Source organism: Typopeltis vanoorti, chromosome 11 (assembly GCF_054136105.1).
Source record: "Typopeltis vanoorti isolate ZY-2024b chromosome 11, IOZ_Tvanoo_1.0, whole genome shotgun sequence".
In the NCBI taxonomy this organism is placed as follows: domain Eukaryota; kingdom Metazoa; phylum Arthropoda; class Arachnida; order Uropygi; family Thelyphonidae; genus Typopeltis; species Typopeltis vanoorti.
In genome coordinates, this window is record NC_143559.1 from 23,840,419 (window position 1) to 23,953,057 (window position 112,639).

Sequence of the window (112,639 nt, forward strand, 5' to 3'; positions counted from 1 at the left end):
AAGTAGCAGATTAAAATATCGTTGTTAATTCAATATTACCTCTATTAAAATAGCAGATTAAAATATCATTGCTTACTCTATGTTAACTCTATATTATAGTTGCAGAGAAGTTGCATCAACTGATTAGATTTCCTGAAACACGCAAACCTGCCCCCTTGAACACATCTACAGACATAAAAATACCGTTATTCCTAGACGGACAGAGAAGAATGGCAAACCAGCTGTATACAATTGAGATCTAGAATTAGGTTCACGTGTACATGGGTAGATGCAACGCATATCAAAAATAACCTGGGGAAATAATGGCATCAACCGATTAAATTCAGCCGAGAATGTTTGAGATACGTTAGAAGTGGTTAATAGAGTGCATTATCCTGCCAAGTAGACAATATGCTAATTACAGTATATTCCAGCAAGATTAATAAAAAGGGGAGCGGAGTTTTGTGTAAGATACAGTAGCAGAGAAATAGCATCAACTGGAGATTGAAAACCTTAAGGGAAGAGAGACGAGAGTGACACTATCGTCATAGTGTCACTGCCATCTTCTTATTAATATCTTCCTTACTATAACAGTGCTATAATACATTGTTATTCGTATCGTCGATGGAGTAAGGATTAGATATTCTTAAAACCCTGCTCTAGAGACCAAACGTGATCTCAAACTGAGTCATGGCATTCATCTGCCATCAGAAGACATTCTCACCTATACGCACACATATCAAGATTCGAAGCCACAGCCTGTTAGTCGTGGATTCAAATCTTCTCGAGAACTGGAGACGCTGTAACTTACGAAAGGGTTGTAAGCTTATACTACATTAGTGCCGTTAGTGGGCTAAGGATTTTTTCCATTTTATTATTAAATTTCATATTTTTTAAATTTTTAAATATGACCAGAAATCCTGCTCTAGAGATCAAACATGAAACTTTTTCAAGCCACTTGCAGCCTCCAGTAAGGGCGGTGTCTCACACTGGCTAATGAAATTCATCTCGCGTCTAAAGATAATCACAAACATTCACTCCCACATCGGGAGTGGAACCCGCAGCTTTGTTGGTTGGAGAATGGGTTAGCTGACCACTCGTAAAAAAACATGCCGGATTTGTGTGAAGTGAAAGCGATGTAAGTAATATGTTTCGGCAAATAAAAGTAGCAAGTGACACTTGGATGATTATTATATGGATCTTACCTCTTACTCCCTAATATTTATTGCTAAATACTAGGGGTGTACTCAGCATACCCCTTCGTATTTCAGCAGATGATGATGATGATAGTGGTAAAATGAGGATCTAAGCAGGAAATAGCACAGGAAAAGAAATCCGTTTCTTTTTCGAAAATCATTATTTAACACAATATGCGGAAGAGGAACACAAAGGCATCGAGTGTTAAGACATATCGGTATGTGGTAATGAATGATATTTTATGTTATCTAGTGGGAGCTGTCACGTGGTTCTAATATAGGAGATGATTAAACACGCGTCTGTTTTATTCAGCAATTAGAATATTCGAAATTTAAAAGTAGCACTATGAGAGACTCGGTCAACAGCTTACGAACGTACAATGGCGTGAGGAATTTGCTGATAAGGAGAATAATAGCGCTTACAAGTTGATCAAGTATTACTTTAATGATGTTGGACTGCATCACGACAGTTAAATGGATGAATAGAGCGAGTGTAATGATGTTGAGAAATAAAATTCCGCTGGGAAAGAATAGGAAGAAAATAGTTTGGAGAACGGAAATAGAAATTGTCAGCAATTGTATGATAAAATAAAGAATGGTCTGGGAAAAAAAGTATGGTACGGAAGAAATTAAAATATGAAAGATTCCAGCAGTGGAAATAACCAGCATTATTCAAAGTAATTCTTTTCTTGTGTATCTAAATAGAAGCTAAGGTAAATAAATAAGAGAAGATGATCATAATTACTAGATATGATAACAGACTGAATAAACTCGAAATACAATAGAAACTTGCAGTGCTGTTCCGGGGGAAAAAAACACCGGAAGTACATAGAAAGTATATCATCCATCTGTATCGCAATAGTTTTCCTTAATTGTGGAGCAGATGTTGGAAAAGTTAGTATAACTGGTCTTATATTAGAAAATTCTAAATTTCGATATACAACAGTTAATTGATTTTCATAGCATATACAGATGCATTAGCAACAATCCGTTAAATAACCTCCGTGCTCTCTCCAAATCATTTGCACTCCAAAAGTCTAGAACTGATTTTCCATCAATCCAGAGCCATATTAACTTACTAACTTGCAACAGTCATTACAAATCTATGTTTTGTATTTGGTCCTCTGTTTTGGAATACTGAAAATAATAGAAGTACGCAGTCTTTGTTTGGAGTGATGTGTCGCCTCTTAATGTTCTTAAACGAACGACACCAAACAAAAGCAATCATGCTTATTTGCGAAGTCTCTGGCATAATTCTGAAGTAAAGCATCGAGGTGGAGTGGTTCAAAGATGTCTGATCATAAGCTTAAACTCTGACAGCCCATTTCCAATTTTGTGGTACAGTATTCCTAGATATGAGAGGTTCATGTTAAAACCATTTTACATTTTTAAACTATCGCTTTATCTCTATTTCACGAGAGTTGTAATAATTACAAAAGAACAATTAAGTAACAGATTGCAGTTCTAGTATTTTACTGATTATTTCATGATAATGTGTTTCAAATACAGCGTACACACTTTTAACAAATCCTCAACGATTTCATTTCCTAAAGTGATAAGTTATATTTTTTGATTCACAATTTCAAAATACATCAGAGTCACCTAAATTAATCTTATTACAAAAATGTATTGATTTGTTGACCAATATAATTAGAATTAAGATTCAAGTATGACTATTAAAATGGTCAACTAATTTCTTCACGTCTGCTAAGATAGTTATGTACAGAAACTGAATAAATTTCGAGTTTAATATAATTTAGTTATACACCTGATGCTTTGTCAAAAACTATTTGTGTAGGGAACAAAATGTACAAGCCTTAGTAATTTAAATTATAAACATAATTTCTTATTAGGAATGTGTATAGCGAAAAAATAACTTCAAAAATAATTCCTATTTCTTACCTTTTGTCTTTTCCAAGTGTGGAATGCATAGTTGGATCAACTGGAACATTGAACGTATATTTACATTCATGACTTTATCGTATTGTTCCATACTCGTGTCTTCAATTGAATTGGAAATAAGCATTCCTGCATTATTCACCTGTAACAAGCAAGAAATTCCATGAATAGCAGCTGTGAATCTCTTATAAACATAATAAACTAAAGCAAGTAAAGTGTTTTAAGGCGTTTATTGTTTTATCATGTCATTATTTATCGGTTAACAGTAATACGGAATGCAATAAAGTACAAAGTGATCAAAATTAAAGTATGATGTTTAAGGCCTTATGGAGCCTTGCTGCACTCCGCAAACTTCGTCGCCTGAAATATTTCGACGAGATCCACTATTTCCATTGCTCTGCAATGGATGTAGTTTTGAATAGACGGGATCGCTGAGAGTTAAACCTGGCAGAGGTCGCAATCCAAGCAGTTCACAACGAGTAAATGAAGTTGCTAGTGCCGTTGTGGAGAAGGCCATGAATAACAGCGTTGGTTCCTCCAGTACACCTACTGTATCGAGACACCTAGATGTCTTACACAACTAAATAGAAAATTCCACGAAAAATGCTGCATTTCTACCCATTCAAGATAATCCTGACACAGGAATTGCGTCCGCAGGACTTTGAAAGTCGACTGACATTCACTTTAACATTCCTTACTCGAGTAGAGTGGGACGCTGCTTGGCTGTGAATGATTTTGTGGGGAGATGAGGGTCGCTTTCACATGAATGGAGCTGCGAATTACCATAATTGCCCATATGGGCTACTCAAAATCCGCATTCAATCCAACAAATTCCTTTTCATTCACCCAAAGTTACTGCCAAGTGTGGGTTTACCACTTCGTTTATAATTGGACCATTCTTCTTCTTTGAGTACATTCTCCAGTCGGGTCCTGTAACCAGCTCAGTTACTGCCGAAAGGTATCGCGATATGATAAACAATTTTGTTGTGCCACAGTTAGTAGTGCCTGTGCATGGATTGTCATTTTCGTGGAGGATGAAGTCCCTTCACACATCAGTCAATTCGTACAGGAGGTTCTTCGAGAACTTTTCACGGAAGCCAGAGTGTCAGCCATGCGTTACCAACTGCATGGCCTCCTCGTTCACCGGATTGTGATCCCCCTGTAACTTCTGACTCTGGTGATTTTTCAAAGACAGGGTTTATTGGGATCATCCTGTTAATTTGCCAGCTCTGAAAGAGCTGGCAAGTTAACATGTTCGCAACATCAGTCCCAACCAGCTGCGTTCTGCCGTTGAACACACTGCAAAGGATGCAATTTGTGGTATACCGGGAAGGACAACATATTAAGCAGTACAACCCGTAAATGCATAATGGAAGTGAATAAAAAATGTGTTATTTATGATTGTGTCGCTTTTCTCCTTCTTACACACACACACACAGAAAAATTACTACATCTACATTCAATACATCATACAGCGCATCCTGTTAGTTTATTTTCGAACTACTTTTTTTCCCCTCAGATATCGCTTCCGCATGACGCACAATGTATTCCTGCAAACTTTCGCAACATTTGGATCTCTGGGTGGCGCTCCACAAGCCTTAAACTGGGATATTTTTATTTTGATCACTCTGCATATACAGTACATTAATAAGGTGGGTACTTAAATGATAACGATCACATTAATTACCTGTGAATATCAGTCATTTCCAAAATTTGAGGACATGCAATTCTGTTTCAGTGTTGCCAATTAGTATCTTTGTGCATACTGTTTGTCTATGTAATACAATATTTTCTTTTGTTTGAGTGACTGACTAAGACGAATATGATAATTGCTTCTTGACAACAACAAGACCTGCTTTCGACAGGCTTCAGCAGGGTTTGGTCAGGAAGACCTGGGTTCGATTCCCGTCCAAGACGTGAGGAACCTTCTGATCATAATCTAGTCTCTTTCGACTAAAGATGAGTTAGCCAGTCTCATACGAAGGTAGGAGATTTTTTCACCCGGAAACTCGGATGTTTTGTTCCCCCCCCCCCCCAGAATAGGCAAACTGGCCCGTGAACACACGCTTTTACAGACATAGGGACACACCTGGAAGCATAGGGCTAACAACCTTATCCTCGATACGGTAGCGGTTAAATCTAGAAAAATCCTTGACACCGCAAGGTAAAAGAGGAGGGAAGGAATATATATATATATATATATATATATATATATCTTGACATTCTTTGAAAAAGTTTACATTAATGCCATTGTAGCCTGAAATTTATAGCACTTTTAGGTTAGTGCAATGCATTACAGCAGTGGTTCTTAACCGGTGTTCCCCGAACCGGTTACAAGTGTTCCGGCGGTGAAAGATGTCACATGACACAGTTCTAAGTGTAATTGGCTAGTCTGAATAAAAATGTGGATGGAATTATTTCCGTTATAACAGAACAATTAATAATATTGGAAGAAAATATTTCAAGTTGCTTTCCTTCCTTAAATACACACAATTATGACTGGATACGAAATCCATTGGGCACAGTTAATACATCGAGTTGTGAATTTTCGTTACATGAAGACGAACAATTAGTTACCTTGTCAATGGATCGTACTCTAAAAATGAAATTCTCTGAAATAACTCTTGAGGAATTTTGAATTTTTGTCCAAGCCGAATACCCAGCTCTCTCCACAAGGGCACTGAAAATTTTGATACAGTTTTCAACAGCATATTTGTGTGAGGTCGGTTTCTCAATATCAACCCATATAAAAACTAAAACGCGTGAAAGACTTACTAATATAGACAAGGAGATGAGAAGAGCTATATCACATATTAGACCTGATATTGCTGAAACCTGCAAGAACTGACAAGCTCAAGTATCGCATTAAAAATTCTCCATTTTTATATAAAAGGCGAGTCCATGCATATTTTTATTGTTAGTTTAAAGAAAATACTAAAAAAATAAATGTTTTTGGTGTTCCCCATATTTTTCTTATAATCAAAAGTGTTCCGTTACTTTGAAAAGGTTAAGAACCACTGCATTACATTGTAACTGACGAAGTATTTTACTATTTGTTAGATTTTCATTGCATGCCCCAAAGAAAGGATCATTGAATTCCTTGGCTCTTCATCTTCTGTGATCATTGTATCCATTTTATTGTTTCTGCCAATTAAATTATTTGTAAACTGCCTTCTTTTTTAAATACCTTTAATTTTAAAAATTCATTGCAACTGTTTTTACATTTTTATTCATAAATTTCATTTAATAGTTTTGGAACTGACCTCTGAGAAATTAATTCAAGACGTTTTTTTTTTTTTCCTACTTAAAGTAGATGATTCAGGAACTTTATAGTGGTACTGAATTCCCTCGTCAGGACATTAATATATTTTTCGAGGCCAGGCATGAGTAGTAATTCCATACAATCTAGAGAGATAGATTGAACTGTATAAGAATCAGAATCTGAGAATCTGGTTCTTATACAGTCTGTTTTCATATCACCAATTATGAGAGCAGTATTAAATTTAATCGCGTCTATTGTACAATAGGTGTGCGCTTACTGTCATTAACTGTAATCATATTATGCGCATACCCCGTAAAATTTGCCTGTCAATTTTATGGGGTGTGCGCATTTGATTTGTGAGCAATGTGTGGCCAGTTATTTATTATGGACGGTCGATTCCGATTAATTGACCCTACTGTTAATCGGTAAGTCGTTGGACAAGTCTGGAAGAACAAAAACAAAATCAGCATATAACAATAATTTGTTTCATTTATTTGATAAGCATTGCTGTTTAATTGGACAACCAGTAATCTCTACCACATGGAGTATTGTAAAAAGTGCTAAATCATTGCATAAGTCATTCTGTCAGTAGAACAAACACTAGTTTTAGTTGCAGTTTTGCAGTGGCTTCTAGCAGATAAAGATGTAGTCGTTATTGTAGCGCACGTAGAGATTTTTTTTTTTTTGTAACTTTAGACCTCTACAAAGAGCTTCCATAGCTGAGACGGTTGTGATGGCCTGAGTTCGAATCGCGTCTAGTACCTTTATCAGAGCTTTCCAATTGAAGGTAAGTTAGTCGGTCTCATACGGAGGTGCACGGTTTTTTCATCCCGAAAAACAGGCAAACGGACCAGAAGAATTTAAAGGCTACATGCACACAATTTAAAGTTTTCAGTGTCTACGCATAAGCTTAAAACTGGAAGGAACACTGCAATAGCCCCACAAAAATTCCGAGAAAAGATTTGACGCTGACAAAATTGATTTACTTACTCGTAAATTAAAAATCAGCCGCTTAATACCCGTCATTTCCCACTGACTAAAATAATTAGAGTGCTAAAACCGGCAATCTCACGCCTGATACGAGAAACCTGAAGAAGAAGAAGAAAAAGAAGAAGAATGGACATTGTTGGAAAGAAAATAGGGAACTTCAAAAACACGAAAGCGTAAAGATAAGGATCTAGGTGTTGTGGACGTCCTTAATCAATGGTTCGCTATTATAACTGAATGAACTGTGCGTGTAAGTGGCCTTGTTCAGAAGAGTTAGCCAATAAGGTTGGTCACAGCAAGTTTAAAGCAACTGATGGATGATTGTCACATCGCGGTTTGGCATTAAAAAGAAAAAAAAACGATGAGAAAACAAAGTTGATATAAGTGTCGAAGAATGGAAATCAACAAAAGTGCGAATCGTATTTCAAAAATCTAGTGTAGATGAAACGGCTGTTTTATCGTGTCACGCCGGATGGTTCTCTGTTATAATTATGCTGCATTGTGGAATTTTTAATTGGCAAATGAGTTCGGACAGAATTACAATAAAAATGAAGAAAAAATTTACTAGTTCTTGACAATTGTGTAGCACATCCTCATTTAGATTCTTTGAAAAATATTCAGTTAGAATTCCTAATTACAAACATCATAATCCTTGCTACAGCCAACGGACATAGGAATCATAAAAGAATCTGAACACCTTGAGTCGTATAAGTTTCATACTTGATGCATTTGTAGAAAATCTGCTGGCATCATCTTCAAGAGCTATGGAATCAGCGCAAAAGTAAATCTTTTAAAATCAATACTGTTTGTGGCACATAGTTGGCGAGGATCAAGCAACACGCCAATTTAGAACTGTTTTGCTCACTGTACTTTTAAGCATTCAATCATGGATATGCTAGATACGATCAATAGTGAAAACGACGTCTTTTTAGAAGTGAACCACATTAGAATCTTTGAAGAGTTTGTATCCATTGACGATAATTCTTAAATGTTATAATGAAAATGAAGGTTTTGAGGGCGAAATCGTGAAGTACATGGTAATAAAACATCAGGAGATATTAGAAGAACATGGATGTGATTACGACACTCCTGCGCTTGAAGTAATGACTGATTAGTACGTTAGAAATTTTATTACTACATTACGACTCTTTTTTTTTCATGCAGAAAGGCAATAAAGGCAGTCCTATATCTGCAACAGACACTTGCGCTGATTTTGTTCATTTGCAGTCAATCAAAGAAATCTGAGGGACTACACTCGATAAATCCTTAGAACGTCTTTAACTACTATGGCTGCATGCGTGTTTGATACATATATAAATTAATTTAGTGTTTTTTATGACAAATACATCTTACTTTAATTAAAGCCACTTATAGTCAGTACTTTGGTTACTCAATAAGCGAAAAACTTGTCTTTTATCTTATGTGCATACCCTTTTTAAATTCTTTACGAGAAACCTCATGTAATTGGAGCAGCCACTTATTTTTCCAAATAACGCCCCTACCGATGTGACCCAATTAATCAGGATCCACTGCATTTCACTCATTACTATGGACTAACTAGTCTCGAAGCATTCATGATATTTACCCTTAAGTTGAAAAGATCTGAGTTCGAATCCTTTCTATGATGACTCAAGACCTTAAGAAGATTTTTTTCAACTGAGATGTGTTAGCTGGTCATAAACGGATGTAGCTGGATTTTTAATCCCCCAATACAGACAAATGGTGAACAGAATATAATGTACTGATCTAATACTTTTAATTGTTTCTTTCATAATTCTAATAATCTATTCCCAATCCAAGTCACCACTATTTCGTGAATATTTTATCTAATGATTACCAAATACTAAAGAATGAATTATTGCGAGACCAAAAAAAAACGTAAACTTACCAAAACATCCAATTTGCCAAATTTTTCAATCGTCTTTATTACGATGTTTTTGACATCTTCTTCTCGATCTACTTCTCCTTGTATTACATATATCTGAAACATACATTTAGCATATATCAGTATAAATCAGAACTAATCCATAATATAGATCTCTTAAATATGATTAAACACCACACATTCCATATATCAGTGATTACAAGACCTGTAACAAAACATGACTTGTGTGGACAAAGGAGAAAGAAGGAACTTAACCAGTGTCTTGAAAAGCTGAGGACTGTATTCATTGGGAAAAACAGTATGGAAAAGAATATTCCAAGAAAAAAACAGAGATAAATGAAATGAGGGAAGAAGATTTTTGGAGTTGAACTGTGCACAGATGTTGGCTAGCAGCTTTTCGGTTCTTACACGATTGAGAGAATGGTAATTTTCATGGTACTGATAATGGGAATGGCCACCATTCCGGTGGGTGCTTTCATGGGACGGAATGATATTAACTTTGTAAATTAGAATCACAATGATGTCAGCACAACCGTTTCATGATAGCGTTCAACTTCAATGGGAGAGAATTTTTCACTAGACATATTGTCTTTTAAACATGCGTATAAATCAACAGCTAAATGGTAACTTAAATTCATCTGTGCCATTTTTTTTTCAGAATTATGATGAATAACGAATTCAAATGAAATCAATTAAATTGTCAAAGAATTTTTGGAGTAGTTCAACCTCCTGAAAACCGGTTTTCAACGCTATTCTGAAATTGTTGTTCTGACATCATTCTGATATTGATTTACTAAGTTAATGGTGTTCCATCAGAAAATGAATATAGGTGTTTTCATATGGATTGCTTCACCGAACCGATTACTAACACTGCCCTACTTTCCTCTAATCGGGCAAGAACACCACAGCGACTGGGCAATACCCGTATGTAGTTTAACACTTTCATTGCCAAGCTGAAAAATGGAATTTCGTGTGGTGGCCAACTTTTTTTTATTTTTTCATTTAGTTAGCGACGTCCACGCGATAACGCGTGATAGGCCGTTTGGTGAGAGCTCGCATCGCGTGATCACGCGATATCGTTCATTGCCAAGCTGAAAATTGGAATTTCGTGTGGTGGCCAACTTTTTTTTATTTTTTATTTAGTTAACGACGTCTACGCGATAACGCGTGATCGGCCGTTTGGTGAGAACTCGTATCGCGCGATATCGCGTGATTGGCAATGAACGTGTTAAACGTATCGAAACAACTTCCATCTTCATTCCATAACCTGTTTTTTTCTCAATCAATGCTTTTCAAGAAACTATTAAAGATTCCCTCTTTCTCCTTATCACTTGACAATACAAGAGGCAGTAGTGTCTACTTACAATATTCATATTAGTATTTGTTTTTTCTGTCTTGATTACCCTTACAGTTTGGTCATTTTTTTGTTAACTGACTGATTTTCCCTTTCAGTCGTTTCCGACGGTAGGTGACTTTGTAGGCATTCCATCACATCCTGGTGAGATTTTTACAGGGTAGTTCACCATTGCTTCCCCCCCCCCCAACCCCAATTTTATCCGGGCTCGGGACCGGCATATGGTTAGGACGTATTCATGACTGTAATCCATGTGTGTTCACGGAGCCAGTTTGGCTGTTTCGGGGGACGAAAAACCCGAACTTCCGGGTGTAAAAACCCCTACCTCCCTATGAAACCAGATAACTCACCTTTAGTCGAAAGAGACCAGATAAAGGTTCCTCACCTCACTGACGGGAATCGAACCCAGGTCTTTCCTACCAAAGGGTTTCGTCTATACTGTCTGAGCTATGGAGGCTCTTTTGTTTATGTTCATTGCTATAAATAAGTTGCATGAAGTGTTTTGCACGTACTTTGGCTGCAACTGATTCGACCCACTACTTACCAAAGGTTGTATACAAAACGTGAAAGGTTGTATAGCAGCAGTCTACAGGGTAAATTTTCCACTGAAAATTTAAGAGAGGATAATGGATGTCAATTTTTTTCTGTTGTCTGATGGTATTTTATTCAGGATTTGTGTGCAAAAAATAGAATTCGAATTATTTCAGTTATGGTGATAGGTTTACATCTATGGATTTGGTAACTATTATAACTATTGGTTTTGATGTGCTGTGCCAGTAATTTAATTTTTTTTTTACTATTTTAGGTTCAGTGGTGAGGACATTATCGTCATAACAAAGCAGCTTTGTCCAGTCAATCTAATTTTTATAATGTCATAACTTGTGAGGGTTGGTGTTGAAACTAAATTTGTCTATATGTGCGGAGTAGGTTTTCCTGTAAACGGTGATTTCTGCTAATTTTAGTAAAACTTCCCCACTTCCTTTAAAGTGGTGGTCAACAAGTCGAACAAGATCTTTCAGTCGATCAAGTCATTAATGTCGCCGATTTATTGATTAAAAATGAAGATATTATTGAATATATTTTATGAAACACTATTTTTCACGTAGAAAAACGAATTCTTCAGAGCACCACTCATCTCATTTTGTCTAATTAGATACTCTTTAACTGGTTTAGATAATTAGATACTCTTTTTCTTCTGAAGGATGGCACTTAGCTGTGCACATATTCTCTCTGATATACCATGTCAAAAACGTTTCCGATTGATAATCTGTCTATTTTTTTATATTTTTTGGTAAAACATTTCTCTGTTTGATTCTGTGAAATTCATTTGTTGTTTTTATTGCTCTATAATACCACTACCATTATGAACATTTTTTTTTTAAAATCAACATTTAATGAAAGGAACTTTTGATTTCCTTCCTTTAAATGTTGATTTTTCCCAGAACTTTCCTAAAGATAAATAATCTTGCCTGGAGATTTTAAAAGTACCTCTACACTGCACTGATGCAGGTAGAGGTACTAAAACATTTGGTACTGCCAATGATTGCACATGAACTGGCAGGAATGCCTACCAAAACAACATATAACCTTAACTGCGCTCTCCAGGTACTCTTGATCTCTTCCTTCCAGGGAATCCTCTAAGTATACTGCGCATGCCATTTGTTATCTAGTTTCAAGCCATAGTCTGGTATTGAGTGCTTCTTCCATGGACCAATACACAGCGACTCTTGCCACGTTTTACTGGTATAATAAGAATGCCAACTAGGTCGGCCAGTTTGGTTTCCATGCCTCTTTACCTTCGTTTGATTATAATTTTCCGTATTCCGATCCAAATAGTTGTATTTAACGCATCATTGAAACAGTTCTCATTGGTATGTCAACATTTAATTCCTCTGTTCCACTTATATTCCCATCATCTTTTGCCTAACATTGGTTCTATAAATGCGCCAAAGCTGTGCTGTCAAAATTGCAGTCGCCTTTTTATTCTCTCCTTTTCCACTGGTATCTATCATGCACCTTGGAAAATAGCCGATATTCATTGTACTAAGAAGATTGTTACATCACAATATCGTCCTCGTTCACTTTAATTCTTTCTAAAATAATTGAGAAACACTGTTAACTCTGAATTTATATGCTACATTGATACTACTCAAGTAATTAGCGATCGCCACTATGCATTCTGCTACTGTCGATCAACAAAGAAATCTTGCTTATTGAACTTGAGACAAACGCTATTCTGCAAATGCAAATCCACAGATTTGCATTTGCAGTGGCAGCACACGGCACTACACAAATCAACATGACCTCAAGAATATTGATTTCTGCAGACCTAAATTGTGATCTCCAATCCATTGTTCATTCTCTTTCCGTAACCTTGTTTAGTATCAATACTATAAAACTCAATCTTGTTTCAGTTCTTGTAAAAAGAACTCATTCCGTCATACTTTTGATAACCCCCAGATCTTGCGAAGAAATTTCTTGTACTGGAAAATCTCTGACCTCCAGTACTTCTTGATATAACATAATACTATAAATGTCACCTACACTCATACAAGAAGTTAGGTTTGTTTTCTTTCGCCCAAGCCGTTATTTCTAAGCGCCTGTTAACTATATACAACTTCCACTGTCTCCATGATATGAACATACTTAGATCTCTCGTGAAGTACAATACGAATCATGTTGTAATATATATACATGAATGCTTTTTATGATGTATATCACATACGTGTGTGTATTATTCGTAGTAATTCAAATAGATTAATGCACATAACATTACAATTTATAACACTATTAATTGCAAAATGACTTAACTTCTCGCGCATGTTACAATACTAAGGTTACGATAAACTACAGTCGCATATATACTCATAAAATATGAATGCTGCTGATTAGGTTATATCACTGCAGTGAAAAGAAAGAGGGAGCGAAATAAATAAGGGAGAAATATACTTTCTGTTGGTTAAAATTATGGCCAAAGTATCCAAGTAATTGCTTGTGTTCTTCGGCCGGTTTCTTGCTTTGAAGGATAAAATATCTTGTGACTTCCTTTTGAGAATAGTTAGCCCAATTTCATTTGAAAAAGAACTTTTAAAAAGCCTCGCCTCTTGAACGGGATTCGAACCCAGATCTTTTCCAACTGAAGAACGAGAATCGCCATATTCATCCCAGTGCTCTACAGAGCACTTGGATGAATTTCGCACACTGTATAAGTGCAGAATATCACATCAATATTTTCAGGGATTTTTATTCAAAACCCTAAAATATTTTAAACAGAATGAAAATGACCTGTTGTAAAATAGGAAGCAGGCACTTAATCTCTCTTGACTGATGTTTTTCATAGTGCACGATCAAGGACTATTTCCGTTATTATTTTTGATAAATTTTTCATATAAAATGAATCTCTCTCTCTCTCTCTCTGTTAATATCGCAGATAAAATATGTCACTGGATTTCATATTCGGTTTCGTTATTGAGGTTATTTTAATATTGTATACAAATGTGTAGAAATATTGATTATTTAGTAAGAATATTTTAGTTACAAGAAACTGCATTCTTAATTTTACCCATATCAGGCATTCAGATAGTCAATTTACTGTATATATTTCAAAGTTAATAACGAGCAATATACCAATAATCAGGTAATGTATTCAATTTAGTTCCATATAGAAAGAAAGGTGGCGTGTTGCAATTTTTACACACCATTTAGTGAACAAATTTTAATCAACCTCATTAAGTTATATTATTAGTCAAATATAAACCTTGTCTTCAGCCAGCCCAACTTGTTTGCATTCTTCGGCCGTTTCCTTCAGTCTGTCATCATTGCGACCAGTGAGAGACAGCCAGCTACCTAATGATGCAAAATAAACTGCTGTGCCTGCTCCGATTCCCGACGAAGCACCTGAAATAAGAAACCAGTTTACGCCCACTTATCTCTGTAAACTAGAACTATTGTTCTTCTTCAAAATTATTTTAATTAACAAAAAGAGGCTGATCCCTGAATAAAACAGTTAAAATGGAAAAAAAAATCTATCAAGCAGTTTTGAATGCAATGATAGGCTTTTCGTGAAGATTCAACTCTTTGAAGGTCTCTAGCTCCTGACATACTATCCGTCTCAGTGAGGATCAATCGCTTCCTCTATTCCCAGATGTTCTACCCTCCGTTTACTGTTCTAAGAATTTTCTCCTAATTTGTGTGTGTGTGTGTGTGTGTGTGTGTGTGTGTGTGTGTGTGGTTCCCGTGTAAGAATCCAACCAAGTATATCACAAATTTGAGCCTTCTTAGCTGAGTAAGTATTGACGGTGATGCCCTTTGGTTGAAAAAATTTGAATTTAACTCTCATCTAGGATGCTGAGAACCTTTATAGGATTTTTTTCAACTGAAAATTTTCAAAAGGCAAACCGGACAAAGAACATGCCCAGTTACCTATTTTACGTAATTTTAAATGCGTCTCTACTAATTAGCTATTGTTTTTAGCAGTTCCCTTTCAACTGTCATCCCAGGAACAATTTTGCAACCCTCAGGCACGCATTGGATCCAAAACTCCGCTTTTCCACTTAGGTCCAAGCCTTTACATTGGTCGATCTTTACGTTGATACTGACATGTTTAACGGTTACCACAGGAAAGATTGCTTAAGAAAGTGATCACATGGTCACCACTAAGAAGAAGATCGACGTTACAAGCGGTTCACACTTTCTCACAAATTCAATCTCTCGATGATCTCATTTCGAATTCTTTGAAAGCGCGATGGATGTATATTTTGCAGTAAACAATCCATCTCTACAGCTGTTATACGTCTTTTCTGATTTAATTCAATGTTCATCCCTCCTTCTTCCCATACATGTCAAAACGCATGCTAATACATTTTGGAATATGATCTTTTTTCCTGTTAAATATATCGACTTCCCATCACTCCATTCAGTTGCTGGACCTGCTTGACATGATCATCTACATCTTTCTTACTCGTTACCAAACTTATGAATAATAGATCGTAGATTCCAAGTCCTTAAGATGATCTACTGCTTTGACTTTGTCATCTGCGAGTTCTAAATCTCTAACTTCTCCACACACCACCAATATTTGGTGGTGTGTGGAGAAGTTAGAGATTTAGAACTTCATAAAATAAACTTTCAATCCTCCCATGCTGTAAACCTCAACCAGTTTCCTCATCATGCAGTTACTGTCATCCCGAGCATGAGCAACTATAATTTGTTTTTTGGGAAACAGTAGTAAATGAATGATGTTGTCTCCATTCTCCAATTTCGTAGCTTTTGAATCAACAGAAATCTTAAATAGGTTCGGTGACATTCCACATCCTTGTCTCAAGCCGTCAGGTGTTACAAATTCAGCCGATGCCCTCCTCCAGTTTTAAAGGCTGCTCTGCAGCTTTAAATATTTTCTTAATCAGATTGATAATCGATTCTTTCATATTCATACTTCGCATCGATTCCCAGAATGTAGTAATGGGAATTGAATCGTAAGTCTTTAAAAAGGCCTAAGTTTCCATTTTTCGCCTTTTTAAAGACCAAAAAAGTCAAAACATTCTTGCTTTGTACTATCTCTCAAGATATAGAAGAAGATATTATCAATATAGAAACTTTCAGCAGAAAAGCCAGCTTAATCTTCTGACGCACACAAAACGCAATACTCTTTCTAACCTTGTACATAAAATTTGACTCAATAACCTACTGATTGAGACATCACATTAATACCGCTGTAATTTGAGAAAGAGAGAGAGAGAGAGAGAGGTCGTTCCTATTACCCTTCTTAAAAATATGAGTTACACCGGAGTCATCAGAAGCCGTGTCATCTTTTTGAACTTGATTTAACATTCTTGTTTTAATCCTTAGTAATGGTCACTGCAATAATTCCATAGCCCGTAGCCAGCTCTCTTTCCATTCTGCGATCTTGCCAATGCATCCTGCACCTCATCTTCCAGAAAAAGATCTATCAATTCCTATACCTACAAATGACCACCCGTGTCTCTCTGTATATAGATATTCCGTCTTATCCTCAGCAGAACCTTAAAATGTTTCTTCCAGCTGTCATTGGCACCAACGTCAGTGGATGTGTTCTACGATATTCTCATGCGCATGATGGTCTTCCATGCCTGACCTAACCAATTATACTCCAACGATTGGTAAATCTCAAAATAAATTCTCTTCCAAGATTCTTACTTATGTTTTGGTACATTGTTTTCTACTTTACTCTAAATAACGTGATAGTTTTCCCAATATTCTTATCTACTATATTTAAGCAGTCTTTATACGCTTTCTTCTTCTCCGTAATAGTCATCCACTCTGCTTTACCTGCAATTAAAATTCCTTAGATCATAATCAATCTCAGATTATGAAAAAGGTATCATAATCTGAGATTGACTCTGCTTTCATACAATCTGCTGCCATTCACATCTTGAAGAAGACTGACCATATACCGAGGTTCATCCAACCTGATATCGCCATCCTGTTCATGCGTCCTTGAAACACTTTTAGGCCCAACTATCGGTCCACTCAATAAGCAGTGGTCTCTGCCACATTTTTACCGCTCACTACTCGCACATCTTTTGCAATACAGTATCTCTACATCTTGTAGTCAAATGGTCGCGATCTTAAACCTGTTGTATACAGTAAATCAGGATATCTTTATGCTGGGAGTACGAATTCATCTCATACATTATTGGAATTTCCGCAATGTAATCAATCTTTTACAGTTGTCATTCTCTACATCCTCACCCAAGGCTCAACGTTTAGATCTACGATCCTTCCACCAACGCCTCCATTATTTCTCTTAATTTCTCAAAATAGTTCTATACTTATCTTCGACTTGTAATTGCTCTGTCCTCTGCTGGAGCATACATTCCACTCATGACTGCTCCCAACTTTTAATAAATTTTCGATTTGCTTTTTATTCCACAAAAACAGCCCATCGCATGCTCTGCTTACGCTTGCTTCTCCCATTCAGTTTAAGTGACCATACCATCTTTGATTAGCCCTGCTGACACATTCTTGTAAGCAAAAATTGTCATATTCTGATTGATTCTGCTATTGATGACGTCTGTTCAAAAGATATATTTCGGCGATTACACCAATACACGGACAACACGGCAGATCTTATCCGTATAGAAAGTACAGCTTTACTATTAAAAAGCAGATTACCTCGTAGGAACCTACCTTACCATGAATACATTTGCCTTAAAAAGTTAAAGGATGACAAAAATATTGTCATAATAAAAGCAGATAAAGGCAACGCAACTGTCGTTTTAAATGCTACAGAATATGATAACAAAATGAAAAGTCTCCTGGAAGATACTAACACCTACAAACCCATAGACAGAGACCCGACTTGGCCTACACACACAAAAAAAACAAATCATCTAATATAAAAAAACTGCCTCTCTGGACGGAAGAACTTAAAAAATACTTACAATCAAAACATCCTTTGATACCAAGAATATATGGTGTTCCAAAGATCCATAAGACAGATATACCTTTAAGACCAATAGTAGATGGAAGGGATTCACCGGCTTCCAACTTGGCGAAATACCTCACCAACATGATCTCACAACATATAGGAAAAACATCTTCCTTCATAAAAAATAGTAAACATTTCATAGAAAAAGTGAAAGATATACATATTTGTCGAACAGACATCTTAGCAAGTCTCGACATTATCAGCTTGTTTACAAACGTCCCGAGACAAGAAATTTTGAATCTCCTAGAAGACCTCTACCCTCCGGACATCTTGAATCTTTTTAAACATTGTATAAACAATACTTTTTTCACCTATAAAGATAGAATCTGGGAACAAAAAGAAGGACTGGCCATGGGTTCATCATTATCACCGATATTAGCAAACCTATTTATGGAAAATTTTGAAAACAATGCTCTTAAGAATTACCATAAAAAATCAAAAATATGGCTACGCTATGTGGACGATAGTTTCATCATATTCAGTGGAACAACAGGTGAACTTATCAATTTCAAAGATTATCTCAACAATTTGCACAACACCATAAAATTCACTTTAGAACAAGAAAAAAATAAAAAAAAACTTCCTTTTCTGGATATTCTATTAGAAGTTAATGAAGAAAGTAAACTCTCCTCAGTATATAGGAAGCCGACAAACACTAGAAGATTTCTAAATGCAACCTCACACCACCATCCTTCACAAAAAATAAGCTTAATTAAAACTCTTCGAGACAGAGCATACAATATCTCCAGCACACAAGAAAGATGTAATGAAGAACTAAAATACTTAACACAAATCCTCCAACAGAATGAATATGAAACAAAAACCATCAAGAGAATCCTCAAAATGCCTCCAGCTAACAACACAATAAAACAGGATTACAAAAACGCAATCTCGCTTCCTTATATCAAAAATGTTACAGATAAGCTAGCCAAATTAATGAACAAACACAACATAAAAGTAGCCTTCCTTCCTATGGAAAAAATCTCAAGATTCCTACATCCACCAAAACCACCTCATCATCCTCTTAAAAAACCAGGAGTCTACAAAATCCATTGCTCTTGCGGGAATTGCTACGTAGGACAGATCTGAAGGAAGATCTGGAGAAATACGCATGGCTGAACACCAAAAAGACGTACAATACAAAAGAGAACAAAAAGCAGGTCTTACTTTCCATACCACTACCACTGGACACGATGTCATACATAGAAAACAACAGTTATATAAGGAAATTTAAAGAAGCTGCTAATATGCTAAAAAACCCAACCCAATGCAATAAAAATCAAGGTTTAATTCTTCATCAAGTGTGGTCAGCTCTAATAAAAAATCTACCTCAATCTGAGCTCGGACTGTATGAACGAGAACAAGAACACGTGACATCATCCAGTATTGTTCAACGTCAATAACGTTATATATCTGCATTCTGTTATTTGAGTTTTATGAATAGCCAGGCGGTTATGATTTGTATTTATTAATTCTCTTGTTTAAATAACTGAATAACTGAATAAAAAAATGTGGTGTAATCGCCGAAATATATCTTTTCAAAAAATTAGTCACAGAAGTCTACGCCTGCAAAGACGTCTGTTCAGTTCCGTAATTTTTCTGAGAACTGTGTGGTCTCATATCTGTTCTTTCTAATCTTTGATCGCGTCTTTTTTTTTTTTATTTCCGACCCAACTCTCCGCGGGGGGTGCGCCAAACTTTATGCAGTAACATCATTTCTGTTACAATTCAACGGGTTTTGTAGCACTTCTGGGAATAGTCTCTGTAATTTAAACCGTGATCAATGTAGTAGCTTTGCTTTTTTTCCCACGTAATTAAGTGCTCTTCATATAAAAGGTATGTTGGGATAGTCCACTTGTTTGGTTGTCCCTATTGATTATATATTTTTTATGTTCTTTTCTTCTGGTAATGGTGGTCTGTACTGTTTGTCCAAAATACTGAATTCCAAATTGACTGAGGATGCTGGAGGCACACGGAAAGGAGAAAAGACCTGAAGAAATTGGAGACTTTGCCTAGAGATTTGTAAACTGTTCTGATTTCGTGTTTTTTCAAGAGCAAGACCGGTTTATCTTTGCACCTGTGATCATTATAATGTAAGGATATGGTGTAAGTAGTCAGGTTAAGGGGATGTCCTTTTTTAGAAGTTTAGTGAGAGTTTTTGTTATTGTAACCATTCTGTTAAAAAGTGTAAATAGACCTCTTGTTCCAGATTCATTATTCCCCTTGAGGATGAAATTCGCTCTGCCCTGGAGACTAAGGTTTTGAATATTCCAATTTAATTTTTTGAACAGGATAGTGATGTGAAGTAGCACATGAGTATCTGCCTGTTTGGATGGAGAGGCCTCCTGATAGATTGAATCGTAAAAAAATTTGGAAAACAGCTTGTAGGTCATGTGCCAAATGACAAAGACATCGTCTGTATGCCTCATCCATACCTTGAACTTGAGGGGAGAGGGTTGCTGAATTAATTGCCAGCATTTCAAACGATTCCATATATAAGTTAGCGATGGGGTGGTGAAAGTGGAGAGTCCATTGTTATACCTTCAATTTGTTTAAAGAGCCGGTTATTCTAATTTAAATACACTGATTTAAAGTGCATTTTAAATTTTGCATACTCTTTAAGGCACTGCCTTAAAGAGTATGCAATGATCGGGGGAAGTGTATTTTGGGAAGTAGTTTTAGCGTATCGTGCACTGAAACGTTAGTGAAAAGAGACGACACATCAAAGCTTACTAAGAGATTCATTAAAACCGCTATACAGAACCATCAATTAGAGGAAAAGGATCGCTTAGTAAGTTATGATGTGTCGTCTCTTTTTTTACTACTTTTTTTACTAGATGATACACTAAAGCTGCTTTCCAAACTATTCCCCCTCCCCGATATTTGCATGCTCTTTAAGATCAAGTAATCAAGTATTTTAACTGGGATAATCAGCTCTTTAAACAAATTGAAGTTGTGTGTATGATGAATAGATCTAGATAAAGCAAATCGAAGAAAATGAACGACGATCCTTCGAGGACAATCGGTGATAATTGCTGTAGTTGATGGGTGAGTCTTGAGTTCAGTATAAAGATTCTTGTTTAATTTCAGCATAATAAGTCTGTGAATCTCGTTGGAATTTGGTTTAATAATAATGCAAATATTTCACATTGCTGTATGCCAAACTTGCTGATAAGCAAATAAGTGCAATTAAATGAAAAACAGTTAATAAATGAATAAATATAACTGAAAATTTCAAGTGTGATTAACATCGTTACCTATGCATTCACAACAACGTCGAAGACCAAGAACGGATTTCATGTTTGTAATTAAGATATTTAGGATAATCATTAAATATCCACCTCTCACCAAGTTTTCGTGGTTGTTGATGTTACTGCACTGTGCGAAAACGGCAGACAGTAAACGAACCCTAAATACTAAGCTGTTCTGTTTTCAACTTTTTAGGCTTCCAATAAGGGTTGTGGTGTCACATGGGGCTACAAAAATAATCCAAAGATAATTTTTGTAGCCTAACTAAAGATTTCCTAACTAAAGATTTCCTAACTAAAGATTTGCACAGACATTCATGTGGGATTGATAGTGTTTGTCTGACGGTTTGTTTTGCAAAGTCGGTGGGGGGAGGGGTACATCTTGTTTCAGGAAGAAAAGCCTGTCGCTCACATTAATTGAAAAGTCCTATAGAGGTTCTAGCATCTCAGACTGGATTCAACCTCAGGTCAATACCAATGGCTATGTGGAGGTTTTCGAGAATATTTTATTATAATTCAGAATTCAGGATGAATAAATTAATAAGTTGTAGTTAAGAAGAAATAAAGAGAAATCGATTCTTACCTGTTATCAAAACGACTTTGCCTTTTAGATCTGGCATGATGGAGACAGTATGCAATTCACTGCTTATTCCTGACTGAGAGGAGAGTGTACTGAATCATTTCGCAAACCACTGGTTTGGGCAAAATTTATATGTTTGTGAACGTCATGAATAACTGTGACGTTAATTCCTCGTCATGCACAGCATAGTTATCCCTTCATAGAATAGTTAACTATGTGTGTGTGTTTTCTGGCTTATGTCTGCCAACGATCTACTTAAAAAAATAGGAACTTTTTTGCGATCATGAAGAAACACCTTGCGCTATTTCCTGTTGTAGAACTGTGTACATTCGCATCCCCCTACACACACACACACTGATAATGGGTCAGCGCAGTTTAACAAATTGACACAAATAGAATGTCGACACTGAAGATTATCTTATAGAAGTATGGTTAATTAGATTGTCTGTCATTACTCAAATACATGCGTGTCAAGGATAACACACCAGCAGTAGCGAATTCAGGCTTTAGTTTGTCAGGGAAGGGGTGGGGATTTACGAATAATACAGATGGTTTTGAAATTTTTGTTTCATTAATATAATTTACTTCAGCTTTTTTTTTTTTTTTGCTGCTGTCATTTAAGGAGGTCATTTTGAAGTCTTGCACTCACTATACCTTTGTTGCTAAATAAACATTTCTTTAACAAAATGCATTTAGAAACCTTCAACATAACCTCCTTTTTCGTTTTATTCAGAGTCTGGCTTACAAACTGCCTTGACTATGGTTGCTATTACATCATCCTACTGGCCATGCATTCCCACTGCGTGCAGAACTTTTGAAATGACCCTCGTATTTGGTATTGACTAAAAGAGAATCCTTGACACACCTCTGCTGTTTCTGAATCGCATTAATAAAAAAAATTACACATCTAATAAGTACGAATTTTTACATCACATCAAGTTACAATAAGCACAAAAAGATAAAATTTACTAAACAATTTACGTTAATTTAATTATAAATCATTGATCCTCTCGTAGATATAAAGCTGTCATTATTGACGCTTTTCCAGATGTGAAGAACATTTTTAAACAAGATTTTAATGTTTTGTGGTTTGTTTGTTAGAACAGAAAGTGTGATTTTAGACGAGAGAGAGAGATATTAGAGCTTAAAAATGTAGTTAAAAATAGATGAATTATTCTCTTCTGAGATACAACTGTGCCTTCTATTATTAAAATAAAATATGTCACTCGGTTCGAAGTTGCTCCTCTAGAAAGTAGGAAGGTAAGTAAGAACGAGGATATCTTTTAAAATAACTGAGCTGGTTTATTTCTAGCATTAAAATAGGTATGCGGAGTAAATTATCATTTTTGTACATATCTGATGGTACAGGGTACGGATGGCACTCATTTGCGATCATACAAATATAAAACATTTGCAAAAAAAAACAAAAAACAAAACTGAAACATCTTCCAGTATAGCAAGGGGTTGAGAAGACACGGATGTTTTTTGTTTGTTTGTTTGATTGATTGTTTATTTATTTATGGGGAACCCATCTACGAGAGGTTGGTAAACATATAGTGCACTGGTACCACGAATGTTACAGAGAAACAACAGACGACCCAAACGCGAAAGAGTTGGATATCTGTTAATTATATAATTTATTATAAAAAGACATTATTTTCACTGCTATAACATTTTAGTTTAAAGGTTATTGATAAGATGATTGTCAACGATGATACTTGCAATTAAAAACTACTTAGTGCTGATTCCCACGAGCACATCATCATGCAGTCAAACTTCATGAAGCTGTTTCTCCTGCTTCCTACAGTTGTTGTGATTACCTGGAAAGATGAATATATAAGACGATATATTTTTTTCTTTAATAAGATTTTTCTTCTTTCAAAGGTTATTGACGAGGTAGTTGACCCAGTGATGATGCCAAGAACAGTCAAGAAGTGCTGATCTACTAACAAACATCAAGGAAGATAAGCCAAAGCTAGAAAATCCTTACTCCCCTTACTCCCCTACCGCCATTCCATTTCCTCTTGAATTTGCATCTCAAGGTAATTTGCATCTCAAATTACAAGCAATATGAATGCCTCCACATTCCTCTCAGTAAACAAAAATGTTGGTATCCGAAGAGTTCATCGAAAAGACAATTCATCGAAAAGGCAATTCATCAAACGACAATTCGCCGCAAATGCAATTCATCGAAAAAACAGTTCACCGAAAATTTAAAATTTTCGAAAATGTTATGAGAATATTGATCCATTTAGAACAAAACCTGAACCGTGAATAAGGAGATTACAATTCTACTTTCACAGGGAAAAAATATAGAACAATATGGTTCTTATAGTCTTTTTTGTCCGATAACTCTTTCATGTCTGTTCATGGGACTGATTTGCCTGTTTCCGGAAGAAAAGTCCAGCCGTATCTATATTATGCCTGCTAACTTACCTTTAGGAGAACAGAACTGATAAAAATTATGCGTAAATGGGATCCAACTACCCAGGTCTTTCTAACTAAACGGCTTCGCTTTTACCGATTGAACTATGCGGGCTTCATTATTATTATTGTTGCTAGTAGTAATATGCGACTTCAATACAGCAATTATTATGGGATGAATTTTACTCAGATTCGCTATTTGAAACTTTTACAAGAAAATGTCGAACCGTTCCAGTTTTCAGTTCAGCTATATTCGGGGCGACAAAGAAATAGTGTGTCCAAATAAATTCTGTACTGTATTACAAAACTCTCTGACTTAAATGACTTAGTAGTAGTTGTTGGTACAAGAAGCTGTCTGCATGGTTCAGTTTTTGTTCTAAATGGATTCGATAACATTATCGAAAATTTAAAATTTTCGGCGAATTGTTTTTCGATGAATTGCATTTTCGATGAATTGTCTTTCGATGAATTGTTCATTCGATGAATTTTCCTGTAACCAAAATGTTAACCAATGGATTCTCGATGGGTAGTATGGAAATCCCTGCAGCCTAATATAGAAACGATCAACGGTATAATTAGAGGAAACAATCCTGATGAACGAATTCCGATGCTTGGAACTCTTAACGAGGTTTCCACAGGTTTAATAGAAATACTATGAGTTGAATTACTATGATGTTTTAGGATGTTCGTGAATCATTTTTATCAACCAGCATGTCGAATAAAAGTATATATATATATATATATATATATATATATATATATATATATATATATATACTCTTAAAAGCATTTAATGAGACTACATTAAAAATCATAAAGAGTTGAAATTAACCAGTAAAGCATGAGTTGTGCGTATATTTTTTTATAAATTCTTCAGTGCTTAGGGGACAACAATCACTGTATCTACTTACTTCTCATGATTTTTATAGGTTGCAGGCCAATGGCTGTGATTCAGGACACATAGTTTTCTTTTTTACGGACACGATTCGTGTTTGTGCTTTTTTGCCTCACTTCACGATTCTCCATGCTCTTTATTATGGCATAAAGAACATAACTTTTCCTGAACGCCTTGAGTGTAGTATTGTTCCCATTAGTTGATTTATGCCTCATAACAAATCTTCTGGCGTAATAAATTTTGAATAACCTTATGACTCTTCTCATGGAAAGAAGAGATAATTACGTAGCAGAAATACGACTTTGACATTTAGATAGAAATCTTCAAGGAAAACGTTTTTGGGCATCCGTCCAGATAAGATTCGTGTTTGTGCTTTTAGTCTCACTTCACGATTCTCCGTGCTCTTAATTACGGCATAAAAAACTTAACTTTTCCTTAAATCCTTGAGGGTAGTATTGTTCCCATTCGTTGATTTATGCTTCCTGACAAAACTTTCTGCGGATGTAATAAATTATGAATAACTTTATGACTCTTCTCATGGAAAGAAGAGATAATTACGTAGCAGAAATACGACTTTGACATTTAGATTGAAATCTTCCAGGAAACCGATGTCCAAGGCGCATTATCTGACGCAGTGTTACACAGATAATCTGACATATGCAAAATGTCAAATGGAACATCATTTTTGGCACAAAGCAAACCTCCAGTACAAATTGGTTAAACGCACACACACATGCAGTCGTTACAGTGTCGTTTTTTCCACGCCATATGAAATGAATACCTTTCCTCTTATATTTTTTTTCTTTTCGATATAAGATTCAGTTTGTTACACTTATAACACTCATCAATGTAATTAATCTCTCATTAACCTGTCTTGTGTATTATCCGCTTATTCATCTGTTTTGTACTCGGGTTCTAATTCTTTACTAATTCAACTCGACATTTTTGGGTATATTCTATTAACTACATTCATTCCATTCTGGGTTGTAATTATATATATATATATATATATATATATATATATATATATATATATATATATATATATTAAAAAGAATTGAATGACTAGAACCGAGATTTAAGTAAAAATGTTTTAATATAAAAACACGACTTGTAACAGCCTTCATCATAACAGCCTTTAATAATAATGAAGGGGATACAAATCCTTTGATGTTTACCTGCCAGTAAGCGAAACTCTAAGATCTATGAGTTTCATACCGAAAAACTATCGGCAAATCCAAGTGTAAGTAACCACTTGGTAGTACAACACCAAAGCAGCTCGTATCAAAGGTGGAGCAAGCTCCCTCACTATCCTTGATATTTTCTCATAATATACTTTCTCATAATGTAAAAACACAGCCCCTAGGGGATGAAATGCTGTAATTACATTATGAGGAGAGGTCATTACCCAGACCGGTTTCAACCTTTTTTTTTTTTTTGAGGTCTCATCAGTGAGTAGGTAGACCTGGAAGATAACAAGGTTTAAGTGAAAAGAACTTACATACCTTCACTATACGAATGCCATAAAGGTGTGCCTGTATATTATAACATAGACTGAAAGCCAAACGGCTATTTTTCTGGCAACCTTAATAATAATGAAGGGGATACAAATCGTTTGATGTTTACCTGCCAGAAAGCGAAACTCTAAGAACTAGGACTAAGATATATGAGTTTCATACCGAAAAACTATCGGCAAATCCAAGTGTAAGTAACCACTTGGATTTCACTTAAACCTTGTTATCTTCCAGGTCTACCTACTCACTGATGAGACCTCAAAAAAGGTTGAAACTAGTCTGGGTAGTGACCTCTCCTCATAATTTAATTACAGCATTACATACCCTAGGGGGCTGTGTTTTTACATTACAATATATATATATATATATATATATATATTGGCTGCTCTCCAGCCAAGAGGCTGCGGGTTCGAATCCCGCTTAGGCATGGATGTTTGTGATTGTTTTCCACCTTCATACATTCATTCACCCAAGTATAGATACACTCTCTCAATATGGATTGGGTCACCATGGGAATAGGACAAAGTAGACCCAAACCTCCCTCAATGGGAGAGACCTTCACCCTGCAGTAGGTAGAAAAATAGGCTGTTTATCATCATATATATATATATCATATACAACACGACAGTGAATTGTATACACAAATGACTAGAGAAAAGACAAAAATATGTTGAGAGTTAGAGGTTATATGCGTTGGGATAGGCGGTTCTAAAGGAAAGATGTATATGGAATGAAAGAAATAGGGTGAGAAGTACGTTGGATGAGTCTAGAGATGAACTGTATATAGATGTTGACAACATTTGCCCGTGTTCTTTACACGATTAGAGGAAAGTGTAGGAATGGCCAGTTTAATGGAACAGTTCCCATGGCCTACAGAAAAAAATTCTGTGGGAAGGCGAGGAAGTAGGTGTGAGAGGGAGGAGGGGGGGTTATTTCTTAAACGAATAGCTTTCTTTGCACAATCTAGCATTATGAGAGAGGTTTTTTTGGATTAATCCAGATGTGAGAACATATTCTAAGGTAGCGTAGATTTGGGATTTTTATTATTATTAAGGGAGACCTCCAGGAAGTAAGGGACTCATTAAGGAAGGCCACATACTACACGCACCAGCTATCATATTTGTTCTCTTGAATTCGTTCACAATGCTTGCACACACAACATCCAATGGCAATCCATCCCAATTACACACTCTTATTCTTTGTTCGCCTCCATAAAATAAAAAAGTCCATCAACTGTATGATCCTTTCAAATGTTTGCAAGTCTCAATCTTATCAATCCCCTCCTTCTCCTGTTTACTAGTGTCTGCAGTCTACAAATTCTCATCTGTCTTCGTAATCAGTATTCCACAATCCCGGATATCATTTTTAACACTTTTCATTGCATTCTCTCTCTCTCTCTCTCTCTCTCTCTCTCTCTCTCTCTCCACTGTATCAGAATCACAACGGAAACCAGGGGACCAGGCCTGCTCTTATCTTTACATGTCAACGTTCAGCACATTGCAATTATCTTTTGAGTTGTATTTGCAATCTTCTACTTGGGCCCCTTAACTTCAACTTCCTCTCCATTAACACTCCAAATTCCCTAGCCTGATCAGTTTTCTTCTAGCATAATCCCAACAATATACAGTAAAACCCCTTTTTTACACTTTCCTGGGGACTGATGGAAAAAAGTGTAAATAGTAGGAAATGTAAGCAAACATTAAACAAAGGCTAAAAGATGACTTACTGTTTGTATGTGACTCTACATACTAGATTACAAAATTTAGTAACTGAAAATAAATGCATTTACAATTACTTATATTTATCTATTTAAAAAAATCTTTAATCGTTGATTGTTTTTGTTTTTTCTGCACTCTTATAAGTTCCACCTGCCTCTCCACAGTGTATAAGGCATTAAATGCCCCATCGTCTCCTAATGCACTTGCAATATACCGCCGCGAAACAGAGATAGTTTCCATTGCTTCTTTACTTCACAGTCTTGTTCAACTTCTTATTCCTCTTCTTCTTCACCAAGGTGGTTGGAAAGGATGTCTTCTACACTTGGTACTGTCTATGTGATCGTACCATCATCAACATCATTATAATCTTGAAATGAGGAAGACTCCTCCATCACATACCAGTTGTTGGGCTCTGACATATCTTCTTCTTCCTCCTGTAGTTCCTCCTCTTCCACAGTTGTAACTCCTGCCTTCTAGAAACAGTTGGATATGGTTTCAGGAGTAACACGCAACCATGCTTTGGCCACATAATGCATGGTACCAAGGATTGATATGGTCATTTGTTTTGGATCCATACCATTATCATGCATAAGCACAGCTTTTTTCAGCCAGCATTTTTCTATATTTCCATTTAAATGCATGGATGATGCTCAGATCTAATGGCTGAAGCTCACTTGTACAATTAGGGGGAAAGACCATTAATCTAATGTTTCTGAGCTTCATATCTTCAGGGTGCGCAAGACATTTGTCTAGCAGTAGTAGTATTTTGTGGTGATTTGCCCCCATTTTGGCATCCAGAGCATGCATGGTGGATGTGAAGATGCTGCTGGTCATCCATAGTGTGCTGTTGGCATCATACGTAAGCAGATTTTTTAGGTTCTTAAAACACCTTTGCTTTTTAAATTTACCAGTTATCAGTGGAGGTAATTTTTCTGATCCGTTGACCATGATCAAAACAGTTACCTTCTGCTTGCTGAGTTTTCCACCGTCACACTTCTCTCCTTTAAAACACAATGTTTTACTTGGCAGAATGTTATAAAAGAGCTCAGTTTCATCAACATTGAAAATAGTTTTCGGTTCGTAGTCCTGAATAATAGTCTTTAGTTCATGTTTCCACTGGTTTGCAGTTTCCCCTCAACACTATTACTTTCACCACACACTTGATTATACACAATATTGTGACGAGTCTTGAAACGATCAATTCATCCATTTGACGCAGTAAAACCATTAATCCCCAACCTCGCAGCAAATTAAAGGGCTTTCGCTCGTAGTATAGTACAATCGAGTGGAATACCCGACGCTCGCGTAGAAACAAACCACTCCGCACAAGTTTATCCAGTTCATCGTATGTCGATGTCCAGATATATTTTCGTTTTTTGACACAGCGCCAGATTGCTTTGCATTCAGTTCAATGCTTGACCTATTTTTTTACTATGGACACGGAGAGTCCGAGATCTTTTGCGAAATGCACACGTGTTCGGGCATGCCAATCTACACGTCGCAGAATTGCCATCTTTTCTTCTACCGAAATACATTTTCTGTCTTTTTTTCTCCATGTTACTAACATGGATCATCCACCACTGCAACGTGAAAACAACTATCACAAGCTAATTACGTAGCAGAAATTCTGCAATATTAGTTCGTACTGTGATGGAAAATTCAAGGTATCGCTCATCACTACATCACTGCTGCAAGCGTGCAAGTCACTACAGTGGCGGAAGCGAAACTACAGTCGAACACAACGCCATCTGGGAACAGAAATGCGCAGATTTCCGCAGAAATCGATTTTAATGAGAGGAATTTCGAAAATCAGTGTTGTCACCCGATGAAAAACGCAAATCACGGGAAATAACGTCCACATCAAGTTGTTAATGGCGGGAAAACAATACATCGTAAGAATAGGCCTTAAGACGGGACCAACGGAAAATGACGTAAATTGCGGGAACGTAAAAACGGGGTTTTACTGTAATAAGATATTGAATATCTAATCATGTCAAAGTGCATGACTTTACATTTACTGATGTTGAACTGACATCCATTTTCCCAAGCCCACAATTCCAGCTTATTGAAATCATTTTACGATTACTGCATATCAGCAGCATTCCTGATTACCATACCTACCTTTGCGTCATCACCAAATAGCTATATGTCGCCTATCAAATTCCTCCTACTCTCATTAATGTACAGATTAGATAAGATTGGGCCAAGGGCTGATCCTTGTGGTATACCACTTGTTACCTTAAATCTTCCAAGCTCACATCCTCCATATACCACTTTTTGATATCTGTCAGTCAGTCGTCCTCTTATCCACGCTAATATTCTATAATCCAAATCCATAATCTCCAATTATTGCAACAGTCTTCCATGCTGTATTCTGTCAAAAGCCTTAGCAAAATCCAAAGTATCATGGTGTATCCATTACCCATGTCTAGCTCAATGGTAATACTATTATAGAATGTGAGCAGATTGCAAAAACATGACCTTCCCTTAGTAAATCCATGCTGTTCATTCAAAATAGAGATTCTCTGCCAACCCATTTCTGAATGCTAGCCCTAACCAACTTTTCTAAAGTTTTCACCACTACTCCAGGGATACTGATTGGTCGATAGTCTTGTGCAATGAGATTATCATACACCCTTTCCACTCCTGTGGAGTTTCCTTTGTTCTGAGACTCATATTAAAGAGCCTGGTTAAAGGAATAGCCAGTTCAGTTGAACACTCTTATTAAGCACCCGTGCTGATATCCCATCAGTTCCGTATTGCTGAATAGTTATTCAGTTTGTGCAACAGCTGTAATACCTCCTCCTCATATACCTGAGTTTCTTCATTCAGTGAAGAGGTAGCAGTGAAGTCAATGTTGCATGCACTATGTTGATAGCAAAATGGGCACTCGTTAGTTGAACAACCTCTTCTACATCTGTCATCCTAACATCATCTGCATTCAGTAGAGTTATTCTTTTATTCATTCTTTCTTTCTTTCTATTTGCGGCATGTCGATAGAATTCTTTGGGGTTATCTTTAGTTTGCAGTCAGTTTCTTTTCATACTCAGACTTAGCTTTTCATACAACAGTTGTGATTCTTCTGGCCTGCGCTTATAATTTTCATAAAGGACACATCGTCATGCACACGACACTCCTTCCATATCATCGTTTTCTTACGAATCTCTTGCTTGATAAGATTACACATCCATTTGAATCTAACCTTATTTATTCTTCGAACTCTAGGGACACATTCTGATATTGCATCATTTAAGTATTTTTAAATGCTTCCCATGCACTTTCGATATTCTTCCCATCCAGCAACCGACACCATTGCGCTGAACTCAGTATACTCCTGAGTTGATAATAATTTCCTGCTTTGTAGTTCAGCATGTAACGTTTTCTGAATGGAAGATTCATAAACTTAGTCACTACCCAAATGAGTACCGCATTATCGCTGTCACCAACTGGAGGCAGAATAGTTATTATGTCTTTAACTGAAACACCCTCGGACACTATAATAAAATCTAACATTCTTTGACTTCGAGTTCCTTCTGTCACATGCTGCTTGAGGAAGTTGTCTCACAACAGCTCAATAAATTCAACATTTTTACTGCTACCCAATCAATGTTCGGATTATTAAACTCCATTATGATTACTCTTTTCGCGCCAATCGTCTTTATTTGGTGATGCATTTCTTCATCACGCAACCGATCCACCAGGTATGTAACAACACCCCATTATGTATTTAATCTTATTAGATTCCACCTCACACCAGATGGCTTCAAACTTAGTTCCACATGAAAAACTGTTACTAGTATTATATTACAATCTATTAACTGAATTTAAGTCATCTGATATAATTTGAAGCACATCCCCTCCCCTCTCCTATCTTGTCTATCCTTCCTGGAAATACTCTACCCTTTACACTCGATACCAGTTAATGGATCTGATTCTGATAGCCAGGTCTCACTAATACCTACAATCTGAGGTCCCAACATATTGACCAAGGCAGCAAACTCTAGCTACTTTTTTTCTGATACTCCTAGCATTCGTGTGGAGACATAATAATCTACCTGCATGTTCTTTTGTATACTCTTATCTGTAGTCTGCGTGACACAGTTGGACAACTTGCATATGTCTATTCTTTGGTGCCGTATATATGCAAACATTTTTGCACGCATTTGATGGGTCCGAACACAAACTCGAAATCGTTCTCTTCTAGTAATCATTTCCATGATAATACACATTCCCGTCATTAACACAGTTACATAATATTGTCGCTCTTACATATATATTCTTACCATTCCTCCCATTATAATTTAGTTTCCGTGACTTTATCAGGATGGATTAAATGTGAAAGTCAACCCAAGAAGAGAATGGTGTCAACTGAAGAAGTGAGGCATGGTTTATCGTCTAGGAAATAAGGCAGTGTTGTGATAGCATTAAAATTCACTAAAACTAAAATATCTTTTTCCCAATTGGAAATGGCCAGAGGATCGATAGGTATGACATTGGCCATAGAAGATCTTAAATCTTGTTATCTGAGTAGTACAAGGTTTTGTGAACGGGGAAGAGAAATGAAGTGTATTTTCCTCAGCAAAGCTATGAATATTTTCCGTAGGAAACAAGCTTAATGCATTTGGCCCTTACAAATGGCTTATAGTTTTTGATGATCTAGTAAGCTGAGTCAGAAGCTGGAATTTTTAACTTCAGCCATCAAGTGTTGACCGTATTGTTAGCATGGCTGCATGGGTAAGAAAACGTTCGTTGGGAGAATGATGAGCATTATCTGGATTTCTGCTTGATCATTATTGACAGCAAACAATTCAGCTTCTTTTCCAACTTGGTCTGTGTAGTTAAAGTAGGAGAGCCAATCGAATTACGGACGTTGAAATCTCCAAAGAAAAATATTTCCCTTTGTGGGTAATTAGATTATTTGAGGTAAACTTTCAGATATAAATAATCAAAACGTCAGTACAGTCCGCAGAAGAAACCAAAAGTGACAAGAAATCTTGAGACAAAGTAGATCGTATGCAAGAGACTGCAGGTCTAATAACTTTCGGCATGGGATGTCAGACCTGACAGAAGCGTATCTCCCCCCCCCTCTCCCTTTCTTACGAAAGGTATTATGCATGATGCAATGTGAGAAGTTTAGGCGAGCTGTAGACGTAGAAGATGCCAGTTGAGGTTCAATGATGAAACACAGATCAGGTTTGGATGCCCGTAAATGCGGACAATGAATGTTAGTAATGAAACCTAACCTAGGGTGTTGGTAAAAGCTGTATGGAAAGTTTATATATATATATATGTATGTAGAAAGTATTTTACCTTGGGTATAATAAATGTTAAAGATACCAAGCTATTTTAAACTAATCCTGGTTTTACTCCATTTCCCAAGTAAGCAAACAGAAAAACAAGTCAAGTTTGCGCCTGCAAGTGTTGCAAGTCTAGCTGACCCTGCACGTAGTGCAAGACCAAGGCAACTCATGGTAAAAGTAGAATAAGCTCTGATCACTAATCTTAATATTTACCCTTAATGCAAAGCACATATCTCCTGGAGGAGATGTATGACGCTTTGTATTAAAGGCAAGGGGTCACTACCCAGACTGGTTTCGACCTTATGAATAAGTAAAGCCGTCTCTAAAAATTCGGACGATCCCTAGACCACCCAATTGTTGGCGAAAGACCTTCCATCTCAGCGCTGGCTCTACTCAGTGATGGCCTTCCACCCACCACCGAGCAGAACCGCTCATATTCCGAAGAAAAGCATTCACCGACAAAGCCCCTCACCGGGCCGTGTCGGAAAACACTTTCCCCGGAGACTCAAATTGCTCCCTTAAGGCAAAAACCTTAAGAGAGCGAACTCATAATAGCCCCCACCGGTTTCGACCTTTGTTGAGGTCTCATCAGTGGGAGGGAGGCTAGAAATACCAAGATTTTAGTAATACGGAGCTTATAAGTATTTTACCAGAACAAGTTACCATACGGTGTTTTAACCTTATTAAATAAAAATCTCAGGAGAAGATATAAATGTAGAAAGTATTTTACCTTGGGTATAATAAATGAGATACCAAGCTATTTTAAACCTGGTTTTACTCCATTTCCCAAGTAAGCAAACAGACAAACAAGTCAAGTTTGCGCTTGCAAGTGTTGCAAGTCTAGCTGATCCTGCACATAGTGCAACACCAAGGCAACTCATGGTAAAAGTAGAATAAGCTCTGATCACTAATCTTAATATTTACCCTTATTGCAAAGCACATCTCCTGGAGGAGATGTATGATATTTTGTATTAAAGGCAAGGGGCCACTACCCAGACAGGTTTCGACCTTTATTGAGGTCTCATCAGTGGGAGCCAGGCTAGAAATACCAAGATTTTAGTAATACAGAGCTTATAAGTATTTTACCAGAACAAGTTACCATAAGGTGTTTTAACCTTATTAAATAAAAATCTCAGGAGGAGATATAAATGTAGAAAGTACTTTACCTTGGGTATAATAAATATTAAAGATACCAAGCTATTTTAAAACTGGTTTTACTCCATTTCCAAAGTAAGCAAACAGACAAACAATCTCCTGTGTAACTGTGTAGCTCAGTGGATGTGGCGTTTGCACACCACGGCGCATGGCCGCACGAAGGAAGGCTTGGTTTCGAGTCTAGTCAGCGACTAGAGGAAATTTTTCTAAGCCTTTTTTCGACCGGTTCCCGAGTTAGTCGATCTCTGGCACGGGCAAGCGGGTTTTTTCTCCCGGAAACTCGGGTTTTTCGCCCCGTAATCTCAAGAAAATCGACCGTAGAACCCACATTACTTCAGACATTAAATACGAGTGTTAGGGTTAGGGACTACGAGATGGCGGTACCTGTAGAGCCGTCTGTCTTCACTGCGTGCCGCTTAATTAGTGATAGCCTTGGGCCAGCTATCTCTGATTGGGTACCAGTGGAGATTGAACTGCCCACTCAGTCTCCAAAAAGTTAGATAGGGAAAAAAAACGGCCTCGCCTACTCCCTGTATATACGGGAATAAAAAGGCGTTAGCTGATTTTTTTTTTTTTTTTGTGAATCATGTATATATATATATATATATATATATATATACATGATTCACTTCGCATTAGGTCGTTTCTATATATATATATAGGAACGACCTAATGCGAAGTGAATCATGTGATAAGCAGTTTTGTTTATTGTCGTGTGTATGTGATTGTTTCGCTATGAATATGAATTATAAATTGCTTATTATTTTATTGTTGTTAATAATGACAGATAAAATTTAAAAAAAAAAAATAAAGTAAGGTGCTGTTGCTTCCAATGAAAAGAAAACTCGTAAATCTATTATATTACATACTAAGATTAAAATGATTAAATTGAATGACGATGGTGTATCAAACATTGTGATAGGCCGCAGGCTAAACTTACTGTAACAACAGTAAGTTTAGCTACAAACAAAGATAAAGTTCTCAGTGAAGTTAAGAGTGCTACACTAGTTAATGCTACCTGACAATCTTATTGCGAAAGTTCTAAATTTTTCGTTTACGTATCTGACGTAAATAAACATTTCATTTATTTTAAATATTTCATTCACTATTTGAAAACGTTATTAAACCATTACCTGCATCTAGAAGTGGCAAGAAAAAAAAAAAGGCAGGACGGTCGCCTGGATGTGTCGTATGCATGTAAGCAATTGCATAAACGCCAAAAAGTCACTTTGGTAAGAGTTCCCTGCAAATTGTAACTATGGTTAATAACAAACTTTTAAGCTGAATTTATATTGTTAGCACAATGATTTCTCGCTCTCTCTCTCTCTCTCCCTTTCTTCTCCTCTAAATACCCATTATATATATTTAAAAGGAATGTGTTATATTTGTTTTACCTAATTTTTCTTGTCTTTCACTTTTCACATGTTTTTTCTACAAAAATTTATTTCATTGTACAACATACTATTGCTTTTATTACTTAAATAAGATTTTTCAAATGCAACGTTTTACCAGAATGTTGAAATCGGTATCTTATTCTTTACATACGCTTTTCGGAAAAGGAATAAACACCTGTGAAATCGTTTTTTACGGCCACGCATATGGCGAAAACGATCTGGATGAATGGGTTTTATTCAACTCCTATATTTTGAATCCTTACAAAAAATTGTTCAGCCATTCCATTATTAGTTTCAGTTGGTTTTTATCCCCCCCCCGTTCCTCATTAATTGCAAGAGGCACAGTGCGTCAAAATGTCTAAATGTATCTAGTTCAGTAATTTGGCTCCGAATCAATGGAATTTAAGAACATTTGGGACTTTGGATATACCAGAAGATGTACATGTGGTTCAATATTTTTTATTATCCAAATTATTCGAATTGACATTACTAATTCAGCACACTACTCGATGGAATAGCCATTATGCATCTTAGATAATTTTGTTTTTCCTAATGCTCTATCTACCGAACTGTCATGTTCCCGCTTCCTGAATGAAAGCGACATTTTGTGCGTTATATCACATGAATATTGGAACCACAGACTTTCACGTGACTGAATAAGAATTGGATTCTCACTCAGTCACGATGTGTTTGAGCACTGATTCTCAAAGTAGGGAACATTTGTTGAGCATATAGTATTGCATCACAGAACGCTCCAAATTTTCAGTAATTCATCCTATCTCACTCTTTTGGACTTTTTCCTATTACTTTTATCTAAAGAAACCTAGCGTAGCGAGAAGAAAACAATAAAAGAATAGTTGCACTGTTCTTTCACCAAGTTCGGGATATTTTGGATGTTTTAAAACTATTGAAGTTTCCCTGGCAAATGAAATAATTCAGACGAGCTAGTCTCAGCACTGTTTGGTCGTCATAGAAAGCATTTTAGGTCAAAGGCTTCACCTTAATTTGCACTGGATCAAAGTAATCGAATCTTTTTATCGTTTTGTAGGCAGGAAAAAGTCCTCGTTTATTTTCAGCATTTCCTATAAAAAGACCATCATATTTCTTGTTTCCCAGGCTTAACGTGAACACATAATCCAACATCCTTATTACTTCACCTTTATGGAAACTCATTTCGTTGTGTGACAACGCCACATGATCGTAAAGTGCTTCACGGCGTGGAGTATTCACGAAAGCATAATGATAATGGATATCTAAAGAGTGAATCACAGGGAAGGACGCACTATTCGCTCGAGATCCAAGCATCAGCTCGTAGGCAACACGGCAGAACTGCAAAGAAAACAACATATTAAAGCGAAAAGAACATACTTACGAAGCAATATATTAAAGATTTTGGGGATATTATTCGAAAACTAGGGTTGGTTGGCTGCAATTTAGAAGTGACATCTCGTTGTCACGCTCGTGTTATTGAGTTGCAAAGATTTCGAAAGAGCGTTAGCTTAAACATCCTTTATCAATTCAGACAATATACAGCCAAGTAGCAGCTTCTAATTAACAGACAACCATATTTTCTTTACTGAGATAACTTTCTCAGTAAATAACTTATTTTTACATATGAGGTGCGCTTTAAGATATATCATTTCTTCTTTTTAGATGAAGTACGTCACTTTTCCCCGCCCCTCCCCCATTTTAGTTCAATTGCGCTGAAATTCTTGCCATAATCGCCAATAAATTTACTTTCACGTTATATATTTTGCAAACTGCGTTGTGTTGAATGTCTTTATAGACGTTACATTCCTTTATATTACTGACCTGTGACGGATCAATAATATTTAACCCTTAACCAGAGTTACACACAGCTGGTTGAATCTGGGTATTAATGATTCTTGTAATGGGAGCTATTTTGTTTATATGTGTATTTCGAGTTATGTGTTGATTACACATATTACGAGGGGGCAGGTGGTCTGGAAAGTTCTGATAAACACCTAGAACAACAATTAATTAATTGTATGTCTTCTTATATATCCTAAAAGAAAAATAACAAAATTATTACAATTCGATGAAATGGAGGTTAAAGGGTTTTAATATATGTTCTTTCTTGTGGTGGTTATATCAGTTGCTGTAATATCATTTATGTTTTAGGTGTTATCAGAACATTTTCCAGACCTCTGTTACATAAAATGCAACATGTGAAAGAAGTAACTACCTGATTACCACTATTTTGCATCCACTTACTGAGACATTCTCACGGTTAGGGCAATTATAAAGGCACACTATTATCATCACCATCATCATTAGACCTCCATGGAGTCAAAAGACTCATCGAGGGAGATCTCTCTCTCTCTCTCTCTCTCTCTCTCTCTCTCTTTCTCACACACACAGTTCGTTTCACACCGCCACATTCACCGCCTCCACACTCTCGGTAAAGGCATTCCAGTCACTCACCACTCTCTATGCTACAAGCTTGCTCTCATCCTCTTACTCACACACCTTCCTTATACAGCTTCCAGGATTACCTCTTGTTCTCTCCTATCCTCCCCCATTCTATGGAAAAACCTCTTCCACATTAATCTGGTAATAATCCCAATGTCTCAATCATATTCCCTTCCCCTCCTATTTACCATTCTCTGCAAATGACATTTCTTCAATCTGTCTTCATTCTCAGCATTACAGAGACAAGAAACCACCGAAGTCAGTCGTCTCTGGATCTTTTCCAGTATTGCAGGAGTAAATAGTCGAAATGTCCTAATGACTGGTTTTGTTGTTTTATTATTTTGGCGAATGATGAAAGTCTTAAAATCTTTTGCAGTTTCTTCCAGCCTAATGTATTTGAATGAGGATTTCTTTTTACATAGCATGTGCTAGTGTCCAGAATAATTTTTTACTTCTGAAATAGCATCTTTTTAAGATAGTGGATGTTCTTTTATCATACTGCATGAAGAGTATCGGTCACATGTTCTGCTGGTCCTCTTTCTTCCCATACTGAATCAAAATTATATAATTTTGGTGTTCTCTTTTACTTAGATACACACATCTTCCAGACTGTTCGTAACAAGCATGTATTACTGCACATGCACATAATTAAATTTAACTGAATATTCCGTTAAAATAACTTTAGAATTATTATTATTTATAAGAGAGGAATAATGCCATCTTGCAAAAAATAATCGATTTCATTAAATCGGGCTAAATTAATATACTTAAATCGTGAAGATACACACTGCAGAAATGGTCTGCCTTCTATGTTTTTCAAATTAATGACTTTCTCTCTGTTCGCACCTCAGATGTAATGTTGAATGGATCCTTTCCACAAACTCTGCAACTAATACTTACTAGGGTACCACATGACTCCGTTCATTCCCCTGCTCTCTTCCTTCTTTCACATCAACACCTTCTGCAGTTGACTTCAATCCACAGTTTTGCTCTGCATGTCTCTTTTTCTGACAAACTTTGAACCACATGAATGAGAAAACTTCCAAGATATCAGCTTCTGCGTCTCGAAATACTGATCTCCAAACAATTTTCAGCAGAGTTCTAATAACTGTCGATATTCTCTCAAAGGGGGTCCTTTTTTTTCTCTTTTGACATTACCCAAACCTCTAAACAAGATGCGAGATGTCTTCTTGACCAGCCATCAACTTTCTTGGCATAAACATTTCTTTCTGCTTCTAAGAAACTAGACTATCTTTTTTTTTGCACGGGAAGGGGATAAGTTATCTCTGAACAAGTATTAAATATATCGAAATTTATCCAGCGATTAAAATATTACTCTCCTAAAAGCTCCCCAAACTCCTTGAATTAGTTTAGAAAAGAGCATTCAGATGGATCAGAAACTTGTCTTTCACCGATTAACTCTTTCTTTCGACACAATTCAGTTTTCTGCCTGTTTTATTATTTTTTTTTCGTAGTCACTCTTCATTGATATCTGTTAAGACGTGCAGCAGCAACTCAGTCGCCGTGCCTTTACAATTCAGTTGGAAGCCACTGAATAGGTTCTCATTCAGTACTATTCGTTTATTCTCTCTACTACCTGGAACGGCCTTGTTTCTTGAAGGAATATCGAAGACTAGCAGCCTATATAAAGAACGGCAGATTCAAATCCAATGTTAACAAGTTCTTTCTTTCTCCCCACTTTTTCCACAGCACTACTGTATATTATATACCTTCCCAATCAGCGAAAAATCCTTCTCATAAGTACTATTGTATTAGAGGTTGAGCACTGGCCTGGTTAGCATACCCATTCCCCCACCAACAGGTAGCGGGTTTGAAACCCACTGCGGGCATGTACGTTTGAGATTGTCTTACTTTATGTACTGCTATTACCTTTGATATGGTGCAGTACGACTTTGGCTGTCCTTACGCCATTAAAATAATCATCGCATGTTGAGCAATCTCTCTGGGTGGGATTACCACAAATGTTTCAGAGCACGTGAAAGGCGTTCGTTTGTTTTTATTTCATAAGAAATATGAGTCTTTATTATTTAAAAAGCTTTAAAATTCCTGATTTTTATTTTATATTTATCTTCTAATTTATTAAATGTGAATGAAATATTAGCGTAACCAGATAATATGAAATATGAACTAAATTTTACCGTTTTATATATAATTATCTTTTATATATAATTTGAATTTATTATCTCTATTATTAATAATTGTTATCATTATCAATACTGTCCACGTTATGAAACACTTAGATCTGATCTTGTCATGAAACTTCATCGCTATAGTATTGTGGAAGATAAAGACTGTCTCCCACTCACATTAATATACAGGTAATGGACAAAAAAAAAAACGGAAACAGTGACACGTGTCGATTAATATAGCGTTGGTCTGCCGTGGGCGTCTAGTACAGCCTGTATTCTGAGAAGGAATGACTCGGTCAGTACTTGGACTCAACAGGAGGAATTCTACACCATTCGTCCGACAGAAATTGGATCAACTTGCCTTTGTTCTTTGGAGGTGGGAAATGTTGCCTGAGATTTCGGTTCAAAATGTCCCATAAATGTTCTATAGTATTTAAGTCTGGCAATTGGAATGGCCATGGCAGACAGGACACCGCACCATCATGTTTCACAGACCACTGGGTTTCGCAAACCACATTTGCTTGATGAATGGGAGGATTATCCTGTTGAAACGTGGCTCTGTCTGCGTAGAAGAAAAGTGTATCAACATGGAATGAAGATGATCACTAGTGATTAAAAGATAACGTGCAGCATCCACTTTGGATTCCATTACAAGTGAACCCAAACCGTTCCATGGGAACGCGCCCCAGACCATTACAAAACCACCAAAACCTTTCACAGTTGGAAACAAGCACTCTGGTTGGTAAGCTTCCTTCGGTTGACGCTACACACGTATTCGTCCGTTTGCAGTTAAAAAAAAAAAGTGTGAGCGTGGATTCATCGAATCACATCCTCCACAGTTGAATAGTCCACTGCCTGTGATATTTGCACCACTGGATGCCACGACGTGCTTTGACGGGAATGATCAAAGGCTTGTGTAAGGCAACTCAACTGTGATATCTAACTCTGTGTAGCTCCCGGCGCAGAGTTTTTGTTTCAATGGGTTTCTCACGACTGGTGAATTGTTCACACATTGCTCAGAAGTAGCCCGCCTATTTTTCGTGGTACAGCGCACTAATACTCGAACGCCCTCTCTTGCATTTCGTTGATGATGTTTGTCCTTTCGACTGCCGTGCTGACATAACCTTAGAGACTGTTCCTTGACTAACATGTGCAATTTCAGCAAAATGCATCTGCCAGCCTGGCTCCAGCAATCCCACCCCTTTTAAAGTCACGGAGCTCCTCTCTGGATTCCATTCTGATAGAGTAAACAGCACAAGCTTCCATTTGCCTTTATACACATGTCTCTAGGAATGTCGGGAGTATACGAGTATTTACATGTCAACTGCATCTGTGTTTAGTGCATCATAGACCCTGCATTGCAACTACCGATAACGCGAACCGGTAGCTCAGTGTTTCCATTTTTTTGTTCATTACCTGTAGTTAAACTTATCGATCGATTCCTCTCTTCCTTTTATTTATTCAGATGTCGAATTTCCTGTTACTGTTAAGCCTTCCGTAAGCTGTAGTATCAAGAACTTGTCTTCCGCGTTTGCATTGTTTATGTACTGACGTACCGCAAGCGGGTGTCAGGTTTTCGCTGTGCAGTGGTTCCTTGTCATATGTTTTCAGTAGTGATGGAAAGAAGATATTTGGTATGAGAAAACGGGCAAAATATTCGATCGAACAAAAAGGAGAAAACAGATAATAGTTGTATTTTTTAAAGGAATTTAACAAAATGAAATATTTCTGATAATTTTCAGAAGTTGCATAGTGATCAATTTGAAAATCACGCAGCGTAGCCAATTTCAGGTAGGTAGTGCCTAATGATAACATTTTTTATTGCTATTCATGTATTGGATTCATGTACTGAAGCAAATTTTCACATATTATAAAGTATACTTTATATCATCGTATATTATAAAAGTAAAAATTGCAACACTTATTTGCTAATACGAAAAGAGTACTTCGTATTTCCAAACCTTCGAAATTTTTTTTATTCTACAGCTCAATAACTGTAAATGAATTTTAGGTAAGTTGCATACAGTAGGACATCTACTCTTGAATGCTTGGATATACCTTACTTAGTTCGAAAACTTGACAATTTATTTTCCTAGATTCTGCATGTATGAGAAATTATTTGTGAGTTTGTGATATTATTTGTTGTCAAAAAAAAACCTGCAAACCTGTTTTGCTGAAGAGGTCCCGTCCGTAGCAAATGCAGGATCCAATTGGAACCCATATGGTGGTGCGCGTAATTTAAGATACTTAAATATTGGGAATATATGCTACCAAATTCTATTAAAAATGAAATAATATACTTATTGATCATACTTTTACAAATCTGAAACTAATTATAAAGACATTTTTTCTGATTTTTTAAAATCTTCCAACTTTTTAATGTCTTGCTTCATCACATTGCGTAGGGCCCGCACTATGCAATGAACATCTCACAGTTTTAAGATTTTCAATTTCTTTTTATCTAGACAGTTTGGCAAATTTCTGACTAAATTCAGACCTTGAATTCACATCTGAAAATCTCATAAAACAAATTCTTTTGAAAGTAATTGATTCTCGACTGTAACACATTCTCCACATGCATTAATCAAATTTGAAAATGACAACAGATCATCTTTAAATTTGACTAACAGCAGATGCGAGAAACCATTTCCCATAGTTCTAAAAATATTTTCAGGAATTGAACGGGATTTTGAAACTGTCGAATAATCTAGTATTATCCGACAGTTTCAAAATCCCGAGCGAAAATCTTTTGTAGCTTGATTTAGATATCCTCAATCTAATAAAGAAATGAAAGATAGGGTAAAATTCATCTTACACTGAGGCGGCAGAAAAATATACAACAGTTCTGCAACGTTTTAATATCGCTGTACCTTAAAATCTGCTCCTAGTATATTATAAATATGTATTGCATTACGTCCAGTAGCAATATGTGGCAATCCACTGGTCGCATACTTTTGTTTGTGTTCTTTCTTTGAACCATCTTTGTTATCTGTGCTTTGTCAGTAACTAACAATATTCTGATATTTCTTATTGCACAAAATATATATAAAAATAAATAAAAACGTCATTGGTTACTTGTTCATTATTTAAAAATTGCTATATAATTGAAAATGTAACACGGTATAAAATACAATGCTACGTTTATTTAAAAAAAATGGCATGGATAAATAATCCTTAATCCTTTGGCCCTTTGTATTTTGCATTTACTTTCTTCTCCATTGAGATGATGCAGATTCCTTCCAGATATTTCATATCAATAGCTCGATATGCGTGCGAACTATTGGGCGCGCGCGCGCACGCACGCACGCACGCACGCACACACTCACACACACACGCACACACACACACACACACACACACACACACACACACACACACACACACACACACACACACACACACACACACACGCACGCACGCACACACACACGCACACACACACACACACAGAACGGTTCGAGTCAATAGCACATACAATCGGTCCGATGATAATGAATTATTCTAATCTAAATAATCGCTAATCGCTTTATCTTAAAAAAAAAAAAAAGCTTTAAAATTAGGACGATAGAAACTTATGGATACTTACTCCAGAAGAAAATGTACAAACAATGAAGTCAGACTGTGCCAAAAGAAACAAGTCTTGTAAAAGTTTCAAAGAGGAGGTGTTCGTGTCACGTGTATGTACATGAAATGCACCATCCGCTGCACCAGGAATATGCACGCAATCATAAGAAGTAAAGCTAAAAAGGGAGAAAGCAAAATTATCAGTTTGATAATTAGAAAATTACAGATAATTAATAAATAATTTGATTCATTTAATACCTTATATTATTTATATATACTATTTGTAATTTCCCTAATATTCAAAGTTCAATTTCTCAGTATAGGAAAGGAGTTATATACCGGAAAGTGTAACATATGAATACATATTTAGAAATTCTCTGACACTGCCTATAATTAACTGAGTGTCATTTAAACATATATATCATGTGTAAAAAAATTGAGCCGAGGGCTGAATTGTTTGGAATCATCTCGAAACAACGAAGGCTATAAGGCCATCTCTTTTGCTATTTCCGCATGAAACAGACTAACTCACCTTTTGTTGAAAACCCTTTATAATTGTTCTTCAGGTCCTAGAGTGGATTTCTAACCCAGATATTTTCGCTTCAAACGCCAACTAGACGGAGTAACGAGGAAGTAGGATGATGGCTGCAGTTTAAAATGCTCTCATTTTGCTTACGTTGTTTTTCATATATGGATAATGCTGTTACTCCTATGGTAGTAGAGAATTGAATTTCAGTTCGATTTACACTCTTAACAATATCAGTTAAGTAGGCTCTCTTAAAGTACAGCCAACCTTCTACTTCTTCAGTACTTACCTCACGCATGACACTTTGTATAAGTTGTCACTTATTATTATTTTAGATGAAACAATCAAAACGTACAGCTACCTTGACAGTATCTATGTCCAAATGTTCTCCAGATTCCAAGCATTCTACTCCCCTCCCCCTTTCCTCCATTTTGATCTCATTGTGCAGAAATTGACTTGGGGAAGAAACCTTAAAGAATGCAAGAAAGAAATATAGTACAAATTTGGCCGAAAAATGGTTGACGAATGTGGCTTACAAGTGGCTGAGGAAGAAAGTGAACAGCCTTATATTCCTCTCTCTCTTCATTTTATTCCCAAGGGGAATAAAGCTTTCAGGATTTTCGCATTGTAAAAATCAAGTTTGGATGAAATTACTGGAAGGACACGACATCTCAGATCTTATAAAATCAGCACAGGATCAGTCCAAAATAATGAATACAATTCTTATTTAGTTGGACAAAAAGTTTCAAATAGAACAAATTTGGTATATAATTTAAGAAATAACTCATATACCAAATTTGTTCTACATCAACTGAATGATGCGATCTTTAGGGAGACGGTCATCACTGCTGGTCGTATTATTAAATGGATTTGTGTAGACCAAACGTCCCCTCCCCACATCTACCCATATTTTGGGCCGAATTTCTCGGGTGGGGCAGGGGAGCTCTTGAGTAGCGTAAGAAAAAGTATATTATAAAGTTTATAAACTATAAAGGAAAAGCTATATTATAAATTAGGTCGAGATAGGCAGAATGAATTATGTAAAATAGTAAGATGCGATTGTTACACCTGAAACAACGAAAATAGTTAACGAATGAAACGTATTATTTTTAAAAATTGTTACTGATGTTTGATTAGAATAAGTTCCCATACATTTCTGGCGTCTCTGAACCAATCTCAAGACTCCTTAAAAATATAATCTAGTGGTTACATTTATTCCTTTCATAAACTATCATCATGGTTCCCATCTTCTCAAGATAAACAATTCTCCTCTGTCTCTTCCTGGCTTCTACCAAGTTCCACGTGACTTGCGAAATCATAAATTAAAATATATTGAAAAACCAGTTTGAATGAACCTTCACAATTTGATTTTACAAGGTTTTATAAACTCACTTAGTTTCGCATTCGTGAATAACAGTTGGATCATCAGTTGCGAGATATATCCGTCTCTTCAGGGGACCGTGCCGCAACTCCATACGAAGAAAAACGTCTTCTACTTTATCCATATAATCTTTTAGTTCATGACGACTGGCTTCGTTATGTATCTTGTCTGTCCGTCTAATGTGAACTCTAAAAAATAAAAAATATATATATAATGCATGTCCCCATTTGTTCTTATTTTATTATGACTTCCGGATTATATTCCATTAATAGCAGTTAAAAAAAATTACTTCTCTTGTTAGGCATTGAGTGATAAATTATTACACTAAATCCTAATATACAGAAGAAGATATATTCTTCGGAAGAAAATATTCAGTCGTCTTTTAAATTAATACACCTAGTTAAGCGACATAAAAATCCGTTTTTCACAATTAGATATTTACTAAAAATATTTGGGAAAAGAAAGGCATATAGCATTTCAAAATGCCACTCCGAAATCCAAGAAGGTGGTAACTTTAGTTATTGAGATTACCATTATACCGAACATATATGTGACATCATCTTAACAATGTTCAACTACATAAAGAGTGTTAATTTGTTTATTATTTCTACTACTACTAATACTAATAATAGTAATAATCAAGCATCTCCATAGAGTCCAAAAATTCATTCCTGGAGACCAAACACAAAACACTATTCACAGGATATCTAAGGTGACCACGCATTTTAATATGGCGGACATTCTCTCGATTTTAAGTTGGCATCCCATTTTTCTTATAAAACTTGCCGGTACCAAAATGTTCAGCTTTTAAGCACACACTCACTCAGTAATCACGTGATCTCCTGCATGAGGCGCTCACGTGCATAACTATACACAACACTACTCTCATATGTAATAATATATTAATGCTTGCTGAAGACGACCCACTGATAGTTTTTCTGGATTTTGCGATCTTCGTCGAATATTGGTATTTAAACTTTAATGAGTTAATGCACTGTATTTTGCACTGTAACTTGAAGCGTTTGAGATGTGATTATACAGACGAATGTTAAAAATCCCATGACAGCAAAAACGTCCAATCAGGAAGTACTGGAGCAAAGGGGGAAATCACGTGAACTTTTAGATACCATAAAAATAAAGAAAACTGCATATCTTGATCACTTACTTTGTAATGAAAGTATAAGATAATTCAATTGATTTAAAAGGGAAGATAAATGGAAGAAGATATCTTGGCTGGCAGACATCAGACAGTGGACTGGCATGTGCTCTGAGGGACTGTTCAGATTGGCTGAGGATCGCTCGAAATTTGCCAAGGTGGTCGCCGAACTCCGATAGAAGATGGCATTCAAAGAAGAAGAATTATTAATATACTGCATTTGGTGTTTTAAGGATTCATTCACAGTGAACATAACCCCTTTCTCCATTTGAATTAGCTGATGATAGAAAATGATCCTAAATAGAGACAACCAAATGAAATCTTAAAAAGGGAATACTGGCCTTGAAAACCTGAAGGTCATTTAGTATTTTTTTCTATCATATGGAGATTATATCCATTAGCTAAGAAGGTGTGATGCAGCTAGGTGAGTTCAGCAGTAAGAGCATTGTTATTGGAATCGATAGCTCTAGCTCTGTGAATTAGTGTTTTTAGGATACCATACTATTCAGCCGAATGATGGACTGACTGTTTGTGCAAATCCATGTGTGGGTTTTCTATAATGAAGTCATCATTAGCTTCCTGTTCCATTGTGAAGTAGATTTTAGGATGTTGTCTATTTAAATGCACTAAAAATGTATCCAATGTGTCTAGACCATATGGCCAAATAGCAAGCACATCATCAACATAGCATAGGCAAACCACTGCTTTGAGAGTGTCTGTATTCATAGATAGCGTTTCTAAGTATTCTATGTAGAAATTGGCTAAAGTGGGAAAAGGGGGGGCATTGCTGTTTCATCTAGTTGTTTGTATATATTCTCTTTCCATGTACCATCAAGTTGTTTGTATATCTTCCGTTTCCATGCACGGAAAGGAAGCTAATGACTGTTTACTCTTCCTGAATACATTAATCACAAGGCGACCAGATAGTTCCTTATCATTTTCAATTTATAGAAAACTTACACATACAAGGAGAAAATTGCACAAACAGTCACACCATCATCCAGCTTACCAGTATGGTATCCTAAAAATAATAATTCACAGAGCTAGAGCTATCGATTCCAATTACATTGCTCTTGCTGCTGATCTCACTCCCTTTCCTCACACCTTAGCCAGTTGCAATAATCCCTATAGGATAGAAAAAATACTAAATGTTCCCCAGAAATCCCCTGCATTACCTACCACACAAGACTACAAGAAACCTGTTACCATCCCATACATTCAAGGCACTTCTGAAAAGTCATCTGAAGCGCTTAATAAATATCAGCTATGCACCATATTTAAACCTTATATCAAATTGACAACTCTCATCCATTCACGTAAGGACAGACTCTCTTCTTTATCACATTCAGGAGTTTATGAAGTGCCCTCTTTTTGTGACCTGGCTTACTATGAACAGACAGGAAGAACTGTTGATATCTGTCTTGGTGAACATAAAAAATACATCTGGCACTATCCTTATGGCAAGTCGGGTCTAGCAGACCATGACTTGGTACTACACAGTAGCAAAAGTACTATACAGAAATCATAAGTCAGAGAGATTGGTTTTGGAATCAACAGCAGTTTTAAAACATATTCCAAATTTCAACAAATATGGTTGTATAAATTTACCAAAAATCTGGGCGACAGTCATTTCAGTTCTAATTAATAATTCTTTTCTCTCTTTTTCCAACTTAATTAGGACTTGAGTTCCTTGTGTTGTACGTTACAATTTTTAAAGTAGGCCCACTGTTGTACAAAACTGTTGTTGTTTCATGTACTGCGACAAACTCTTTTTGTACTGTAAAGATGCTGGATATAATAGTATCAGCAAATAAGTTAAGAAATAATGATTATTTTCTTATCATTCTGTGTTGCCATCAATACCGTGAAAATAAATTAACAAGTGACCAAGATAGTGCATCTCTGAAGAATGCTTCCTAATAAGACAGACTGAAGATATCTTGATTGTAAGATTGAGTTGATAAGTAGAAAAGAGGGCATACAATAGAAACACGTGTTACTAAAGTGATTTATCGGACTGATGCAGAAGAAATTTTTCTGCACATAATAAGAAAGAAAGAACAAACAAGAGGCTACTCCTAAGTTGTATAAACGAGTTAGCTAGAGTAGGAGGGACAGATGTTTTGCTTTAAAAGAAGTGAATAAGGTAGAATGGGACTGGACTGTCAAAGGTGAATGGGAATGATTTAGTGTTTTAGCAATAAATGAGTTTAAGGAGAATTATTCATATATGACAAGTATTGCATCAAGAAGTGATTCATACATGCCTCCTGCAATGTGTTTGGACTCATAGAGATGCCTATAGTTAGTTAACTACTTTTTAATAATTTTTAATAGTACTGATGTATTATAATGAATATTACTGTTATTATAATATTAATATAAATATAAAAGAGAAGTGATTTCACTCTTGTCTTTTATATCTATTAAATCGAACTGTGGCCCAAACATGTCTAAATATTTCAAGTGGCTGATGGTAGCCCAAAGCTTCATACCCACATCGATTATCCTTTTATGTTTTCATAGTAATGTTATTATGCTACTTTTCAGTATGTTCAATATTTATATTTTCTTTTTTGTTTTGCCAGTTCCCTTCTCTTCTCTGATTTTCAAATGAAACGTCTTCTCACTTTGCTCTGATTTCATAAAAATGTGAATTTTGTTTTCATTTTAATTTCTTCTGTTTCTCTTATCACATAATGATTTGTAGCTGAAAATAAAGTCCTTCACACTTTTGTTTTTGTTTTTCCAGCTTTGGCTTCTTGCAGAAAAAAGTATATTATTAATACCAGACCTCCAATGAATTAAAAGTCTCATTGAGGAAGGTTTATATTTTCACACAGAAAGATCATCAAACTATGCTTCAACCCACTCATAGTTTCTACACTCACCACAGTCTTATGCTATTCATTCCTCTCACCAACCATTCTCCGTGCAGAGAACCTGCTGTTCCCTCACACCCTCCTCATACATCTTCCAGGCAGAGTTGGATTTAAGGTTGCTGTGACCCTAAGCTATAACTTTTAAGAGGCATATATTCTACTGATTAAATTTAGCTTTAATAGCTTTATCAGAGGCCCTTGCAATGATGTGATTCCTTAAGCTACAGATTGTTTGGTGTATACGTAATTCTGGCTATGCTTCCAGGGACCTTATGTAACTTGGGCAGAGAAATTGAAATCTAATTATATGAAAAAATGAATCAATCAAAATTCTTTTTTTAGATAAGGAATTAATCAGAATTATGATTAATCAAATTTATATTATTTGGTACTTGTAGATCTATACCCACCTATTTATTATACTTGACAAGAAATTATATTATGTTTTATCCTTTACCAAAGCATGTGCAAGTTTGTATGTGAAGGATCTTCATGAATAGACTACTTGTATATAGAGGTTGTTGACTTCCCATAAGTTGTCTCAGTGTCCCATTATGCCAACACACTTCCTTTTAGATGTGTATAATGTCAATCATCATGGAAAGGATCACTACTCAGACCAGGTTTGACCTTTATTGAAGTTCTGATCAGTTGAAAGTAAACACATGATAGGTTCCTTGGTTTCAGTAACTAATGGTATATCATCCTATTGACATTATCATCTCATTTTCTTTATAAACTCAAGTCTCATTTGCAGGTGTTTCTCTCACTACACAGATTAACATACAAAAATAAATAAATAAAATAAAAACATAAGAACCTCAAGTTGTAAACACTGAGAAGAAATCATACAAAACCTAGAGAAAGAACTACGGCTTTATATGAGTATTATCAGTGGTGGCTTGTCCATAAGGGCTGCAGGGGTGCAGCCCCTCCAGTATAGAATGAAAGTTCTTGTTTTATTATCGCTGTTGTTAAATATTTATTTGTTATTTTTAATTATGTCGTTAATAGTGTTATTAATGATATAATTTTTTCAATCCATATTGATTCTTTTTTACTTTTATTGCTACAGCCCAACCACTACAAATTCTTACGAGCCACCACTGGTTATTATTCTTATTATTATCGTTATACAGGTATCTCCATAGAGGAGTCAAAAACTCATTATAGGAGACCATTTTAACCATTATTTACACAATACCTATCAGATCTATCCTTAAACTTGGTCTCTCTCTGGCAATCCACTCTCCAAGTAAAAAATCTAGTGCTCGCACCCTTATTAACCACACTTTTACAGAAATTCCAAAGGTAACCTGTTTTCTCCCCTTTCTTGTCTCAGTCTTATAGAATCCCTTTAGTAACATAAATTTCTATCAGGTATGTTCTCCTCCACCTGTTAACTAAAGTCTGTGTTCCACACACCTTCAACCTATCCTCATAGGCAACATTCCACATACCTGTCACCAGCTTGGTCACTCTTCTCTGAATCCTCTCCACCACCACCTCTTGATCCCCAAAAAATCCAGATGAACAAATCTGTTTTCCTTTTTTTTATATTTGCTAAAGTAAATATAAAAGACTTCTCCTTGAATATACTTCTGCCTTAAGAAACTGCCCTAACCTCAACAAAATTGGTTGCATAATTTGGTTCCAAATTTGGAAGCTCACATCCACCGTAATTCAGTCCAACAGCCAAGGACGCCCAATTTAGCACACTAGACGGCATAATGTATGACTTTAGACCTACTCTCAGTTGACATGCTTCATCTTCATTACTTAGTGTCATTCCTGTGTGCACATCATATCTTATTATATTTCGTTTCCCGACGATGACAATTTGCAAAAACATTGGCAGTATTAATCAAACTTATTTTATAATCATAATGATTATTATTATTGTTGTTATTATTATTATGTGACACCTTTAAGGGGTCCAAAGAGTTCATCGAGGGAAGACACTTACTCTACAATGCATTTTTGAAAATTATGGAGACAACTACCGTGTTTGAATAAAAACTTTAGTTTAATATAACTAAAATCTACATTCGACGTTTCGACCTTTATGTCAAGGTCATCTTCTGGAGCATACAATTATACACAGAAAACAAGCTACACTACAATCAAACTGGTTTGTTAAAGATACTGACCAACCGCTACAACAATTGTTGGTCTGACCTCTGGTGAAAAAAAAAAAAAAAATTATACATCAACGCTATAGTCCTATTATTAGTGTTATCTGTTGGTTGTAGAAATATATTGGGTGCAACAACAAGTATCTATCTATATACATATATTAACATCATGATTATACCTGTACATTCCAGCCAGTTGGTATGGAATGGTTTCTAATACTAGTTAAAGATTGACTAGTCCTGACTTATGCTGGATCTTATATATTAGGTAGGTTGAATGTGTGCCATCCAGATCCTTGGAATTTTCATGCCATCTTTGTTGTTGATATTTGGGTGGTTTATCAGGATCTCGTAGGCTTCCTTAAATTTCCTTTCATACCAGGTTTTTGTGTGGTGTAAAGAGCGGGTGCTTTTCCAGTTAATTTGGTGTAAGGTGTTGTGCTTGTGGTCTGAGAAGCTAGCTTCATCATAATGGTTATATTTAATGTGTCTAATGATTGTTTAGGGATTGTCCGTCCTGTTTCACCAATGTACGGTAAGTTACAGGTGCAGCGGATGCAATAGACTCCAGGATGTGCTAATGGGAGGAGAGGATCCTTAGAGGAGTTGAATATGGTTTTAAGTTTAGTGGGTGGTTTAAAGGTGGCATTGAGGTTATACTGTTGTAGGATTCTGTCGATTTTTTCTGATAACCCTTTAATGTATAAGATGGCTATGGTTTTACTGTAATCTAGATTCGTTTTTGTTGTTGTTTTATGGAATATTTTATTAATAGTATTTTTGTTATAGTCATTATTTATGAATGTGTCGCTGATGACTTTTAGTTCTTGTTTCAGGGCTTGTTGGTTAGATCTTTTTCAGCGGTTACTTGGAGAAAACCCCAGGCAGCACAGGTCAACTCAAGATGGTCATCTTGTAGAGGGATTATCACCTTGATACTTGTGATCCCTCAGCACCTAGGTCTCTGCTGAGGCTGTTCTTGTCTCTAAATCTCTGGTAAAGAAAGCAAAACAGATATCTTGAAGTAAAAAGATGAATCAATTAGCTTTAGCCTATTTCTTCTCTCTCTCTCTCTTTTCCACTCTACTCTTCTCTACCCCCTTTATCTCCTACTTTCTCTCTGTCTTTTTTTTTCTATCTGTAACGGGATATCTAGCCCCGTTTATTTCAGTAGGGCAATGTTGTGACTTCTGTATTGTTTCACTGTGTTGATTGCTTATCTGAGTCTTTTTTCTTAATGTAATTATCATCAGTATGGCACTGGAAATCTCTTCTTTTCTTCTTTTTCCTTCTCCCTCAAAACATCTTCCTTAGGCAGCAAGTGCTTTTTTCACTTTATTGTGACATCTGCAGTTATGGGGTCACCGATTGTGTACTTTTTGGGCATTTTGCAGCCCTCTTGCTTTAGCAAAGGCACTCATCTTTGAGGATTCTTGGTCATTGCACGTTTTCATGTTGACTTTTACTTTTACTCATTCTCGTGCATTGGGGGGGGGGTGAAGAGGAATCATCATCTTAGTGATTTCTCTGTTTTACTTCTACAGGCTCATTATTTTATTGATTGGCATTTTCCCTTTTCTTTTCAGCCACCTTTAAAATGCAGCTATTTTCTTTTGTTTGTGGACACCTCTCTTTAATACGATATTTTTCTCTCTGAAGGAATGGCATTTTAGTGCATGATCTTTTTCTCCTCACAATTTGGTTTCTGCAAATGCTGTTACTAGCTGTGGAATTAAAATCTTCATGCCTTACATGCCTTATTTGCTAGTAGTGAATCTTCAAGTTCTGTCACAGAATCCTCATCAGACCAGTAGATCTTTATTGATTTTTTCTTTAATGCAAAGTCAATTTAATACATGTTCACTTCTTTGTCACATATGGAAATATTAACATAACTTGTAAATACATTCATCAGGTCTGTCATAAACTGCATATTCTTTGACCTATTGAATATAATGTCATACATGAAAGATTATGACTTAATGCTTACAATATTCAGTTGGTGCAGAAGTTACAAGAGAATGACCTAACTGAACTGCAGTTTGTACTTGAAATGTTATTGTGGACAGATGATGATGATTATTTCATCATATTTTGTAATGATACAGCCCTCTTTGATGAGCAGTAGTGCACTCAGCATTTATTCTTGGGGCGGAGGGGGGGGGGAAAGTTGAGGAGATGATTTGAGAATACACACTACGCATCGCATACGACCTATGACTCAGCATCTGCAATGATCGCTAATTCACAAGTAATAGAGAAATAGAAGACACGGCACAACATAAATAAAAAAATGAATTTTAATTAGGAAAAGATTTTTGGAAAATGTTAGTGTTTTTTCCTTTTTCTTTGGGGGGCCCTCTTTCCCCCTCCCTAGGTGTGCCGCTGCTGATGAGGTCACCCCTCTGGTCAGATTAGGACATCAACACTGGTGGGAGGTGAAAATCCATATATTTTAATAGAACAACTATGTGATATTCCCAAACTGACTGTGATATGCCCAGACTTTCGGTACCATGACTGGGCCATTTGTTCCCCCCTAAGAATTCATAGCAATAATGATAATACTTAACCATGGTATAAATTATGCACTCCTTCAGATACTACAAGGTTAATTATCTCTTCTGAAATCCATTGAAATATGGTGTGTTTCTGCATCTGTGAGTAATACGATCATGATTGTATCTCTGACAGTGCATAAAATATATAATTTTATTATTGGCAGCAAATCCACCAGCCACGTTGTACATTTAAAAAGTGAAATTTGTATCTTAAAAGCAAGTGCTGTCTAAGAATATTTTTCGTAGGTCATCTGACATCAAGTTATTGGATATAATATAAGTAGAAAATCATGTTATCTCACTCCAGTCTGTTTTTTTTTCTTCTTCTTCTCCAGGAAAAGGTTAAAAAAGAAGAGAAACTACTAGAGTTGAGATTCATATAAATGACATAATATTTGCAATTAAGAAACTGCAAAACTTACCCAACAATATGACTTTTATAGCCAATTTGTTTCTTTATCTTTTCCAAGGACTTCTGTAGCTGTTCATTTGGACGCAATGCATAGTAAAGAAGCTGTCCATACCACCAGGCCATTGGGTGTTGATGAAGACGAGCGACTTGAGGTCCAACGTCATGTGGAAGGTATGTCAACACACTTCTCCCATAACCTAAAAATTACACTGCTTGTAATATTACTGTATGACTGACTAGTTCTGTTGTAAAGTTACTTTTCGAGTATATTGAATGGTCAAAGTATAAGCGATATCTCTAATTCAAAATGAAATCTACCAGCAACGTGTGATTAACAATATGTAGTACTGCCTGTTTACAGGAGTCACAAGAAAAACCTGTGTTCAAGTGTGTGTGTATTTTTGTAATAATTTATGTATTCATAAATTATTATTATTATGATGATGATAAGAGACATCCAAGGAGTCAGAGGCAGGTCGCGTATTACTCACACCGCCTTGAATTCATTCACACTATCTGCACTCACCATCTTCAAAGGCAAGTGAACTACAGTATAAGAAAAAAAATTACTCTGTGTATCTCTCTCACCCCCCCACACACAACCCTTTCGTGACTGCATTCATCTGAACTTCTGCAGACGCCCAATCATCCTTTCCCTGCCACCGATGAAATCAAAATTTCCATTGTTGATATCCAATATGATCCTTGGAGAAGTTTGTAGATCTCTATCATATCACTCATCTTTATCCTGTTTGTTTGCTAGTCTGCAGTCCACAAATTCTCAAGATCTCCTCAAAAATCTACATTTCACAGTCCTGAATATCATCTTTAGCAATCTCCTTTTTACACTCTTCACCCCAGAAGCACTACCTTGGAAACTAGAAAGCCAGATCTAGACACAGATGGGGGTAGTATTGAAGCCTTGTAAAGCGGACAAATGACTAATCCTTGCATATCAGTTTTTTTCAGCATTGTAATTATATTCTGAACTGTATTTGCATTTTTTTTTGCTATATGTCCCCTGAACTTCAACCTTCCTATCTACTAAAACTCCAAGATCCCTAGTGTGGTCAGGTTCTTTTAGCATAATCCTAACAATATAATGGTAAGATTATGCTATTGTACACTTTTGGATATATTATTACATCAGAGTGCATAATTTCACATTCACTGACAATGAACCGACAGTTATTTTCACATTTCCAGAGGTCCAGCTTACCCAACTCATGTCAGTCGCATTCTTGATTACCTTGTCTATCTTTGCATCATGAAAAACATGGACTAGGGTCTGATCCCCTAGGATACATCTCTGGTCATTGAGAGTTTTTATGCTGAGAACATTCAGGTTTTTGAATATACCAAGCTGACATCATGAGATGGTAATTACTAGAGGACAGAAATGAACCACGAGGATAACGGACATACTCAACATCAAGAGCTCAGATGATTTGAGAACGCCCGTTTTGGATTCCCATAAATACCCCAAAGGAACCTTCAAAATAAGTTAGGAGGTTCCTTCGGAACTCTCACGGGAACTCCTTTTTCCAAAAGGAACCTCAAAATAAAGGTTCCGTCGGGAAAAATTACAAAGAGACATCCTTTCACAACGGGGATTCTTTTGGGGCTTTTATGGAATCCATTGTAAAAGGAAGTATCTTTGTAATAATATCCTTTGTCTTATTTTACTGATCTAGTAAAAGCTTTTGATTGGTATGGGGTATACAACCCGCCTGTGCAGCATAATTAATCTAAAACTTAAGTGAAAAGGAAAGGCAAACTATAGAATGACTACATCTAATCCAGCTGAGGTGTCGCCTGGAACATTAAACTGACCGTGTGATTAGTTAACGGTTAGTAAATGTTTTACATACTCTCACAAGAGACAAACAGTGCGGTATCCTGTTGGGATAGACCCCATTAACCATTAAACTGGCAGCCATTAACCTTCGCCCATACTGCCATGCTGGCAGTATGGGCAAAGATTAATGGCTGGCAATTTAATGTGTCGATCAGTTCAGTTCCATCAGTAAAGTGATACATCTTGTAATGCCATTTGACACAAGCTGCAATACTTTACTGATGGAACTGAACTTCAGGAAACAGAGGGAGAAAGTGAGGGGGGGGGGGGTTGATGCCAAGACAGGACCAGCAAACCGGCAACGAATTCCTTTACTCTCATTAAGATACAAAGAATCAAAGCAGAACAGAAGAGATCAATGGAAAATGAACATTTGTCGAACATCCAGACGCTTACAGCTAATGATGATGAGGTAGATGTTTTGAATTTCTTTCTATCATAAATTCCAGTAATTCTTCATCTTGACGTATTTCTATTCCCAGTTTTCTCGAGTATAGATATTGAAGTTGGATACCGAGAGAAAGGCTCAGCACACCGGCAGTGCATTTCTATCTATAAAAAAAGCTCAAAGCGGTATATATGTGTATAATGGCAACTTCTTGGCCCGGAAAGAAAACAGAAGGAGAATAAGACCATCATTGAACATGCTGAAACAGTTAAATATGAGGAATTAGGGGATTCTGTATTTTCTAGGAACAAAACGAACCACCCAGTGACAGAATCCTTCTAAAGGTTTTCAAGAGAAACGCAAAGAAAAACACATATCGATACTTGAAATGTGGAAAGGCAGCTGGAGTAGATGATATTCGACCAGAATTTATGTAGACATAAATTTATTGCTAGCATACTAATAAATTATATTATTACAAAAAAAAACTGTTATAAATTTCGTACAAATTAAATTGCAATATTTTGGCAAAAGGTACAAATTTCTTAAGGATGTAGTCAAGTAGTTAAGGACTTAATGTACAGTGCTTACAGAAAACTATGCACGGAGACATTTCAGTATGGAATATGTCCACCTTGAACTGCAATGCAGCTCTCACAACATCATACCATACTTAGCACCATGTGATTCAAGAGCTCTTGAGGCAAACTGACCAACTCCTCCTTCAGAGCAAAAATAAGGTTTTGTTTTGTTTTCTGGGGGGAAATTTCGAGCAGCAATGCATCTTTCTATTGCATCCCAAACGTGTTCTTTGGGGTTGATATCTAGGGACCGTGCTGGCCACTTGATTCGTATTATCCTCAGATAGAAAATAAATCCATGGGGAAAAATATTTTGCACTGTTATATTAATTTAGCTTTTTTCTCTTTTTCAGTAGCTGAGCTAAGTACTAAGAAAATCCTAAATAGTTAATCAGAGCCATCCTTGTACTACACCATTTCAAGGAAATGGTGAAATTTATAAAGAGTTAACATTCTGATGGGATAAGATTTTCTTTATTGGTCTATACCGTCTAGTACATGTGGACCAAGTTTTCACTGATTGTAAGGATAGTTCCAACCTTCTTGCTTCATGATGCTTATAGGTTGTCCGTTTAATTTTAAATTGACAGAGGATGATATGGTCATAGGGATGGAATGCAGGAGGTATAGTACTTTCAGAGGACAGAGAGGAATTGAATTCTATAAAGAGTGGAAGTACATCAAAATGACTGAGGAGTGCAGTTTCTTTGAAACTATTCAGTATGAGATGGAGGAAAGGAGGATGAAATACATACTTGGTTAGTGCTATAGGCCATGGGGCATTAGAAAGAATGTAAGTAGCATACCTTAGCACAACGAGTCCAGGTATGGTAATTATTATGGAGGACTTCAGCTCTGGTGACATGGACTGGAAAGAGGAATGGTCACAGGGAGGAAACGAAATTAATTTATACTGGTCCCAGAAGGTAATGAACGGACAACATGTAATGGAGGGGACATGAAGTTCAATAGTATAGATCTGGTTATAACATTAGAAAATTTAATAGTAACCAATGTTTCCGCACTGCCTCTGCTTAGAGCACCCAGTCATGTAGTCTTGACCTGGGATATTGCTAGTCATTTAGAAATGTCTGTTAAGAAATGGTATATGTGAAATTACAAATATGTGATTATGACAAACTGAGGAGTCTGCTTAGAGCAGTGCCATGTCATAAGAATTTGGAGGAAAGAGATGTTAACAGTGTATGGAAGATAATCAGGAGGGCATTTGAAGAAAGTAGTATCAGACTGTATACCCAGAGTAAGAAGATAAACTGGGTATTAGTTAGATGGACGAATATTATAAAAAGAAAAAAACTTGTGTAGAGAAATATAAAGAAAAAGGTGATCAGCAAGCCTATAAATCCAGAGTACAGGTAACCTGTACGATAAGGAAAGCCAAAGCTAATTTTGAGAGGAAGCTAGCTGATGAGGCGAAAACAAATCGACCGTTTGGTAGTAGGAAGGTGACAGAAGCAAGCAAAATAGTTTAGTTATTAGGTAATTATTAAGTGTGTTCCATCGAGGTGGAGAAATTCTGATGTCCAATGTGACTGACTGATGGAAGAATAGAGGCAGATGAAGTGAAGGTGCTTCCAATATTACAGAACTTTAATCTGAACAAGGATTTGGGATTAGACGGTATATCAGTCTGGGTTATTACACAAATGTGCAAGGGAATTGCCATTTCCTCTGATCAGCTGCTTAATTTCAACATCAGTTCTGGGAATGTGCCAAAGAGTGCAAAGAGAGTGAAAATAGTTTTACTATATAAAGGAGGCTCCAAGACAGAAGTTGCAAATTATAGGCCAGTTAGTATCTCAGGAGTGTCGGTTATGGTATTGGAAAAGTTGGTAAAAGATGGAATTTGGTACTGTGGACAGAAATGTGATACTTAATAGGGGTAATTCTGTTTTGTAAAAAGTCTGGTTTCCCTCTTAGTAATTCGCTTACTTTTTTTATAATAAAGTGATAATTGAGTAAGATAAAGAAAATGGCTACTCAGTGATGCTGCTGAACTTTGCAAAGACATTTGACAGAATTCCACACGGAACTATGTTTCATAAATGAGAGCAAATGGGAATGAAAATGAATCTAGTGATTTGGATAAGTTGGTGGTCGGTGGATAGATACCAAAGATTGGCTTATAGAGGAGTTGAGCTCAGGAGAAGGTGGGTGACTAGTGTTGTACTACAGGACTCAATACTTCGTCCTGTGCTGTTTAGTTTATACATCAGTGATATAGGAAATTATTTAAGAGTAAGTACTGAGTTGTTTACTAATGATTAAAAACTGTAAAGAGCCATAGTCAACGAAGATGAGTAGAGATCGGTATGATAACTTAAATATACGGGCAGTATGTGCAAAGGGTTAATGTATGGCCGTTTCAGTTCAGTTCCATCAGTATAGTGATATATCTTGTGATGCCATTTGACACAAGCTGTATACTTTACTAATGGAACGGAACTGCAGGAAATTGATGAAGATCAGGGATTTGGTTTTATGGCAAGGAATTGAAGTTTAGAGAACAGATTACATAGTGATCATCATAGCAAATCAGAGTATGTGGTTGTAGAGGAACACACGCACACACTGAAAAGCAAAGATAAAGAGGATATTACTCCCCTTTTTTAATACTTTTATAAGGCCACGCTGGATTTAGTCGATTGGATTTCGTGGGGATGAAGAGGCGAGTGACAAGATTGTGCAGATTGGAGTGCTCCATATGAGAATAGATTGAAGTCTGTGGGCTTTAAAAATTATATGATAGGTAAATACAAGGCGGACATGATTGAATCATGTAGGTTATTAAAGAGATTTTATGGGATTCACACACCTAAAAAGTGCGTGGAAAAAATGATATAGTACTTGGAAGAAAGTGGGAAAATAAGCAGGCCACCCGCTAGAAATTGTGTAAGAGTGTAATTTGGAAGGTTGGGATCAGATTTTTGCTTGGAGGTTGATGAATGGGTGAAACTAGTTCGCATGGGTAGTTTGGTGTTGCGAGTGCTTGATCGGTTAATAAGTTCAAGGAGAAGGATGTTAGGTATTGTGGGAAGAATGGCTAAATTGGGTTCCAAAATGAATCTGATTCCATGGAGATACCTGAGAAATAATATTTCAGCTATACTGCATATTGAAATCTAATAAAACAACACTCGCGTCCATCTTTAGTAAAGTATACTTTTAATCGTCATAATTTGGTTCATATTTAGCTGAACATCGTATAGTTGTGGTACCATATTATAGTCTTTCATTAATTAATAACTGTAACAGAAAACCAAACAATTATGGAAATGATCTAAAACAATTATAACAGATGTGCGTTCCATGCCTTTTTAATGCAGTTATAAGAATTTAACGATGCGAAATGAAATATATTATTTCTCAACAAATTCGAAAACTCTGAAAGGGTCAGATTTAAAGTAAAATAAAAATGCCGCGAAATTTTTCACCAGATTCCAAATACCAAATTCCGTTCCAGTCACAGTGGAGTTTTTACTTTGCATTATTTCGAAACGGTTTGATCATTAGTGCTTCTCACAAATTTTTGTCAACTTTCCAAGTTCCAAATTTCAATAACATTTTCCAAAGCATAGTTATCATAAATATGCAGAAGGACGTGCAAAACGAAGCTTAATAAAGGCGCAACGCATTTTGAGAAGCACACTTTCAATGTGCATTGTGAGTTTGTACTCTTACACTGTAGTTAACTGTTTCGGTGTTTTAAATTACGCCAAAGACTAAAAAAAGGATGGCCAGTGTATGATGTCTTTCTACTTCATGTGTTTTCTGACCTGTCTTCAGTGCCATGCTGAATTTCTCCATTCAACTGTATGATGAAGGGCTCATCATATAGTTGAGTGGAGAAATTTATCTAGGATTTAAACTATTCGGTAATTAAAATAGGAATAAATATCTACAGTAACGTTAATCATGCCCATTCTAACAACTAGCGACATTAACTCAATATTTGTATATTGTTCATTTCACTAATTACCAAAATGTATGCGTTTTAGCTTACCGTATGGTCCTGGATTTGACTCATTCTGACTATCTTTACATTTCTCACTCAGTGGCTGAAACACGTTTTCCCACTTTCCATACTTGAAATGCCATTCAGTAGTGTCCAAAATTAACCTCCTTCCTTCTTTGTAAGCCGTGGCGATACAGAAAAGAAGATCGTGTATACCGGATGCAAAACCATGTGGATTTTTGAGTTTGCAGACAAACGTCGGAAACGTATCACAGTTTTGGGGATTCTAAGGAATATGAATTATAATCAGTATGAACACGAACATTATTGAGTAATTTTAAAACGTATACATTATATGTACACGAGAGGTTAAATTCATGATCTTTTATGTGCATACGACACCTTTCCCATTTCTTTTGAGTAGATGGGAAACATTAATGATCTTGTTGACTATACTGACTCATTACAGCTAAGTATTTCAAGAAATTCCTAGCAAATCAGTAATTTACATATAGCTTAGTGTCATACTTAGAGGATGAAAAGCAAGCATTTGTTTGTCCCCACCACAGAAATAATGTTCACCAGCCTTCCTTTCGACAGTACAACGGATGCATTATTTTTGGATGTAGAAATATGAATTTCAGTCGATTGAAGGATCAGAAATTTTATTGGCGCTCAAAGATAACGTTCTAGGCTCTTAGACTGAACCATCGAAATGAGAGAGATATAGCTTTCTATCGTGCCAATCACAAAATTTGAAAATATGCCAAATATGTCACATATTTGCTTTACTGATTCATATCTTATTTGTTGTACATATCCAATATTTAGTCTGTATGGATACTAAATAAGTACTTCCTTAGCATGTATATTCCAGTACAGAAAATTCTTGAATTGGTAAAATGCATCCTTGAAATGGAGTAAGTGGGAAGTTAACTTTCCTCGTACCAGTTATTGTACTAATTATAATGGTGACCTGGAGATGATTTTTTTATCTTCTCAGAAACACCCCTTTCCTTTATGGAAAACACACATTCTCTGGTATGACAAAGACATTCATGATTGACAGTATTTCAGCGTTTATCATAATAAAATAAAATTTTAAACGTTTATCGACAAATCTCTCTCTCTCTCTCTCTCTCTCTCTCTCTCTCTCTCTCTCTCTCTCTCTCTCTCTCACTTGCATTAGAACAAAAGATTGCATGACAAACTAGATATATACATAAAACATTCTAGTAGCTCTAATTCTGTGTTCCGTAACTGTTTGGTCAACGGCAAATAGTTTCCCACACTGCCCAAGACTATCCAAGATTTTTTATTTTTTTTTAGTATTGTATACATCTGATTCTGCGTAGTTTGTTAAAAATGTTTTCAAAACACAATTTTGACATATTTTAATAAAAGTTTTAATGACTCGTATGTTGTATTTTCTATATTTTTGTGAAGTTTGAAGTCAGTTTTATTCGACTGTAGCCCCCCCCCCTCCGGTTCTCCTCAGGTTTGGATATTGATAACACCCTCAGTTACATTTCAACAGCGGCTGATCACTTTGCTTGTTATCCGGCTCTTACATCCAATAAAGTTTGTCATGAAATTACTCTAGTTTACGAAAAAAACTGTTTTAACCAGAGTTGAAAGGTATTGTTTTGTTTATTTCTAGAACGAAAGAAAGGTTATGAATCATCTTCGTAAAAGAAATATTAATTTCCTTTAGACCGTGGTCCGCTCCTTGAGGACCCCTCAATATAACAGCACAGAACCTGTGTTTTTAGTGAAATGCGGGGGGGAAATAAATAATCCAATTTTAGCTGAAAGGTGAAAACGCGGAAAATAATTTATCATACACATTGAAAAAAAGTATGAAAGACTTTGCCTATTGCAAACTAGTCTGACCGGTAGGTCTCCAATTGCATGGTGGTAGTATAGTGACGAGTGTAGTATTAAATGTCCCGTTTTACGGTAACACTCAAGTAAATTCCTGAAAATTCCAGAAAAGTATAACATTTCGGTGATATTCTCTGCCCCCCTCTTCTCGGATATATTTAAAACTTCCGCTCTCGCTGCAATATCTGACAGAAGTTGAAGTTGGGGTAATTTTTTATTACTTTCTCTAATAGTTTTGTATTCATCTTCTTTTTTATTATGTAACTACGTAGGATGATCAAGATCTTGCGATAGAGATCATCTGAATATTTAGAGTTTTATATAATTTTTTTTTCTTCTATGTGACTCCCCTCCACGAATAGGTTATAAACCGCACATTAGCATGAGCTAAGGATTTTTTATATCTTATATATATATATAGATTGATTGATAGTATTTAGCCTTAGGGCTGTTTGGGGGTAGCTATATAGGCCACCATTTAGGGAAATGATTATGAGCAAGATGGTTTTCCGTTGCTTTCCTTGCCGTACGATATCCTATGACAGTAGCATGTGTGTTCACGGGCGCCTGGTTTGCCTGCTTGCGGGATGAAAAACGCCGGAGAAACCGTGGACAGCAGGGCGGAAAACACCCTGCTGTCCACGCCCAAGACCGGATAATTTGGCTATGGCTGAGGAAGATCTTTAAGCTCCTCACATCGTCGACGGGAATAGAACCTAGGACACTCCTTCCATATGGTTGCGAAGCGCATAGCCACTAGGCTAACCGCGCGACATCTTTAGAAATCCCACATACACAGATAGATACCTTCATGCTTCTTCCCATCACTACCCTCCGCAGAAATTTGGTATTATTTCAACCCTGGCACATCGATCCAGATCTTTATTAACAGATGAAACAGAGATTAAAAATGAACTTAATTTACTAAAAAGGACTTTTGTCAACAATGGTTTCTTTCTCGAGAAGATTGAAAAATTTATCTCTCACCGTCGTTCAGCTACTATTGAAGATTCTTCTTCCCCAAGAGCATTTATATCTTTGCCATACATCAGCTCTCTCTCTCTCACCAAAACTGGCTAAAATTCTCAACAATTTCAACATTAGAACTTGTTTCACTACGTTTCCAAAACTTCGCTCCATACTAAGTACACCTAAAGTGAACCATCTACCTCTTCAGTATTCAGGAAACTACAAGATCATATGTAAATGTCCTACAACAGGACCAGAGCCAGCGCTCTCTCGAGGCACGTTCTATAAACTCGGATGAAAGCCACCAACACCTCATAGACTGGCCTCAAACTTCCAACATACATACGTGTTATGATGAACTCAAAAAAAAGATACTCGAATCTCAAGAAATATCACTCGCTTCATCCCACATAAACAACAGCCTTAGCTACAATCTGTCTGACGCACACATTGCCACTGTCCAGTATTGGCGCTCTCGTGATAACTCACGCACGCAGTCAACTTCAATTGGAACTCCAGCACGCATTCCTGTTTAAACCGTACTACAGTCTTTTATACTAGATTTGTTGATATAATTTTATAATGTCTCTGTTATTTTTTATATAATTGTTTGCTTTGATACCTGAGGAAGTTGGCTTTTTTCAACGAAACTAGCAGTATCTCAGTATTAAACTTTATTTCTTTTTATTCTCGGTATTATAGTCATTCAAACTACTTTGTTTTTTACACGCATATATATATATATATATATATATATATATATATATATATATATATATATATATATATATATATATATATATATATATATATATATATATATATATATATATATATATACAAGCAGCACCGGCAAATGATGATTTCCATATGATCGCATAGAGCAGCAGGGGCGTCAAACTGGCGGGCCGCTTGCGCCCGACGCCTCAAGGAAAGATTTAAAAAAAGGATGATTGCTTTTTATAATAACACAGAAATATCGTATTTACTCGAATATAACTCGCCCTCGCATATGACTCACACCCCTGTACCCTGATTTTACTTTATGAAAAAAAAGAAATTAAAAAGTTTTGGATGTACACGAAAGTGAAGTTTAACCACTTTCACGTCAGAACAATAACTCGCTCCCCGCGGTAAACAACATGCCTTCCCCAACTGCAATTAGAGACAACTGGTATAAAAACGGCACTAACTAATGAATCACATTTCTCCTCTCACATTAACCATGCTGTTTAGACTTAAGCAAAACCATGTTTCACCGGCAAACACAGTATCTAACAAAAATCTATTGTTTTTAGTTAGATGTGTCTGAGTGTGCACACTAACTCAAAAACAAAGCTGCAATAAAATTCGGAAACGTGTTAAACTAAGACATATAGAGTAAATGTTGTTTATGGCAGTTTCAGATATTATGGAAATTGGATGAAGAGAATTAGCGTTTCAGCTCAAAAATGTCGGCTTGACTTTGTGTTTTGGTAACGCGATCTTTTTGTTAATACCGCACCAATCATATCCACATCTTCATAGTTGTTCTATCTCTATTGACTTACCATTGCTGCCTATTTCACGTTCTGCTTTCACTTCTCAGACATTCGTGAAGGGTGTTCATTACGTATCTAAAATCTTGTAAATTGTAATTTTTACTTGGAATAATGGGAAAGAAGATGATGCTATTTGGATAGATGACTTTGACAATGCACACAAGGAAACCGCTCTGAAGGCCGGAAGTAGCTATAACGAAGAGGAGATTCTAAGTCATCCCCATTTTCAGTTTTTTTTTGAAAACTTTAATTTCTAAAAGTTTTTCTGAAATATATGCGGAAAAAAAGTTTTCCGCATATATCTCGCACCATGATTTTTTGCTTTAATTTTGGGGGAAAAAAGTGCGAGTTATATTCGAGTAAATACGGTATCGATTTATTCGTTTTCATACGACATTTATAGTTACAATATGGATGCAACGATCTGCTATAATATGATTGCAGTAATAAAAATTTATATATCACAATTTCAGTGTTAGATCCGATCCTAATCAATCGTCAACTATATAGTTACAATATGGATGCAACAATCTGCTATAATATAATTGTAATAATAAAAATTTATGTCGCAATTTCAATGTTAGATCCGATTCTAATCAGTCGTAAACTATATTTATGCTTTCATTGTTAATTTACAGCACTCCTGGTAGCGTACTGAAAAAGTTGAATTCTATTGGCTGCCAGCTATTCACGTGACACGCAGCCTATGCACTCATGGGAATTCAGCTATGAGTTTATAATTGCCTGCTACAGTCAATCAGTGATCTTTGAAGTCAGTACGCCGAACACGATTCAACGACAATCTAGCAGTGAGAGAATCCCTTTTATTATTATTTTTTATTTTTATTTGCAATAGTATCGTGCACTGGTCTACAGTTTTGTGCGGTTTTATTCAAACATTTTTATAAAAATTGTTAATAATATTAATAACTATATTTATTCACCGAGGCAATGTCGCTTTCCAACCCAACAAGAAAAAGAAAAATTGATAATGAGAGGAGAAATTTTCAAGAAAAATGGGAATTAAATTACTTCTGCACTGAAACAAAATACAAAATTGTGTGCATTATTTGTAACGAAACAATTAGTGTCGCCAAAGAATATAACATAAAAAGGCACTACGATAAAATTCACAAAGAACAATATTCATGCTCTGAGGGTAAACTGAGAGAAGAAAAATTAAGAAGTGTGAAGAATTCACTTCAAAGTCAATAACAAGTATTTTCAAAAAGTATGAAAGATAATGAATCAGCAGTGAGAGCCAGTTATGAAATCAGCTATTTATTGGCGAAACATTCCAAACCTTTTAGTGACGGTTCCTTGGTTAAGGAATGTATGATAAAAGCAGCCGAAAACGTATGTCCCAAAAATGTGCAAGTATTTCGCGATATTTCTTTGTCCAAACATACTGTGATCGAAATAATAACCGAAATGGCAGATAATCTGCGTAACCAGTTGCAAGAAATATCCGCAGACGTACAGTGCTTTTTAATTGCACTTGACGAAAGTTTCGATATTCACGACGTGGCTCAAGTTGCTTTGTTTCTTCTGGCTTGCGACGACAATATGAATATTACTGAAGAGTTCTTGGAAATGATTCCCATTCATGGAACCACTACAGGGGAACATTTTTGACGCCGTGTGGGGCATTTTTGAAAAATATCAACTTCCTATGAACAGGCTCGTAGCAGTGACAACCGATGGTGCTCCAGCAATGACAGGCAAAAATAAAGGTTTTGTGTCAAGAGTTACAGCAAAGTTAAAGGAAATGTATCCAGACATTCCAAAACTGCACTCTTTCTGCTGCATTGTTCATCAGCAGGTCCTGTGCTCCAAAATGTTGGAAATGAGCAGCGTACTTAAGCCTGTGACAAATACCGTGAACTTTATCCGATCCAGAGGCCTCAATCACCGCCAGTTTGCACAATTTCTAAAAGACTTGGAGAGTGAATTTGAAGGGATACCCTTATTACACAGAGATTCGTTGGTTATCTTGTCATAAGGTTCTAAAAAGCTTTTTTTACTTTTAGAGAAGATCAAATTGTTCCTAGAAATGAAAAATCATGATGTTGCATTTCTTAATGATCAAACATGGGTACACGATCTGGCATTCTTAGTTGATATTACAGGACATGTGAATGATTTAAATGTCAAACCTCAGGGGGGAAGATCAGATAATAACACACATGTATGATGCACTGGCAAGTTTTAGATGTAAGTTAGTTTTGTTTCAAAATCATTTAAAAGAGAATATTCTAAGTTACTTTCCTATGTGTGAACAGTTGAACTTTTCTCAATATTGTCCCAAACTAGAAAAGATAAAAGAAGAATTTGATAGGCTATTTAAAGATTTCAAGGAGCAAGAAGAAGTTTTTTCGCTTTTTACGGATTCTTTTTCGTTTAATTTCGAAAAATTTCCTATTTTTATTCAAATAGAACTTATTGATTTACAAAATGATTCCATTCTAAAAGCGAAATACCAAGAAGTTGGTGTACCAAAAATATACAGTTATTTAGCTCAAAAATAATATCCGTAAATAAAAAAAGTTTGTAGCAAATATTCTATATTATTTTGGAAGCACTTATTTATGTGAACAATTATTCTCATGTATGAAAGGTAACAAAACAGCCCACAGATCAAGATTAACCGACGTCAACCTTTTTGCCATAATGAAGGTCGTATGCTCACAATCTTTCAGTCCAAATTTTGACAGACTGGTTAATAATAAACGTTGTCAAGTGTCGGGAAAAAAATAAAATACTGAAATTAAATTATTATAATTATATTATGCAAGTATATATATATATATATTTTTTTTTTTAACCCGAAATTATTATAATTTTTCCCCAAAATATTTTTTCAGGAACATTTAAAAATTCCTTTAAAAATTCAAAATATAGGTCCCCCCCCGCCAAAAAAAAAAAAAAAAAAAAAAAAATATATATATATATATATATATATATATATATATATATATATATATATAAGTATTTTATTTCAACGCAAACACAAAAAATTTCAAACTAACAGGACGCTCTGTAAATTTTTGTGATGGTTATTAATGAGAGTTTATACATTTTTTAGAATGTATAAATATATAAATATTTGATTTATTTAAATAAAATTTAATTTCGTTTTAATTTGGATTAAATGCTATCTGTTGTAAATATTAATATAATAAAAATATTCTTTATATTATTTTTTTTTGAGTTGTGATAATCATTATAATATTATTTTGTCTTGTAATGCTTAGAATAAATAAAAATTTTGTTATTCATTTTCCAATTTATTTATACTCATTTTTTCACTTCCCTTCGATTCTGATTAGTGCAAGTTTTTTTAGTCAAAAAATTTTTGCGACCCACTTGAGATACAGTTTTATAGCAAATGGCTCGCAGTCCAATTTGAGTTTGACACTCCTGGCATAGAGATTCATTGGGATTCAAATCATAAGAATTAGGCTGCTTGGTGAGCACAGGAATGCTTGGATATGTTCTTCGCTGCTTGTACATGTTTGCACAATGCGAGCTTTCTGATACGGGGCGTTTTCTTGATAGATGAGCCCACACCATTGGGCTACATTTTCACCACCATGTTGGGCAGTAGTAGTCCGAAAGAATCCCCAAATAAGAATTAGCTGTGAAGGTGTTTAGTGGGGATGAAAGGATCCCAAGATGTCCATGAGAACAATCTCCATACTAAGATTACGCCATTAGCAAACAGTTTTTGGCCAAAGAGGCCAGTGAGCATAATGTTTTGGCTCAATGTGTGTGTGTGTGTGTGTGTGTGTGTGTGTGTGTGTGTGTGTGTGTGTGTGTGTGTGTGTGTGTGTGTGTGTGTGTGTGTGTAAAATAAATAAATAAATTCATTAACGTCGTTGTTTGTCCCCCCAAAGGGAGCAGGTGAGGTCATTTCGGGTCTCTTGTTCCCTTTGGCAGGCGAGGCTAAACTGTAATTAACAAAAATTAACAGTTCTTTCCCCTAATTAGTAATAAGTAAGCCGCCTTTCTTCCCGTCTCGTTACTTACTTGCATCGTGTGAACCCAGCTTAAAATTAGTACAATTGATTGGTTCATATTTTTGCTTTCAGTGACCTTAAAGGTCAATTTAATATACCGAGGATCAGGTGAAGCATAACAAGGGATACAACACCAACGATCCTAATGGGAGAGCACTACTATCTGGCACACTATGCGCGGTAATGTTCCGTCCTGTAAACAGAGGAACTGCAATGGGGCAATCAAATCTATCCACGTCGAACAGAAAGCTGTGGCTTCTTTCATCCAGGCGTGAAAATATCATATTGCCAGTTGCGCACCCAGATTGGGAGCCAAGGGGCCCGGACACCCCCCCCCCAAAGTAAAAGGGAAAAAAATCACTAGAAAAATTTCCAAAAAATCTTTTCTTAATTAAAATTCATTTTTTTATTTATTTATGTTGTGTCGTGTCTTCTATTTCTATACTACTTATGAATTAGTGGTCACATAAGGTAGGAATAGCTCTCGGGAATCATGGTCGCTGTGAACGCAAGGCGAACGAAGTAGTGCTCGGGCTGACCGAGCGCTACTTCATTTGCCCGAGCTAAAGTTGTGGGATAAAAAATTTGAAAAACAGTTTGCAATAGCTGCAAGCAAAACGCTATTGATGCAGTTTCGAAGTGTGACAAAATGATATATCCTAACATCTATAACTTATTAAAACCTACCATGACACACGGACTGGCTTTGCTGTACACAGAGAGATTACTGTATACCACAACTGAATTAATTCAAGAGCTTTGTAAAAAGATACGAAAACTGAATTTTATTCTTTAAATAAATTTTTATAATCACCTAATGAATTTTATTGAGTTTCCATTAAATATATTTTTATCCGTTCAACTCGGTTCCCGCAGTACGCCACTGCATGATGCTGTGAAAGTATTCTTTGATTGTTAGGTTATAATCCCGTCCTCGAATTGGAAGAGTCTTGATTAAAAAATGCTTTCAACTTAACGTGAGGTTCCTAGTCCCATACGGAAGTAGGAGAGTTTTTTTCTCAATGAAAAGCTAATTTATTTTATCTAGCATGCCAACAAAAAAAAAAAACAAGAACTAACAGAGATGTATACTGGCTTCACAATAGTTGCAGTTGCTTCTTTCGTAATTCGAAAAGAACAACAATCCGACTTGAAAATAGTTTCTTCGAACGATAATAAATGTTTATATTTTAAAATTTGTAGATAAAAAGGTACAATTTGTTGTTTTACTTATATTGTTATAATATCTAAGATTCCATGTCGAATTTTTGTAGATTTCCTATGTCAAAATAATAATAATAATAATAATAAATTAACGATCTCTAGCTAAAGCATTGCCGATATACTCACTTGCATCAAATGCAGACGATCCCTAACTGTTTTCTGTAAAGCAATCAGATGTTTTCTTCGTAAATCTGCGGAGCCATCTAATTCCATCAGTTGCTTGAACTGGTCTATTGTTATCCTGAAATGAAGTATACAACAATTTATACACTTTTATATTAACGCTGTTCGGAATGTAAATAGCATTAATGTGAAATTCTTAACTTAGAAACGTTCATTGTGCGGGAGTTATTTGGTGAAGGGGAAGTACAAAGGTGTGAGGAAGTGCAATGGTGTCGATGCCCGATATAATGATATTTACGTATGATGATTTTTACATAAAAATGTTGAAAAAAACTTGAAACAATACATTACAATTTAAAAAAATATTTTTTATTATTTGGCTTTATATTTTTATTTCAAGAGTTTACATAGCTCAGGTGGAAGGACTATTGTTTAGACTATCATCATGAAGTCAAAGAACTTGTAGAAGGCTCTTTCATCTGAAAGTCAGTTAGTCGATCTTACACGGAGATGGTATGGTTTTTCCTGGGAAATTTCGTCCCTCAAAATGTAAACAGCATTAACCTCGTGCCATTAATTAAGTTTCTGTGAGCCCAGTTTATTTGACCGCGACAGCCCGTTGAGCTTAATGTTGTTAAGAAAAAAGTGACGTCATTTTACTTCGTTAATGTGGAAAATTGTCAAATATTCAAGCACTTTATGTATGTACCTCCGTTAATCGCGTTAATGTGTAATACGATACACATTAACGCGATAGCCAATTTCTTGCCAAACCTTTTGTAACTGGTCGACAGTTATTGAATTCACTGCTACAATTCGATGTCGAAGTTCTTGCATTGTGTTGAGTAGGGATGGCACGTGAACGGTATTCTTTAACGAATCCCCAAAGATAAAAATCGCAAGGGATCAGGTGGCTTTGTGGCCAATTGCACGCAGATCATCCGTGTCACACTTCGACCCATCCAGCGGTTAAGAAGAGTTACGTTGAGATAATTACTTACCGACATTACGATGAAAATGAGGCGGCATCCCCCGTTTTGCATGAAAATAAGTCAGCAAAGTCGTCTTCGAGTTGAGGGAACAGCCGGATTTGTAACATATCGATGAATGTCATTCCAATGTTGCTTCGGGAAAGAAAACAGGCCCCCATAAATTTTCCTGCAAGAAATGGTACAAAACACGTTCACTTTTGGTGAGTTTCTTTCATGTTCAATGTTTGCACGTCGCTGTTCTGTCCCTTCCCCCCCCCCCCTCACATTCTCGCATCATGACAATTCACTTCACCACTTAAGCGAAAAGTTGATTCATCAGAAAAAATGAGTAGTGCTGTGAAGGCATGCCATCCATTATTTTTATGCAAAAGTCTAACTTTTTCTTTGTCCTCAGGGTGTAATACCTGCATTAACTGCAACTTGTTGCCTTTCATACGCAATCGTTTTCCGAGAACACGCCATGCCGTTGTTGAGGAATTTCTAATTCCTTGCTTGCGCAGCTTGTGGATTTTCTTGGACTGTGCACGAATGTTTGTCGAATTCTTTCAACTTCGGAAACACGTGGAAAGACCCGAACTTTGCCCTTACAAATGCATCCCTCGTCTTGAAATTTTTTGTACTATGAGTAAATCTGCTTATGATGAGGTTCTTTCTTAAACAGGGTGCATAATTTGCGTTGAATCGTAATTACGAAATTACACTTTTTGCAAATTCGATAACACAAACACTTTCTCCTGCTGTCATGCCATTTATGTTAACTCTTTGAGCAAGCGACTGAAGTATCTTTTTTCTCAAGGTAGTAGCAAGAGTCTGCTACTAGAGTATAGGGGAAAGTAAACTCTCATAGTTTTCGTGTCAGGTGATATACACTGTATAACATGGTTGTATCGGTGGAAATAAAAATTTCACAAACAAATTTCCTTCATTTAGAATAACCCTGTGTGTGTGTGGGAAGGGGTGCATGTGTGTGCGTGCGCGCGCGTGTGTGTGTATGTGATATCGAAGTCATAAATAAGCCTATTTTGAAAATAACATTGTTACTAGAATTCTGCGGAGTTTTCGTCATCTTTTCCACGATGTTGTCCTTGTATATACTACAAAGCAATTCAAAAACAACAGTGTTTAGGCACATCCGTAGCATAATAAACTTATATATGCAAGTGTATGTATTTATTTATTATGCTATTGTTATTACTTAAAAGACATGATCCGAAGTTGAAATTTATTGCCTCTTATTAGTACATTTTAGGAGTTTCAAGCGATATTCTGTACATATTAAACCATTATTTCCATCTTCTCGGCTCTGTTTAAACATGCTCTTTAGTTAGTTCTGGATGAGTTTAGTTTTGAATGGTTCACATTTCCTCTACGACCCGAAGAACATTTATACGTGTTTTTTTTTTTTTTTTGTCATTCGAAAGTGAATTAGTTGGTCTCATATAAGATGGCAGGGGTTTTTTTCTGGGACACTCTTGTATTTCACTCAGCAAAATATTCAAACCGCCAGAAGAACATACGTAATTTACAAATTACATAATTTACATAATACATTGACCTTTGTTGCTTCGGCCGCAATTCAAAAATAACAGTGCAGTGTTTAGGCACATTCGTTATTAAAATTTGTGCTTTACTTCCTTTCATCCTTTTGATAGGATTCAAAGCTGAACTTTGAAATGCATTGTAGTTGATAACTAAGTAAGCTTCACTTGAAGTCGTATCTTCTTAGTTATTATAAAAATTGGTGATAATCAACCTCTAAAACCTAATGATAAGCAAAGGCCTCTCTCAAATGCTGGAGGGTTGGGTCTACTTCACCCATGATGATCCACTTCATCTTAGGAGAGTGTGCATTTGTTTGTATAATATGTGGGTAAAAAACGATCACAAACATGGAGGGATTCCAACCACAGCCTGTTGGTCAGAGAGCGGATCCGTTATCACTTGGTCAACCAGGCCGGCATTATGAAAGATGTCATAAACTAATTAATATCATTTTAATGCGATTTACCATTTTGGTAATGATCATCAATATCGTCCTTAACTTAAGATTCTGATCAAGAGAACAACAAATCAGTAATATTTTTACTCTCTCTCTCTCTCTCTCTTCCACGCCCTGCCGTGCACACATTCACTAAAGTTCAAAAGAAACGCGATTTCTTAGTTTGAATTTTATATCTCGTTCGAGTACTGAAAGTAGGGACCATGTATTAGTGCCAATAATACTCGCAATCCAGGAAAACACTGTATTGCCAGGAGAATCACGAATTATCCAAACTGATTTGATACTGCAGCATAATCACTGTCAGAAGTGAATCCAATAAGACTTCCAAATTAACCTGAATTAACCTCATTTATGAAACCGAGCATTATCAGGAAAGCTTTGTCAAAAATAATTTTCCAAATTGTTCGACCCAAAGCAACGCAGATGGGAATATTAACAAAACGAAAAATGAGAATTAAAGCTAGGCTGTAGTTTGAGATTTATTTATATATAACTGTGGAATGCTGCCCAAGATTTAGGAATAATGTATTTCTCAGCACTTATACAGGATATATTTAATTGAAAGTATATGTTAAAATCAAAATGATTTATGATACATTTTAAAGTATGGTTTTACTCCATTTCCCAAGTAAGCAAACAGACAAACAAGTCAAGTTTGCGCCTGCACGTAATGCAAGTCTGAGTGACCCGTAAAGTAGTACAAGTCTAGGCAACTCGTGGTAAAGGAGGAATAAGTTCTGATCACTATTCTTAATATTTACCCTTAATGTAAAGCCCATCTCCTTGAGGAGATGTATGATGCTATGCATTAAAGGCAAGGGCCTACTATCCAGACCGGTTTCGACCTTTATTGAGGTCTCATCAGTGGGAGCCAGGCTAGAATTACCAAGATTTAGTAATTCAGAGCTTATAAGTATTTTACCAGAACATGTTACCATAAGGTGTTTTAACCTTATTAAATAAAACTCTCAGGAGGAGATATAAATGTAGAAAGTATTTTATCTTGACTAAAATGCTTTTTACTTGAACTTATTACATATTTTAGCACTTATGATTAGTTTATTATTTTTCAATGATATTTATATATTTAAATATATTAAAGAAAAGAATGCACTTGTGCACATATAAACAAGCATGACTTTTTATGTCATTTTTGTGAGGTGGTGAGCAGTTGGTAAATATGATTAGTAAATTATTGAAATTTTATCAGAGAAGACACCATAATAGGCAATTGAGGGCAAATGCTATTCAGAATGTGTACTTTTTATTATCAACGTTTTTTTGTTGTATCATTCAGAATACTAGTAAGTGTTCATCATTTTTCTCTTCGGGTGGCTTTCTCATGTCGTTCTTTGTGCGATTTTAAATTTCTGTCTTTGAATTATCTATTATATCTGTTTTCTTGGTTCTTGATCCTCCTCTTGTTACATTTGTTAACTCACTTTTCCTCACAGTATCCTCTTTATTATTAGATCGCAAAATATGGCCCTTTCACTTATCTCTTATTTTTTAGCGTATTAATCCTTGGCCCCTACTTGGCATTAATTTCTTTACTTCATAAACTGGTCCATTATTGTTATTTATTTATTTTATGGTGCCTATATTTATTTTCATTTGTGTCTGATAAAACATTCGTAAAATCAGTCGGTATCGATAATAGTCTTTGGATAGAAAGACCTGGGTTGGAATGCAATCAAGGACACGAAGAACCTTTATAAGGTTTTTATTATTTTTTCTTTAACTGAAGGCGAGTACTCATAGCCGGTTTGATACATGGGTTGAAGTGGCATTTTCTCCCGGAAACTCGTTTTTCGTTTACAAAACATGCAAATTGGGCAGAAGAGCACACGCAATTAATAGCTATAATATTCTGGCCTTATAGCTTTATTTTATTTTACCTTAATTTTAAATAACCAGAAAACAAGAACATCGGACGTGATAAAAAAAGATAAGTAAAAATATTCGTTCCACCATTAGTGGAACGAATTTTTCAATTTAAGGTAGATTGTTAGATTCGAAGGCTTGCATGATTATTTAAATATTTATTTCCGAACCCATTGAACTTCCTGTAAATAGATGGGAATCAGTGAATATTTCAGATTCGTGATAACAAATATTTTCTTTGCAACAAAAGATTAAAATTATGTCAGTTACCTTCGAAATTGATCAGCATAGTTTCTAGCGTATTCGATCTCGTTTTGCAAATCAGATGAGCGGTTGACTTTAGATAGAATTTTGTTAAATTGATGATAGAAGAAATATCCCATTTCATAGAGTGCCGTGTTCATACGATTCTGCATTTCGTAAACTTTTCCTTGAGTTCCGGATATTTCTGCAAAAGAAGTATTTGTTTGTCATGTGATTATTTAAATAGCTACATTGCGATTATTCTCTCTCTCTCTCTCTCTCTCTCTCTCTCTCTCACGCACCCACTCACCGACACATAAATTTCTTTCTGTCCTGAAATAATAAAGTATGATGTTTACCTGTAAGCAGCATATCTTTCACTTCACTGCTGTCATTTTGTTGGCTATGCGACCTGCAAGAAAAAAGAAACGTACTTAATATGAATTGATTTAATTTATTCGTGTGGGGTTGCTCCTCCCCCGTTCCTCAACTGTCGCTTAGGACTAGTTGAGCCCACCTAATGAGGAATTAAGTATGTATTTATGACTGTAAGTCCGTGTAAGTTCACGGGGCCGGTTTGCTTGTTCTGAGGGACGAAAAACCCGAGTTACCAGGTGAAAAAAAACCCCTACCTCCATATGAGACCGGCTAACTCACCTTTAGTCGAAAGAGACCAGATAAAGGTTCCTCGCGTCACGGACAGTAATCGAACCCCAGGTCTTTCTGACCGAAGGGCTTCGCTATACCGACTGAGCTACGGAGGCTCACTTATTGTGAATGCAAACCACAAAAGTTGGAATGGATCTATCGAGCATTTATCCCGACAAGCAGGTAAATCAGCCAGAAGAACACAATTGACAACAATAATACACTGTGACGATAGGATTCTCCGTTTTTTATCAGAATTCTAATTAGGTGTCCACAAAATTAAGTTACTTGCCCGTGACAGAGACCACTACGCCTACTAATAGTATTAACCGCCCTAGTCTATACCAACATCCACACTAAACTTTTTAAACCTGAATATTAAATGCTACAAATGCTACGTCTGTGTAGATGCATTTTATGCATCTACCACCATAAGTAAAACAAATTTTACTTCGAAAAGTCGCCGATATGGGAATATGGCGCTGTATAATAAGCGTTAAAATGGACAGACAAAGACTAATCTGAAATAAAATATTACCTGTATGTGTTAAACTTATAATATAAAATTTAAAATTTATAAATTTTAGTTATATAAATGATATTATATCAATTTTTATTTTTAGTCAGATTCAAAATTTTCCCGAGAGCTTATGAGAATAAAACCTCTTGCGTTGGAGTTACCTTCGTTATAATTATTTAAAAGGACCTAAGCGCAAGAACCCATATATTCGCCTTCTTATTAGAAGTGCGTTTAGCCTTCATGCATTTGACAGCTATTTCCAATTATTGGTTTTCATAATTTGGTTGTCTAAACATAAAAATAGATATAATATACTTGAATACATAACGTTCAAGAATTAAACCTTTTAGGGCTTTTAATTTTAGAGATTAAGATTTTTATTTATGTTTCTCATATTGACTCCTTACACAAGAAATTACAAAACGTATGGAACAACAGTGTCAGGTGTGAGCAGGAGATGAAGACGAAAGTAAGATCTCTTGAGGAGAGGGAAAACGACTTAAAGAAAGCTGTTCTATAGAGCAGAGGTAAATGGAACATAAGAGGAGAAGAGATGTGGTTCGGCAGGGTTGAAGACACCTATAATAATTGAAATACCGAATTGAAAATACCTACAATAAAAGAAAGATAAGACAAAAACATCTATGAGAAACTCATTAACATGAATCTGTGAGGAGACGGATCATCACTTAACCGGATTGCCTTCTTTCCAATAGCATTAAAACGTATAAAGAGATTTCAGTGAACTGCCCAGATGTCAGAAATTATGTGAGCACTCTGACAGAAGATGTCTTAAAGACTGGGTGTATTGGAAAATTGTACGAAATAGCAAGAAAACTTTGTTTGAAAGGAGGAAACAAGAAAGTGCAATAAGGCAGTGCTTCCCAAACTTCTGGATGTCAGGGTCCCCGTTGGAAAAATTAAAATATTTCACGGCCCCCCTCGAAAAAAAATCGTAATATAGACGTATTATTATAATATTTATTGTATTTATATTCAATACAAAACATACGCAGCGAATATTGCAAAAATCAAATGCAAATATTACATTTTTAGCATCTTACATACACATTTGACATGGCATATTATCTCATATTTTTATGTAGATAGATATGTTGTTATTGTACATTTGCAGTACAAGCACATGAAACGTAATTAGTAATAAAGAAAGAATTAAAAACATAAAAGAATTTTAATAACAGTTTTATGTGATGGATGGGTTTCAATACTGCTACACAAAAAGTCAATATCAGGTGAAATATTTGAAACTGCAATTCTTAGATTTCTGATTTGAAATTAAACTTATATGAATAAGCATATATTTACTAATATTCATTAAGCGCCGAAATACGCAGGAAGCAAAATTTGTGAACCAACACCTGTGATTTTTTCCCATTAAAACATAAAAAATAACAAAAAATAAATAATAAATAATAAAAATTAAATGCGTTTTTTTAAGATAAAAAAACTACTTAGTCTTAAAACATTATTAATTTGTTTTCATTGTTTCACGGCCCCCTCAACAAAACCCACGGTCCAGTTTCGGAAGCGCTGCAATAAGGGATGAAAAGGACATCCACCCGACTTAAGAGGATAAGATTGTTGAAAGGTGGATGAATAGATGTTCACGTGGAAGACAATATACCCGATATAATAAAAGTAAAATAATGGAAGAATTCCTTATATATAAGTATGCATTTATTTAAATGTTGCATTATAACTAATGTCTAAAAATGAAATAATAAACATAATATACGAGATGAAGAATGAAAAGTTATGTGGTTATCTGAAAAACAAAATTCCAGGCACATCCATAAAAACAATTGATACCTCTGCATCTATTGAATGTAAATTAAACCCAAAAACTGACCATACATATCCGATATGTATTAAACATTTTCCCAGAGAAAGAGATAGACACAGACCTTTTATTCTTCCCAAATCAAATGGCAGACACAAGCCAGACAAAAATAAGTCCTCGCTTGGAAAGTAAGTAATCTACAAAGAAAAAGGAATAGGGACGGTTGAACTCGCAGAATCTGCCAAAATATCGATATCATTGTCCTTCTGCAAAAACACAAAGTCTCCTCTCCAGGAGACATTTAAAACCTAGTGAGGACCTTACCTTAAGGTGTTAAACTATTATCCGTAAAGACAGACTGGAGATGGACCTGCTCAAGCAGGAGTCGCTGTTCTTATGAGCAACAATATCCCCTTTCAGCATGTCCACCTAAACACTACTGTGGAAATCGTACTACAGTATGTTGCACATATTTACTTTGGCATAATATTGCTTATGCCTCTGCGCATACTTAATATGGACGATTTTAATGAACGTGATACTCTTTAGGGTAGTGCCAACACAAATGGGTGAGGCCGAATCGTTGAGCGAATGTTTGACAATAACGACTTCTCTCTCACACACATAATGGATGCAGTGCATTCTTTCATGAGTAATTTCTCGTATTCTTCAATAGATATTGCAATCTGTTCCACTAAATTCTTCCACTGCCCATGTGAAACGTCTAAGAGAACCTAAATGAAACTGATAATTTCCCTGTGCTTTGCACCGTATCCTCACAGAAACCATGTTTTCATACACAAGCTCTCACAGAAACTGACGAAGCTGTTTGGAATGCGTTTTGCATCTTGCAAAATTTAATACTAAGGCAGTCAGCCAAACACCTATGAGAAGCAGTGATGTGATGTATGTTAACATATTGTATTGTCCGAGCAGCAACAACTGCATTTCCTAAACATCATCTTGATTTCCATTCTGTTCAAAGCCGTAAGTGAAACCCTGAGTATCAAGCAGCCAGAAAAAATTAAATCAGAGAAAGAGAGAGAGCATAGAATATATTTCAAAGATACCCTACCACATCAAATCTCATAGCTCTTAAACGTGTTCGGACTAATTCAGAGGCACAAACAATCTTGAATCCAATTTATATCATCAATGAGTCATGCAACCAGTGAGAAAGTTATATGGGATAAAACTTGGGAAATGAAGGGTAGATATAGAACATACTGTTCGTTTACCCTGGAACATTGGATATGCAGTTGCTGAACCCAAAGCAGTTATTACAGACACTTAAGGAATAAGCATTGCTAAAATATCAGCAACAGCTTCTTCTCATCCTCTTAGTTTTTTATATATGTATATTGAAAGAAGAAGAGGAAGAGCGACTTAGGTTTTTTACAAATGAGTCAGAGACATGCAATTAGCCATTCGCTAAGAAGGAACTGAAAAGAACACGTTTACTGTTTCATGCCAGTATCGTAGGGCCTGATGACATCCGCTCTGAAATAATAAAATTTCTCTCTCTCTCTCTCTCTCTCTCTCTCTCTGAGAGTGACAGAGAGAGAGAGAGAGAGCTTTTCATAGCGTTTTGATTTTATTTTTATTAGTCCAAACAAATTGAATTTTGATGCCAGAAAATCTTTTCTACTCTCCTATTGTGAACTTCTTATTGTTTCTTATTGTGAACTTTATACCGGAGATATGTGGGTACCAAGGCGATTTGTTTAATTAATGTTTTATCAGTTCAGTGAAGGAAATGTATCCATGCAAAATAACACTAGAATAAGAATTAGTACTAATGATAGCTGTAATTCTGATGGAAAGAAATATTCAACTACCAGAAGTATTTTAGAAATATATTAAATTATCTGATACAGTAGGAAAGTTTCGCTTACCTCAATGAAGAGTCTTTCGGAATCTCGTTAGACATGTAAGTGGATTTCATCACCATATGAATCCAGATAAACATCGTCAATACATTTACCCAGATCCCAACAGATATAAGCGCTTTATACGATATCATATTTTTCCTGCATGTTAAAGAAACAAAATATTTGATAAAAATCTAATAGCTAAGTTCTCAATAAGTAATGAAATTATGCACGGCATTTTACTTTTCATATTCCAGACACTGTGTTTAGAAATAGCTTAAACAGTAATAATTACCATTATAATGCACGGAAGATAAGGGGAAACATAACACCAACTATATAAATACTTAGCCGTAGTATGATAAAGGAATGTCGGAAAGAAAGGGTATGAGACAGTTTCTCAATCGTTTCCACGGTCTGTGTATAATTTTGATTATTATTATCATTATTACGATTTGAGTAATCTCTTTCCTAAGCCGCTAATGGAGTGTGTGCTATTCTGGGACTGAATAAGAATAATGTTAGTCTTTTCTCTCCAAAACAATCTGTTTCCTAAGCCATTAAATTAGGTAGGGGTTCATAATCTTTATGTTAAGAAAGAATGCTCACGATAAAATAAGCGACTTGCCGTATCTTTACTTCAGAGAAAAAAAAAAGAACTTTTATGTTGATAAAATATAAACGTGTATCTTTAAAAGCAATAATTGAATAAGCCGCATAGGTGCCGTATTAAATATATATGAAAACTAGAAAGTATGTGCAGCAGTTGTTTCGAAAATTGAGGTAAACCCCTCAGTTGTAGTAGATAACATGACTTAATGGCCCAACAAATCGCTTAACATGAATGGAAAGCACTGTCCTAAAGCAAACTTTATTTCGGTGTTGTTCAGCTGTTCTCATTGAATAACTAGTTGAACAATATAGACATTTTGTCGTCATAACCCCCAGAAAAACTGTGAGAGTTTTGCTCGGGGCTGTTTTCCGAGATATTTCCTGAAAAATGTTTCTGGCTTACTTTTCACCCTTCTTTATCTCCACTTAATTTTTTAAAATGGATAGCGGTAACCCTTTCTTGGACATTCTGACGATATAATGTAACTTGTGCTCAACTTACAACTTACATAAAAAGCGTTGTCATTCAGGGTTTTTCATCATGCTTAGCATTGCAAATGACTAGACAACACATATCATCTGAAGACATAACACCTGCGCAATTGATTCCGACTTGTTAGAATTTCTTATTGTTAAATAAACTTATATTGTTCATGACAAAATAAGCGAAATATTAGCTCACAGAAGCCGGTCTTAATTATAACTTATCTTTTCGAACGCCTCAGTAGCTCGGTTGGTTTAGACAGGCCCTTTTAATGAAAAACCCTAGGTTTCAAATCTTGTATACAACGTGAAGAACCTTTATCAGTTCATTTGAATAAGTTAACTCAAATAGTGAGTTAGCTGGTCTCGTTCAAATGCAGACGGTTTTTTTTCCTCCCAAAAACTCGGATTTTTCGTCCCTCAAAACAGGCAAACCGGCTGAAAGAACACACGCAATAGACATGCATAGGACAGTACAGGAATAACAATTAACCATCCTATTTCGGAACTGGTTTCGAATTCCCGCACAAGTGAAGAGTAAGTCTACAGACCAGGAAGGAAGAAAGGATCTTTATGACATCAACCGAAGCAATATAATTTAAATTTTATATTTCTACCTATAAAGTACATTTGCAAGTTGTAAACTTATATAATATGTTGGTAACGTGTGTGAATTAAGAATTTTTGTTATTATTTTTATTTTTTATATTTATTGGGTTTTTTTACCTAATTCGGAAACCTGCTCTAGTCTAGAGCAGAGTTTCGAATTCTGTAAACGTGGAACATTTCAAGTCACTTCATTCCTCCAATAAACAAGCTAGTGGTTTAACATTGGATAATGAATTTCAACTTCCACCAAAAATCATTCAAGAACGTCCACACCCACCGCGAATTTAAACCTTCCCTCTCCCTACCAAGCTAGATAGATAGAGAGAGAGAGAGAGAGAAGAATTTGTATAAGCTGCACCTCTGGACTTCACCGAGAACTTGACTGAATTGGAAAAATAGTGCGAAATAATTATATTATGTAGTTCTTAAGACATATTTCTTAGTAATATCACTTGAAATGTTTTCCATCTTTGATGTATTGGTCTGAAAGACATGGGTCAAAGATGGAAAACATTTCAAGTGATATTACTAAGAAATATGTCTTAAGAACTACATAATATAATTATGTAGGTGCAGCTTACACAAATTCTTCCCTCTCCCTACCAAGCTTGGTAGGGAGAGGGAAGGTTTAAATTCGCGATGGGTGTGGACGTTCTTGAATGATTTTTGGTGGAAGTTGAAATTCATTATCCAATGTTAAACCACTAGCTTGTTTATTGTAGGAATGAAGTGACTTGAAATGTTCCACGTTTACAGAATTCGAAACTCTGCTCTAGACTATAGCAAGATTTTCGAATTGGGTAAAAAAAACAGTAAATAAAAAAATTCAAATAATAACAAAAATTCTTAATTCACGCACGCGCACGCACGCACTTGCGCGCGCAGTCAACAGAAACATACTATGCTAATCTCATCGCTTTAGTTATTACAGTCGGAATTCAATCCAACCAATCAATCAACCTGTAATCTGGGTTCAAGTTAAGTGAACTTATAACAAGTAAATAACCCCACTGGTCTAATGACGCTATTAATTTTTAAACTGAAAGTCGAATCTTTTGCCAAAACTACAAATATATTTTCTGCTTAACTCATTTTTATAAACAAATAAATAGATATCCCTAATGTGCATGAAATTTAAACGAGATATGGGGAGCTTGCAGCCGTTTAGGTCAGATGCGTTCTTTTGTGCCATGACAACACACTAAATGAAGGCCTTGTTTTAAACCAACTGGAGTTGACAAAAAAGCTGGCAACTAGGCTTTGATAGACATAAAATAGTGTAGCTCAACACTGGGCCACGTGTTTCAAATCGCAGCACGATATGCACTATTAATTTAACGACAATTCTGTCCATGTCAGTTTATGTACTAGAAATGAATCTGTTACTATACGATTTTCAAATTATAATATTTTATTCCTTACGACATACGACATAGAGCGTTGGAAACAAGTAGCATTAAACAATTTTTACTCCTTTTTTTCATTGTGGTTCATACTGCATGTGTAATACCATTGAAGTCTATGAATTAATTCAGTTAAAGTATATTTATTAATAAGATAACGCAATTCCTCAGAAACACATTTATTTTCTAATGTAAAAAAAAAAAAAAAAAGTTTACTATGTTGGTTTAAACTGCAGGGTAGTTATCACCCCCCCCTCTAATCAATAGGCTGCGGATTCGAATCTGTCTAATGGGTGTGGATGTTTGTGATTTTCTTTAGGCGAGAGATTAATTTCATCACCCGGTGTGAGACCACCATCCCACTTATTGGAGACCTGAGGTGCCTTGAAAACTTTGCTTGGTCTCCAGAGAAGGGTTTCCAAACATAAAAAATATAAAACTAATTTTTAAAAAAATATATAAAAAGGGCTTAACACATCCACAGAACGAATGTACTGTAAGTTTACAGAAAAACCTTGGGTGAGAACTGCATAAAATAAAATATAGTAACATATAAAGCTGTTTTTCCACTGAATATGTATCATAAAAGAAAATAAATTCTTATAAATGAAATTTATTTTTTTGAAAAAGCGAGGTGTTATAGGGAATAAAGCATATATATATCACTGAGAACATAAATGACTATATTTTAACAGCTACTAAATAGTGAAACCAGTATTTCCACAAAAAAAAAAGAGAAAAAACATAATTCCGTAAGAGTCTGGGGGTTGGATGTGTTGGATTAATGTTTGAATTGAATTATATTGATTGTTTCATAATGGAAAACTGTAACAATTGGAGAGCTTTGATTCTATGGATCAAGCAAATTATTCTTGAGATGTAAAATAAAATAAAATAAACATGAGTTAGAAAAAACTTACGAGACTGTTATCCTCTAGTTCTTAATCAGTCGCCTTGTTGTCATTTCTCTTCGAACTTACTAATACGAACACCAAACATTCATTGTACTGCTTTTGTAGAAGAGTATATATAGCGAAGTTGTGTTCCATATAGTATTTCCGATACAGGTGTCCATACGTTTGCCACATATTGGGTGTAACTCTTTCTTTAAAAAAAAAAAAATCATAAAATTAGCTGTTCTTATACTGTACCTTTAGTTTCCGCGTAAATTGGAAATGAGTGTGAAACGTCTTTGTACTGTTTTACGAAAGAGTATTTGTATAATCACACTTAGAAAATAATCAAATTTTAAACAACAACAGAGAACATATACGTTACTTTAAGCAGGCTCTATTGTACTTGTAGTTTAATTTCAGTTCAGGATGATTATGAAATATTCATTTATACCCTTTGAAAAGGCGTATATGCATAAACACACCTGGCGAATAGTTTTTGCAAAACGTTTCTGATGCAATTGTTCTCAGCTTTCACTTGTTTCGACAATTATTATTGCGCACAAGCTGAAATATCCAGAATTCTAACAGTGAGTTCATAATAATATGGACCAATTAATAAAAATATTTCGTTTCCATTATAGCTAAATTATTATACGGTCTCAGGTATGTCAAAAACCTTCTCCTTGCTGGACTCATAATGTGAAGATCTTTATTGCTACTCATTCTGCAACAAGCTGCATTTAGTTGCTCATGTGAAAAACAGTACTGGAAGGACTCCGGGGATTTCTCTGCCAATGAGCCTGTTACCACTATTACTATTAGAGTATATCAATAAGAATGAAAAATAGGTACTAAGCATATGTAGTTTAAAATGAAAATCGGTTAAGCCTAATCGTGAGAAAGGTGCTTAAATCATGTGTTCCAATGTCATTTGAATTTAAGATGACATATGCAAAATAACCACGTTGCCTAAGATTATATATTTAACCCTTTTCTATGTGATGCCCGAACACACAGACATTATTTCAATTTTATTTATACAGTTAATCCCCATGAAAGTATGTTCCTCTTTCATATCATAAATAAACATCATAGACGCTGGATTGAATGGCTCTCTATTGGATCTCCAGTTTAAGCAAAAATTGAGGATGAGTTCTTCCCCCCCCCTCCTTCTTTTTTTTATGTGAATGAATATGGTTAGCGATGGACATTAGAACAACTTTCAGATTTTCGCATTCCGAGCATTATAAATAAAAACCAGAAATAGAAGGCTGCTGATATAGATTTTGAGAATAGGATTTTTTTTTTCTGTTGGAAGACGCAACTACTCAAGATAATAAGTAATGAACAGATTGAATGCTGTCATTATTTTAGAATGTGAATGTACGTATAATTAACTTAAGTGTGAAGTACTGTGGAACAATTAAAAAATCAATTAATCAATTTATTGAAAAATTTTTCAAAAAATTATTCAGAAAAATAATCAAAAATTTTTAATTTCTTTTGCGAATTTCAGTTAATACGCATACTCTGAAACGCAGTGCACTATTAAAAAAAACTTCTACTGAAGTATCATATCTAGTTCTTTTTTTTTTCATGCGACGCGACTCCCTAATGTTGTAATGTGTATAACACATCGCAACTAATAGCATATATTAATAAGATGTAGCATCTCTGAGTTTTAACATACAACTGAAGTGTGACACTGCAATTCATGAACGAAATAGTAATGTTATTATTCATTCATTCATTTATTCGCGAATTAGACATAAAGCATCCTCTCTTGCACGAATAAATTTTTTCTATTCAAATCTGTTGCTAAGAGTCATATGCAATGCTGAGTCATTAGTACGCTTAGAAAACGAAGCTGTCTTGTCATTAATTGACCATACTTGGAGATAATATTTTTTTTTAATAGTTTAGTAGTTTAATACTTTATTTTGTCTCTGATAAACTGCATACATGTGATATAGAATTTAAGAAATATTCTTTCATGTGTTTCCAGAACAATTTCTAATTAATATCATTATGCATAGTGTGCAAAGCTGTAACAGGATAATTCACGTATTATTAGTTACAATTATAATACCACAATAATTTAAGTGTACTATTGTTAAGTTAACATTGCATTGTAAACTAAGTGTTGCAATTTAAAGTTTTTTTTTTAAAGTTTGACAAAATATGATGATATATATACATACATACATAATATGATCATCCATATGAATAATATATAAATTTGTTTAACATCAATAATTAAAAAAAAAATTTTTTTTAACTGTAATGACATTTTGTTTATCATAATACAGGGTATTTTCAAATATACAATAAAGCATACTATTACAATTTCTGTTCAGCACAAAATGTAGAGTACGGTGCTTTTTTTTAATATAAATATGCATTTTGTTTCTGTATCAATATCATAGCTTCTTTTTATACAGCCTATATACATATACACAATTTTTTTTAAATTTTTTTTATTGATTTCTAAAATATCTACACAATTACAATAATCATCTTTAGTGACATTCCAGCTTGTAATTTTTACAAAATTCAGCACTGAGTGCTGCATATGTGATTCATTTTCTACCTTGAATTTCAATTAAAATTTTGATAATAATACTTTTTTGCAGATATATTTACAACATGAGACTTCTAATACAACAATGAAGATTACACGGAATTTTGGAATAATGGATAATAATAATAATAATTTTTAACACTTTATTATGTCTCAAATAAATTACATACATATATTATAAAATTTAAGCAATAGTAATACATTTTCTTTGATGTGACTAAAGAACAAATTCTAATTTATATCGTTGTAATATGCATAATGTGCAACTGATGTAACAGCATAATTCGGATATTATTAATATAAATAATACTACAATAATAATTTACTATTGTTCACAGTTGCACAAAGAAATGGGATTACATGTTAAAGTTTACATTTTACAAGTACATGCTGCATATATTTATATACATTTATATTACATTTGCATATACATTAATTATAATTTTTAACATTTTATTATGGCTCAGATAGATTAAATACATGCATATATAAAAAATCTGCTTCTTTGGTTATAAGGATTACGTGTAGTTGAGTAAGCTTGGGTTAGTTTTTGTGAAGAGAGTGGGATTTAGGCATCACTATTTATGTTGTTGTTACTGTTTATGTATTGGATGTTGATGATTTGTGATGTGTTTATTAGTGTTAATGGTATATTAACTTTGTTGGTATATTTTCCAGAGTTCGTGTTTTAATGTTCTGTAGTTATCTATATGTTTTAAATTTCTTGGAAGGTTATTGAGTTGCGTGGGTATCTGATGTGATTTCACAAAAGAACCGTATGAATTGTTGAAGGATATAGGGATGTAGAGAGTTTTTGTAGGTCGTGTTATACTATATGTGTCTCTGTTGTTTCGATAGGTGATGTTGAAGTAATTCCTTGTTAATATCATGTAGTGTTTCAGGTTTTTAATGCTCAGTATTCTGTGTGTCGCCATGTGCTGGTCGGATATTAGTTGTTGCGTGTGAGGCGTCCAGATCACTGTTGACACGATTTTCCTGTGTAATATTTCTAATTTTGTTAGGTGGCTGTTTGATGTGTTTGTATAGACTGTTATTCTGTATCTGAGTAGGGATTCGCAGATACCGTGATATGGGATTATTTTTATGTTAGATGGAATAATGTCTTTTACTTGGAAGAGTTTTGCTGCGATGATCCGGAGTTTGGTGTGTAGGTATTCTATATGTTTTGTCCATTTAAGGTGGCAATCTATATAGAGACCTAGATATTTTGCGTGTGTTACAGGTTTGATTTCGGGACATTGGCAGGTATTTTTGTTGTTAATGTAGCGGTATGTGTGACAATGTATCGGTAGTGATGCGGGGCTATGATTCTTGGGTTGTGTATTATCAACATCTGTGTTTTGGTGCCGTTGATTAGAATTGCGTTTTGGTGGAAGAATGTTGTGATTTCATTTAGGTCTTGTGCTTTGCAGAGAGCCGTGTTGATGTCTGTGTGGATTGCTAGTAGTGCAGTGTCATCTGCATACTGAAATATTTGACTTCTTATGGATATGTTATGAACATCGTTATGTATATGTTGAATAGAGTGGGTGATAATATGGCACCTTGAGGAACACCGGGTTTTATTTGTATATCCCGGCTGTGACATTCGATTAATAATAATAATAATAATGTCTCAGATAAATTACATACATATGATTATTACAGATTTTTTTTGTGTTTACATATTATGTATAAATAAAAATTTTTCTATTTTCATTGTAGTATTTACATATTTACAATTAATGAACATTACACTTGATGCTCCATACATTATACTGTACGCAGTTTACGGCACATTATTTCTTTTCAGTGTTTTTTATTTGGATACAAATTCATATACTTTTTTTAATATCTGTATCTTCATTATTATAATACACTGTACTGACTGTTTTGTAACATAATTTGCAGCCTTTGATTATGAGGATTACGTGTGGATGAATGAGGCGTATTAATCCCGCCTACTTCGAAGCTTGGATTAGCTTTTATGAAGAGAGTGGGATTAGCCTTCACTATTTATGTTGTTATTACTGTTTATGGATGGGATGTAGGCATTGGATGCAATGGTGATTTGTCATATACACATGACAAATCACCATTGGAGGCATTGGTGATTTGTCATGTGTATATTAGTATTAATGGTATATTAACTTTGTTGGAATAATTTTCAGCGTTCGTGTTTTAATGTTCTGTAGTTATCTATGTGTTTTAAATTTCTTGGTAGGTTGTTGAGTAGCGTGAATATCTGATGTGATCTTACAAAAGAACCGCATGAGTTGTTGGAGGATGTAGGGATGTAGAGAGTTGTTGTAAGTCGTGTTATACGATATGTGTTTCTATCGTTTCGCTAGGTGATGTTGAAGTAATTTCTTAGTAGTATTATGTAGTGTTTCAGATTTTTAATGTTCAGGATTCTGTGTATTGCCATGTGCTGGTCGGATATTCGTTGTTGTATGTAAGGTGTTCAAATCACTGTTGACACAATTTTCCTATATAATATTTCTAATTTTGTTAGGTGGCTGTTTGATGTGTTTGCATAGACTGTTATACCATATCTGAGTAGGGATTCGCAGATACCGTGATATAGGAGTTTTTTTATGTTGGATGGAATAATGTCTTTTACTTGAAAGAGTTTTGCTGCGATGATCCGGAGTTTGGTATGTAGGTATTCTATATGTTTTGTCCATATAAGATGGCAATCTCTGTAGTGTAGAGACCACAGTATTTTGCATGTGTTACCGGTTTGATTTCGGGGCATTGACAGGTTTTTTTTTGTTAATGCAGTGGTATGTGTGACAGTGTATTGATAGTGATGCGGGGCGCATGATTCTTGGGTTGTGTATTATCGACATGTATTATCAACATGTATAATATATTATCTACATATATTGATAATATATTATCAATCAATGGTTGTGTATTATCAACAGATGTTGATAATCCACAACCATTGATTGATTACAATTGCGTTTTGGTAGAAGTATGTTGTGATTTTATTTAGGTCTTGTTGTGCTTTGCAGAGAGCCGTGTTGATGTCTGTGTGGATTGCTAGTTGTGTGGTGTCATCTGTGTACTGAAATATTTGACTACTTATGGATTTGTTATGAACATCGTTAATGTATATGTTGAATAGAGTGGATGATAATATGGCGCCTTGAGGGACACCGTATTTTGCTTGTATACCCCTGCTGCGACATGTATCTATTTTTGTTACTTGTGTTCTGTTTGAGAGGGTTCCTGAACCATTTATGCAGTGTTCTTCTTATACCTATTGAGTATAGTTTGGTGAGTAGTATGTCATGTTCAAGGGTGTCAAATGCTTTGATTAATTCAATCAGTATAAGGACGGCGTACTTGTTTTTATCAAAAGTTTTTTTTATTGCGTCGGCGATGTCTTCTAATAATGTGATGGTGCTTTTTGTTTTCTGAAAGCCGTATGGGTTTTGTGAGATGATGTTGTACTTCTGTAAATAGTTCTGTAGTCTGGTGTGTGTTATTTATGCTAGAATATTTGAGATGACTGGGAAGTTAGCTATTGGTCTGTAGTTCTGAGTATCGTTTCTTTTACCATGATTGTAAATTGGAGTAATTATTGAAGTTTTTAGTTGTTGTGGAATAATGTGGAATTCTAATTAATGATAATTCTAATTATAATTGTTTCTTTGGGAGGCATTTCTTATTTCTTCCGCGAAGCTTTGCAGAGCTTATCTGAGGAAGATAATAGATGGTGGTGGTTTCGTGGTTATGTTTCTATACTGGTTGCAAGCCAGGTGTTGATTTTACTGTTTGTTGGTGCATGCTTGGAAGACTTCAACTGCTATTACGCAGTTTAACTTTTTTTTGCAAGTAGGGTTGGATTTGGACATGGTGTGTTTGTTTGTGTCCTTGTAGTAGTAGTTGTGTGTGTGTGTGTGTGTGTGTGTGTGTGTGTGTGTGTGTGTGTGTGTGTGTGTGTGTGTGTGTGTGTGTGTGTGTGTGTGTGTGTGTGTGTGTGTGTGCGTGCGTGCGTGCGATAGGGAGGGAGGGAGACAGAAACAGGAATTTCTCTAATTTTCATTCTTGCTATGATATTTATATTTATATAGTACCTGTTTCAGCTCTCTGTATGTCCCTAGGTTTCTGTCGTCGAACGGCAGTTTGTTTATCATGTCAGGTACATAGAAATTTCGGATGGCTTTGCTGTACTAATTGTTGTACTTTTATATTATGAAGTTTGTTGACTGATATGTTGTTCTGGTTACTCTGTAGGTTGGGCTGTAGTAATGTTTTAACATGACTGTGTAGTGTCATAAGTGTGTGTCACCTTTATTTTGTGTTCTGTCCGTGCTGCCTGCATAAGTGTGGGTTGTTCCCAGAATATCAGTTTTACCATTTTATCTTGCAACCATTGTAACCTGTTAAGTCTGTAGTCTGCGCAGAATGCATATGATGTGATTGCGTATCTTAAAATGTTTTCACATAATGTTAAAGATTAGTATCTTTATGAAACTTAGTGTGTGTAGGTAGTTTTTATGGCTATCCAACTTTGATCAGCATCGAAATGAAGTCCGAGATAGCGTGTTGTTTTCACCTGTGTGATGGTTGTCATTTTAGGGTCAGCACTTTGTGTGTAGGAGGATGAATGTCGGATAGTAAGATATTTAGTTTCTGTGAGCAGGGTTTGGGGGTTTTTGAATATCATTAGCTTTGTTTTTTCAGGGTTTATATATTTTCCGTTTTCGGTTAACCAGTTATTGATTTGATTGATGTCGTGTTGCATATTTGTGTAAGTGATATTTGCGTTATTGTGAATGGATACTATGGCCGTGTCGTCTGCGTACTGGAAGATTTTACTTTTTAGGGGAAGATGGTTTATGTCGTGTGTGTATATGTTAAATAGAATGGGAGACAGGACAGCTCCTTGCGGTACTCCACAGGTTACCGGTACCTCTTTGCTGTACGCTGATCCTATACATGTGATGTGCTTCCTGTTTTTCATGTATGCTTTAAACTACTGAAGTAGACGACCTCTGATTCCGATATGCGTTAGTTTCGTTAACAAGGTTTTGTGTGTTAGTTTGTCAAATGCTTTTGTTGGGTCAGTGAATACAACTAATGTTATTTTGTGTTTATCCAATGCAGCTTTTATTAGGTCTGTGAAATCTTCCAGGTGTGTTGCTGTACCTTTATTTTTTTGAAAGCTATATTGTTTCAAATCATACCCTTATTTGGGTATGATTTGAAATTTTTTCAACGTATGTGGAGAGTTTGCAATGCACGATGCGCTCTATGATTTGGTTGCTTATAGACAACTTGGCGATGGGTCTGTAATTACTTATGTTTCTTTTGCATTGTTTGTGTATGATGTGATTATTGCAGTCTTTAGTGTTCCAGGTATATGTCTCGTTTCGAAGATTTCATACACGGTTCAGTTTATCAGATATGTCCAGTGATACAAACACTGTTAGTTTAACAGTTTTTGTATAACTGGACATATGTGGTTGAGTGTTTCTTGATGTCTTTTGGTCTGATTCTGTCTATCCCCTATCCTTTGTTAGGGTTAATTTGTTGAATTGTCAGTGATAGTTCTTCTTTTGTTACTGTGGGGAACCAAATCGACCGGGTTTCTCGTGGACCTAGTGGAGAATGTTCGTTTGTGTGAGGAAAGGTTGTTTCTTGTAGTTTTTGGACAGAATTCACAAAGTGCTGATTAAAGTTGTTTGCCAACTGTTTGAGGGATTTGTGGTCGCAAGCAAAGCTGTGTTTTATTGTTTCTGAGCTAGTGGTTCTGTGTATTTTGCCAGCCTTACATTAATCAGGTGCCAAGTTTCCTTTATGTCGTTCTGAACTGTTGTTAATTTGTTGCTGTAGTATTTTTTTGCCGTTCTAATCTGTGTTGTTAGGAGATTCCGTTTTCTTTTGTATTTAGCTTGTAAAGCGATATTATTTGGCGACTTATTAAGTTGTTTCCATAGAGCATCTTTTCTTTGTATGTCTGTTAATATGTTGTCTGTTATCCATGGAGTCTGTTTCGTTTGGTAGCATATTTTCATTTTTGTTAATGCTTTTATATATTTTATTAAATGAAAGTTTCAGATTATTATATGCAGTTTCAGCAGAGTCTAAGGATGCTATCTGCATCCAGTCTGTTTTTCTGATTTCGTCGCTTACTATTGTTTCGTTTAGAATGCTATAATACTGTTTTGTAGTCTCAGTGAGTTTTATGGGTTCTGGTTCAGTGTGGAACTGTAATGCTGTGATATAATGGTCTTCCAGTTTGCATGTTATGAAGGCTGCTGTGTGGCTGTTTGGAGGGACCCGTATAGTTATATGGTAATACAGGATGAGGGTGTTGTATTTCCGACTATCTCTTCTCGTGTAGACGACTGTATGGACCTTCTTTCGTGGCTGAAAGCCATCTGTTTAGTTCATCTAGAAAATGTGTGGAGCTTAAGTTGGGTGGTCTGTATATTGCTTTTAATATCAGTGAGTTTTCTTGTTAGAAGTTTTTAATTTCGATGAAAATGGTTTCTGTGTATTCTAATTTATAGTTTATTTCTGTTACTTCTAGTTTATGTTTGGTAAATATTATTATACCACAGCTCGTTTAGTTTGTCTGCAGTGTTTGTGATGTTGGAAGTGTGGCATTTGGTAGATGGTTGCCTCTTCGTTTGTCGTAGATACTTCAGTCAGTATTAAAATGTCTATATTGTCTATATCTTCTTTCAGATAAGCTTGCAGGGTCAGCCAGTACTTCTGAATGCTTCTGATGTTGATGTGGAGAATAGATAGTCCTTTTTTGGGGATAGTCACTTGTTTCCATTCTGTTATTGATTTCAGAATGTGGCATTCATCATGTTCCGGGGTGATTACATCTGCTTGATGGTCTGCATTCATGTAGTTCGGTGTGATGTTCCCTTCTTTACGAGTCGTTAATATTCCTTTTAATGTGGCAGCCTGTTGAGGTCTTCTACGGATTTTATTTGGATTGGTTTTGCGTCTTGTGTCTTTTTGAGGAATATTTTGCTGTCTCTTATCCATATAAACTTGTAATTTTTTTCTGTTTTTACTTACCTTGTTTGGTAGAATAGTTTCTGATAATATGGCGTTAAGTATTCGGACCAGTATATTGCGGTATTGTCGTGGGCTCCTTTCAGATCCTTGACTATTGGTTTTTTAATCCTGCTAGCTTTTATAAATGTAATTTTTGTTGGGCTGTTGGTGAGTAACCGATGTACTGACTGGATATCTTTTGATTCAATGGGAGCGCCAATTTTTTGGCTTAGTTGTATTACGTTGTCTTTTAGATGCTCCGTGGCAATTTCCGGGAGAACATGTAATAATAATAATAATAATAATAATAATAATAATACCGAGTTAATATATTATAAATATTTTAATTTACTCATATAGCAGAACTGATTATATTAATTAAATAGAAATTAAAATGAAAGTTAACATTATACAGAGTGGCCATTAGTCACAAAGCGGTTTAAAACGCAAAAAATGTTTTTGAGTATTAATTTTTTTCATTTTCCTTTTTCCAGGTATTGTAAGGAAATTAATCATGGTAAAGTTCACAACCCAACAATGAAGTGCTGCTGGAGCCACAATGGAACTCATAAGGCACATTTTTGGCGAGCAGATAATTTCGGGAAGATGCAATTAAATGCCCATCATGTTTTCCAGATCTGACAGCTCCCCACTTCCTCCTATGGGATTATCCGATAGAAAAGGTGAATGTGAACAAGTTCGAGACATCCCAACCGCTGAAGGAAAACATTCGTACAAAAATTAGGCCGCGGCAGCCAGACACATTAATAGCTGTCGTGAAGAACGTGCCGTAGAAAGGACACACCTTTGTGAAGCCGAAAATGGAAGGTATTTACATGATGTGGTTTTTCATAGCTAATAAAAGAAATCTCCATGTTTTGCATTTAATGATAACAAAACAGAATAAAAAGAATTAATAAATAAATAAGTTATTAAATGTTTAATCTCCTTCGTGGCCACGCTATACTTATAGTGTAGAGTGAGTTCAGTTTTCTAGGATCTCTGGTACAAGAACTATTCTTTGGTTTATTTTAAGTATTAAATTATATTTCACCTTACATAAGTAGACTCAATAGGTAGAGTAGAAGAACCCTTCCAATTATTGATCGATTAATTTGAAATCTACTTTGTTTTCTTCTTATTTGCTGAATGAAATCATCTGCAGTACTAAACGAACAGTCATGTGATTCTCTGAATCTTTTTCGTTGTTTTTCTTTTACTTTCTCATTAGCCGATATCACCTCGCTACGAACCATTCATCATACAGAATGGCTCAAAAAAAGTACTGAATAACTATTCAGTACTTTCAGTACTCCACAGACATATGATATATGTTTTGTGGAGTAAACGGGTTTATTAACAAAGAAATATGTTTACACATGGTAATAATGTACATCCACAACTATTGGTGGAATCTTGGTCGAATAAAGCATTTATTCGACCAAGATTCCACCAATTCGACTCATTTCGAGCACATAATCTACCATTAACTATGGTAGATTATGTGCTCGAAATGAGCAGTTGTCTTTCAAGACAGGTTTCGTAGTGCATGCGAAAGTTCTCGGTCATCCTGGAGAACAAACGTTGGGATATCTACTGGGCATATGGTGTAATTTTATCCCATGGTTCATCAAGGTTTGAAGGCGGGTCATGGTGGAATGTCCATTCCTTCAACATACCCCAAACGAAGGCATCAAGTGATGTGAGATGATCACAGAATTCCCGTACGTGAAGGGTACGGGAATTCTGTGAACCTCGAAATGAACCATCCGGGTAAGTGTTCTGATGAATAGGTTCTAGAACCACGTGATGTGTGACAAGTTGGTCCACCCTGTTGGAATACCTGTGCGCGAAATGGAATTCTTTTTGTGCGACACATCCTCTGCAGATCCTGAACGGAACCAAACACATTCTCGCTGTGGTTCACGGACAATTCATCGCACGAACTATTGATCGCTGAAAACTTTATTCGCTAGAACATTGAAATGAACTGCATTGATACCGATGTATAAAAAGTAAATGTAGTAAATGCCAGCCTGGTTGGCCGAGTGGTTAGCGTATCCGCTCTCCAGCCCAAAGGCCGCTTGTTCGAATCCCGCCGTGGACATGGATGTTTCTGATTGTCTGTGAAAGCACTTGTGGTGGTAGTCGGCGGTAAATGGCGTTGGTGTTAGATGATGAAGGTTGGTGGAGTATTGAGATTGTAGAGTTGATGCCTTCCCTCGATGAGCCTTTGGACTCCCTGGAGGTGTGATATAATAATAATAATAATAAAGTATAATTTTATTATTATCTATGTATTAGTCCGCGCGGTTTTCCCAGTGGCTCGTTGCTTCACAACCATATGCCTGGGAAAGGAGTGTCCTGGGTTCGAATCCCGTCGCTGACATGAAGAGCTTATGATCTTTCTCACACATAGCCAAGTTAGCCAGTTTTGGGCGAGGACTACAGGGTTTTCTCCCCAGTTTATGTGGGGTTTTTCCTGCCACAAGCAATCAAATCAGACCTGAGAACATAACGCTTCTACAGACATAGGATACACTGGGTGGCATAGGACCAATCATCTTATCCTCGTGTAACGGTTGCGGTTATAATTTTGTAAATATTAATATTCCATCAACAGAATCTGTAGTATCAAAGTAAGAAAGAATATTTATAACATTTTAAGACGAAACAGAAGTTAGGAAACTCACCAATCAATAACAATAAAATATTACTTTCACTGTATAAGAATAAAAAAAATTATGAAAATCTAAATAACTAATACATAGATGATCCCTCTTTTACCTCTACGTGTCGAGAGTTTCTATTCCTTATAACTGCAACCGTTATATGAGGATAAGGTGGTTGGCACTATGCCTTCCGGTGTATCCTATGTCTGTAGAAGCGTTATGTTCTCAAGGCCGGTTTGCCTGCTTGCGGGAGGAAAAAACCCCACATAAACTAGGGAGAAAAGCCCTGCAGTCGTCGCCCAAAACTGGCTAACTTGGCTAAATCTGAGAAAGACCCTAAGCTCCTCACGTCAGCGACGGGATTCGAACCCAGAACAATCCTTTCCCAGGCATATGGTTATGAAACAAACAGCCACTTGGCTAAACGGACGGACTAATACATAGATACATAATAAAATTTTATTTTGTGAAATTTATCTCGCACTGCATTTACTTTTTATATATCGGTATCAATGCAGTATCATTTCAATTTTCTAGCAATAACAATTTCAGCGAATTTTTTCTGAATTCAATAGTTCGCGCGATGAATTTTTCTCATGATGAATTTTCCCTACGATTTATTTCTCCGCGGTGAATTGTCCGGACACGTCTCGCTGTAACTTCGCTATTCAAGGTCACAGTTACACCACCCTCTTCAATCAGGTAGGGCCCAGTTATATCATGGCCGGAAACCGCACACCATGCGGTGACCTCACTGTGCAGAGGTTTCCCTTGGACAAATTCAGGTCCCTAAAAACCAAGAAACCTGTAGGTTCATCATTTACATGATCACTTAGATGGAAATACGCTTTGTCGTCCAAGAACAAGACATTATGGTGGAAGGACGGGTCTTCATAGACATTGGCCAGCACGCGTGCAGCGTAATTCGTTACTATTAAACACTGACCATCCTGAGTGATGTACGAAAAGCACACAGTTTTTTTAGGATTCTCTGCAGTGTCCGCCTCGGTATCCCAAGTTTTATCGCTGTTCGGTGTTGAGTGCGTTTCGGAGACTACTTACAACACTTGCTCTAGCACACAACCGTGATTCTCGTTTGTGTTAACAGTCCGTGGTCTTCCACGAATGCCCTTTGCATTACGGCAGAACACTCCAAGTACGTCGGAACCTCTCGATTAAGGAAATGATGAAACTGTTGCTTGGCGCGCGCTTACGGAAACGACGAACAAACTGCTCACAAACATGTCGTTGGCTTGGACGACTTCTACGAAGGAAAATAATGCTCAACAATAAATGTCTTTACCCATTGCTACAGCTCAATGTAATGGCGTAGACTCTACACGTGCTCTTCTATTAATATGCATGCATTCGAATGCTATATTTCATACCGCGTGTATTGAAGGGGTGGGGGCGAAGTTCAGCATTTTTTTTTTTGCACCATACCGTATGTATTTTGCTATGTAACGGAACGGATAAGTATAAAAAAATGACTACTTATTTATTGCTCGTTGTCAGTGATATCGAGTTCTTGAAGAAGAGTACACTGTTCGGCATGTTTATAGTAACTAATTTCCTTCACTCGGTTCAAGTATATGAAATTTTAATAACTCTCAGTTTATCAGACAGGTCATAAAATTCAAGTTTACTGAGGCATGATTATCTGATTACCTGATGCCATTGAACTACTTTTAAAGCTAAATAGAATAAACAGATTTCTGAAAGAAAACCCATAAGTTAAAATATTCTCAGTAAAAATGTATAGGAGTATATGAAGAAAAAATACTTTTACTGAAAAAGGTCACCCTTTTTTGAATATGTTGAAAAAAACTTTAGACACAGTTCGAAATTCTCTTAAACCAATCATCTTGATTTATAAGTAAATAAATAATTTATAAGTAAATAACCTTAATGCACTAAAAAGGACCACACTGAATTCTTTGATGTCCGTAATGATCTAACGCAAATGGTTAATCTACCTACCTACCTAATTTCCAGAAAATCCGTATCATCCTCCCAATACCCTGGACATTTTATCAACCAGCATACCTTCCGTATAGGCCATTGGCATTAGCTCTCTTCTAGGCAACTCTAGCCATAACCTTCTCCGTGCTCCTTTTTCTACAGATCGCCTTCTCTCAGCCATTCCAACCTCATATCCTCTGGCACTACAGTGGTGCCAAATGGGATGATTTTCAGGATTTCTCTGCTTCTTTTCCATTGTGTGATTGTTGATTCCGCTATCATAATACAAGCACTTATCTATTCTAAAAACTAAAATTATTCTTTCTGGGATGAGTGCCTATATTTCTCCTTACACTCATACTTCTCGACCGTTATCCAAGCCTTGCTATCAAAATAAATCTGGGAAAGCAGTCCAAACTAAAAAATCGAACATGAAGCATAAACTCAATGGCAACCTGAAATCTTCAGCCTCAGCCCATAACAACTGGGGACGGGGACAAAAGAACGAAATGCACTAACTTTGACTCCTACCCAAATAGGAGCTGAGCATTTTTTCTCCTCTTGCTAAAGCTACTTCGACAGAAATTCTGTCCTACTATTGTTCATCTTCCTCTCTCTCTCCTGTTGAAGTAATCTCAACAGCTCGGAAAGATATAGCAGACCTCTTGTTTTCTCCAGTCTACTCCTCTAACTCTGTTTAGACGACCAAAATAAATCTTACCTTACTAGTCCACAAATCATCCACAGTATGCCTCCTTTCATCAGAACATAGAAAAAATAATTAATAATCTTGATAATAAATCCGAGACCTGTGGAGCTTGCGTCTTCTGCGCTTTGTCGCTTGAAGTCAGACTTAAGTTCAAGTCTAGTCCCCGGATTAACTTTTTCTAATCCTTTCTTCGCCCGATTCTCGAGTTAGTCGATCTCTGGCACGGGCAAGCGGGTTTTTTATCCCATAAATTCAAAAAAATCGACCGTAGTACCGACATTATTCCAGACAGCGATATATCTTGTTAGGATTAGTTACCAAGAGATGGCAGCACTGTTTGCAAGCCTCTTCATCGGTGGCTGCTGTATTTAGTGATAAATATGTGCCAGCTATCTTTGATTGGCTGCCGGTGGTGATTGAACTGCCTACTCAGTCTCCAAAAGCTAGATAGGGTATAAAGTCCTCGCCTACCCTACTCTTTATAAGAGAATAAGAGGCGTTAGCTGATTTATTTTTATATTTTTTATGATAATAGGTCCTCCGTCCCATATGATATCCCTCCAAAGGTAAAAAGAGCTTGTGTTTCTGAATTACCATCTAGAAATGTATCGTCTTTATAAGCTATCCCGCTCATTTGACACGTAACTAACAACATGGAAGCAAGCTTTTATCTAGCCATTTGCTGAAAAAAGGAAATAGAAGTTAGCCATCAAACTATCGTCCCATTGTTCTAACCTAAATACACCTAAAAGTTTGGATTGTTATCTACATACATCTTCACTACGTACAGACGCATCAGTTAATTGGTCATCACCGATACGCCATTTTACATCAGACCTCCTTGTTAAACTTATCCTCCTCTATACACAGGCCATAGAAAGATATGGAGACTCCCATGTGGCCACACTAGATATTTCCAAGACATTAGATCGAGTATGGCATCGTGATCCTTTAAGAAGTTGCCATTTTATAATCTTTCTCTTACGCTTTGGAAATGGATTGCTAACTTCCTTTCTAGTTGCTCACGGTGTATCATGGTCGATTATTTCCTCTAGTTATGATTTTTCCAGCAATGTTGAAGTACCCAAAGGCTCTGTACTTTCACTTACACTCTTTCTTCTATGTTAATAATATTCTGTCCCTATCGTCCAATCCTATTCATATCTAGGCCAAATAGTACACCACCTCCATTCTTTTTCGCTATTCAGAAAACCTTGTAGTACTCTGATGACTCAAGCTTCAAGATCTATTGCTAATAGCTTAAGTACCAATCCTCTGGCCATTGTCAAGTGGAATGATGATAATTTAGTAAATGTTAATGTTACTAAAATACAATCCTGCCTTATTCCCCCCCCCCCAAAAAAAAATGACCATGCCACACTTTTGATAAAATTCCACACACCAACCAAGATCACTTTTCTTTGGGCTGACTTTTCACATCTAGCCTCTCCTGTTAGAAACACATCACGTCCATAGTCTCTTCATCTTCAAAAAAAAAAGAAAAGAAAAGCCTGGTATTCTGTTTCGTTCTACAAAGTTGTTCCCTTCTGCTCAACTCCTAACTGCATAAATCTCAAATTCCCCAGCTTAAAATGTCTTTTTGCATCTGGGATGGCGCACTGTAACCCTTCTTCAGAATGGTACCTTGTGTTTAGAAGAGAGAGAAGGAGATCCGCTTAATAGATACCCTTCTCTCTTCCCTTCTTCCTTTAATTGCTTTCCCGTAGGCGTTCTATATCTTCATTGTGTATTCTCTATTGGTATTTCCGTAAGCACTGCTCCACTCAACTGACCGCCACTGTTTTTGTCACTTTCCTCTAATCATGTATGAACAGCAGCTGCTGGTCAACACTCATATACCATTCAGCTCCAGACTCACCGAACCAACTTCTTGTCCTCTTCCTTCATATCCCGCTGTCCACATGGTTCAGTTAGCACAATGATTGCAAAAATCTGTTACACTCATTTTGTAAGGGATTTAAGGAATCTGCCGAAATGATCCAAACTTCAGCACACTGTACTGAAATTGATGGTATGTGACAGCGAGGGAATTATGTGTATAAACCGCCATTTATGCATATCCGCATCCAGTTACTTAATATAATCATGTTGATACGTTATTCAATTGGAGAGGCTGTGCTCCGTTTAGTTTTTTGTTTAGTGTGCTTGATTAGGTCTATAAGAAGACTATCTTTCTTTTCGTACCTCTGTTTTGACCAGTTCACTTGTTTTGTAGAATGAGGACGGAGATGGCACTACGAAAAGTCCCGCCTTGCCACCTGCGTCTGAGACTGGCTAACTTGTTTTAGCTGAAATGCCCGCATAACGATTCGTCATGTCCTAGATGGGATTCGAATCCAGGTCTTTCAACTAACATCCAAATAGTATCGTCGTTACGTTCTAGCTATGGAGGCTCCCCTGCCAATCGTCTAAGGATTGATTCATCTGATTAGAAACCGCCAAATAAATGTCATTGACCAAGAACGAACGGAAGAACATTCCTTAGTACCACCATTTAACAAGAACATTGCAAAAGCCCTCGCACTTATTTTCGACAACAAAAATAATTATCGACCAAGTGACAACCCAGCTCTAGATTGACCGTGACCGTTTATATATACTGTATATATGTACGTGGGCTGTTCAATAAGTGATAAGACTAATTTTCCTGTGGCGAAACCACTCATCACAATATTAATTTCTGTGAAATAAAGAAATGTTGCTGCTTGTATTAATAAAGGAGGTTGATAGATAGCGTATACGGGCCGATGTGCCAGAGTGTCACGTGACTAAACGCAAGTGCTCATCGACGCCTAGTCTTCGAAATGGAAGCGTCCTTGGAACAGGGTTATGCGATTAAATTTCGTGTGCGGTTGCAAAAATCGGCATCGGACAATTTTAACATGATACGCGAAGCTTTCCACGATGAAGCAATGTCGAGGGCAAGTGTTTTTCGCTGGCATAAAACTTTTAAGGAAGGAAGGAAGGCAAAATGTGGAAGATCTTGAACGTGACGGAAGACCTTCAACGTCTATCACAGAGACAATGATCAACACAGCAGCAATTATCATCAAGCACGTAAAACGGAAGCGTCCATTGCTGAAGAATGGCTTCTTATTGCAACAGAATAATGCAAGGCCACATACTGCTGGTTGTGTAGTGGACGTTTTGCAGAAGAACAACACAGATATCCTGCCACACCCTCCATACAATCCTGATCTCGCACCCTTCGATTTCTGGCTGTTTTCTTAGCTCAAGGAACCACTAAGAGGCCGCCATTTCGAAAGCAACAAAGCATGTGTAAAATCTGAGGAGGCGGTTTTGAAAGAACTCTCAAAAAAAGACTTTCACGTGTATTTAAGAAGTGGATGCAACGTTGGGACAAATGTATCGCGTCTCGCGGTAGTTACTTCGAAAAAGACCATGTAAATGAGGACGATTAAAGGTAATGTTTTCTGTATAAATATAGTCGTATTACTTATCGAACAGCCTACGTATAAACAGTGAGTCGACTTGTTATTAGCTGTTCTGGAAATCGTTCTCTAAAGACCAAATATGATACTTTTTAAACCCACTTCAAGCCTCAAATAAGTTGCTCACACTAAGCGATGAAATTCATTTCCCACCTAAAAATGAGCTCTTAGACAATTCATAAATGAGCACTGTGAATCTGTGCTGGACATAGAACTGTCTTCCTCGCAATATCATAAGGAAAGTGACATCTTCTCGTGACACATTACTCTTGGAGAAATGTGGATCCACCATTGCGAAAAAGAACTGACTTTGGAATGTAAATAATGACATTTGCTGTTCGCAAAAAATTTCAAATTTCAGTTTGAGAAAATAAATGGCGTTGACACTTTTTTTTAGGTTCACAAAAGCTGCTGCATAATCATTATCAGAAAGGATATTACTTAACCTCAGTTACTACATTATAAACTTTCTGTGGTTCGAAATAAATGGCACGAGGATTTTTATTCGCAGTGTGTTGTCGCATAAATGCGGCAACACCCTGCGATCACACTAGAAACACTCCAGGCGTTTCAGTAGGTCGGACAGCATTCTCCTATTTTAGTACATCGAACTTCCAACTGTTGGCCTTATTTTGCAAAAAAAAAAAAAAAGTCATCGTTTTGCCAAAACGCAGTAGGGCATACGTGAGGTACTGCTTGGCTAGAATTAATTGTTTTATTTGATGTAACAGTAACAATAAATGCATCAAGTCTGCACTGTTCTTGTTGTTCACGCGATGATCTTAGTATGCGTACATTGCAGGTGCCTTCTAATTTAAGTTCATATTTAGTTCCGTAATTAGATTAAGCATTGTATTCCTAGTTTATTTTGAAAACACTTCAGTACGGGTGAAAATGCTGTGGTCATGAAACAAAATAACAAAGGTTTCTCTTCCCGGTCAAAAAACACGCTTATGTTTATTCTTAGGTCACCAAATATTTTATATATGAGAAGCACATTGTCAGAACGCTTAATCAATTATCAGGACACAGGAATCCCATAGATCTGTGACAATAATTTGTAAGCAGGTTTCACAAATCTGCTAAAACGATCGGAACTCCTCCACGCTGTAACAAAAATGATCTAATTCTCGTAGATATCCTGTAGTCAGTGGCTCAAATGCTGCATACAAACGTCAAATACTGCCACACAAACAAAGATATTAAATCTATGTTTGCATTGCCATTAAGAGGCCGTAAATGAAAACGAAGAATAAAAAACCATATCGCCAAGGGTTCGTGATCAGAGATCAATAAAAATATACTGTACTCATTTAAACACCTCTCTGATCTGAAAAAGATCAAGGACATTTAAATGAGCTTAAGTAAAAATGTTTAAGTGGCCCTAGCCAAAAATAGTTGTTGGTATTAATTTTGACCTTATTAAATAAAATTCTCAGGATGAGAGTAAGATATAGAAAGAGTTTTACCTTGATTTTTTATTTAATAAGGTCAAAGCACCTTGTGGTAATTTGTTTAGGTAAAATTTATAAGCTCTGCATTACTTCAATCTTGGCATTTTTGGGTCGTGCTCCCATTGACGAGACCTCAATAAATGTCGAAACCGGTCTGGGTAGTGGCCCTTGCCTTTAATGCATGGCATCATACATCTCCGCAAGGGGATGTGATTTGCATTAGGGGAAATACTAAGAAAAGTGATCAGAACTTATTATTCCACCTTTACCACGAGTTGCCTCAGACCTCAACTATGTACAGGCGCAAACTTGACTTACTTGTCTGTTTGCTTACTTGGGAAAAAGGATTAAAACCTAGCTTATAAAATTGCTTGGTATCTTTAACATAGTATATACCCAAGATAAAAAAACATTATATATATATATATATATATATATATATATATATATATATATATATATATATATATATATATATACTAAAAATTAGTAATACTAATTTTTAGTAATACTAAAAATGACTATCTTTCGGGATCTTATTATTTTTAGAGCGCGCTTCACCTATACATAAGGTTGAAACCGGTCTGGGTAGTGACCCCCCCCCAACTATAATGTATAACAGTATACATCTTTTAGTGAGATGTGTTTTACATTATGGGAAATACTAAGAATAGTATTCAGAGCTTTACCCACCTTTGCAACGAGTTGGCCTGGTGTTGCACTACCTTTTAGACTTGAACTTCGTTCAGGCGCAAACTTAACTGTTTTTCTTACTGGGAGAAAGAGTAATAAACCAAGTTTATAAAATTACTTGGTATCCTTAATATATATTATCCTCAAGGCAAAAAAATTTTCACATCTTTATCTCACCCAGAGTTTCTTATTCAAAGTAAAAGCAGCTTGTAGCAACTGGTATAGGTAAAGTTGATAAGGCTCTGTATTACTAAAAACCATGGTATTTCAGGGTCTACCTACTCACTGATGAGACCCGAATGATGGTGGAAATCGGTGTGGGGCGGATCTGGCTTTGAGAGGCTCAGCTTGGAGGTAGGTTTTTGCCTATCTCTGAGTGGGGCCACCACTGAGATTATAGCTCTGCTTGGTGGTGGGGTGAGCCTACCACTGGGTAGAGCCAATGCTGAGACGTTCTTCTCGGTGATAGGGTGAGCCTGTCACTGAGTGGAACAACGCTGAGTTGGGCGATCGTTCAGGATCGTCTTTATTTTCGAGCCCGCTTCACCTATACATGAGGGAGGAAAACGGTCTGGCAAAGCTGTACCCAATGAAGTTTAACTGTGGCTCGGCTATTGCTAATAATATGAGTACGCTCTCTTAAGGTTTTTGCCACAAGGGAGCAATTTGAGTCTCCGGGAAAAGTGTTTTCTGGTACGACTCGGTGAGGGGCTTTGTCGGTGAATGCTTTTCTCTGGAATATGAGTGGTTCTGCTCGGTGGTGGTGGTGGTGGTGGATGGAAGGCCATCACTGAGTGGAGCCAACGCTGAGATGGACGGTCTTTCGCACACTATTGAGTGGCCTAGGGATCGTCCGAATATTTTAGAGACAGCTTTACTTATTCATAAGGGTGGAAACCGGTGCAGGGCAGATCTGGCTTTGAGAGGCTCCACTTGGAGGTAGGTTTTTGCCTGTCTCTGAGTGGGGCCACCGCTGAGATTATTGCTCTACTTGGTGGTGGGTTAAGCCTACCACTGGGTAGAGCCAATGCTGATAAGTTCTTCTCGGTGACGGGGTGAACCTGTCATCGAGTGGAACAACGCTAAGTTGGGCGATCCCCCCCACCCATGGTGACCCCCCACAGTAGTGATCCCCCGCCCATAATATATAACAGTATACATCTCCTAGTCAGATGTGTTTTACATTATGCAAACTACTAAGGATAGTGATCAGTTACGAGTTACCCTGGTGTTGCACTACCTTTAGACTTGAACTACGTTAAGGTGCAAACTAAACTGTTTTGCTTATTTGGGAGAAGGAGTAAAAACCCAAGATTATAAAATTACTTGGTATCCTTAATGTATATATATATAATATATATATATATTCATATTTTTATATAAACTGACTCCGAGAACTAGAAAAAACAATTAAATTTATTCAAAACGCAACATGTTTCATCGGATTGTCCGACTTCTTCAGGCGTGGGAATATAGAAAGCAAATACAAAACACTATAAGAAACACTGTATCACTATAAAAACGACAATTATAAAATTCAGTTTGCTTTGAACTGTAGCTACAGTCCGTGTTGAAGTTCTATTGTTAGGCATCTGCGTGCGTATGACTTCACGAGAGTGTCAATATCGGATAGCAGAGCTGAAAGAGTCCGGTAGATTATAACTAAGGTTATTATTTAGATGATGATGGTCCATAACAATTTCCTTAGATTCGACTATGCGGCGTTCCACCTCGTCATGGCATATATGAAGGTTTGAAGTTGTTGTCCAGTTTATTTGTGTTCAATGAAAACAGTACATGGCTTGACAGGACACTTGCTCTAGTTCTTTTCTGTAGGCAATGTCTCTCTGGTATTCTTCCAGACGTAGGAGGATGAATTTCTCAGTGTGGCCATAGTATTGTTTCCCGCAGTCACACGTGATTTTGTACAATCCTGGGAATTGTATTTGGTTTGTACTTATTTGTTTTTGCTTAAAACCAGTCTTAGTTAGGAAGAGTAGAGAATCAGGTTTTTTACGTTGGACTTTCGTAAAACTCTTCTTAGTTTCGTGGAGAACGAACTAATATTATATATGGTAAGGAGATATAACCTTTGGGGTTGGCTTGTGTTTCTGAGTTGTTTTGATGGCGGCGGTATAGATGATTATTAATAGTTTTCGACGAGTAGCCATTACTTGTGAAGGTTCTTTGTAGATGTTGTAGTTCATTTTATAGCTCTTCGTTATCTGACAGTACAGATCTGGCACGATGTGCCAGAGTTGAGATGATACCCACTTTCTGTGCAGGGATAGTGATGTGAAGACGTATGTAGTTATCTATCCGTGTGTGTAAATTTTCAAAAGATGGAGATTTTTATGGAATCATATGTCTTGGTAAGTCTTACGTACAGGAAGGGAAGAGTTCCATTTTCTTCAACCTCCATTGTTAATTTGATGTATTGGTGGAAATTGTTTAAATGATTTAAAAAAGAGTAAAGGTTATCGGTGTCGGGTTCCCAGATAAGGAATAGGTCATCTTCAAATCTCATCCAAATTTTTGGTTTAAGAGTAGCTGAGGAGATTGCCTTTTGTTCGAAATCTTCAAAAAAGTTGTTGGCTAATATAGGAAACAGGGGGCTGCCCATTGCCAATTCCTTATTTTGTTTGTAAACATTTTTCTCATATTGAAAATAGCCGGAGTAAACGCAATGCGATAGCAAGGAAAACATCTTTTTTGAAATCTTGTTTTTTTCAAATACCGAGAACCTCTTGTGTTGGAACGTTTGTAAAGAAAGCCACCATGTCAAAGCTCACCATGATATCTGAAGGTTGAGTTTTAAATGTTTGATTTTTGAGACGAAATCTGTTGCGTTTTTTATATATGAAGGAGAATTTCCTGCAAAACGTTTTAAGGAAGACGCCAGAAACTTAGATAAGCTGTAGGTAGGGGAGTCAACAATTCTACAATTCATCTACAATTTAACATCTGCAATTCCCAGGAGTGTACAAAATCACGTGTGACTACGGGAAGCAATACTATGGCCGAACTAAGAAATCCATCCTCCTACGTCTGGAAGAACACCAGAGAGACATTGCCTACACAAGATCTAGAGCAAGTGCCCTGCCAACACATGTACTGTTTTCAGTGAACACAAATGATGAAGGCCTCCAACATGAGATAAACTGGACAACAACTTCAAACCCTCATATATGCCATGACGAGGTGGAACGTCGCATACTCGATTCTAAGGAAATTGTTATGGACCCTCATCATCTAAATAATAACCTTAGTTATAATCTACCGGACTCTTTCAGCTCTGCTATCCGATATTGGCACACTTGTGAAGTCACATGCACGCAGATGCCTAAAAATAGAACTTCAAAAAAATAGAACTTTGCTTTGAACTGTAGCTACAGTTCAAAGCTAACTGAATTTTATAATAGTCGTTTTTATAGTGATACAGTGTTTCTTATAGTGTTTTGTATTTGCTTTCTATGTTCCCACGCCTGAAGAAGTCGGACAATCCGATGAAACATGTTGTGTTTTGAATAAATTTAATTGTTTTTTCTAGTTCTCAGATCTAAGTCAGTATATATAAAAATATGAACATATCAGAATTCCGACTTAATATTACAGATCGTCATATATATATATATATATATATATATATATATATATATATATATATATATATATATATATATATATATATATATATATATATATATATAATATTGGTTTTATTCTATTTAGATACGTTGACAGTCGCGATTTACTGTGGTGTGTTTTATTTCACGTGCAACTGTTACAATAAAACGTGTTACTGGTGAGATTAATTTTTATTATATTTTCTAATTATTGTCATTTATTGTTTTGAATAATCACTTAGCTATTTTTATTTTCTTTTTATATAATGTATTTATATAACGTGTTAAATAAAGTATATTATTTAGGGTGCTTTTCAACATGGCTACGAAGAAAAAACTAAGAAAAACAACAGATGAGTATCGTGACTTTAAAACTGAATGGACTGACTGAATCTTTCGCGTTTATCTCTAACTCATATGGCTTTCCAACCTGTCTTATTTGCCAAGAAAAACTGGTGCACAACAAAAAGTCAAATTTGGAGAGACACTTCACGACAAAACATGCTGCATTTGCCAGAAAATATCCTGTCGATGACACGAGAAAGAGAGCAGTTGAACTTCAGAAAAATGTTGAAAAATCAAGTTCTGTGGTTAATTATTGGAGAGAGCCTGCCAATGATGTTAATATTGCAAGTTTCGTAGTGAGTCAGGAGATCGCTAAGAGAGGAAAACCATTTACAGATGGTGAATACATAAAATATTGTTTTGTTAATGCATCTGAAGAACTTTTCGGAATTTCAAAAACAGAGCAGAGATTTTAAATAAAATTAAAAACATACCGTTTTCTGTCAAAACAGTAGCAGATAGAACAGTTATAATGTCCTCAAATGTGACCAACCAACAAGTCTAAGACGTTAAATTAGCTTCAGCTTTTTCAATTGCGGTAGATGAGACTTGCGACATCAAGGACACAGCCAAAGTTTCCCTTTTTGTGCGGTATGTAACAACTGAGGGTTCGAGAGCAGAACTTCTGAGATTATTGCCACTCAAGGGCCAAACGCGTGGAGAGGACATAGCAAATGCCGTCCTTGAATGCATGGAAAGAAATCATATCCCACACTCAATAAAATTGTGTCAAGTGCAACCGATGGTGCAAAAAGTATGACGGGAGCGAAAAAGGGTTTTGTTTCAATTTTAAAAGGAAAAATTAATCAATAAGTGATTACTTTCTATTGTATACTCCACCAGGAAGCACTTTGTGCACACACATTTACGGAGAAAATTGGTAAAATTATGGAATTGGTAATTAAAATTACCAACACAATTATAGCAAGGGTACTTAACCATCAACAATTTAAAGAGTTACTAAGTGAAATGGAGAGCGAATATTCAGATCTTCTCCAGTACAACAGGGTTCGATGGCTTTCCAGAAGCGACATGTTAAAGCGTTTTGCATCTTGCATAAATGAAATCAAACTATTCCTCGACAGCAAGGATGTTCAATATCCAGAATAACCAGAAGATCAGTGGTTGCAAAAATTGTACTTTATGGTGGACGTTAGATCACAACTGAATCAGTTCAATCGTAAATTACAAGGCAAGGGAAATACTGCTTTTTCGATGCTAGAAGAAGTTATTTCGTTTGATAAGAAATTGATTCTTTTCGCTGAAGATTTAGAGAGGGGAACTTTAGTTCATTTCCCAAACTTGTCTCAATATCGCCGAGAAAACAATGCCCTCATTAACAAAGATTGTTTCAAGATAGCACTTTGAAACATGAGAGAATCTTTTCTTCAAAGGTTTTTCAGGAATTCAGAAATAATAAAGCGACTCTAGCTTTTATTGCAAATCCTCTTAATGCCAACGTCAAGGAATTAAATTTTTCTCCGTTTGATATTGACACGACTAATTTTGAAATACAATTGCTGGACTTGACAAGCAAAGACACTTACAGAGGTCCAAATTTGTACGTCTTGGTACTAAAATAGAAGAACTGGAAAAAGAAAAATGCAGTCTAATTTCACAGCGCAAGCAGACTGCTATTAAAGAACTGCAGAAGGCAGACTCAATGGTTTTCAATACTTGGAATAGTCTTCCGGACTCATATCATGAGTTGAAAAAATTTGCATTTGGTGTTCTGAGTACCTTCGGGTCTACACATTTATGTGAGAAATCGTTTTCTAACATGAATTTCATTAAATGTAAATTGAGCAGCCAAATTACTGATGCCAACTTTTAATCGTGCCTTAAATTAAAAACGAATAGCTACAAACCGGACATACAGAAACTTTCTAAGGAAACTGAGCTTGCATTTCCTTAGAAATGCAAGCTCAGTTTTAATCAGTGTGAGCGCATTTCCAAGAAATGCGCTCACACTGATTAAAACCAATGAGAGCAATTTTTTCTTCATTTAATAAAGATAATTAATATTATAACTTGTTATATATTGCTATAAATTTACTACAATATTAATTATTAAATTTCCCTTATTTGTACAAATATATTTATGGCT

At 36.0% G+C, this 112,639-nt stretch overlaps 1 protein-coding gene across 1 annotated transcript; it reads right to left on the minus strand.

The window, feature by feature from the left end:
* Positions 1–37,239: 37,239 nt before the first annotated feature.
* On the minus strand, positions 37,240–100,488 carry LOC150101379 (alpha-(1,6)-fucosyltransferase-like). Its single transcript, XM_090400786.1, has 10 exons — positions 100,317–100,488; positions 85,197–85,275; positions 82,007–82,141; positions 77,453–77,554; positions 72,025–72,139; positions 62,310–62,547; positions 55,469–55,655; positions 46,324–46,500; positions 44,428–44,581; positions 37,240–37,587 (listed from the first exon to the last, which is right to left on the minus strand). The coding sequence occupies exons 1-10, from the start codon at positions 100,486–100,488 to the stop codon at positions 37,240–37,242; spliced, it is 1,707 nt and encodes a 568-aa protein (XP_090256912.1).
* Between the last annotated feature and the right edge of the window lie 12,151 nt (positions 100,489–112,639).

Coding starts and splice junctions, on each gene's coding strand:
- LOC150101379 (XM_090400786.1), bottom strand. CDS start 100,488: ATGGAAAAGAAGCAGAGAAATCCTGAAAATCATCCCATTTGGCACCAC. Junction 85,276..100,316: donor GCCAATGGCCTATACGGAAG/GTATGCTGGTTG, acceptor TTTTTACATTAG/AAAATAAATGTGTTTCTGAG. Junction 82,142..85,196: donor TTAATTCATAGACTTCAATG/GTATTACACATG, acceptor TTTAACATGCAG/GAAAAATATGATATCGTATA.